Below are 144179 nucleotides of genomic sequence, written 5' to 3' on the forward strand. Positions count from 1 at the left end.
AACTATTATATTATATACATCATATATTACAGTAACTCCACATGTAACACGTCATCTCACCACCGCCATCATGTGACTACTGCACCTGTAACTATTATATTATATACATCATATATTACAGTAACTCCACATGTAACACGTCATCTCACCACCACCATCATGTGACTACTGCACCTGTAACTATTATATTATATTCTATACATCATATATTACAGTAACTCCACATGTAACACGTCATCTCACCACCGCCATCATGTGACTACTGCGCCTGTAACTATTATATTCTATACATCATATATTACAGTAACTCCACATGTAACATGTCATCTCACCACCACCATCATGTGACTACTGCGCCTGTAACTATTATATTATATTCTATACATCATATATTACAGTAACTCCACATGTAACACGTCATCTCACCACCACCATCATGTGACTACTGCACCTGTAACTATTATATTATATACATCATATATTACAGTAACTCCACATGTAACACGTCATCTCACCACCGCCATCATGTGACTACTGTGCCTGTAACTATTATATTATATTCTATACATCATATATTACAGTAACTCCACATGTAACACGTCATCTCACCACCACCATCATGACTACTGCGCCTGTAACTATTATATTCTATACATCATATATTACAGTAACTCCACATGTAACATGTCATCTCACCACCACCATCATGTGACTACTGCGCCTGTAACTATTATATTATATTCTATACATCATATATTACAGTAACTCCACATGTAACTCGTCATCTCACCACCGCCATCATGTGACTACTGCGCCTGTAACTATTATATTCTATATATCATATATTACAGTAACTCCACATGTAACACGTCATCTCACCACCGCCATCATGTGACTACTGCACCTGTAACTATTATATTATATACATCATATATGACAGTAACTCCACATGTAACACGTCATCTCACCACCACCATCATGTGACTACTGCGCCTGTAACTATTATATTATATTCTATACATCATATATTACAGTAACTCCACATGTAACACGTCATCTCACCACCAACATCATGTGACTACTGCACCTGTAACTATTATATTATATACATCATATATTACAGTAACTCCACATGTAACACGTCATCTCACCACCGCCATCATGTGACTACTGCACCTGTAACTATTATATTATATACATTATATATTACAGTAACTCCACATGTAACACGTCATCTCACCACCACCATCATGTGACTACTGCACCTGTAACTATTATATTATATACATCATATATTACAGTAACTGCACATGTAACACGTCATCTCACCACCACCATCATGTGACTACTGCGCCTGTAACTATTATATTATATTCTATACATCATATATTACAGTAACTCCACATGTAACATGTCATCTCACCACCTCCATCATGTGACTACTGCGCCTGTAACTATTATATTATATACATCATATATTACAGTAACTCCACATGTAACATGTCATCTCACCACCGCCATCATGTGACTACTGCGCCTGTAACTATTATATTATATTCTATACATCATATATTACAGTAACTCCACATGTAACACGTCATCTCACCACCGCCATCATGTGACTACTGCACCTGTAACGATTATATTCTATACATCATATATTACAGTAACTCCACATGTAACACGTCATCTCACCACCACCATCATGTGACTACTGCGCCTGTAACTATTATATTATATACATCATATATTACAGTAACTCCACATGTAACATGTCATCTCACCACCACCATCATGTGACTACTGCGCCTGTAACTATTATATTATATACATCATATATTACAGTAACTCCACATGTAACACGTCATCTCACCACCACCATCATGTGACTACTGCGCCTGTAACTATTATATTATATTCTATACATCATATATTACAGTAACTCCACATGTAACACGTCATCTCACCACCGCCATCATGTGACTACTGCGCCTGTAACTATTATATTATATTCTATACATCATATATTACAGTAACTCCACATGTAATATGTCATCTCACCACCGCCATCATGTGACTACTGCGCCTGTAACTATTATATTATATACATCATATATTACAGTAACTCCACATGTAACATGTCATCTCACCACCATCATCATGTGACTACTGCACCTGTAACTATTATATTATATACATCATATATTACAGTAACACGTCATCTCACCACTACCATCATGTGACTACTGCGCCTGTAACTATTATATTATATTCTATACATCATATATTACAGTAACTCCACATGTAACACGTCATCTCACCACCACCATCATGTGACTACTGCGCCTGTAACGATTATATTCTATACATCATATATTACAGTAACTCCACATGTAACACGTCATCTCACCACCGCCATCATGTGACTACTGCTCCTGTAACTATTATATTCTATACATCATATATTACAGTAACTCCACATGTAACATGTCATCTCACCACCTCCATCATGTGACTACTGCGCCTGTAACGATTATATTATATTCTATACATCATATATTACAGTAACTCCACATGTAACACGTCATCTCACCACCACCATCATGTGACTACTGCGCCTGTAACTATTATATTATATACATCATATATTACAGTAACTCCACATGTAACACATCATCTCACCACCGCCATCATGTGACTACTGCGCCTGTAACTATTATATTATATTCTATACATCATGTATTACAGTAACTCCACATGTAACACGTCATCTCACCACCTCCATCATGTGACTACTGCACCTGTAACTATTATATTATATTCTATACATCATATATTACAGTAACTCCACATGTAACACGTCATCTCACCACCGCCATCATGTGACTACTGCGCCTGTAACTATTATATTCTATACATCATATATTACAGTAACTCCACATGTAACACGTCATCTCACCACCGCCATCATGTGACTACTGCGCCTGTAACTATTATATTATATTCTATACATCATATATTACAGTAACTCCACATGTAACACGTCATCTCACCACCACCATCATGTGACTACTGCGCCTGTAACTATTATATTCTATTCTATACATCATATATTACAGTAACTCCACATGTAACATGTCATCTCACCACCGCCATCATGTGACTACTGCACCTGTAACTATTATATTCTATACATCATATATTACAGTAACTCCACATGTAACACGTCATCTCACCACCGCCATCATGTGACTACTGCGCCTGTAACTATTATATTATATACATCATATATTACAGTAACTCCACATGTAACACGTCATCTCACCACCACCATCATGTGACTACTGCGCCTGTAACTATTATATTATATTCTATACATCATATATTACAGTAACTCCACATGTAACACGTCATCTCACCACCGCCATCATGTGACTACTGCGCCTGTAACTATTATATTATATACATCATATATTACAGTAACTCCACATGTAACACGTCATCTCACCACCGCCATCATGTGACTACTGCGCCTGTAACTATTATATTCTATACATCATATATTACAGTAACTCCACATGTAACATGTCATCTCATCACCGCCATCATGTGACTACTGCACCTGTAACTATTATATTATATACATCATATATTACAGTAACTCCACATGTAACACGTCATCTCACTACCACCATCATGTGACTACTGCGCCTGTAACTATTATATTCTATACATCATATATTACAGTAACTCCACATGTAACATGTCATCTCACCACCGCCATCATGTGACTACTGCACCTGTAACTATTATATTATATTCTATACATCATATATTACAGTAACTCCACATGTAACACATCATCTCACCACCGCCATCATGTGACTACTGCGCCTGTAACTATTATATTCTATACATCATATATTACAGTAACTCCACATGTAACACGTCATCTCACCACCGCCATCATGTGACTACTGCACCTGTAACTATTATATACATCATATATTACAGTAACTCCACATGTAACACGTCATCTCACCACCACCATCATGTGACTACTGCACCTGTAACTATTATATTATATTCTATACATCATATATTACAGTAACTCCACATGTAACATGTCATCTCACCACCACCATCATGTGACTACTGCGCCTGTAACTATTATATTCTATACATCATATTACAGTAACTCCACATGTAACACGTCATCTCACCACCTCCATCATGTGACTACTGCGCCTGTAACTATTATATTCTATACATCATATATTACAGTAACTCCACATGTAACACGTCATCTCACCACCGCCATCATGTGACTACTGCGCCTGTAACTATTATATTATATTCTATACATCATATATTACAGCAACTCCACATGTAACCCGTCATCTCACCACCACCATCATGTGACTACTGCGCCTGTAACTATTATATTATATTCTATACATCATATATGACAGTAACTCCACATGTAACACGTCATCTCACCACCGCCATCATGTGACTACTGCGCCTGTAACTATTATATTCTATACATCATATATTACAGTAACTCCACATGTAACACGTCATCTCACCACCACCATCATGTGACTACTGAGCCTGTAACTATTATATTATATTCTATACATCATATATTACAGTAACTCCACATGTAACACGTCATCTCACCACCACCATCATGTGACTACTGAGCCTGTAACTATTATATTATATTCTATACATCATATATTACAGTAACTCCACATGTAACACGTCATCTCACCACCGCCATCATGTGACTACTGCGCCTGTAACTATTATATTATATACATCATATATTACAGTAACTCCACATGTAACACGTCATCTCACCACCACCATCATGTGACTACTGCGCCTGTAACTATTATATTACATTGTATACATCATATATTACAGTAACTCCACATGTAACACGTCATCTCACCACCACCATCATGTGACTACTGAGCCTGTAACTATTATATTATATTCTATACATCATATATTACAGTAACTCCACATGTAACACGTCATCTCACCACCACCATCATGTGACTACTGCGCCTGTAACTATTATATTATATACATCATATATTACAGTAACTCCACATGTAACACATCATCTCACCACCGCCATCATGTGACTACTGCGCCTGTAACTATTATATTCTATACATCATATATTACAGTAACTCCACATGTAACATGTCATCTCACCACCGCCATCATGTGACTACTGCGCCTGTAACTATTATATTATATACATCATATATTACAGTAACTCCACATGTAACACGTCATCTCACCACCACCATCATGTGACTACTGCGCCTGTAACTATTATATTACATTGTATACATCATATATTACAGTAACTCCACATGTAACACGTCATCTCACCACCACCATCATGTGACTACTGAGCCTGTAACTATTATATTATATTCTATACATCATATATTACAGTAACTCCACATGTAACACGTCATCTCACCACCACCATCATGTGACTACTGCGCCTGTAACTATTATATTATATACATCATATATTACAGTAACTCCACATGTAACACGTCATCTCACCACCGCCATCATGTGACTACTGCGCCTGTAACTATTATATTATATACATCATATATTACAGTAACTCCACATGTAACATGTCATCTCACCACCACCATCATGTGACTACTGCGCCTGTAACTATTATATTATATTCTATACATCATATATTACAGTAACTCCACATGTAACACGTCATCTCACCACCGCCATCATGTGACTACTGCACCTGTAACTATTATATTATATACATCATATATTACAGTAACTCCACATGTAACATCATCTCACCACCGCCATCATGTGACTACTGCGCCTGTAACTATTATATTATATTCTATACATCATATATTACAGTAACTCCACATGTAACATGTCATCTCACCACCGCCATCATGTGACTACTGCACCTGTAACGATTATATTATATTATATACATCATATATTACAGTAACTCCACATATAACACATCATCTCACCACCACCATGTGACTACTGCGCCTGTAACTATTATATTATATTCTATACATCATATGTTACAGTAACTCCACATGGAACACATCATCTCACCACCGCCATCATGTGACTACTGCGCCTGTAACTATTATATTCTATACATCATATATTACAGTAACTCCACATGTAACATGTCATCTCACCACCGCCATCATGTGACTACTGCGCCTGTAACTATTATATTATATACATCATATATTACAGTAACTCCACATGTAACACGTCATCTCACCACCGCCATCATGTGACTACTGCTCCTGTAACTATTATATTATATTCTATACATCATATATTACAGTAACTCCACATGTAACACGTCATCTCACCACCTCATCATGTGACTACTGCACCTGTAACTATTATATTCTATACATCATATATTACAGTAACTCCACATGTAACACGTCATCTCACCACCACCATCATGTGACTACTGCACCTGTAACTATTATATTATATTCTATACATCATATATTACAGTAACTCCACATGTAACACGTCATCTCACCACCTCATCATGTGACTACTGCACCTGTAACTATTATATTCTATACATCATATATTACAGTAACTCCACATGTAACACGTCATCTCACCACCACCATGTGACTACTGCACCTGTAACTATTATATTATATACATCATATATTACAGTAACTCCACATGTAACACGTCATCACACCACCACCATCATGTGACTACTGCACCTGTAACTATTATATTATATACATCATATATTACAGTAACTCCACATGTAACACGTCATCTCACCACCGCCATCATGTGACTACTGCGCCTGTAACTATTATATTATATTCTATACATCATATATTACAGTAACTCCACATGTAACACATCATCTCACCACCGCCATCATGTGACTACTGCACCTGTAACTATTATATTATATTCTATACATCATATATTACAGTAACTCCACATGTAACACGTCATCTCACCACCACCATGTGACTACTGCACCTGTAACTATTATATTATATACATCATATATTACAGTAACTCCACATGTAACACGTCATCACACCACCACCATCATGTGACTACTGCACCTGTAACTATTATATTATATACATCATATATTACAGTAACTCCACATGTAACACGTCATCTCACCACCGCCATCATGTGACTACTGCGCCTGTAACTATTATATTATATTCTATACATCATATATTACAGTAACTCCACATGTAACACATCATCTCACCAGCGCCATCATGTGACTACTGCACCTGTAACTATTATATTATATACATCATATATTACAGTAACTCCACATGTAACACGTCATCTCACCACCACCATCATGTGACTACTGCACCTGTAACTATTATATTATATTCTATACATCATATATTACAGTAACTCCACATGTAACACGTCATCTCACCACCACCATCATGTGACTACTGCGCCTGTAACTATTATATTATATACATCATATATTACAGTAACTCCACATGTAACCCGTCATCTCACCACCATCATCATGTGACTACTGCGCCTGTAACTATTATATTATATTCTATACATCATATATTACAGTAACTCCACATGTAACACGTCATCTCATCACCGCCATCATGTGACTACTGCACCTGTAACTATTATATTATATTCTATACATCATATATTACAGTAACTCCACATGTAACATGTCATCTCACCACCGCCATCATGTGACTACTGCGCCTGTAACTATTATATTATATACATCATATATTACAGTAACTCCACATGTAACACATCATCTCACCACCACCATCATGTGACTACTGCGCCTGTAACTATTATATTATATACATCATATATTACAGTAACTCCACATGTAACACGTCATCTCACCACCGCCATCATGTGACTACTGCGCCTGTAACTATTATATTATATACATCATATATTACAGTAACTCCACATGTAACACGTCATCTCACCACCACCATCATGTAACTACTGCGCCAGTAACTATTATATTATATTCTATACATCATATATTACAGTAACTCCACATGTAACACGTCATCTCACCACCGCCATCATGTGACTACTGCAGCTGTAACTATTATATTATATTCCATACATCATATATTACAGTAACTCCACATGTAACACGTCATCTCACCACCGCCATCATGTGACTACTGCGCCTGTAACGATTATATTCTATACATCATATATTACAGTAACTCCACATGTAACACGTCATCTCACCACCACCATCATGTGACTACTGCGCCTGTAACTATTATATTATATTCTATACATCATATATTACAGTAACTCCACATGTAACACGTCATCTCACCACCACCATCATGTGACTACTGCGCCTGTAACTATTATATTATACTCTATACATCATATATTACAGTAACTCCACATGTAACATGTCATCTCACCACCGCCATCATGTGACTACTGCACCTGTAACTATTATATTCTATTCTATACATCATATATTACAGTAACTCCACATGTAACACGTCATCTCACCACCACCATCATGTGACTACTGCGCCTGTAACTATTATATTATACTCTATACATCATATATTACAGTAACTCCACATGTAACATGTCATCTCACCACCTCCATCATGTAACTAATGCGCCTGTAACTATTATATTATATACATCATATATTACAGTAACTCCACATGTAACACGTCATCTCACCACCGCCATCATGTGACTACTGCGCCTGTAACTATTATATTATATCCTATACATCATATATTACAGTAACTCCACATGTAACATGTCATCTCACCACCTCCATCATGTAACTAATGCGCCTGTAACTATTATATTATATACATCATATATTACAGTAACTCCACATGTAACACGTCATCTCACCACCGCCATCATGTGACTACTGCGCCTGTAACTATTATATTCTATACATCATATATTACAGTAACTCCACATGTAACACGTCATCTCACCACCGCCATCATGTGACTACTGCGCCTGTAACTATTATATTATATACATCATATATTACAGTAACTCCACATGTAACACGTCATCTCACCACCACCATCATGTGACTACTGCACCTGTAACTATTATATTCTATACATCATATATTACAGTAACTCCACAAGTAACATGTCATCTCACCACCGCCATCATGTGACTACTGCGCCTGTAACTATTATATTATATTCTATACATCATATATTACAGTAACTCCACATGTAACACGTCATCTCACCACCGCCATCATGTGACTACTGCACCTGTAACTATTATATTATATACATCATATATTACAGTAACTCCACATGTAACATGTCATCTCACCACCACCATCATGTGACTACTGTGCCTGTAACTATTATATTATATTCTATACATCATATATTACAGTAACTCCACATGTAACACGTCATCTCACCACCACCATCATGTGACTACTGCGCCTGTAACTATATTATATTATATTATATACATCATATATTACAGTAACTCCACATGTAACATGTCATCTCACCACCGCCATCATGTGACTACTGCGCCTGTAGCTATTATATTATATTCTATACATCATATATTACAGTAACTCCACATGTAACACGTCATCTCACCACCACCATCATGTGACTACTGCGCCTGTAACTATTATATTATATTCTATACATCATATATTACAGTAACTCCACATGTAACACGTCATCTCACCACCACCATCATGTGACTACTGCGCCTGTAACTATTATATTATATTCTATACATCATATATTACAGTAACTCCACATGTAACACGTCATCTCACCACCATCATGTGACTACTGCACCTGTAACTATTATATTATATTCTATACATCATATATGACAGTAACTCCACATGTAACACGTCATCTCACCACCACAATCATGTGACTACTGCACCTGTAACTATTATATTATATACATCATATATTACAGTAACTCCAAAGTAACACGTCATCTCACCACCGCCATCATGTGACTACTGCGCCTGTAACTATTATATTCTATACATCATATATTACAGTAACTCCACATGTAACACGTCATCTCACCACCACCATGTGACTACTGCGCCTGTAACTATTATATTATATTCTATACATCATATATTACAGTAACTCCACATGTAACACGTCATCTCACCACCACCATCATGTGACTACTGCACCTGTAACTATTATATTATATACATCATATATTACAGTAACTCCACATGTAACATGTCATCTCACCACCGCCATCATGTGACTACTGCACCTGTAACTATTATATTATATTCTATACATCATATATTACAGTAACTCCACATGTAACACGTCATCTCACCACCGCCATCATGTGACTACTGCGCCTGTAACTATTATATTATATTCTATACATCATATATTACAGTAACTCCACATGTAACACGTCATCTCACCTCCGCCATCATGTGACAACTGCGCCTGTAACTATTATATTCTATACATCATATATTACAGTAACTCCACATGTAACACGTCATCTCACCACCACCATCATGTGACTACTGCGCCTGTAACTATTATATTATATTCTATACATCATATATTACAGTAACTCCACATGTAACACGTCACCTCACCACCACCATCATGTGACTACTGCACCTGTAACTATTATATTATATTCTATACATCATATATTACAGTAACTCCACATGTAACACGTCATCTCACCACCACCATCATGTGACTACTGCACCTGTAACTATTATATTCTAGACATCATATATTACAGTAACTCCACATGTAACACGTCATCTCACCACCACCATCACGTGACTACTGCACCTGTAACTATTATATTATATTCTATACATCATATATTACAGTAACTCCACATGTAACACGTCATCTCACCACCACCATCACGTGACTACTGCGCCTGTAACTATTATATTATATTCTATACATCATATATTACAGTAACTCCACATGTAACACGTCATCTCACCACCTCCATCTTGTGACTACTGCGCCTGTAACTATTATATTATATTCTATACATCATATATTACAGTAACTCCACATGTAACATGTCATCTCACCACCACCATCATGTGACTACTGCACCTGTAACTATTATATTATATTCTATACATCATATATTACAGTAACTCCACATGTAACACGTCATCTCACCACCGCCATCATGTGACTACTGCGCCTGTAACTATTATATTATATACATCATATATTACAGTAACTCCACATGTAACATGTCATCTCACCACCACCATCATGTGACTACTGTGCCTGTAACTATTATATTATATTCTATACATCATATATTACAGTAACTCCACATGTAACACGTCATCTCACCACCACCATCATGTGACTACTGCACCTGTAACTATTATATTATATTCTATACATCATATATTACAGTAACTCCACATGTAACACGTCTTCTCACCACCGCCATCATGCGACTACTGCGCCTGTAACTATTATATTATATTCTATACATCATATATTACAGTAACTCCACATGTAACATGTCATCTCACCACCACCATCATGTGACTACTGCGCCTGTAACTATTATATTATATTCTATACATCATATATTACAGTAACTCCACATGTAACACGTCATCTCACCACCACCATCATCATGTGACTACTGCGCCTGTAACTATTATATTATATTCTATACATCATATATTACAGTAACTCCACATGTAACACGTCATCTCACCACCACCATCATGTGACTACTGCGCCTGTAACTATTATATTATATACATCATATATTACAGTAACTCCACATGTAACACGTCATCTCACCACCGCTATCATGTGACTACTGCGCCTGTAACTATTATATTCTATACATCATATATTACAGTAACTCCACATGTAACAAGTCATCTCACCACCGCCATCATGTGACTACTGCGCCTGTAACTATTATATTATATACATCATATATTACAGTAACTCCACATGTAACACGTCATCTCACCACCACCATCATGTGACTACTGCACCTGTAACTATTATATTATATTATATACATCATATATTACAGTAACTCCACATGTAACACGTCATCTCACCACCACCATCATGTGACTACTGCGCCTGTAACTATTATATTATATTCTATACATCATATATTACAGTAACTCCACATGTAACACGTCATCTCACCACCACCATCATGTGACTACTGCGCCTGTAACTATTATATTCTATACATCATATATTACAGTAACTCCACATGTAACACATCATCTCACCACCGCCATCATGTGACTACTGTGCCTGTAACTATTATATTATATTCTATACATCATATATTACAGTAACTCCACATGTAACACGTCATCTCACCACCACCATCATGTGACTACTGCGCCTGTAACTATTATATTCTATACATCATATATTACAGTAACTCCACATGTAACACGTCATCTCACCACCACCATCATGTGACTACTGCGCCTGTAACTATTATATTATATTCTATACATCATATATTACAGTAACTCCACATGTAACACGTCATCTCACCACCACCATCATGTGACTACTGCACCTGTAACTATTATATTATATTATATACATCATATATTACAGTAACTCCACATGTAACATGTCATCTCACCACCGCCATCATGTGACTACTGCGCCTGTAACTATTATATTATATTCTATACATCATATATTACAGTAACTCCACATGTAACACGTCATCTCACCACCACCATCATGTGACTACTGCGCCTGTAACTATTATATTATATACATCATATATTACAGTAACTCCACATGTAACACGTCATCTCACCACCACCATCATGTGACTACTGCGCCTGTAACTATTATATTATATACATCATATATTACACTAACTCCACATGTAACACGTCATCTCACCACCACCATCATGTGACTACTGCGCCTGTAACTATTATATTATATTCCATACATCATGTATTACAGTAACTCCACATGTAACATGTCATCTCACCACCGCCATCATGTGACTACTGCGCCTGTAACTATTATATTATATACATCATATATTACAGTAACTCCACATGTAACAGGTTATCTCACCACCGCCATCATGTGACTACTGCGCCTGAAACTATTATATTATATACATCATATATTACAGTAACTCCACATGTAACACGTCATCTCACCACCGCCATCATGTGACTACTGCACCTGTAACTATTATATTATATACATCATATATTACAGTAACTCCACATGTAACACGTCATCTCACCACCGCCATCATGTGACTACTGCGCCTGTAACTATTATATTATATTCTATACATCATATATTACAGTAACTCCACATGTAACACGTCATCTCACCACCGCCATCATGTGACTACTGCGCCTGTAACTATTATATTATATTCTATACATCATATATTACAGTAACTCCACATGTAACACATCATCTCACCACCGCCATCATGTGACTACTGCGCCTGTAACTATTATATTCTATACATCATATATTACAGTAACTCCACATGTAACACGTCATCTCACCACCACCATCATGTGACTACTGCGCCTGTAACTATTATATTCTATTCTATACATCATATATTACAGTAACTCCACATGTAACACATCATCTCACCACCGCCATCATGTGACTACTGCGCCAGTAACTATTATATTCTATTCTATACATCATATATTACAGTAACTCCACATGTAACACGTCATCTCACCACCGCCATCATGTGACTACTGTGCCTGTAACTATTATATTCTATTCTATACATCATATATTACAGTAACTCCACATGTAACACGTCATCTCACCACCGCCATCATGTGGCTACTGCGCCTGTAACTATTATATTATATACATCATATATTACAGTAACTCCACATGTAACACGTCATCTCACCACCGCCATCATGTGACTACTGCGCCTGTAACTATTATATTATATTCTACACATCATATATTCCAGTAACTCCACATGTAACACGTCATCTCACCACCGCCATCATGTGACTACTGCGCCTGTAACTATTATATTATATTATATACATCATATATTACAGTAACTCCACATGTAACACATCATCTCACCACCGCCATCATGTGACTACTGCGCCTGTAACTATTATATTATATTATATTCTATACATCATATATTACAGTAACTCCACATGTAACACGTCATCTCACCACCATCATGTGACTACTGTGCCTGTAACTATTATATTATATACATCATATATTACAGTAACTCCACATGTAACATGTCATCTCACCACCGCCATCATGTGACTACTGCGCCTGTAACTATTATATTATATTCTATACATCATATATTACAGTAACTCCACATGTAACACGTCATCTCACCACCACCATCACGTGACTACTGCGCCTGTAACTATTATATTATATTCTATACATCATATATTACAGTAACTCCACATGTAACACGTCATCTCACCACCTCCATCATGTGACTACTGCACCTGTAACTATTATATTATATACATCATATATTACAGTAACTCCACATGTAACATGTCATCTCACCACCTCCATCATGTGACTACTGCACCTGTAACTATTATATTATATACATCATATATTACAGTAACTCCACATGTAACACGTCATCTCACCACCACCATCATCATGTGACTACTGCGCCTGTAACTATTATATTCTATACATCATATATTACAGTAACTCCACATGTAACACGTCATCTCACCACCGCCATCATGTGACTACTGCGCCTGTAACTATTATATTATATTCTATACATCATATATTACAGTAACTCCACATGTAACACGTCATCTCACCACCGCCATCATGTGACTACTGCGCCTGTAACTATTATATTATATTATATACATCATATATTACAGTAACTCCACATGTAACACGTCATCTCACCACCACCATGTGACTACTGCGCCTGTAACTATTATATTATATACATCATATATTACAGTAACTCCACATGTAACACGTCTTCTCACCACCGCCATCATGTGATTACTGCACCTGTAACTATTATATTCTATTCTATACATCATATATTACAGTAACTCCACATGTAACACGTCATCTCACCACCGCCATCATGCGACTACTGCGCCTGTAACTATTATATTATATTCTATACATCATATATTACAGTAACTCCACATGTAACACGTCATCTCACCACCGCCATCATGTGACTACTGCGCCTGTAACTATTATATTATATTCTATACATCATATATTACAGTAACTCCACATGTAACACGTCATCTCACCACCACCATCATGTGACTACTGCACCTGTAACTATTATATTATATTATATACATCATATATTACAGTAACTCCACATGTAACATGTCATCTCACCACCGCCATCATGTGACTACTGCGCCTGTAACTATTATATTATATTCTATACATCATATATTACAGTAACTCCACATGTAACACGTCATCTCACCACCGCCATCATGTGACTACTGCACCTGTAACTATATTATATTCTATACATCATATATTACAGTAACTCCACATGTAACACGTCATCTCACCACCACCATCATGTGACTACTGCACCTGTAACGATTATATTATATACATCATATATTATAGTAACTCCACATGTAACACGACATCTCACCACCGCCATCATGTGACTACTGCGCCTGTAACTATTATATAATATACATCATATATTACAGTAACTCCACATGTAACACGTCATCTCACCACCTCCATCATGTAACTAATGCGCCTGTAACTATTATATTATATTCTATACATCATATATTACAGTAACTCCACATGTAACACGACATCTCACCACCGCCATCATGTGACTACTGCACCTGTAACGATTATATTCTATACATCATATATTACAGTAACTCCACATGTAACACGTCATCTCACCACCGCCATCATGTGACTACTGTGCCTGTAACTATTATATTATATTCTATACATCATATATTACAGTAACTCCACATGTAACACGTCATCTCACCACCGCCATCATGTGACTACTGCGCCAGTAACTATTATATTCTATACATCATATATTACAGTAACTCCACATGTAACACATCATCTCACCACCGCCATCATGTGACTACTGCGCCTGTAACTATTATATTATATACATCATATATTACAGTAACTCCACATGTAACAGGTTATCTCACCACCACCATCATGTGACTACTGCGCCTGTAACTATTATATTCTATACATCATATATTACAGTAACTCCACATGTAACACGTCATCTCACCACCACCATCATGTGACTACTGCGCCTGTAACTATTATATTATATACATCATATATTACAGTAACTCCACATGTAACATGTCATCTCACCACCGCCATCATGTGACTACTGCGCCTGTAACTATTATATTATATTCTATACATCATATATTACACTAACTCCACATGTAACACGTCATCTCACCACCACCATCATGTGACTACTGCGCCTGTAACTATTATATTCTATACATCATATATTACAGTAACTCCACATGTAACATGTCATCTCACCAGCGCCATCATGTGACTACTGCGCCTGTAACTATTATATTATATACATCATATATTACAGTAACTCCACATGTAACATGTCATCTCACCACCGCCATCATGTGACTACTGCACCTGTAACTATTATATTCTATACATCATATATTACAGTAACTCCACATGTAACACATCATCTCACCACCACCATCATGTGACTACTGCGCCTGTAACTATTATATTCTATACATCATATATTACAGTAACTCCACATGTAACATGTCATCTCACCACCACCATCATGTGACTACTGCACCTGTAACTATTATATTATATTCTATACATCATATATTACAGTAACTCCACATGTAACACGTCATCTCACCACCGCCATCATGTGACTACTGCGCCTGTAACTATATTATATTCTATACATCATATATTACAGTAACTCCACATGTAACACGTCACCTCACCACCACCATCATGTGACTACTGCGCCTGTAACTATTATATTCTATACATCATATATTACAGTAACTCCACATGTAACACGTCATCTCACCACCACCATCATGTGACTACTGCACCTGTAACTATTATATTATATTATATACATCATATATTACAATAACTCCACATGTAACATGTCATCTCACCACCACCATCATGTGACTACTGCACCTGTAACTATTATATTATATACATCATATATTACAGTAACTCCACATGTAACACATCATCTCACCACCACCATCATGTGACTACTGCGCCTGTAACTATTATATTCTATACATCATATATTACAGTAACTCCACATGTAACACGTCATCTCACCACCACCATCATGTGACTACTGCGCCTGTAACTATTATATTCTATTCTATACATCATATATTACAGTAACTCCACATGTAACACGTCATCTCACCACCGCCATCATGTGACTACTGCGCCTGTAACTATTATATTATATACATCATATATTACAGTAACTCCACATGTAACACGTCATCTCACCACCGCCATCATGTGACTACTGTGCCTGTAACTATTATATTCTATTCTATACATCATATATTACAGTAACTCCACATGTAACACGTCATCTCACCACCGCCATCATGTGACTACTGTGCCTGTAACTATTATATTATATACATCATATATTACAGTAACTCCACATGTAACATGTCATCTCACCACCGCCATCATGTGACTACTGCACCTGTAACTATTATATTATATACATCATATATTACAGTAACTCCACATGTAACACGTCATCTCACCACCACCATCATGTGACTACTGCACCTGTAACTATTATATTATATTCTATACATCATATATTACAGTAACTCCACATGTAACACGTCATCTCACCACCGCCATCATGTGACTACTGCGCCTGTAACTATTATATTATATACATCATATATTACAGTAACTCCACATGTAACATATCATCTCACCACCACCATCATGTGACTACTGCGCCTGTAACTATTATATTATATACATCATATATTACAGTAACTCCACATGTAACATGTCATCTCACCACCTCCATCATGTGACTACTGCGCCTGTAATGATTATATTCTATACATCATATATTACAGTAACTCCACATGTAACATGTCATCTCACCACCGCCATCATGTGACTACTGCGCCTGTAACTATTATATTCTATTCTATACATCATATATTACAGTAACTCCACATGTAACATGTCATCTCACCACCACCATCATGTGACTACTGCGCCTGTAACTATTATATTCTATTCTATACATCATATATTACAGTAACTCCACATGTAACACATCATCTCACCACCGCCATCATGTGACTACTGCGCCAGTAACTATTATATTCTATACATCATATATTACAGTAACTCCACATGTAACAGGTTATCTCACCACCGCCATCATGTGACTACTGCGCCTGTAACTATTATATTATATACATCATATATTACAGTAACTCCACATGTAACACATCATCTCACCACCGCCATCATGTGACTACTGCGCCTGTAACTATTATATTCTATACATCATATATTACAGTAACTCCACATGTAACACGTCATCTCACCACCGCCATCATGTGACTACTGCGCCTGTAACTATTATATTATATTCTATACATCATATATTACAGTAACTCCACATGTAACACATCATCTCACCACCACCATCATGTGACTACTGCGCCTGTAACTATTATATTATATTCTATACATCATATATTACAGTAACTCCACATGTAACACGTCATCTCACCACCACCATCATGTGACTACTGCGCCTGTAACTATTATATTATATTCTATACATCATATATTACAGTAACTCCACATGTAACACGTCATCTCACCACCGCCATCATGTGACTACTGCACCTGTAACTATTATATTACATTATATACATCATATATTACAGTAACTCCACATGTAACACGTCATCTCACCACCACCATCATGTGACTACTGCGCCTGTAACTATTATATTATATTCTATACATCATATATTACAGTAACTCCACATGTAACACGTCATCTCACCACCGCCATCATGTGACTACTGCGCCTGTAACGATTATATTCTATACATCATATATTACAGTAACTCCACATGTAACACGTCATCTCACCACCACCATCATGTGACTACTGCGCCTGTAACTATTATATTCTATACATCATATATTACAGTAACTCCACATGTAACACGTCATCTCACCACCACCATCATGTGACTACTGCGCCTGTAACTATTATATTCTATTCTATACATCATATATTACAGTAACTCCACATGTAACATGTCATCTCACCACCACCATCATGTGACTACTGCACCTGTAACTATTATATTATATTCTATACATCATATATTACAGTAACTCCACATGTAACACGTCATCTCACCACCGCCATCATGTGACTACTGCGCCTGTAACTATTATATTATATTCTATACATCATATATTACAGTAACTCCACATGTAACACGTCATCTCACCACCGCCATCATGTGACTACTGCGCCTGTAACTATTATATTATATTCTATACATCATATATTACAGTAACTCCACATGTAACATGTCATCTCACCACCACCATCATGTGACTACTGCGTCTGTAACTATTATATTATATACATCATATATTACAGTAACTCCACATGTAACATGTCATCTCACCACCGCCATCATGTGACTACTGCGCCTGTAACTATTATATTATATACATCATATATTACAGTAACTCCACATGTAACACGTCATCTCACCACCGCCATCATGTGACTACTGCGCCTGTAACTATTATATTATATTCTATACATCATATATTACAGTAACTCCACATGTAACACGTCATCTCACCACCGCCATCATGTGACTACTGCACCTGTAACTATTATATTATATTCTATACATCATATATTACAGTAACTCCACATGTAACACATCATCTCACCACCGCCATCATGTGACTACTGCGCCTGTAACTATTATATTCTATACATCATATATTACAGTAACTCCACATGTAACACGTCATCTCACCACCACCATCATGTGACTACTGCGCCTGTAACTATTATATTATATACATCATATATTACAGTAACTCCACATGTAACACGTCATCTCACCACCGCCATCATGTGACTACTGCGCCTGTAACTATTATATTATATACATCATATATTACAGTAACTCCACATGTAACACGTCATCTCACCACCGCCATCATGTGACTACTGCGCCTGTAACTATTATATTATATTCTATACATCATATATTACAGTAACTCCACATGTAACACGTCATCTCACCACCACCATCATGTGACTACTGCGCCTGTAACTATTATATTATATACATCATATATTACAGTAACTCCACATGTAACACATCATCTCACCACCACCATCATGTGACTACTGCGCCTGTAACTATTATATTATATACATCATATATTACAGTAACTCCACATGTAACACGTCATCTCACCACCGCCATCATGTGACTACTGCGCCTGTAACTATTATATTATATACATCATATATTACAGTAACTCCACATGTAACATGTCATCTCACCACCGCCATCATGTGACTACTGCGCCTGTAACTATTATATTATATTCTATACATCATATATTACAGTAACTCCACATGTAACACGTCATCTCATCACCGCCATCATGTGACTACTGCACCTGTAACTATTATATTATATACATCATATATTACAGTAACTCCACATGTAACACGTCATCTCACCACCGCCATCATGTGACTACTGCGCCTGTAACTATTATATTATATTCTATACATCATATATTACAGTAACTCCACATGTAACACGTCATCTCACCACCGCCATCATGTGACTACTGCACCTGTAACTATTATATTATATTCTATATATCATATATTACAGTAACTCCACATGTAACACGTCATCTCACCACCACCATCATGTGACTACTGCGCCTGTAACTATTATATTATATTCTATACATCATATATTACAGTAACTCCACATGTAACACGTCATCTCACCACCACCATCATGTGACTACTGCACCTGTAACTATTATATTATATTCTATACATCATATATTACAGTAACTCCACATGTAACACGTCATCTCACCACCACCATCATGTGACTACTGCACCTGTAACTATTATATTATATACATCATATATTACAGTAACTCCACATGTAACACGTCATCTCACCACCGCCATCATGTGACTACTGCGGCTGTAACTATTATATTCTATACATCATATATTACAGTAACTCCACATGTAACATGTCATCTCACCACCACCATCATGTGACTACTGCGCCTGTAACTATTATATTATATTCTATACATCATATATTACAGTAACTCCACATGTAACATGTCATCTCACCACCACCATCATGTGACTACTGCACCTGTAACTATTATATTATATTCTATACATCATATATTACAGTAACTCCACATGTAACACGTCATCTCACCACCGCCATCATGTGACTACTGCACCTGTAACTATTATATTCTATACATCATATATTACAGTAACTCCACATGTAACACGTCATCTCACCACCGCTATCATGTGACTACTGCGCCTGTAACTATTATATTATATTCTATACATCATATATTACAGTAACTCCACATGTAACACGTCATCTCACCACCGCCATCATGTGACTACTGCGCCTGTAACTATTATATTATATACATCATATATTACAGTAACTCCACATGTAACACGTCATCTCACCACCACCATCATGTGACTACTGCGCCTGTAACTATTATATTATATTCTATACATCATATATTACAGTAACTCCACATGTAACACATCATCTCACCACCGCCATCATGTGACTACTGCGCCTGTAACTATTATATTATATTCTATACATCATATATTACAGTAACTCCACATGTAACATGTCATCTCACCACCACCATCATGTGACTACTGCGCCTGTAACTATTATATTATATTCTATACATCATATATTACAGTAACTCCACATGTAACACGTCATCTCACCACCGCCATCATGTGACTACTGCGCCTGTAACTATTATATTATATTCTATACATCATATATTACAGTAACTCCACATGTAACATGTCATCTCACCACCACCATCATGTGACTACTGCTCCTGTAACTATTATATTATATACATCATATATTACAGTAACTCCACATGTAACATGTCATCTCACCACCTCCATCATGTGACTACTGCACCTGTAACTATTATATTATATACATCATATATTACAGTAACTCCACATGTAACATGTCATCTCACCACCTCCATCATGTGACTACTGCACCTGTAACTATTATATTATATTCTATACATCATATATTACAGTAACTCCACATGTAACACGTCATCTCACCACCACCATCATGTGACTACTGCGCCTGTAACTATTATATTATATTCTATACATCATATATTACAGTAACTCCACATGTAATACGTCATCTCACCACCGCCATCATGTGACTACTGCGCCTGTAACTATTATATTATATTCTATACATCATATATTACAGTAACTCCACATGTAACACGTCATCTCACCACCGCCATCATGTGACTACTGCGCCTGTAACTATTATATTATATTATATACATCATATATTACAGTAACTCCACATGTAACAGGTCATCTCACCACCGCCATCATGTGACTACTGCGCCTGTAACTATTATATTATATTCTATACATCATATATTACAGTAACTCCACATGTAACACGTCATCTCACCACCTCCATCATGTGACTACTGCGCCTGTAACTATTATATTATATTCTATACATCATATATTACAGTAACTCCACATGTAACATCATCTCACCACCGCCATCATGTGACTACTGCGCCTGTAACTATTATATTATATTCTATACATCATATATTACAGTAACTCCACATGTAACACGTCATCTCACCACCACCATCATGTGACTACTGCGCCTGTAACTATTATATTCTATACATCATATATTACAGTAACTCCACATGTAACACATCATCTCACCACCACCATCATGTGACTACTGCACCTGTAACGATTATATTATATACATCATATATTACAGTAACTCCACATGTAACACGTCATCTCACCACCACCATCATGTGACTACTGCACCTGTAACTATTATATTATATTCTATACATCATATATTACAGTAACTCCACATGTAACACGTCATCTCATCACCGCCATCATGTGACTACTGCACCTGTAACTATTATATTATATTCTATACATCATATATTACAGTAACTCCACATGTAACACGTCATCTCACCACCACCATCATGTGACTACTGCGCCTGTAACTATTATATTATATTCTATACATCATATATTACAGTAACTCCACATGTAACACGTCATCTCACCACTGCCATCATGTGACTACTGCGCCTGTAACTATTATATTATATTATATACATCATATATTACAGTAACTCCACATGTAACACGTCATCTCACCACCACCATCATGTGACTACTGCGCCTGTAACTATTATATTATATTCTATACATCATATATTACAGTAACTCCACATGTAACACATCATCTCACCACCACCATCATGTGACTACTGCGCCTGTAACTATTATATTATATTCTATACATCATATATTACAGTAACTCCACATGTAACACGTCATCTCACCACCACCATCATGTGACTACTGCGCCTGTAACTATTATATTATATTCTATACATCATATATTACAGTAACTCCACATGTAACACGTCATCTCACCACTGCCATCATGTGACTACTGCGCCTGTAACTATTATATTATATTATATACATCATATATTACAGTAACTCCACATGTAACAGGTCATCTCACCACCACCATCATGTGACTACTGCGCCTGTAACTATTATATTATATTCTATACATCATATATTACAGTAACTCCACATGTAACACGTCATCTCACCACCACCATCATGTGACTACTGCGCCTGTAACTATTATATTATATTCTATACATCATATATTACAGTAACTCCACATGTAACACGTCATCTCACCACCGCCATCATGTGACTACTGCGCCTGTAACTATTATATTATATACATCATATATTACAGTAACTCCACATGTAACACGTCATCTCACCACCACCATCATGTGACTACTGCACCTGTAACTATTATATTCTATACATCATATATTACAGTAACTCCACATGTAACATGTCATCTCACCACCACCATCATGTGACTACTGCGCCTGTAACTATTATATTATATACATCATATATTACAGTAACTCCACATGTAACACGTCATCTCACCACCACCATCATGTGACTACTGTGCCTGTAACTATTATATTATATTCTATACATCATATATTACAGTAACTCCACATGTAACACGTCATCTCACCACCGCCATCATGTGACTACTGCGCCTGTAACTATTATATTATATTCTATACATCATATATTACAGTAACTCCACATGTAACACGTCATCTCACCACCGCCATCATGTGACTACTGCGCCTGTAACTATTATATTATATTCTATACATCATATATTACAGTAACTCCACATGTAACACGTCATCTCACCACCACCATCATGTGACTACTGCGCCTGTAACTATTATATTATATTCTATACATCATATATTACAGTAACTCCACATGTAACACGTCATCTCACCACCGCCATCATGTGACTACTGCGCCTGTAACTATTATATTATATACATCATATATTACAGTAACTCCACATGTAACACGTCATCTCACCACCGCCATCATGTGACTACTACACCTGTAACTATTATATTCTATACATCATATATTACAGTAACTCCACATGTAACACGTCATCTCACCACCGCCATCATGTGACTACTGCGCCTGTAACTATTATATTATATTCTATACATCATATATTACAGTAACTCCACATGTAACACGTCATCTCACCACCACCATCATGTGACTACTGCGCCTGTAACTATTATATTATATTCTATACATCATATATTACAGTAACTCCACATGTAACACGTCATCTCACCACCGCCATCATGTGACTACTGCGCCTGTAACTATTATATTATATTCTATACATCATATATTACAGTAACTCCACATGTAACACGTCATCTCATCACCGCCATCATGTGACTACTGCGCCTGTAACTATTATATTATATACATCATATATTACAGTAACTCCACATGTAACACATCATCTCACCACCGCCATCATGTGACTACTGCGCCTGTAACTATTATATTATATTCTATACATCATATATTACAGTAACTCCACATGTAACACGTCATCTCACCACTGCCATCATGTGACTACTGCGCCTGTAACTATTATATTATATTCTATACATCATATATTACAGTAACTCCACATGTAACACGTCATCTCATCACCGCCATCATGTGACTACTGCGCCTGTAACTATTATATTATATTCTATACATCATATATTACAGTAACTCCACATGTAACACATCATCTCACCACCATCATCATGTGACTACTGCGCCTGTAACTATTATATTATATACATCATATATTACAGTAACTCCACATGTAACACGTCATCTCACCACGCCATCATGTGACTACTGCACCTGTAACTATTATATTATATTCTATACATCATATATTACAGTAACTCCACATGTAACACGTCATCTCACCACCACCATCATGTGACTACTGCACCTGTAACTATTATATTATATTCTATACATCATATATTACAGTAACTCCACATGTAACACGTCATCTCACCACCGCCATCATGTGACTACTGCGCCTGTAACTATTATATTATATACATCATATATTACAGTAACTCCACATGTAACATGTCATCTCACCACCACCATCATGTGACTACTGCACCTGTAACTATTATATTCTATACATCATATATTACAGTAACTTCACATGTAACACGTCATCTCACCACCGCCATCATGTGACTACTGCGCCTGTAACTATTATATTATATTCTACATATCATATATTACAGTAACTCCACATGTAACACGTCATCTCACCACCGCCATCATGTGACTACTGCGCCTGTAACTATTATATTATATTCTACATATCATATATTACAGTAACTCCACATGTAACACGTCATCTCACCACCACCATCATGTGACTACTGCGCCTGTAACTATTATATTATATTCTATACATCATATATTACAGTAACTCCACATGTAACATGTCATCTCACCACCACCATCATGTGACTACTGCGCCTGTAACTATTATATTCTATACATCATATATTACAGTAACTCCACATGTAACACGTCATCTCACCACCATCATGTGACTACTGCACCTGTAACTATTATATTATATTCTACATATCATATATTACAGTAACTCCACATGTAACACGTCATCTCACCACCACCATCATGTGACTACTGTGCCTGTAACTATTATATTATATTCTACATATCATATATTACAGTAACTCCACATGTAACACGTCATCTCACCACCACCATCATGTGACTACTGCACCTGTAACTATTATATTCTATACATCATATATTACAGTAACTCCACATGTAACACGTCATCTCACCACCGCCATCATGTGACTACTGCGCCTGTAACTATTATATTCTATACATCATATATTACAGTAACTCCACATGTAACACGTCATCTCACCACCGCCATCATGTGACTACTGCACCTGTAACTATTATATTATATTCTATACATCATATATTACAGTAACTCCACATGTAACATGTCATCTCACCACCGCCATCATGTGACTACTGCGCCTGTAACTATTATATTATATACATCATATATTACAGTAACTCCACATGTAACACGTCATCTCACCACCGCCATCATGTGACTACTGCACCTGTAACTATTATATTCTATACATCATATATTACAGTAACTCCACATGTAACACGTCATCTCACCACCGCCATCATGTGACTACTGCACCTGTAACTATTATATTATATTCTATACATCATATATTACAGTAACTCCACATGTAACATGTCATCTCACCACCACCATCATGTGACTACTGTGCCTGTAACTATTATATTATATTCTATACATCATATATTACAGTAACTCCACATGTAACACGTCATCTCACCACCGCCATCATGTGACTACTGCGCCTGTAACTATTATATTATATTCTACATATCATATATTACAGTAACTCCACATGTAACATGTCATCTCACCACCACCATCATGTGACTACTGCACCTGTAACTATTATATTATATTCTACATATCATATATTACAGTAACTCCACATGTAACACGTCATCTCACCACCACCACCACCATGTGACTACTGTGCCTGTAACTATTATATTATATTCTACATATCATATATTACAGTAACTCCACATGTAACATGTCATCTCACCACCACCATCATGTGACTACTGCACCTGTAACTATTATATTACATTCTATACATCATATATTACAGTAACTCCACATGTAACACGTCATCTCACCACCGCCATCATGACTGATAACAGAGAGAAGACCCGACCAGCCCTGCTCTATAATATACTAACCACTGGCTGATAACAGAGAACACCCGACCAGCACTGCTCTATAATACACTAACCACTGGCTGATAACAGAGAACATCCGACCAGCGCTGCTCTATAATATACTAACCACTGGCTGATAACAGAGAGAACACCCGACCAGCGCTGCTCTATAATATACTAACCACTGGCTGATAACAGAGAACACCCGACCAGCGCTGCTCTATAATATACTAACCACTGGCTGATAACAGAGAACACCCGACCAGCGCTGCTCTATAATATACTAACCACTGGCTGATAACAGAGAACACCCGACCAGCACTGCTCTATAATATACTAACCACCGGCTGATAACAGAGAGAACACCCGACCAGCGCTGCTCTATAATATACTAACCACTGGCTGATAACAGAGTGAACACCGGACCAGCGCTGCTCTATAATATACTAACCACTGGCTGATAACAGAGAGAACACCCGACCAGCGCTGCTCTATAATATACTAACCACTGGCTGATAACAGAGAACACCCGACCAGCACTGCTCTATAATATACTAACCACTGGCTGATAACAGAGAGAACACCCGACCAGTGCTGCTCTATAATATACTAACCACTGGCTGATAACAGAGAGAACACCCGACCAGCGCTGCTCTATAATATACTAACCACTGGCTGATAACAGAGAACACCCGACCAGCACTGCTCTATAATATACTAACCACTGGCTGATAACAGAGAACACCCGACCAGCACTGCTCTATAATATACTAACCACTGGCTGATAACAGAGAGAACACCCGACCAGCACTGCTCTATAATATACTAACCACTGGCTGATAACAGAGAACACCCGACCAGCGCTGCTCTATAATATACTAACCACTGGCTGATAACAGAGAGAACACCTGACCAGCACTGCTCTATAATATACTAACCACTGACTGATAACAGAGAGAACACCCGACCAGCGCTGCTCTATAATATACTAACCACTGGCTGATAACAGAGAGAACACCAGACGAGCGCTGCTCTATAATATACTAACCACTGGCTGATAACAGAGAGAACACCCGACCAGCGCTGCTCTATAATATACTAACCACTGGCTGATAACAGAGAACACCCGACCAGCCCTGCTCTATAATATACTAACCACTGGCTGACAACAGAGAGAACACCGGACCAGCGCTGCTCTATAATATACTAACCACTGGCTGATAACAGAGAGAACACCCGACCAGCACTGCTCTATAATATACTAACCACTGGCTGATAACAGAGAACACCCGACCAGCACTGCTCTATAATATACTAACCACTGGCTGATAACAGAGAGAACACCCGACCAGCGCTGCTCTATAATATACTAACCACTGGCTGATAACAGAGATCACCCGACCAGCGCTGCTCTATAATATACTAACCACTAGCTGATAACAGAGAACACCCGACCAGCACTGCTCTATAATATACTAACCACTGGCTGATAACAGAGAGAACACCCGACCAGCGCTGCTCTATAATATACTAACCACTGGCTGATAACAGAGAGAACACACGACCAGCGCTGCTCTATAATATACTAACCACTGGCTGATAACAGAGAACACCCGACCAGCGCTGCTCTATAATATACTAACCACTGGCTGATAACAGAGAGAACACCCGACCAGCGCTGCTCTATAATATACTAACCACTGGCTGATAACAGAGAGAACACCCGACCAGCGCTGCTCTATAATATACTAACCACTGGCTGATAACAGAGAACACCCGACCAGCACTGCTCTATAATATACTAACCACTGGCTGATAACAGAGAGAACACCCGACCAGCACTGCTTTATAATATACTAACCACTGGCTGATAACAGAGAACACCCGACCAGCGCTGCTCTATAATATACTAACCACTGGCTGATAACAGAGAGAACACCTGACCAGCACTGCTCTATAATATACTAACCACTGACTGATAACAGAGAGAACACCCGACCAGCGCTGCTCTATAATATACTAACCACTGGCTGATAACAGAGAACACCCGACCAGCCCTGCTCTATAATATACTAACCACTGGCTGACAACAGAGAGAACACCGGACCAGCGCTGCTCTATAATATAATAACCACTGGCTGATAACAGAGAGAACACCCGACCAGCGCTGCTCTATAATATACTAACCACTGGCTGATAACAGAGAACACCCGACCAGCACTGCTCTATAATATACTAACCACTGGCTGATAACAGAGAACACCCGACCAGCGCTGCTCTATAATATACTAACCACTGGCTGATAACAGAGAACACCCGACCAGCGCTGCTCTATAATATACTAACCACTGGCTGATAACAGAGAGAACACCCGACCAGCACTGCTCTATAATATACTAACCACTGGCTGATAACAGAGAACACCCGACCAGCGCTGCTCTATAATATACTAACCACTGGCTGATAACAGAGAGAACACCTGACCAGCACTGCTCTATAATATACTAACCACTGACTGATAACAGAGAGAACACCCGACCAGCGCTGCTCTATAATATACTAACCACTGGCTGATAACAGAGAACACCCGACCAGCCCTGCTCTATAATATACTAACCACTGGCTGACAACAGAGAGAACACCGGACCAGCGCTGCTCTATAATATACTAACCACTGGCTGATAACAGAGAACACCCGACCAGCGCTGCTCTATAATATACTAACCACTGGCTGATAACAGAGAGAACACCAGACGAGCGCTGCTCTATAATATACTAACCACTGGCTGATAACAGAACACCTGACCAGCACTGCTCTATAATATACTAACCACTGGCTGATAACAGAGAGAACACCCGACCAGCACTGCTCTATAATATACTAACCACTGGCTGATAACAGAGAGAACACCCGACCAGCGCTGCTCTATAATATACTAACCACTGGCTGATAACAGAGAGAACACCCGACCAGCGCTGCTCTATAATATACTAACCACTGGCTGATAACAGAGAGAACACCCGACCAGCACTGCTCTATAATATACTAACCACTGGCTGATAACAGAGAGAACACCCGACCAGCGATGCTCTATAATATACTAACCACTGGCTGATAACAGAGAGAACACCCGACCAGCGCTGCTCTATAATATACTAACCACTGGCTGATAACAGAGAACACCCGACCAGCACTGCTCTATAATATACTAACCACTAGCTGATAACAGAGAACACCCGACCAGCACTGCTCTATAATATACTAACCACTAGCTGATAACAGAGAACACCCGACCAGCACTGCTCTATAATATACTAACAACTGGCTGATAACAGAGAGAACACCCGACCAGCACTGCTCTATAATATACTAACCACTGGCTGATAACAGAGAACACCCGACCAGCACTGCTCTATAATATACTAACCACTGGCTGATAACAGAGAGAACACCCGACCAGCACTGCTCTATAATATACTAACCACTGGATGAGAACAGAGAGAACACCCGACCAGCACTGCTCTATAATATACTAACCACTGGCTGATAACAGAGAGAACACCCGACCAGCACTGCTCTATAATATACTAACCACTGGCTGATAACAGAACACCCGACCAGCACTGCTCTATAATATACTAACCACTAGCTGATAACAGAGAACACCCGACCAGCACTGCTCTATAATATACTAACAACTGGCTGATAACAGAGAGAACACCCGACCAGCACTGCTCTATAATATACTAACCACGGGCTGATAACAGAGAACACCCGACCAGCACTGCTCTATAATATACTAACCACTGGCTGATAACAGAGAGAACACCCGACCAGCACTGCTCTATAATATACTAACCACTGGATGAGAACAGAGAGAACACCCGACCAGAACTGCTCTATAATATACTAACCACTGGCTGATAACAGAGAGAACACCCGACCAGCACTGCTCTATAATATACTAACCACTGGCTGATAACAGAGAACACCCGACCAGCACTGCTCTATAATATACTAACCACTGGCTGATAACAGAGAGAACACCCGACCAGCGCTGCTCTATAATATACTAACCACTGGCTGATAGAGTGAACACCCGACCAGCGCTGCTCTATAATATACTAACCACTGGCTGATAACAGAGAACACCCGACCAGCACTGCTCTATAATATACTAACCACTGGCTGATAACAGAGAACACCCGACCAGCGCTGCTCTATAATATACTAACCACTGGCTGATAACAGAGAACACCCGACCAGCACTGCTCTATAATATACTAACCACTGGCTGATAACAGAGAGAACACCCGACCAGCACTGCTCTATAATATACTAACCACTGGATGAGAACAGAGAGAACACCCGACCAGCGCTGCTCTATAATATACTAACCACTGGCTGATAACAGAGAGAACACCCGACCAGCACTGCTCTATAATATACTAACCACTGGATGAGAACAGAGAACACCCGACCAGCGCTGCTCTATAATATACTAACCACTGGCTGATAAGAGAGAACACCCGACCAGCCCTGCTCTATAATATACTAACCACTGGCTGACAACAGAGAGAACACCGGACCAGCACTGCTCTATAATATACTAACCACTGGCTGATAACAGAGAACACCCGACCAGCGCTGCTCTATAATATACTAACCACTGGCTGATAACAGAGAACACACGACCAGCGCTGCTCTATAATATACTAACCACTGGCTGATAACAGAGAGAACACCCGACCAGCGCTGCTCTATAATATACTAACCACTGGCTGATAACAGAGAACACCCGACCAGCACTGCTCTATAATATACTAACCACTGGCTGATAACAGAGAGAACACCCGACCAGCACTGCTCTATAATATACTAACCACTGGCTGATAACAGAGAACACCCGACCAGCACTGCTCTATAATATACTAACCACTGGCTGATAACAGAGAACACCCGACCAGCGCTGCTCTATAATATACTAACCACTGGCTGATAACAGAGAGAACACCAGACGAGCGCTGCTCTATAATATACTAACCACTGGCTGATAACAGAACACCTGACCAGCACTGCTCTATAATATACTAACCACTGGCTGATAACAGAGAGAACACCCGACCAGCACTGCTCTATAATATACTAACCACTGGCTGATAACAGAGAGAACACCCGACCAGCGCTGCTCTATAATATACTAACCACTGGCTGATAACAGAGAGAACACCCGACCAGCGCTGCTCTATAATATACTAACCACTGGCTGATAACAGAGAGAACACCCGACCAGCACTGCTCTATAATATACTAACCACTGGCTGATAACAGAGAGAACACCCGACCAGCGCTGCTCTATAATATACTAACCACTGGCTGATAACAGAGAGAACACCCGACCAGCGATGCTCTATAATATACTAACCACTGGCTGATAACAGAGAGAACACCCGACCAGCGCTGCTCTATAATATACTAACCACTGGCTGATAACAGAGAACACCCGACCAGCACTGCTCTATAATATACTAACCACTGGCTGATAACAGAACACCCGACCAGCACTGCTCTATAATATACTAACCACTAGCTGATAACAGAGAACACCCGACCAGCACTGCTCTATAATATACTAACAACTGGCTGATAACAGAGAGAACACCCGACCAGCACTGCTCTATAATATACTAACCACTGGCTGATAACAGAGAACACCCGACCAGCACTGCTCTATAATATACTAACAACTGGCTGATAACAGAGAACACCCGACCAGCGCTGCTCTATAATATACTAACCACTGGCTGATAACAGAGAGAACACCCGACCAGCGCTGCTCTATAATATACTAACCACTGGCTGATAACAGAGAGAACACCCGACCAGCACTGCTCTATAATATACTAACCACTGGATGAGAACAGAGAGAACACCCGACCAGCGCTGCTCTATAATATACTAACCACTGGCTGATAACAGAGAACACCCGACCAGCACTGCTCTATAATATACTAACCACTGGCTGATAACAGAGAACACCCGACCAGCACTGCTCTATAATATACTAACCACTGGCTGATAACAGAGAACACCCGACCAGCACTGCTCTATAATATACTAACCACTGGCTGATAACAGAGAGAACACCCGACCAGCACTGCTCTATAATATACTAACCACTGGCTGATAACAGAGAACACCCGACCAGCACTGCTCTATAATATACTAACCACTGGCTGATAACAGAGAGAACACCCGACCAGCGCTGCTCTATAATATACTAACCACTGGCTGATAACAGAGAACACCCGACCAGCGCTGCTCTATAATATACTAACCACTGGCTGATAGAGTGAACACCCGACCAGCGCTGCTCTATAATATACTAACCACTGGCTGATAACAGAGAACACCCGACCAGCGCTGCTCTATAATATACTAACCACTGGCTGATAACAGAGAGAACACCCGACCAGCGCTGCTCTATAATATACTAACCACTGGCTGATAACAGAGAGAACACCCGACCAGCGCTGCTCTATAATATACTAACCACTGGCTGATAACAGAGAACACCCGACCAGCACTGCTCTATAATATACTAACCACTGGCTGATAACAGAGAGAACACCCGACCAGCGCTGCTCTATAATATACTAACCACTGGCTGATAACAGAGAACACCCCACCAGCACTGCTCTATAATATACTAACCACTGGCTGATAACAGAGAAGACCCGACCAGCACTGCTCTATAATATACTAACCACTGGCTGATAACAGAGAGAACACCCGACCAGCGCTGCTCTATAATATACTAACCACTGGCTGATAACAGAGAACACCCGACCAGCGCTGCTCTATAATATACTAACCACTGGCTGATAACAGAGAGAACACCCGACCAGCGCTGCTCTATAATATACTAACCACTGGCTGATAACAGAGAGAACACCCGACCAGCGCTGCTCTATAATATACTAACCACTGGCTGATAACAGAGAGAACACCCGACCAGCGCTGCTCTATAATATACTAACCACTGGCTGATAACAGAGAACACCCGACCAGCGCTGCTCTATAATATACTGACCACTGGCTGATAACAGAGAGAACACCCGACCAGCACTGCTCTATAATATACTAACCACTGGCTGATAATAGAGAGAACACACGACCAGCGCTGCTCTATAATATACTAACCACTGGCTGATAACAGAGAACACCTGACCAGCACTGCTCTATAATATACTTACCACTGGCTGATAACAGAGAGAACACACGACCAGCGCTGCTCTATAATATACTAACCACTGGCTGATACCAGAGAGAACACCCGACCATCGCCTACTGGCTTCCTCATACACGACAATTGCGAAAGGACCTGTGATTACATCACCACCATGTGACCGGGGCAGGGGGGAGGAGCTTAGAAGTGGAGAGATGTGGAGGACGGAGGACCTGTGCTGATGATCATGTGACATGAGAGGGGCAGCTCTGTGAGGGGGCGGATCTCCTGTGCTGTGAGGAGAAGTGATGATTATCACGTGATATGAGGGGCGGGGCTCTGTGAGGGGGCCTCTAATATCCCTTAGTAACAGCCCAAGTTCTAGTCCTCTTCTCTTATACCTTCTCCCTGTAATGTCCTCTGATATCCCATAATAACAGCCTGGACATGCTGGGAGTTGCAGTTCTCTCATACCTTCTACCTGTAATGTCCTCTGATATCCCATAATAACAGCCTGGACATGCTGGGAGTTGTAGTTCTCTCCTCTTATACCTCCTCCCTGTAATGTCCTCTGATATCCCATAATAACAGCCTGGACATGCTGGGAGTTGTAGTTCTCTCCTCTTATACCTCCCTGTAATGTCCTCTGATATCCCATAACAGTATGGACATGCTGGGAGTTGTAGTTCTCTCCTCTTATACCCCTCCCTGTAATGTCCTCTGATATAAATATGTCATACTAGTAGGCATCAGATGAGATCGCATTAGATATCATAAATATAACCTACAAAAAGACAGAGCACCAAAATCTCCTCTACATAAATCTTTATTAAATACAGATAAATAATGGATGGGTCGTCCTATAAAGCTGGAGCAGGTAATACCAGTGGTGTCACTAGCACCAGCCCAAGCCCCGGATATTTAGCCCACACCACGACTGCCACATTCAATTGTATCTTGGTTATATTGCAGAGTTATCAGCTTCCTGCTTTACCATTCGCTAGACTACAAGACACCTTAGGGCTGCAGCCTATAAGACGCTGGGACAGGATCCCTGTGCAGGCCGGCGCAATGACGTCACTGGATCACGCCTACGCAAGGGTCCTGTCTTGGCGTCTCACGGGCTTCAGGACTGAGGAGACTAAGACTCTGCAGCTCCGTTCCTCGTGGGAACAGGACTTGGTGAGTATAAGGATTTTTTAAATTTGTCTACTGGGGGCACTATCTACAGGGAGATCTAAAGGCACTGCCTACAAGGGGTGGTGTCACACTAACTACATGGGGGTGGCACTTTCTCCAGGGGTGGTGTGACAATATCTACAGGGGGTTTGACACTATCCACAGGGGTGGTGTGACAATATCTACAGGGGGGTGTAAAAGCACTATCTACAAGGGGGATGTGACACTATATACAGGGGGGTTGTTACACTATCTACAAGGGGGGTTGTGGAACTATCTACAAGGGGGGATTTGACACTATCTACAGGGGGAGTGTGGCACCATCAACAAGGGGGAGTTGTGTGGAAATATCTAGGGGGTGTCACTTTCTACAGGGGCAGGGTGTGTGTGACACTATCTACAAGGGGAGTGTGACACTAGGAGTGATACTATCGACATGGAGTGACACTACGGGGGGGATGACACTATTTACAATTGGAGGTGTGACACTATCTACAGGGCATTATGACAATATCTACAGGGGGTGTGACACTATTTACATGGTGGTGCGGCACTACCTACAGTGTGGTTGTGTGGCACTATCTACAAGCGGGTAGCACTATCTACAGGGGTTGTGTGTGGCACCATCTACAAGGGGGTGTGTGGCACAATCTACAAGAAGGTTTATTGCACTATCTACAACGGGGTGTGTGGCACTATCTACAGGGTGGTGTGGAACTATCTACAAGGGGTGGTGTGACACTATCTACAAGGGGGTGAGTGACACTATCTACAGGAGGTGTGGCACTACCTACAGTGGGGGTTGTGTGGTACTATCTACTAGGGGGGATGTAGCACTATGTACAGGGGGCTTTGTGGCCCTATCTACAGGGGGTGTGTGGCACTATCTACAAGGGGGTGTGGAACTATCTACAAGGGGTGGTGTGACACTATCTACAAGGGGGGGTGGCACTGTCTCCTGAGGGTGTGGCACTATCTACTATCTACAGTGGGGGTTGTGTGGCACTATCTACTAGAGGGGATGTATCTGTCACGGACACAGGGTATGTGGACCCACTAGGCCGCTCCGCCGTAGCAGGGAGGCAGCTGACCAGGTCACAGTCTATGCGAAAGTCAATGGCAGACAGTAACGCTTGGGTACCTGAAATAGTCCGGACGGTGGCTGTGGCTTCAGCATGGATGAAGGCTGGTGCGGCAGGTGGCGCCGGACGTGGCGGGCAGTATCCGATGAAGCAGAAGACACTGGACGTGGCAGAAGACACTGGACGTGGCAAACGACACTGGACGTGGCAGAAGACACGACTCCAACGCTGGTAGGCACAGGAACAATACGGAAAACAGGAACGGGTAACAGGGCACGGGTAACAGCTGGAATGGGGAAACACTAAGGGACCATTTGTGAGACAGACTGGGATAGACTAACAACGCTCAGGCACGGATCAGAAGGCCTGGGGCCTTCTTATAGACCAGGAAATCAGGGCAGTTGATGATGATGACGATCCTTTAGTGCGCGCGCTGGCCCTTTAAGGCCGCGCAAGCGCGCGCACCATACGGAACATAGCAGGACAGAGCGAAAGTGAGCGCTGGCGTCTCCTAGGAAGGAGACAGGGACCAGCGCTCACGGATCCGTGGCTGCGGGTGTCGGGGGTGAGTAAACATGGACGTTACAGTATCCCCCCTCTTACGCCCCCTCTTCTTGGGACCAGAGCGAGAGAGGAACTTTTTAATGAGAGCAGGAGCACTGAGGTTCTCTTCTGGCTCCCAGGACCTCTCCTCAGGACCAAACCCTCTCCAGTCCACCAAATAGAAAGTCCTTCCTCCTACCCTCTTGCAGTCCAGGATCTCCTTTACCTCAAATACATCAGAAGGGTCGCTGGGAGCAACTGTGGAACTAGAAGTCTTGCTGTAGCAGTTCAGGACCACTGGTTTCAGGAGGGACACATGGAAGGAGTTAGGGATTCTGAGGGTAGGAGGCAGCCGTAGTTTATAGGACACAGGGTTGATCTGTTGCAGAATCTCGAAAGGACCAAGGAACCTGGGAGCGAACTTGTATGAGGGTACCTTCAAGCGAATGTTCCGAGAGGACAGCCAGACTTTAGTCCCAGGAAGATACTGAGGCGGCTCTCTTCTCTTAGTATCTGCCTTTCGCTTCATGCGATCTACTGCCAGCAAAATAGAGGACCGGGTTTGTTGCCAGATTTGCAGGAAGTCCCCATATGCAGAGTCAGCAGCGGGTACCTGAGATGAAGTCGACACAGGAAGGAGGGACTCTGGGATGTTGACTGTACACGATGTGAAACGGAGTGGATGTGGTGGACTCACTTGTGTGGTTGTTGTATGAAAACTCTGCCCATGGAAGAAGCTGTACCCAGTTATCGTGCTGTGAAGAGATGAAGTGGCGGAGATAATTTTCCATGATCTGGTTGATCCTCTCAACTTGCCCATTGGATTGAGGAAAAGTCCAAACTCACATCCAGGAGTTTACAATGGGCTCTCCAGAACTTAGAGGTAAACTGAACCCCCGGTCGGACACAATGTGAAGAGGCAAGCCATGCAAGCGAAAGATGTGCTGAATGAAGAGACTCGCCAGTCGGGGAGCAGAAGGTAGGCCGGTCAGTGGGATAAAATGTGCCATCTTAGAGAACCGGTCCACCACCACCCAGATGGTGTTGCATCCTGCTGAGGGAGGAAGGTATGTGACGAAGTCCATTGCGATGTGCTGCCAGGGGGCACTGGGTACAGGCAGAGGTTGAAGCGGGCCGGCAGGCTTGGAGTGAGTCACTTTGTTAGAGGCACACACCGTGCAAGCAGGGACAAAGTCCAGAACATCTTTAGGTAGCGTGGGCCACCAAAAGTGACGAGCAATCAGGTCTTGGGTTTTACGGACACCAGCATGCCCAGCTAGTTTAGAACTGTGTCCCCAGCGGAGAAGTCTTTTTCTCTCTGCCAACCGAACAAAAGTTCTCACCGGAGGGATATTTCTAAGCTGCAGAGGATTAGCGGTGACCACGAAGGATGAGTCTATGATAGTCTGAAGGGACTCCACCGTGTCTTCCGTCTCAAATGATCTGGACAGGGCATCGGCCCTCACATTCTTGTCAGCGGGACGGTAGTGGAGCAGAAATTGGAAACGGGTGAAGAACAGCGACCACCTGGCTTGATGAGGATTCAGTCTCTGAGCGGACTGAAGGTAGGTGAGGTTCTTGTGGTCGGTGAAGATCAGGATGGGGTGAGCTGCGCCTTCTAGAAGATGTCTCCACTCCTCCAGGGCCAATTTGATAGCCAGTAGCTCCCGATCTCCAATGGAGTAATTGCGCTCAGCAGAAGAAAACAGTCTTGAGTAGTAGCCACATACCACTGCCTTTCCTTTGGAGCTCCTCTGGAACAGAAGTGCACCTGCACCAACAGAGGAAGCGTCCACTTCTAGTGAGAACTACCGAGATACGTCAGGGTGATGGAGGATTGAAGCTGAAGTGAAGGCTTTCTTGAGGCTAATGAATGAGGACTCTGCCTCTGGAGTCCACACCTTGGCGTTCACACCCTTCTTGGTAAGGGTAGAGATGGGAGCCGTCAGAGAAGAAAAGTTCGGAATAAACTGCCGGTAGAAATTGGCGAATCCCAGGAACCGTTGTATGGCCCTTAGGCCTTGACGACGTGGCCATTCCAGGACAGACTAGTTTCTCAGGGTCCATTTTAAGGCCTTGATCCGAGATGACGTAGGCCAGGAAGGGCAAAGACCTCTTTTCAAAGGTGCACTTCTCCAACTTGGCATACAAGCGATTCTCTTTTAGTCGCAGAAGAACTTGACGAACATGCCTCCGATGGGTCATCAGATCTGGGGAGAAAATTAAAATATCATCGAGATAAACTACAACACACATATAGAGGAGATTTTGGAAGATATCATTAACGAACTCCTGAAATACTGCGGGAGCGTTACACAGTCCGAAGTGCATCACTAGGTATTCGTAGTGCCCATCATGGGTGTTAAATGCCGTCTTCCATTCGTCACCCCGGCGAATCCGGATTAGATTATAAGCCCCCCGCAGAGCTAGCTTAGAAAATTTTTTGGCTCCTCGCATACGATCGAAGAGCTCGGAAATAAGTGGCAACGGGTATTTGTTCTTGACCATAATCTGATTGAGACCACGGTAGTCAATGCAGGGTCGAAGAGATCCATCTCTCTTTTTAGCGAAGAAGAAGCCTGCCCCGGCCGGGGAGGAAGATTTTCGAATAAAACCCCTCTCCAAGTTCTCCTTGAAATAGGCTGACATTGATAAAGTCTCTGGCAAGGAGAGAGGATATACTCGTCCACGGGGAAGAGAAGCATTGGGAACCAGTTCAATGGGACAGTCATAATTCCGATGTGGAGGCAACGTCTCAGCCTCTCGTTTGCAAAAGACATCCGCAAAACTGGCATACTGAGATGGTAGACCGGAAAGTGACTGAGGCAGAGGGGGCACAACAGGACGGACTTGTGACAGGCAATGGCTATGGCATCTGGAACCCCATTGAAGAACCTCTCCAGAATTCCAGTCAAGTGTCAGGGCGTGTAGATGGAGCCATGGCAGACCCAGCAGGATAGGATTGATAGCCTTGGGTAGTACCAGGAAGGTGATCTGTTATGAGTGAAGAGCTCCGACTCGTAGTGTCAACGGCTCTGTGATGAGCATGATCGGATCAGGCAATGGTAGACCATTCACAGAGGCAACAGCCAGGGGTCTCTCCAGACGGACTGTGGGTAGACGAAAACGATCCACTAGATTCTGCTGGATGAAATTAGCAGCCGCTCCAGAGTCAAGATAGGCGGAAGAAGGATGTGATGTCTCTCCGGTGACGATGGCCACAGGAATCGAAAAATCTGGAAGAGGTTTTAACGTTTGGAGACGTTCCACCTAGAGTTGCCTCTCCAACCAACCCTAGGTACTGGAGTTTCCCGGTTTCTGTGGGCATTGGCGCACAAAATGACCCTTGAGGCCACAATACATACAAAGTCCAGAGGAGCGTCTGCGCTGCTTCTCCTGTTCAGATAACCGGACTCTGTCTACCTGCATGGGTTCTTCAGGTAGCGCACTAGGAGTGGACAATAGTGGTCTCTGGACTGATGGTGCTGGTCTGTGGATCCGGCTGTCCTGTCGAACCTCTTGAGAGCGCTCCCGGATTCTCATATCAACCCGGGTGGCTAACAGGATGAGGGCATCCAAGGTAGAAGGAAGGTCGCAGGCAGCCAGTTCGTCCTTGATGTGAGAGGACAGTCCCTGCCAGAAGGTCGCCACCAGTGCCTCATTGTTCCATGCCAGCTCGGCTGCTAGGGTACGGAAGGAGATAGCATCCTCCCCTACTGTGGAGCCTTCTTGCTTGAGGGTCAACAGAGTGGCTGCGGCAGAGGATGTTCGACCTGGCTTCTCGAACACGGCACAAAAGGACTGCAGGAACAAGGCTAGGTCCGCGGATACAGGTCCTTGTTGCTCCAAGATTGGGTTCGCCCATGCGAGGGCCTTGCCATCGAGGAGGGAGATAATAAATGCCACTTTGGCCTCCTCGGAGGGGAAGAGATGAGGCCGTAGCCTAAAATGCACCGTGCATTGATTGAGAAATCCTCTACATGCTCTGGGGTCACCGTCGTAGCGAGGAGGAAGAGGCAGGGGAACTGTGGATCCAGAACAAACAGGAGGAGCAACGGGCAGTGGCGCAGCAACAGCTTCAGGAGGAAGAATGGGAGGTGGAACAGCGAGTAGATCCAGGCGGACCAGGATAGAATTCACCGCCTCAAGGAGTTGATCCTAACGTGTGCATAGGTCATGCATCTCGGTCTGTATCTTCTGGACTGCGGTCTTGGGCTGGCCAGCGGGTTCCATGGTCTGAGCGTACTGTCACGGACACAGGGTATGTGGACCCACTAGGCCGCTCCGCCGTAGCGGGGAGGCAGCTGACCAGGTCACAGTCTATGCGAAAGTCAATGGCAGACAGTAACGCTTGAGTACCTGAAATAGTCCGGACGGTGGCTGTGGCTTCAGCACGGATGAAGGCTGGTGCGGCAGGTGGTGCCAGACGTGGAGGGCAGTATTCGATGAAGCAGACGTGGCAGAAGACACTGGACGTGGCAGAAGACACTGGACGTGGCAAACGACACTGGACGTGGCAGAAGACACGACTCCAACGCTGGTAGGCACAGGAACTGGAACAATACGGAATACAGGAATGGGTAACAGGGCACGGGTAACATTTGGAACGGAGAAACACTAAGGGACCATTTCTGAGACAGACTGGGATAGACTAACAACGCTCAGGCAAGGTTCAGAAGGCCTGGGGCCTTCTTATAGACCAGGAAATCAGGGCAGTTGATGATGATGACGATCCTTTAGTGCGCACGCTGGCCCTCTAAGGCCGTGCGCGCGCGAGCGTGCGCACCCTACGGGACACAGCAGGACGGAGCGGAATTGAGCGCTGGCGTCTCCTAGGAAGCAGACAGGGACCAGCGCTCACGGATCCATGGCTGCGGGCGTCGGGGGGTGAGTAAACCCGACGGCCCGTGGCCATAGACGTTACAGTATCACTATCTACAGGAGGCTTTGTTTCACTATCTACAGGGTGTGTGTGTGTGTGTGTGTGTGTGTGTGTGTGAGTGGCACATTCTACAAGGGGGTGTGGAACTATCTACAAAGGGTGGTGTGTGGCACTATCTACAAGGGGTATGTGGAACTACCTACAAGGGATGGTGTGACACTATCTACAAGGGGGGATGACACTATCTACAGGGGTGATGACACTATCTACAGGGGGTGTGGCCCCACCTACAGTGGGGGTTGTGTGGCACTATCTACTAGGGGGGATGTATCACTATCTACAGGAGGCTTTGTGGCACTATCTACAGGGGGGGTGTGGCACATTCTACAAGGGGGTGTGGAACTATCTAGAAGGGGTGGTGTGACACTATCTACAAGGGGGGGTGACGCTATCTCCTGAGGGTGTGGCACTACCTACAGTGGGGGTTGTGTGGCACTATCTACTAAGGGAATGTAGCACTATCTACAGGGGGCTTTGTGGCACTATCTACAGGGGTTGTGGCACTCCCTACTAGAAGGGGTGTAGCACTATCTACAAGGGGGTGTAACACTATCTTTAGGGGGGATGTGGCACTATCTACAGGGGGCACTATCTACAGTGGCACTATCTACAAGAAGGGGCATGGCACTATCTACAAGGGCGTGTGTGGCACTATCTACAAGGGAGGAGTGGAACTGTCTACAAGGCGGGTGTAACACTATCTACATGGTGTGTGTGGCACTATCTACAAGGGGGTGTGTGGCACTATCTACAAGGGGGGGTTGTGTGGCACTTCCTACAAGATGGTGTATGTAGCACTATCTACAGGAGGTGTGTGGCACTATCTACAGTGGTGTGTAGCACTATATAAGAAGGGTGTGACACTTTATACAAGGAGTGGTGTGTCACTATCTACAGGGGGTGTGGCACTATTTACAAGGGGCGTTGTGTGGCACTATCTACAATGGGGTGTATTTAGCACTATCTACATGGGACTGTGTGGCACTATTTAAAAGGGGTGTCCAACACTATCTACAAGTGACACTATCTACAGGGGGAAGTGGCACTTTCAACAGGGGGTGTGGTACTATCTACAAGGGGGGTTGTGTAGCACTATCTTCAAGGGGGTGTATTTAGCACTATCTACAGGGGGATGTGGCACTATCTACGGGGGATGTGGCACTATACAAGAACGGGTGTGGCACTATTTACAAGGGGGTGTGTGGCCCTATCTACAAGGGGGGTGTGAAACTGTCTACAAGGGGTGTGACACCTTCTAGAGGGGGTGTGTGGCACTATCTACCAGGGGGGTTGTGTGGCACTATCTACAAGGGGGTGTATGTAGCACTTTCTACAGGGAACTGTGTGGCACTATCTACAGGGGGTGTGTGTCACTATCTACAAGGGGGTGCATGCCACTATACAAGGGGGGTTGTGTGGCACTATCTACAAGGGGTTGTATGTAGCACTATCTACAGGGGGCTTTTTGGCACTATCTACAGGGGGGGGGTGTGGCTCTATCTAGTAGGGAGTGTGACACTATATACAGGGGTTATGACACTATACAAGGAGTGGTGTGTCACTATCTACAAGGGGGTGTGGCACCATCTACAACGGGGTGTGTGGCACTATCTACAAGGTGTGTGTAGAACTATCTACAAGGGATGGTGTGACACTATCTACAAAGCGGGATGACACTATCTACAGGGGGAGTGGCACTACCTACAGTGGGGGTTGTGTGGCACTATCTACTAGGGGGTTGTATCAGTATTTACAGGAGGCTTTGTTGCACTATCTAGAGGGGGATGTGGCACTATCTACAGGGGGTTGTGGTACTCCCTACAAGAAGGGGTGTAGCACCATCTACAAGGGTGTGTGGCACTATCTACAAGGGGGATGTGAAACTATCTACAAGGGAGGTGGGAGACTATCTACAGGGTGTGGCACTATATACAAGGAGGGGGGGTCTAACATTATATACACGTGGGTAGTGTGGCACTATCTACAAAGGGGTGTGTGGCACTATGTACAGGGAGGAGGTGGCACTATCTACAGGGCGTGTGACACTATCTACAAGAAGGGGTATATCTGCTGGAATGTGTTCAATAGGAGTAACTTTGATATTTTCAAATTTGATGTTTTCAATAGAATATATCAAACAGATTCACCAGACTTAAACAGAGGGGAAACTATTGGATATATAAGCTTGCTACCCTACATCCCAATGGTTTGAATGATTTAACTGAGTCTGCATTAGAATAACACTGTCACAATTGATATTTCTTATCCTTTTAGATTCGTCTCTACATCTACCAAGTTCTGAGGTTGTTGCTAATAATAATATATACTCTAAACTCATCTTAGATTTGGATACTTCTAATAATCTATATTCATTCTGGCTCCTCCCCCTTCCCTTCTACCCTTAAATTGTTTTCGACTCTTGACTAAGTAAATTGTCATATAGTAAACAAAATAATTTATTGCACTTGTTCTTTTTGATTGTGTGCCTCTGACTCCAGCAATTCTTGACTCCTTCTGCTGTTAACCTTTTGTTGGTATGCGCGTAATATTTCAGTCCCCTTGTTTTCTCGATGCGTGCCAATTTGCGTTCCACGGTCCTTTTTTGTTTCACCTCGACCACCGTAAATTTATGGTTGCCATGACGCCAGGGACGCTATTTTAGCGCTGCCTGTGTTTTAGCCCTTTTCTCTCTGGATCGTGTGTTTCTTTACATTGTTCAAGCGGTTACTAAGATTGGCGAGCTGTTTTCTTAATATGCATAGTTTTTTAGTCACTTTATACCACTGTTTTTAATGATGTTTTGATACTTTTAAAGTTTTATTAATACGTGTGTTTTTACTTACCAGTTTTGGAATTTCTGTAATTTTGTACATGGCATATTTAAAATTTTTAATCAAAGCATGTTATATTAGTGACTAACTATAACTATATGTCTATTTAAAGTTTTTTACTGCACATCTGACCTGATTTATAATGACCTTCTGTTGTGACGTAATAAATGATCTTTGACCCGTCTTTTTGGCTTTTTTTTTTTACCCTGTTTCTATTATTTACTGTGTATTTAACCCCTTAGGCCCCATGCACACGACCGTGCCCGCAAACACGGCCCACGATTGCGGGCACGGCCAGCCGCCGATTGACAGCCGCATTTTCGGGCCGTGCTCCCATACAAAGTATGGGAGCACGGCCCGCAAAATGCAAAAGAACGGACATGTTCCATAATTCCTGGAACATTTCCACGGCACTGACACCCTTCCGTAGTGCTACGGAAAGGTGTCAGTGTTCAATGAAAGTGAATGGCTCCGTTTTTGCGGACTGCAATTGCGGTCCGCAAAAACTGAGGTTTTTTACGGTCGTGTGCATGGGGCCTTAGTGACCAGCCCATTTTAGGCCCTAATGACCAAGCTATTTTATTTGTTTTTCTATAGTCGCATTCAGAGATCTATAACTTTTTTATTTTTTCGTCTACATAGCTGTATGAGGACTTGTTTTTTGCAGGATTAGTTGTACTTTTTAATAGCACTATTTTTGGGTACATATAATTTTTTTATTAACTTTTATTAACTTTTTGGGGGGGGGGGATTATAAAAAAAACCTCAAATTCCGCCATTGTTCTATGCGTTTTCACTGTGCGACGTAAATAACACATTACCTTTATTCTATGGGTCGGTACGATTACGGCGATACCACATATGTAGAGTTTTTTTTATGTTTTACGACTTTTGCACAATAAAAACACTTTTGAACTAAAATTATTTGTTTTTGCATCGTTGCTTTCCAAGAGCCCTAACTTTTTTATTTTTCCATCAATGTAGTGATTTTTTGGGCTTGTTTTGCAGGACGAGACGTAGTTTTGATTGGTACTGTTTTGGGGTGCATGGCGCTTATTGATTCATTTTTATTATGACTTTTTTGGGGGGCAAAGGTGTTCAACTTGCGGTTTAAATTACATATTAACTTTATTAATGGAGTCATTACGGTCGCGGCGATACCATATATGTGTACTTTTATTTATTTTTTACACTTTTACTAAATAAAACCACTTTTTATGGAAAAAATTGGTTTTATTTATTTTTTTACTGTAATTTTTATTATTAATCTTTATTTCACATTTATTATTTATTTCACTAGTCCCACTAGGGGACTTTACTGTGCGATCTTCAGATCGTTGCTATAATGCTTTGGTATGCTTCATATACCAGAGCATTATTGCCTGTCAGTGTAAATCTGACAGGCAATCTGTTAGGACGTGCCTCCGGCGAGTCCTAACAGGCATATGTCCAGGGCAGACCTGGGGGCTTTTATGAAGCCCCCGGCTGCCATGACACCCCATCGGAGACCCGCGATTGCATTTGCGGGCCGCCGATGGGTGACAGAGGGAGCTCACTCCCTCTGAACAAAGTTAAATGCCGCGGTCGCTATTGACGGCGGTATTTAACGTGTTAAACGGCCGCGATCGAAGTAAACTTCGATCGCGGGCGTTGGAGCAAGAGCTCAGCTGTCATCCGACAGCTGAGCCCCGGCTCCAGCCTGCACAGGGGACCCGTGCAGGACTTAGACTAGGCTCACGTGAAAAGGCGTCAGCCTAGCCTAAGGCCCCTTAGTGACTCACGTGAAAAGGCGTATTGGTGGTCACTAAGGGGTTAAACTGCTTCCATTCGTCACAATTGTATTGGCCTGATAAAGACGCCCGTCCGCATTGAAACGCGTAGCTTATTATACTTGATTTCATTATTATTATATTTATGAACAACGTTCATTCAAATTGCCCTCTGTATTAGCAGCGCCGTTTTTTGGTCCTTGTTCTTTTTCCTATTTTCTATACCTGCAATTTGGCAACAATCCTTGTTGTGTTTTATGGACCTGGCAGCAGCTTTATCCCGGATCTAATAGTTATTGCATTTTCCCAGTGTTGTACCTGCCAGTACAAACACTACAAGGTGAGCGCAATTTATGTTCTCTCCTGTCTTTTACAAAATCTCTAAAGTAAATTGCACTATGTGGCGCCATGTTGTTTTTCCTCTGGTTTAGTCTATTGCAATAGTAGAAGACATAAAAGTAAATACATCAATGACATAATGAAAATACATAGACAAGTCAGTTATACCCCCACTGAGGGGGACACAACAACAGTGTCCTGCTCCAGAGCCCCTGTATGTGTCTATATTTCCCATTGTACATGTATAACATCACAGACCACCTTAAAGGGCTTGTCCACTACCGGACTACTGATGACCTATCCACCGGATAGGTCATTAGTATATCATCGGTGCGGGTCTGACACCCGGACCCCGCACGATCAGCTGCTCTGGTGGCCTGCGGGCACCGGATGTTATTGCCCATTATGCGTTGTACAAAGCCATAAGCAGTTGAACTGCAGCTCAGCCGCTATTCTGTAAGCCCACTTTGTCACAGAAGAACAATAAAGGGGCAATAAATGGCAAATGGGAATCGAAGTAGCACTGAACAGGACACTAAAGGGGCAATAAGTGGCGAATGGGCACCAAGGTGGCAATGAAGCCTCTGTCTATTTGCCATTTTTAGACTCCCATCAGTGCCCCCATACAACCAAAGCCCACAGTCTGACTGACCTGCTGGGCTTCTTGCAGTGTGCCCACTGATGCTGCTGGAGTGGAGCCCTTGGGAAATAGCGGTTCATGCCAGACCAGGAACACATGGTAAGATGCGTCCCTGTCTTGCGTCCTGAGTGATGTCATCACGCCTGATTATCACTCAGGACGTAAGACCAGGAGGGGGAGCGGTAGTCGTGGCGCAGGGAAGCCAGTATTGAGGTCAGTGAGTGACACCTGACCCGCTGGCGCCTCGAGCAGTAGCCGCAGCGTGGGAGAAATTCACCCGCAGGTGCCCGCCTTACAGTGTGGCGCCCTATGAGACCGCACGGGTCGCACGTAGCTAAGGCCGGCCATGGACCCATCCTGCATTGTCACTGCCAATCCTCTGCAGGTGTAAAGGATCTGCCAGGCACAGCTTCGGGGTTAAGGGTGTGTTCACACGAGGGCGTCCGTTACGGCTGAAATTACGGGGATGTTTCAGCCTGAAAACATCCCCGTAATTTCAGCCGTACCGGCATGTGCAGGCGCTTGAACGCCGCGTCCATTACGGCCGTAATTAGCGCTGCTATTCATTGGAGTCAATGAATAACGGCTCCAATTACGGCCAAAGAAGTGACAGGTCACTTCTTTGACGCGGGCGTCTATTTACGCGCCGTCATTTGACTGTGGCGCGTAAATATACGCCTCGTGTGAACAGACACACGTCTGCCCATTGCTTTCAATGGGCAGATGTTTGTCAGCGCTATTGAGGCGCTATTTTCAGACGTAATTCGGGGCAAAAACGCCCGAATTACGTCCGTAAATAGGCCGTGTGAACATACCCTAACGCCCATAGATAATCAGTCTGCACCTGCTTCTATGTCTGTGAGACTGACTCCATCTTTCACCACTCAGGGTGGCAGGCTTAGGAGTGGGAGAACCGATCACAGCCTGGCCAGACGGAGCTAGCTCCCGCCCTCTGTCTATTTATACCTGCCTTTCCTATTCCTCCTTTGCTTGTGATTCTTCTTGTTTGGTTTCCTGGCCCTGCTGCAGCTTCTTGTACTATTGTCCTTGCTTCATATTGACCCCGGCTTGCTGACTACTCTCCTGCTCTGCGTTTGGTACCTCGTACACTTTTGGTTTGACTCGGCTTGTTTACTACTCTTCTGCTCTGCGTTTGGCACCTCGTACTCTCCTGGTTTGACTCGGCTTGTTCACTTCTCTTGTTGCTCACGGTGTTGCCGTGGGCAACTACCCCTTTCTCCCCCTAGCTCTGTGTACCCTTGTCTGTCGTGCACTTATTGAGCGAAGGGACCGTCGCCCAGTTGTATCCCGTCGCCTAGGGCGGGTCGTTGCAAGTAGGCAGGGACTGAGTGGTGTGTAGATTAGGGCTCACTTGTCTGTCTCCCCACCCCCGTCATTACATAATCACAAGCCCATACCTAGTCTACCCTGGTCCCTGACACCACTATGGACCCCCTGGAGACCCTGGCTCAGCAAATGCAGGGTCTCTCCCTACAGGTCCAGGCACTGGCTCAGAGGGTCAACCAGCCTGATGCTACCATGGTAGTCCCCCTCACCTCACCTCTTGAACCCCACCTCAAGTTGCCCGACCGGTTCTCAGGGGACCTGAAGACTTTTCTCTCCTTTCGGGAGAGTTGTAGGCTCTATTTTCGTTTAAAGCCCCACTCCTCAGGTTCTGAGAGCCAGCGGGTGGGTATAATTATGTCCCGGCTCCAGGAAGGGCCCCAAGAATGGGCCTTCTCCTTGGCTCCTGACGCCCCTGAACTTTCCTCCGTTGATCTTTTCTTTTCTGCTCTCGGACTCATCTATGACGAGACTGACAAGACTGCTTTTGCCGAGAGTCAGCTGGTAACCTTACGTCAGGGTAAGAGACCTGTTGAGGAGTATTGCTCTGACTTTAGGAAGTGGTGCGTAGCTTCTCGGTGGAATGACCCTGCCTTAAGGTGCCAGTTTAGGTTGGGTCTGTCGAACGCCCTGAAAGATCTGCTAGTTAGTTATCCCTCTTCTGACTCCCTAGACCAGGTTATGGCTTTAGCGGTACGACTTGACCGACGTCTCAGGGAACGACGACTTGAACGTCTTGATGTTTTCTCCTCTGACTCCCCCATGATGCCTCCCGAGGTTCCGTTGCTTCGTTCCTCCCCGGAAGACCCGGAGGTACCTATGCAACTCGGGGCCTCCGTGTCCCCCCAACAACGTAGAGATTTCCGCAGGAAGAATGGTTTCTGCTTCTACTGTGGGGATGTCAAGCATCAAGTGAACAACTGTCCTAAGCGTAAGAATGCAGCCGGAGAACTTCCGCGCCTAAGTGATCATCGGGGAGGTCACCTGGGCGCACAGGTATTTCCAGTAAATATGAAACGTAATAAAATCTTGCTTCCCTTTCAGGTCTCTTTTGGTGGTAGGTCTGCTACCGGCAGTGCCTTCGTGGATTCAGGGTCTTCTGCTAATATCATGTCTGTGGAATATGCTATGTCTCTAGCTATGCCTTTGATTGATTTGCCTAAACCTGTCCCGGTAGTGGGTATCGACTCCACTCCTCTTGCTAATGGTTATTTTACACAGCATACCCCTGTTTTTGAACTCCTTGTTGGCTCCATGCATTTGGAGCAGTGCTCTGTACTGTTAATACAGGGATTATCGTCCGATTTGGTTTTAGGCCTTCCCTGGTTGCAGTTGCATAATCCCACTTTTGACTGGAATTCTGGGGACCTTACCAAGTGGGGTAATGAATGCTTGACGTCATGTTTTTCTGTTAATTCTATTTCTCCCCCTGAGATGGTGAACACGCTACCTGAGTTTGTTCAGGACTTCGCCGATGTTTTCTCTAAGGAGGCCTCCGAAGTGTTACCTCCTCATAGAGAATATGATTGCGCAATCAATTTGGTACCAGGAGCTAAGCTCCCTAAGGGTAGGATATTTAATCTCTCTTGTCCCGAACATGAAGCCATGAGAGAGTATATCCAGGAATGCCTGGCCAAGGGTTACATTCGCCCCTCTAATTCTCCGGTAGGTGCTGGCTTCTTCTTCGTAGGGAAGAAGGATGGTGGGCTTAGGCCATGCATTGACTACCGAAGCTTGAATAAGGTCACTGTAAGGAACCAGTATCCCCTTCCTCTGATTCCTGATCTCTTTAATCAGGTTCAGGGGGCCCAATGGTTCTCTAAGTTTGATCTAAGGGGGGCGTATAACCTTATCCGCATCAAAGAGGGGGATGAGTGGAAGACTGCGTTTAACACGCCCGAAGGTCATTTCGAATACCTCGTCATGCCCTTTGGGTTGTGTAATGCTCCCGCGGTCTTCCAGAATTTCATAAATGAGATTTTAAGAGACTACCTGGGGGTATTTCTTGTAGTGTACCTTGATGACATACTTGTGTTTTCCAAGGACTGGTCCTCCCACATTGAGCATGTCAGGAAGGTGCTCCAGGTCGTTCGAGAAAACAAACTGTTTGCGAAGACCGAAAAATGTGTGTTTGGGGTGCAGGAGATACCATTTTTGGGCCAAATCCTCACTCCTCATGAATTCCGCAAGGACCCTGCCAAGGTCCAGGCTGTGGCGGAATGGGTCCAACCTGCCTCCCTGAAGGCGTTACAGTGCTTCCTGGGGTTCGCTAATTATTACAGGAGGTTTATTGCTAACTTCTCGGTCATCGCTAAGCCTCTTACGGATCTCACTCGCAAAGGTGCTGATCTCCTCCACTGGCCTCCTGAGGCTGTCCAGGCTTTTGAGGTCCTTAAGAAGTGCTTTATCTCGGCCCCGGTGCTGGTTCAGCCCAACCAAATGGAGCCATTTATCGTGGAGGTTGACGCGTCCGAGGTGGGAGTGTGGGCTGTCTTGTCCCAGGGTACCAGGTCCCTCACCCATCTCCGTCCCTGTGCCTACTTCTCCAGGAAGTTTTCACCCACTGAGAGTAACTATGATATTGGCAACCGCGAACTATTAGCCATTAAATGGGCATTTGAAGAGTGGCGCCACTTCCTGGAGGGGGCTAGGCACCAGGTAACGGTCCTTACCGACCACAAGAATCTGGTTTTCCTAGAATCTGCCCGGAGGCTAAACCTGAGACAAGCTCGTTGGGCGTTATTTTTTACCAGATTCAACTTTGTGGTTACCTATAGGGCTGGGTCTAAAAATGTTAAGGCTGATGCACTGTCACGTAGCTTCATGGCCAGCCCTCCTTCGGAGGAAGATCCTGCTTGTATTTTGCCTCCAGGTATAATCATTTCCGCTATTGATTCTGATTTAGTCTCTGAAATTGCGGCTGATCAAGGTTCAGCTCCCGGGAGCCTTCCTGAGAACAAGCTGTTTCTTCCCCTGCAATTCCGGCTAAGGGTACTTAGGAAAAATCATGACTCTGCACTATCTGGCCATCCAGGCATCCTGGGTACCAAGCACCTCATTTCCAGAACCTATTGGTGGCCTGGGTTGCTTAAAGACGTTAAGGCCTACGTCGCAGATTGTGAAACTTGTGCTAGGTCCAAGACTCCCAGGTCCCGAACTGCGGGCTTACTATGTTCTTTGCCCATTCCCCAGAGACCTTGGACCCATATCTCCATGGATTTTATCACCGATTTGCCTCCATCCCAAGGCAAGTCGGTGGTGTGGGTTGTAGTAGACCGCTTCAGCAAGATGTCCCACTTTGTACCCCTCAAAAAACTACCCAATGCCAAGACGTTAGCTACCTTGTTTGTCAAACACATCCTGCGTCTCCATGGGGTTCCTGTCAATATTGTTTCTGACACAGGGGTACAATTTGTTTCATTGTTTTGGAGAGCCTTCTGTAAGAAGTTGGAGATTGATCTGTCCTTCTCCTCTGCCTTCCATCCTGAAACTAATGGCCAAACTGAGAGGACTAATCAGTCTCTAGAACAATATTTAAGGTGTTTTATCTCTGACTGTCAATATGATTGGGTGTCCTTCATTCCCCTCGCTGAATTTTCCATTAATAACCGGGTCAGTAACTCGTCGGGGGTCTCCCCCTTTTTCTGTAATTTTTGGTTTAATCCATGGTACTCCTCCATTTCACCTGGTGGTTCCAACAATCCCGAGGTAGATGTCGTTCATCGGGAACTGTGCACAGTCTGGGCCCAGGTTCAGAAGAACCTTGAGGCGTCCCAGAACATCCAAAAGACAGATAAGAGACGTTCTACTAAGCCCTTGTTTGTGTTCGGAGATTAATTTGCGCCTTAAAGTCCTGTCCAAAAATTTGCTCCCCGGTATATAGGGCCATACAAGATCATTGAGGTCCTTAACCCTGACTCCTTCCCGCTGGAGTTACTCCCGTCCTTTCAGATACACAACGTGTTCCATGCCTCCCTCCTGAAAAGATGCTCCCCATCCTTGGCTACCTCGAGGAAACCTCCGGTCCGTGTTCTCACCCCTGAAGGGGTAGAATTCGAGGTGGCCAAGATTGTGGACAGCAGGATGGTCCAGGACTCCCGCCAGTACCTGGTCCAGTGGCCCCTCATAAAAGGGGGGGGGAATGTAATGGATTTGCCTGACACAGCTTCTTTGTCGACGCCCGTGGATAATCAGCCTGCATCTGTGCCTAGGTCTGTTAGAGTGACTCGATCTGCTACCACTCAGGCTGGGAGGCTGAGGAGTGGGAGAACCTATCACAGCCTTGCCAGATGGAGATAGCTCCCGTCCTCTGTCTATTTATACCTTCATTTCCTGCTCCTCCTTTGCCTGTGATTCTGTCGGTTTCCTGGCTCTGCTGCACCTGCTATACTATTGACCTCTGCTTCAAATTGACCCTGGCTTTACTGACTACTCTCCTGCTCTGCGTTTGGTACCTCGTACACTCCTGGTTTGACTCGGCTCGTTCACTACTCTTGTTGCTCACGGTGATGCCGTGCGCAACTGCCACATTTCCCTTAGCTTCTGTGTACCCTTGTCTGTTGGTCTGTCGTGCACTTATTGAGCGTAGGGACCATCGCCCAGTTGTACGCCGTCGCCTAGGATGGGCCGTGCAAGTAGGCAGGGACTGAGTGGCGGGTAGATTAGGCTCACCTGTCTGTCTCCCTACCCCGTCATTACAATTGCAGTATATTGTGTTTCTGACAGGCAACTATTAAGCCCTGGGGGCAGTTGCGGGGGGCACGATAGCTGTTATAGGGAAGGTCGCCCCCCTCTTTCCAACGATTTAAATGCTGCGGTCGCTATTGACCGCAGAATTTAACGAGTTAAATGAGCGGGATCGCTAGTTTCTCTGAAGTGTCGGCTGTAACAAACTGCCGACACCGGCATCGTTTGGAGCGGGTTAACTCCGTGAGCCTGTTCCATACTTCCCCTACCCGACTTTGGCATATGGATACGTCAAATGTCGGGAAGGGGTTAAACGTACATAGTTGATCCAAATCCACCTCCCCTGCCCATGGCAAGGCTTCCACAACATACATCATCACGGGGATTGCCACCTGGATCGGCAGCCCAAGTGCTCTAAAGAGCTGGGCTACCATATTCACATTCTTAATGGGTTTCCATGAGGATGCAATAAAATTCCTGCTGCACCAAATGGGATCATACTCATGTGCAATGCCAAACGCAGACCTGAAATCAGTGAAAGTGTTCGCTGTCTGATCCTCGGCCATTGTACAGGAATAATGTGGGTGCTTTCAGCTCTGCCTCTTGAGATGACATACTAGGAAGAAGTGCCTCATGCTTATTTACATCATGGAGGGTAACTATGGCATACTCAGTTTTGTACTCTCCATCCTGATGGTATCTGGAACCATCTACAAAATACTCAAGATCTGCATTAGGAATTGGGTCTGTACATACGTTTTCAAGTCCCTGTGTCTGACTCTACGTTAATTTTAAGCAATCATGGAGAGGGTCAGAATTATCGATGTCTGTATTTTCGTATCTTTTGGATCCAGCGGAAGCAATGTAGCTGTTCAAAACACTACAACTTTGTTAATAAACATGTGAAACAGCAAGGAGATGCTTGGTTTGAGCTTGTTGTAGTATTTCACTAAGTGTGTGGGACCATGATAAGGAGATCATGGTTGAGGACAACATCAGTGGCTTTGTCCTTTAGACACAAAAGGGAGCATCTCTCATGCTTGGGTCAAGGTGTGCGGAGTAGTAAGTTATGTGTCTGTTTACCACCTTGTTTTTGGGTTAGAACACTTTGTGCATGACCCTGGGCTACATGACAGAAAAGCATAAAGGATGGGCTTATTGTAATTAGGAAGTCCCAGGGCTGGTGAGGTGACAATGGCTTCCTTTAGGGCATAGTAGTTAGATCAAGGTCAGTATAGTGTGTTACAGAGGGTGGTATTTAGGACATCAATGTGTGGGGATAAGACACAATTGGCGTAGTGTCTTTTGAGGACATTTCACATTCCTTCTGACAATCCTATGTACTCTAACCCCGCAGTTGCTGCCCCTCCCATCTTGCCACACTCCTGTAGAACTATACGTCTCAGTAGGGCAAAATGCAGAATAAAACTATGACGCCGATGTATTTATAATTCTAAAACTTGACTACACAGATTAGCTTTTTTTTCTCCTTTAAACGTATAAAGTACTTTAAAGGGGCAGCCTATTTAGACAACCTTGTACAATTAAATTCAGTGTTCTAGGACTCTTTCACACACTCTAAAATAACTGAACGTTTAATTAGGTCAGTAGATACACAAAAATTATCTCAATATGAATCCTGAGAGACACCACACATCAAGCAGTACAGCAAGTTTAGGAGTAGGAGAGCATGAAGTATAGGTCTAAAATCAAACTTATACCATGGCCACTTGGTCTCCCAGCCCACGAGCCATGCAATCCCTGCTCGATTGGTAAGCTTTGTTAACCCTTTTTTTTCAGCATGGGGAAGAGATTTCCCACATTCTCACTTGCTTTGTATACATGTGAGAGACACAGACACGCTGCCCATAGAGGTGCATGGAGAGGCGCAAGGAGGAACAGAGAGAGGAGAAACAGCCTGCAGATAAGAATGATATGTCACCCCATTGTTGGATTCTCAACTACATTGCTCATTACTTCTTAAGTCTGATCTTAGTTTTCTGAAGATAGAATATGGTATACGAGGCAGGAAAAGTTGAAATTGTGGAACTAAAAAAGTTTAAGTGCATTTAATTTTTTCTGGAAGATCTATTTTCTCTCTCTTTATAAAATGCTCCGCTGTGAGCAGGATTCAAACATGTGTGGAGACCCCAATTCCAACACCTTAACCAATTTTAGTATTCTTAAGAAATAAATAAGATTTGGGTTAAGGGCAATCATTCTGTACTGATATGATCTAAAAAAACGGCTGACCCTGACATTATTTGCACACGCAACCTTCTGATTTGGAGTCAGATAAGCTACCATTGTACCACAAGGTCAATTGGTGTTTAACCCAAGACTTAAGCATTGTTGCTAGAACTTATGAGAGGATTGCCCACTAGAATTATTCACAGTGCAATCATAGGTTGAAATTCCCAACAAATGTGCAGTTACACCCCTAGACTGTATTCCCATGTTGTGGTCGACATGTGGCAGTTTTTTTGCAGATATTTCTGGGACATGTGAATGTGGTTGTTTCTGCAGCATGGGGCTCTCCTGATTCCCTCTCTGAACATCCACCTAATGCGTCCAGTGCCGGTGCTCATTCATGTTCATCGCCTGGATCCTCTTGTACACGGGGCCGCAGTGATTCCTGCATTTGTACAGACCAGTCAATAAGAATCGGCACACTAGAAGCGAGTTCTTCTTACCAGCACTGCCCACATTAGGTAGATGTTCTAAAAGGGAATCAAAAGAACACCAGAGGGCGTCATAACAAGTATTTAACAGCAATATCTAGTCACAGGAGCAGTGTTTATAAATAATTCCAATGAAGAAATTGTACTGTTTTACGCAAGCTAAAAAGAGAAAAGTAATATTTACTTGTGTGACAACTTCTTTAACCCTTAAATTTAAGCAGTGCCTTGCTATATTTCTCACTAGTTACAGTATAAGCAACAAACCCCAAGAAAGTTGTAACATGGCTAAACTTAATGAGGAAAATTGACAAAGCTAAAGGATTTAACTAAAGGGCCTCTAAAAATTGAGAGCAGGAATCTGATAGGTTGCTATAGGTAACTTTTCCCCTGCACTAATTTTGATAAATCTCCTACATCTCACTCCCTTACCAAATCATATAGAATTTTACAGAGGGGAGTCGCTGTTTACAGGTTCTTCCCAATAAAGGACTGATTTAGTTAGAGATGATCAAATCAGTAAAAAAAGGTGATTTATCAACAGATCCCCCATAACAATGACATTCACAGTGCCACCCATAGCATTGATATTCCCCTCATAGCAGGGACAGTCACAGTGAGCCAATAACCGGAATAAACACTGTAAGACTAGGTTCACACAGCGTTTTTGAACACTGATTCCGATGTTTTTTTAGCATGGTCTTTAGGTCTTACTAGACCCTAATTCTTACCCTTAAAGTACCTCCAGTTGTGTTCGCTAGAAGTTCAAATGTGATGGTGGGACACAGGAACGCTAGGGATCTGTGAGGTTAGTAATGGCTTTTATTCTTTTAATGCATCCCTCCTACCCCTCTACTTTTTGGAATAACTCAGAAAATCTCTTTAAGTTTATCTTGAGGATGGCTGGGCAAATTTCTCATTCTGTGACTTTTCTCCTAACTAGATATACATAAAGACTAGCAATATAAAAGATGAAGCCATAGTGTAATGCAGGGGCGTCGCTAGAACCGGGCAATCAGGGCCCAAGCCCCGGATCTTTGGCCCCGTGCCCCGGCGACTGCCACATTCGGGTTGCAATTTTATTACATAGGCCCCAGTTACTTTAGTAACTTTTACAGATGTGGTGCGGACGGCCGCAGCAGCCACCGGGCACCGAGCATATATGCCACTTTTGATGCATCCCATGATTTTATTTGCCTGGGCAGCAGCTGCCTGGCACTAGTTGCTAAATTTACTGTACACCAATATCCCCAAATCTTTTTCACTAGCAGTTATAACCAATGTTTTACCATTTAACACATAATTGTAAAATTTGTTTGCCCAAGTGCATAACCTTACATGTATTCACAATCAACTTCATTTGCTATTTCTCTGACCAAACCTCCAGCTGCCCCAACTTCTTCTGTAGCATTATATTATCCTCCTGTGTATAGATTACTTTACAGAGCTTAGTATCATCTGCAGATTCTAAAATTGTCCTCTGTAAACACTCTAGTCATTAATAAACATATTAAAAAGAAGAGGGCCCAATACTGACCCCTGTGGAAACCCACTGGTAACTGTGACCCACTCTGAGGATGTACCATTAATAACCACCCTCTGTTTTCTAGCACTGAGCCAGTTGTTAACCCAATTACACATATTTTTCCCCAGTCACAGTATTTTCATTTTATATACCAACCTTTTTTGCGGCACAGTATCTAAAGTCTCGATACACAACATGCACAGGTCTAGTCTAGAAATTACCTTCTCATAGACGCTAATCAGATTCGTTTCACAGGACCGATTCTTCATAATTGTGGAACCTGTGTGTATTTTGTAGCATTGTTTGTGAGCATAATCTATTATCTGAGGTTCTGATGTGATTTCGATTGTTGGCTTCCATACACACATTTAAGAAAGACCTTGTAAAACGTTGCATAGGATTAACATTGAAAGATGTTTGGCATTAAACATCACATAGGTTTTTACACTTTCTACAGCTCTCACTCCTTTCAATAGAGATACCCAAACAATTGTATTAGAGAGTTAGGTTTCCTTGATTTAAAGGTAAGCATCAGATCATTTAATCTCAGTGGGACCTCAATATTTAGTTTGTTAAAAAGTTTGATGAAAGTTTTTTTAATATTGCTGGTGACGATTCACGAATAACATCAGTCAATCGGGAATCTCAGAGTGAGATGGTAGAGAGGACTTTCAGGACAGCTGGAGTAGACTCGGAATCTGTGCCCAGATTAGTGAAATCCAGGACACTGGGGATGTAAGCCAACAATGTAGTTCAGCAGGAAAAGTCAGCAAACCATTTACATTGATCAATAATGTACTTAGTTTGGACTAGATCTATATTCAGCCAATCAAGTAAAATAAATGTGAACGTGGCTCCAGGTACAGATGGGTAAGGACTCATACACACGACCGTAGTGGTGTGCACGGCCGTGATTTTTCGGCTCGGACGGCCGCGGAGTGTCACCCACGGGCCAGCCACAAATCGCAGGCCATGCACATTGCCGCGTGCATTAATTTCTATGAGCCTGGAACGCAAAATACGCAAAAAAAGGCTCCTGGGCAATGAACGGACCATGGAAACCACGGTCGTGTGCATGGGCCCATAGAAATTAATAGGACCACAATTCACCCGCAGGTTTGCGGGTGAATTGTGGCCGCAAAAACACATTCATGTGCATAGGACCTTACTCAGTTCAGTTATTAGCTTTCCCACTGTTCATAATATCCAGAGATTTTCTAGTGACTGGTATAGTGCCAAGGAACTGGCACAGGGTGAATGTGGTGCACATTTTTAAAAAGGGCACTATGTCTTTTCCGGGTAATTATAAACCAGTAAGCTTAATATCCATCGTGGGAAAAATGTTTGAAAATAGTACTATATGTCAGAAAATAGTACTATAACTAACCTAACAGCCAGCACAGATTTACAGAGAGTAGAAGTCCAATGAACCTGATTTATTTTTAGAAATAGTGAAGTAGAAGCCTAGACAGTGGATACTGTGAATAAAGTGTTTTGAACTTTGGCTGTTTAATGTCTGTGAATAATTTGATGTATTAAAAAAAAACAAAAAACTTCTCATAGCATTTCCAACGTTACAAACAAGACTATTTTTTTTTCTCCATATGAATGCTCTGATGAATTTAAAAATTACATTTCCTTATAACAGTTTTTAAATATAAAACATCAAAATGGCTTTCTTCCTGTGTGACATTAAAAAAAAACATTCACTTTGTGTGACATTTCTCATGAGTAACAAGACCTGATTTTTGTGCAAAAGATTTCCCACATTCTGAACATGAATATGGCTTCTCTCCTGTGTGACTTCTCTCATGTCTAACAAGATGTGATTTATCTGTAAAACATTTCCCACATTCTGAACATGAATATGGCTTCTCTCCTGTGTGAATTCTCTCATGTGTAACAAGACTTGATTTATTTGTAAAACACTTCCCACATTCTGAACATGAATATGGCTTCTCTCCTGTGTGAATTCTCTCATGTCTAGCAAGATTTGATTTTTGTGCAAAAGATTTCCCACATTCTGAACATGAATATGGCTTATCTCCTGTGTGACTTCTCCCATGTTTAACAAGATGTGATTTATCTGTAAAACATTTCCCACATTCTGAACATGAATATGGCTTCTGTCCTGTGTGAATTCTCTCATGTATAACAAGATTTGATTTATCTGTAAAATATTTCCCACATTCTGAACATGAATATGGAGTCTTTCCTGTGTGACGTCTCTCATGTCTAACAAGATATGATTTATCTGTAAAACATTTCTCACAGTCTGAACATGAATACGGCTTCTCTCCTGTGTGATTTCTCTCATGCATAACAAGATGTGTGTTATCTGAAAAGCCCTTCCCACATTCTGCACATAAATATGGCTTCCCTCCTGTGTGAATGCCCTGATGTCTAACAAGATGTGATTTCTCTGAAAAGCCATTCCCACATTCTGAACATAAATATGGCTTCCCTCCTGTGTGAATTTGCTGATGTCTAACAAGATGTGATTTATATGTAAAACTTTTCCCACATTCTGAACATGAATATGGCTTTTCCCCTTTGTGAATTCTCTCATGTGTAACAAGGTTTGATTTTCGCGTAAAACATTTCCCACATTCTAAACATGAATACGGCTTCTCTCCTGCGTGAATTCTCTCATGTGTAACAAGACTTGATTTATTTGTAAAGCACTTCCCACATTCTGAACAGGAGTATAGTTTCTTTCCTGTGTAACTTCTCTGTGTAAAACGATCTGAGCTTTTGGTGAACTGTTTGCCACACTGAAACCTTCTACCCCCTTTCTGAGCTGTACTTCTGGTAGTAATCTGTGATTGCTCAGGTGCAGGTTCCTCATGATTAGGGGAATTATGGGATAGATCTGTACTGTAAAGTCCTGTATGAAGATTAAGGATAATGAGGTTTTCTCCTGAAGACTGCTGCATATCATCTTCATCTTCTACTTTATAATTTAGCGATAACATGGCGTTTACCTCAGAGTTCTTAATGGAATTTTCTATCAGGATTAAAAATAGATAGTGATTTTTTTTCTTCAAAACAACAATGTAGACACATTTAGAACATTTCTATTAGACTGGTAACAAACATGCAGGTTTTTTTATGCAGTTTGAGCTTTATCCAGAAGAGGATCCAGCAGGAAGGAAAACTATAAGCCATTCCTTATGAATCTACCCCTGGCTTTGGCTCAAGAAAACACACCAAGAACTTCCAGAAAAACGACATGTATTATTTCAGCCTTAATTCATATTTGAAAACATTTTAAAATATATGACGTCCAGGATTACGGTCTACACCCAGTCACCACCATTACTGCCTAAATTACTTGACTTGATGAAACTCAAACATTTGAGAAGCACAACCGTATCTGGCAATCAGGCCTGTCCTCTGCCGACAAATTTAGCCATTCGCTACAAATTGGGCATCACTATAATACGAAAACAAAGCAGAACTGTCAGATATTTACACTGCGCTGTCTGAGGACAACATAAAGTAGTGAGACATGCTGATTTAAGCGGTCTGTCACTTAGTAATTTGCAATAGTTTAGGAGATTGTACATGATAGCAATAAATGGCTTGAGGCCAACGATAAGCACGCTCCCCGTCCTCGAGCCTATAGAAAGAAATGTGTCAAACAGCGGCTAGAGGGAAGGGGGAAGCATGCATATCATTGGACTCAAGCCCTTCATTGCTAGACACGTGAGGCACCTATATAGTCTAAAATCATGGCCAGTCTACATTTAACAAGATAACGTGTTTACAGACATGATAATGTGGTCTGTAGAGCAGAACGTCTGCACAGTCAGCAGATCTCAATTTTATAGAACATCTTTAGGATGAAGTGGAATAAACAGAGTGAGGTTATCAATCTGCATATGTGATGAGGTTTTCCAGTACCTTGTTGTATCCATTCCACTAAGAATTCAGGATGTTGACCATTGTTGTCACCTACTCTCATCACATACTTGAGATACTAATCTCGCAGGGCACCACGAAGGGAGTTGTTTCAGCGATTTCTGGACATCTTCTGGATTCATACCACAAAAAATTTCCCCTACATGTACGTGCGAAATGGGATGCAGATGTGGGTTTTTTCACTGATGAAGACTGGGAGGATGTTCTGGCGAATACGCTTGGGTTATCCTTGAGTGAGGCTCAGAGGTATTCTCAGATGTTGCTAATTCATAGAGTATATAGAACTCCTGTATGGCTGCATAGGTTTGGGATATAGAGGAGATGCAGAATGCCGTCGCTGTGACATTGATGATGCCCACCTCCTTCATATGATGTGGGAGTGTACCGTATTGGTGCCTCTTTGGAATGAAATAATAGCTTTGATTCATAGAGTATATTGTATCTCGATTCAGGCAGATCCTAGGTCCTGTGTATTGGGACTGCTAGAGGGAAATTAAGTCAATGAGGGAATATCTGTTGGAATTATTCGAATATTGTACCAGGCTGGAAAGTTAATTGCCCAAAACTGGATACAGCCCCCCCCCCCATGACGATAACAGAATATATTGGTAAAATGAATGACATCACTAGATAAGAAAAGGAGGTGTATCATAAAAGAAGAGCAGATGGTAAGTTTGAGAGAATATGGGGGCCCTGGATAGACACTCCGGGAATACCTTCACCTCACATTTAAAAATCGATATTGGATAGAAGATAAGAAAGCTATTGACTTGTGTACGCTGTTCTGATAGATCGGTCGTTGGAGATGCATCAATTCATGCCAAGCTCTATGTCTACTATGTTTTATTGCTATATGTGTACTTGCTGCCTAGATTGCTGCTTTGATGATTTGTATAATGAAACTGATACAACTTTTGTAACGAGAGGGAGAATTAGGGTGGTATTGAGGGGGGGGGGTATTGTTTATGTATGCTTTATATTTGTAAAATTGTCAATAAAAAATAATTTCATTAAAAAAAACAAAAGCAATCAGGATTTTCTAAGGGAAAAGAGGGTCCTATTAAGAACTAAAAAGGTAGACCTAGTAAAGTGGCCTGAATGCAGATAATCATCACTGAAATGCTTTTGTACATACGCCAACTACATGTGAAATACGAGCTACCTAAAAATCATGGATCTGGAAGTAAAAAAAAACAAAAAAAAACAAATAAAAAAAAAAACACACATCTTCATCGCCACTGTAAAAGCTTCTTAAAGACCCTTAACCCCTTATCGACTAATATATCCGTCACTAGCAGGTGCTAGTTCCTGCATACCGACAGATATATCCATCGCTCTGATCTGGTGGGTACTGCCACTGTACCCACAAGATCAGCGGCAGGAGCACGGCTGTTATACACAGCCAGGTTCCTGCCACAACTGCCGGAATCAAAGCACTCTTCGATTCCGTCAGTTTAAGCCATTAGATGCCGCTGTTAATAGCGACAGCGGCATCTAATGTGTTTCATAGAGGGAGCTTCCTCGGTTACCTCATTGGCAGCCCCGCAATGACATGCAGCCGGGGGCCTAACATAGGAACCACGGTCTAAACGGCACCCAAAAAAAACCGGCAAAATTCTTTTTTTTCTCCCATTCCCCCCATAAAAAAAAAAAACTTAATGGCTAAGTCTCATGTACCCCAAAATACTACCAATGAAAACTACACCTTGTCCCTCAAAAAACAAACACACATATGACTACAATCGACAAAAAAATGGAATGCGGCGATGCAAAAAATTCTCTCTTTTTTTAATAAAAAGGGTATTTTGCAAACGTAGGACAACATAAAACCTTTACATGTTTGGTATCCCCATAATTGTGCCAACCCTTAGAATAAAGGTAACATGTTATTTATGCCGCATAGTGAACGGTATAAATTTATAACGCGAAAATCAATGCTGGAATAGATGTTTATTTTCAATTCTTTCCTAAAATAAAAGTTAATCAATATATTAAAACGCACCAAAAAGTAGTGCAATTGGAAAATACAACTCATCCTGCAAAAAACAAGCTCTTATTCGGCTATGTCGACGCATTAAAGAAAAGTTACGACTCTTGCGAAAGTAAAAACACAAAAGATAATCCTTGGTGATTAACTTGCAAAAAGGCCTGGTCATTAAGGGGTTAAAGAAGACATGTTCCAAAAAAGCTAATCGACACATACAGAGATGAATAAAAGATGGTAGCCCCCATAGTGAAGTAAAAGTTAGAAAAAAGAAAAAAAGTAAAAACACAAAAACACAAATAAATAAAATGTATTTTATTAACACACTAAAAGCAAATTGATATAAAAAAAAATTTTTTTGCGACACCTGTCCTTTAAAAAACCTCCCAATTCACTTTCTAAATTCATCATTACTTACCTCTGGTAACACCTCCTGGAATTTCCTCCTCCACTTCTCTCCCCAGACAGTAGAGACAAGATGTAGGCCACTTTGGCGTGATGAGAAGCAAACTGATGTGCCATCATCTCAAAATGGATTGTGCACGAATCCAAAAATCCTCTGCAGGACACAGCTTGAGCTGGTGGTGTTTGTGCCAAGGCATTTAACCAGTTCAGGACAGGGCTATTTTGAGCCTTCAGGACCAGACACAGTTTAGCCATTTTTAAAACACGTTAGACCGTTATAACATTTTTATTTTTTGTTCTAACATGATTTTTAGAAACATTTTTTTTTTCGTAGTGAAAGCAGGTTTTTTTTTAATTTATATAATTTTTATACACATCCATTTTGCTATTTTTGAATTTTCAGGCTTATAATTTGAAAATAGTAAAAAAAAAAAAAAAAAAGCTTTTTACATTTCAGCCAATTACTTCTAGTAATAATAAGTTTAACCCTAAAATAGACCTTTTATTTGTGAAAGTCATTGTCTACCATAAGAGAGGGGGGAGGGGGGTGGGATGGGACATTTATTTCGGTTTTTTTGCACTTTTGTTGACTTTTATTTTTTTATTATTATGGTCTGTCACACAAGGTCAGAAAGAAAAAATTGGGGGACTTTATTATTTATTTTGACTCTTACACCATGCAAAGCACTCCCAGTGACAGGGGAAATCAGCCCTCTTATAGTGACTATCGTCACTAATAAGGCTGTGCTGGGTCTAGTTAGAAGAAACTTCCCACTAACAGCATCCCGGCGATCGTCTGACCAGGCACATAAATCACCGGGACCATTGGAGGCAGCGGCGCTGCCACTGCCTCTATTTTATACACAGCGCTCAGCTAAAACCCCTTACTGTAAATACACTATGGTTTTAAGGACCTTGACCACCGGCCGTTTATATAGAGCTGGCGGTTGGGTACCAATTGAACAAGACGACACATTTTGTAACAATTGATCCTGGCGGACATGTTGTCTAAGAAGTTTCTGGGCCAGGTCATAGACTTTAGGCAAGGGAACCTCATCGGGGTTCATGTCCTGAGCAAATGGTTACGGGCCCATAGAAGTAGTGGCCCAAACTGTCACAGGGCCCATAGAAGAACCTAATTGCTATGTCTGTTTTATACAGGGAAAGCTGGGTGGAATTTTGGCACGTACTGGCCCTAGAAGAGAAGGATCAGTATGCATACTAGAAGCGGCAGTGCTGGCCACGAGCCAGAAGCAGCCTGGGACCGGTAAGCATTTGGCAGCGGCGGCCATTACAGTAGGTACATATTATAGGCTCAATGACATTTAAAAGGGTGAGTATAGCAATACTTAAGGTAGACCCATCAGGTTACTTATTATGACACCTCTTGCTCACTATTTTCCATTTGTCTAAAGCCTTGAATGGAGGAGGCAAAAAAGATAGGATATCTGCTGGTGTTGCCATATTCCATCCTTTTAGAAGATTAAGGTCTTCATCGAAGATATTTAATATGAAGCTCCATTACAGCTAATAATAAATTTTATGGTGAATCCCATTTATATTTAATTGCCATAAAGCCAAGGTGACAGTCATACATTTTCGTAAGGTTTTCAGGGTGGTTTAAGTTAATTGATCTCATTTCAATGGAGATCTACCACCAATCCATCATTTCTCCAATGAATGAATAAGGTTGACCAAATTTATAGAATTGACAAAAGAGCCGCAACAGCACATCGCAGCTACATATCGTTCTCACAAATCAGGAGACTGTGGAAAAACTTTCGGATCTCCCCTAAATACTACACATCGATGGCAGCCCTGACTCAAGAAAATCCTCCAACGACCAGCCGAATTAAACCACAACATTGTTAGAACTCAAATGATACTAAAGGCTTAGCCTCAAACTCCCAACCACTCTCATCCCTTACAGTCAAATTGGTTAATGCCATGGTTGGTTAGTATTGAACTTCCATCGTAGTCTTGCTCTAAGTATATAGTCACACACGGCAGATTTATTAACGAAATGTCTGGGACTGTTCCCTTCATCAGAATGGGGATTGCTGAATCCATGCGCATGCTGCAGAAACAACCACACCCAAATATATGGAACAATTTTCAGTTTCAGAAATTTTTGCTACAAAATCTGTCGCATGTGAATCCACCCTAATAAATTTTTTTCTGATTGTGGTACAAACGTTTAGAACTTGAATCGAACTTTAGGGCTTTAACGTAGTGATAAATAAACTTATGACATTTCCTTCTGTATAAAAAAAATCTGTGAATTTTCCTTTTAATAAATTATTGCAAAATGAATTATTTTTCTTTTTAAATTCCATCACCGTTATCATTTGATACTGCTTGAACAAAGAATATTGATATGTCCATATATATTTAGAAAAACAACAATATTTACATGGGGCATCCTTCCTGTCACTGTGGATTCTCCTGCATTGTGGGGGAATTTATGAATACAGTGATAAGAAGTGAGGTTCATGGTGACAATTCAGCGTCACTGCTTTGACAGTAAACAAGGCTCTTCTTTTCTTCCTCATTTCCACAATACTTTTCCTCCATAGTTCCCGGTCACAGTTGACCGCAGGTAAATATAATTTGGGTGTTTGGCAGATCCAGGCTACTCCCACCAAAAAAATGAAACATGCTTATTGGCTGTTTAAGGTCTGAACGACCTGATGTATTACATTTTTTGTTTTACTCTTATAGCATTTTCAATATTCCAAACGAGAGTATGGTTACTTCTGTATGGGAGTCCTGAGAGAATTTCTAAAATGTAATTTCCTTATAAAACACATTTATTTTTCACATAGAACACTAAAATGGCTTCCTCCGTCTGTGGCTTCTCTGTTGATCCCGAAGTTTGCCTTTAGTAATAAAACATTTCCCACATTCTGGGCATTAAAATTGCTTCACTCCTGTGTGAAATCTCAGATGTACAACAAGACTTGATTTTTGTGTAAAATATTTCCCACATTCTGAACAGGAATATGGCTTCTCTCCTGTGTGAACTCTCTCATGTCTAAGAAAATTTGATTTAGCTGTAAAACATTTGCCACATTTTAAACATGAATATGGCCTTTCCCCTGTGTGGATTCTCTCATGTATAACAAGATTTGCTTTATCTGTAAAACATTTCCCACATTCTGAACATGAATATGGTTTCTCTCCTGTGTGACATTTCACGTGTCTAACAAGATTTGATTTTCGTGCAAAACATTTCTCACATTCCGAACAGGAGTACGGCTTCTCCCCTGGGTGAATTCTTCGGTGCGTAAAACAACCTGAGTTTTTTGTAAACCATTCACCACATTGAGACCTGTTAACCTCTTTTTGACCTGCACTTGTGGTAATCAGCACTTGTGATTGCTCAGGTGAAGGTTCCTCATGATTAGGGGAATTATAGGATAGATCTGTACTGTGAAGTCCTGGATGTACATTAAGTGTATTAAGATTTTCTCCTGAAGACTGCTGCATAATATCTTCATCTTCTACTTTATAATTTAGTGATAATATGAAGTTTCCCTCAGAGTTTCTACTGGAATTTTCTATTAGGATTAAAAATGGATTTAGTGATTTGAATAAAAAAATGTAAAACAACAAAAGTAGACAAATTTATATAACAAAAAAAAATGTGTTAAGGTGGTAACAAACATGCAGTTTTTTATGCAATTACTTGAGCTAAAGCTAGAAGTGGATCCAGGAGAAAAGTATAAGCCATTCCTTATGAATACACCCCTGGCTTTGGCTCGAAAAACTAAAATCAAGAACGGACACAAAAACGACATGTGTGATTCCAGCCTTAGGCTGGATTCACACGAGCATGTTCAGTCCGTAAAGGACGGAACGTATTTCGGCCGCAAGTTCCGGCACGAACACACTGCAGGGAGCCGGGCTCCTAGCATCATAGTTATGTACGACGCTAGGAGTCCCTGCCTCTCCGCGGAACTACTGTCCCGTACTGAAAACATGATTACAATACGTGACAGTTGTCCCGCAGCGAGGCAGGGACTCCTAGCGTCGTACATAACTATGATGCTAGGAGCCCGGCTCCCTGCAGTGTGTTCGGTCCGGGACTTGCGGCCGAAATACATTCCGTCCTTTACGGACCGAACATGCTCGTGTGGATCCAGCCTAACTAAAACTTTGAAAAACCATTTGAACCCCTTAAGGACATATCCTTTTTTGCTCTAATGGACCAGGCAATTTTTTTTTCAAATCTGACATGTTTCACTTTGAGGTAATAACTTTGGAATCGTTAATTTTTTTCAATTGATTCTGAGATTGTCTTCTCGTGACACATTGTACAGGGTGGGCCATTTATATGGATACACCTAAATAAAATGGGAATGGTTGGTGATATTAACTTCCTGTTTGTGGCAAATTAGTATATGGGAGGGGGGAAACTTTTCAAGCTGGGTGTTGACCATGGCGGCCATTTTGAAGTCGGCCATTTTGTATCCAACTTTAGTTTTTTCAATGGGAAAAGGGTCATGTGACACATCAAACTTATCGAGAATTTCACAAGAAAAACAATGGTGTGCTTGGTTTTAACGTTACTTTATTCTTTCATAACTTTGCTGCCGAAGTCTGCCCAAAAGGTTGGAATTAGGGAGCCGCGAGTGGCGGTAAGGACGACGGCAGGGAGAACACAAGTACAAATCTCCTTAGCACAGCCGGTGAAGACAAGCCACAGCACAGACTACTAGCAGGGGCTTCCAACATCTATTCACCGCTAGACCGGTAAGACGCCTGTGGTGGGAAACAGAGGCTATACCCTCTGCTGAGCACTCAGCTCCTCAGTTTGTACCAAAGAGCAGGAGGAGAGCAGAGAAGGTTTAATAAAAGTATGTTTCCAATGAGAAAAGAATCCTGAAGTAGCCCAAAAATATAACAAAGTAATAGCGCTTCTGGGGGCGGGGCAACGTGAATGGCCGCTTTTGTGGCTCCTAACGGCCTCTTCTATCCCCGAAGAATCGGAGACATCCCGACCCTAAAGCCGGCCGAAGATTCATACCTGGGTCGGCGGTGAGTGGGGGTAACGGAGGAGCCCCTAATTTTCTATCCCTGGAGACTGAGGCGGTGTAACGTCGAGGATACAGCGGCGACAGGACCTCCAGCCGCCATCTTGAAGAGGCCGGGGGACGGCGGTGACTGCCCTGGTCGGTCTCGGGTGAGTGGATCTCCCCAGGGGGAGCAACTTGGTTGCCTCAGGTGCTCCGAAGATCCCCCTGTAGATACTCCTGTCCTGAATCCATTGGCGGTAGTGAGTGAGCGGCCGCCATTTTACTAGGCCGCGGGACGGCCTCCTCCCTCTGAGCTCCCAGGTGAGTGGACCCCCACAGGGGAATTATTCCTATAAGCCCCCATCGATCCCCCTGAACCCTACAAATTGGAGTGGGGTACAAGCCTCACGAGGGACCACACCTCCCCCACACAACTGGGACTAGGGGGGGGGACACACCAGAGGGCTCCTGGTCCCCTTTCTATGGCTTCCTGGGGACTCCGTTGCTCTCCCTGGCCCCATACAGGCCACCCTGCCTGGTAGATGGCCTCCACTGTGACCATCTCCCCCCTCGCTGGATATCGAGAGTTGGTGGGTTGCTCTGCCTCATATTTGTCTGGGACCTGGACTCATGTCCGGATCTGGACCATAACGACATTGATGTTTTAATGATCGTCTGAATGCCGTCGGGCAACTTCCCTGGCTGACCCGCCGTTATTCTGCTCGAATACGCAATTTTGACGTCTTTCCCCTGACATAGGGAACTGTGTCATGGACAGATACCTCACAAAATTGTCAAAAGGAAAAATCGACACGCTCTCAGAACGCCCCAGTACTGGACTCCCCACGCTCCTCCACCATGCATAAAAATAAGGGAAACGCTAAAGGGGAAAAAATTTCTAAACTCGAATCTGCTAAAGTGCGCTCTCCGCAACCGCAATTCTCTCTGGAGCTACTTACAGGAGATGACCCCCTCTCAGCTGTCACCACAAAACAGCCGTCCACACGGATCTGACATGGACTCACTTCAGGCTACCCTGGTGGCGCAGGAGGTCTCGAAGTTGCTGATGCATCTCTTTGATAAACACCTGGATGTCCTACACACATCTATCAACTCTGCATTAGCCCAGATCACCTCCAACTCCCAGAAAATTGCTGACTTGGAGACCAGATTCACCTCCTCGGACACACCATATCAAATATGGAGGATACCCTGCGCTAGAGCCAAGCCACGACTCAGGCTCTACGGGACAAACTGGAGGATCTGGAAAAAAGGGACAGACGCAGCAGCCTGAGATTTGTGGGTATCCCTGAAATGGTAACGGCTGATTGCTTGATGGACTACCTTAGCAAAGGCGCTTAACCTATATCTTGGGGGTGACCCCCTCATGATTGAGAGCGCACACAGGCTGGGCCCTCCTAGATCAAATGGAGGAGGGGGGGTGACAGTAGACCACTTTCGGTCATAGCTAAACACCTCCACTGGGCTATAAAAGAAAAAGTTCTGAGAGCCTATAGGAATCAAAGGGACTTATTGATCAATGGCTCTAAAATCCTGATTTTTCAGGACTACTATGCAACTGTAACGTCTACGGCCGAGGGCCGTCGTTCAGACTTACCCTCTGAGGGCCCCGGCCATGGACGTCTGTGTTCTCGGCGGCATCTCCCTCCAGGGATACGCCAGCACTCACTTCCGAATTCTGTGACAGTTTCCCGCAGGGCGCGCGTGCCCGCACGGCCTTAAAGGGCCAGTACGCGCCCAGTTGTCAATCAGTAATTAGCCCAGAATGCTGCTGGACTGTAAAGAGGGCTCTGCCCACTTGATCCTTGCTTGAGCATTGTTGTATACCTAAAGTTTGTCTTGCGAATGGTCTCCCAGTGTTTTCCAGTTCCCAGTGTTACCCGTTCCTGCTGCCTGTATCCCGTGCTATCGTATCTACAGTGAGAGTCAAGTCGTATCTTCCGCTGCATCTACTGTGCCATCTACAGTGAAAGTCAAGTTGTGTCACCACTACGGTCTGGACTATAGACATTGATTTGTACCTAGTTGGCCAGTTGTTATCCCGCTACGCGGTACGGCCCAGTGGGTCCACACCCCGCGCCGTGACCGCAGCGGTCTTGCAAAAAAGGAAAGCCTTCGCTAGTGTTTGCCGTTTGCTTCATGAGAGGAATACTCGTATTCAACTTCTGTTCCCGGCAAGGCTGAGAGTTCAAGATGGCGACCGCTTCCGCATTTTTTGAAGATCCGGATCTGGCTCAGAGACAACTTCACCTGGAGGACCGCGATGCCGAGTGATTTGCACCTGTGTTACCAAGGACTATACCCGACTTTCATTGGACATGTGCACATTTTGCCCCACGGTTGCAAATTGATGCAGACAATGTTCAGTTAGTATTATTGGCAGTAACCTCGCTGTTCTTAGCCTGGATTGGTGTTACTGTTGTTCATCGAAGTGTTCACCTGTTTTGCCTTTAACCCCTTCCCGCTCCTTGACGTACTATTAGGTCATGGTAACTATAGCGTTCGCGCTCCATGACCTAATAGTACGTCTCGGGAGTAACGGCCGTTTCGGCCGTCCTCCCGACACATACAGGAGCTGTGACAGCTGCTGTCTTGTTCAGCAGCTGTCACAGCTCCTACAGCAGGGACCGATCGGTGTCCCCGCTGATTAACCCCTTAAAAGCCGCGTTCTATAGAGATCGCGGCTTTTTAGGGGTTAAGCTGCCATCGCCGGCCTGCTACACGATAGCGGCCGGCGATGGTGACTATGGCAACCGGACACCAAACAATGGCGTCCGGCTATGCCATAGACGGAAGCCTAGTGGGTCCTGACAACGTCAGGACCCACTATGCTTGCTGTCAGTGAGTAGCTGACAGTTCTAATACACTGCACTACGCATGTAGTGCAGTGTATTAGAATAGCGATCAGGGCCTCCTGCCCTCAAGTCCCCTAGTGGGACAAACTAATAAAGTAAAAAAAAGTTAAAAAAAGATGTGTAAAAATAAGAAAATAAAAGTTTTAAAAGTATTAAAAGTAAAAATCCCCCTTTTTCCCTTATCAGTCATTTATTATTAATAAAAATATATAAACAAACAAATAAACTATACATAATTGGTATTGCCGCGTCCGTAACGGCCTGAAATACAAAATTTATTCGTTATTTATCCCGCACGGTGAACGCCGTAAAAGAAAATAATAAACCGTACCACAATCACAATTGTTTGGTCACTTCACCTCCAAAAAAATGGAATAAAAAGAGATCAAAAACTCGCATGTACCGAAAAATGGTGCTGATCGAAACTACAGTTCGTTACGCAAAAAATAAGTTCCCCCTCGGCTTTATTGATTGAAAAATAAAAAAGTTCTGGCTCTTAGAATAAGGTAACACAAAAAGTGAATGATTTTTTACCAAACGTATTTTATTGTGCAAACGCCATAAGACATAAAAAAAAACTATAAACATAGGGTATCGCCGTAATCGTATCGCCCCGCAGAATAAAGTGAATATGTCATTTATAGCGCACGGTGAACGCTGTAAAAAAAATATAATAAAAAAACAATAGTAGAATTGCTGTTTTTTAGTCACCACGCCACCTAAAAATAGAATAAAAACTGATCAAAAAGCCGCATGCACCCCAATCAAACTACAATGGATTCCTCAATGGGTCTAGTTTCCAAATTGGGGTCACTTTTGGGGGGTTTCCAATGTTTTGGCACCACAAGACCTCTTCAAACCGGACATGGTGCCTAATAAAAAAAGAGAGGCCTCAAAATCCACTAGGTGCTCCTTTGCTTCTGAGGCCGGTGCTTCAGTCCATTACCGCACTAGGGCCACATGTGGGATATTTCTCTAAACTGCAGAATCTGGGCAATACGTATTAGGTTGTGTTTCTCTGATAAATCCAATTGTGTTGTAAAAAAAAATGGAATAAAGAGGATTTTCTGACAAAAAAAAAAAAAAAAAAAATGTAAACTTCACCTCTACTTTGCTCTAAATTTCTGTGAAACACCTAAAGGGTTCATAAACTTTCTAAATGCTGTTGTGAATACTTTGAGGGGTCTAGTTTCTAAAATGGGGTGTTTCATAGGGGTTTCTAATATATGGGCCCCTCAAAGCAACTTCAGAACGGAACTGTAACCTAAAAAAAAAAAAAAAAAATGAGGCAATACTTCGCTTCTTACATTATACTGATAATGAGCCGTGCCCACCCCGAGATGACGCCAGTTTTGACCGTTTGTATAAACGGAGACCCCTATTAGACCGTTTCAGTGCCCGGTTTTCCCAAGCATTCACCCCAAAGAAGTGTATTTCTATTGATGAGTCCCTGGTACATTTTAAAGGGAGGGTTCAATTCCGCGAGTACCTGCCGGGTAAGAGGGCAAGGTATGGCGTGAAGATGTCTAAGCTGTGCGAGAGTGCATCAGGGTATACCTACAGGTTTAGGATATATGAAGGAAAGTCCACCCCCAAACCAGACTGCATCCTGGACTACAATAGGTACATGGGAGGGATGGACTTGTCAGATCAAATCCTGAAGCCCTACAGCGCCATGCGGTGTGGTATAAGAAGCTGGCCGTGCACATCATACAGATGGCATTGTACAATGCGTACGTGCTACGTCGATGTGCAGGCCAGATGGGAACTTTCCTGGAATTTCAAGAGGTGATTATCAAGAACCTAATCTTTAGGGACCAAGAAGTACTTCTGGAAGCGGGGCCACACGCATCGTACCAGGGCGGCAACACTTTCCAGGAGAAGTTCCCCAAACTGGCAAGAAGGGAAAAAGTCAAAAGAGGTGCAAAGTCTGCTATAAGAGGGCGATAAGGGATGACACAATATATCAATGTGACACGTGTCCCGAATAACCAGAGCTCTGTATGAAAGAGTGTTTTAAAATTTATCATACATCCCTTGGTTTATAATTTATCCCAATTTTACTTACCCTGATGCACTCCGCACAGCTTATCCCCCATCGTCTTTCCCCTCTGAGCCCTGCGGTGTGCCCAGGCAGCTGATAACAGCCACATGTAGGGTATTGCCATACCCGGGAGAACCCACATTACGGCTTATGGGGTGTAGGTCTCCGGTCAAAATGCTCACTACACCTCTAGATGAATGCCTTAAGGGTGTAGTTTTGAAAACGGGGTCACTTCTTGCGGGTTTCAACTGTACTGGTACCTCAGGGGCTTCTGCATACATGACTTCGCACTAGAAAATCCCCAGTAGGCCAAATGGTGGTCCTTTCCTTCTGAGCCCTCCCATGGGCCCAAACGGCAGTTTTTCACCACAACTGGGGTGTTGCGGCACTCAGAACAAATTGCGCAACAGAATGGGGTATTTTTTTTTTTGTGAAAATAAGAAATTTTCAGCCAAAACTACATATTATTTGAAAAAAATAATTTTGTTTTCATTCCCAGCCCAATTCAAATAAGTTCTGTGAAAAAACTATGGGGTCAAAATGGTCACATTACCCATAAATGAATTCCTTGAGGGGTGTAGTTTCCAAAATGGGGTCACTTCTGGTGGGTTTCCATTGCTTTGATACCTCTGGGGCTCTGCAAATGTGACATGGCACCCGAAAACCAAACCAGCAAAATCTGCAATCCAAAGAACATACAGCGCTCCTTCCCTTCTGAGGCCTCCCATGAGCCCAAACGGCAGTTTATCACCACAAATCGGGTATTGCTGCACTCAGGAGAAATTGGGCAACAAAATGGAGTATTTTGTTCCCTGTGAAAATAAGAAATTTTGATCACAAATGACATTTTATAGGAAAAAATGACATTTTTCATTTCACAGCCCAATTCAAGTACGTGCTGTGAAAAAACTGTGCGGTCAAAATTGTAACAACAACCATAAATGAATTCCTCGAGGGGTGTAGTTTCCAAAATGGGGTCACTATTGGGGGATTCCTACTGTTTTGGCACCTCAACACCTCTTCAAACCTGGCATGCTGCCTAAAATATATTCTAATAAAAAACGAGGACTCAAAATGCACTAGGTGCTTCTTTGCTTCTAGGGCTTGTGTTTTATTCCACGAGCGCAGTAGAGCCACATGTGGGACATTTCTAAAAACTGCAGAATCTGGACAATACATATTTAGTAGTATTTCTCTGGTAAAACCTTCTGTGTTACAGAAAAAAAATTAAAATTGAAATTCAGCAAGAAAAATGAAATTTGCAAATTTCACCTCCACTTTGCTTTAATTCCTGTGAAATGCCTGAAGGGTTAAAAAACTTTCTAAATGCAGTTTTGAATACTTTGAGGGGTCTAGTTTTTAAAATGCGGTGTTTTATCAGGGTTTCTAATACATAGGCCCCTCAAAGCCACTTCAGAACTCAAGAGGTACCTTAAAAAAAGGCTTTTGAAATTTTCTTAAAAATATGAGAAATTGCTGTTTATGTTCTAAGCCTTGTAACGTCCAAGAAAAAGAAAATAATGTTCAAAAAACGATGCCAATCCAAAGTAGACATATGGGAAATGTGAACTAGTAACTATTTTGGGTGGTATAATCGTCTGTTTTACAAGCAGATGCATTTTAATTCTGAAAAATTCTATTTTTTCAAAATTTTCTCTACATTTTGCAATTTTTCACCAATAAACACTGAATATATCGACCAAATTTTACCACGAACATGAAGCCCAATGTGTCACGAGAAAACAATCTCAGAATCGCTTGGGTAGGTTTAAGCATTCCGACGTTATTACCATATAAAGTGAAATATGTCAGATTTGAAAAATGGGCTCTGAGCCTTAAGGCCAAAACTAGGCTGCGTCCTTAAGGGGTTAATGATGTGATTGCCTGTCTGATGTATTCTCTCCTCTTTTAGACTCCTGAGTGCACGACTCCAGAAATTGCTGACACCTCTCTATTTAGGCTACACATGTGGCTCAATGGGACTGCGTGGAGTGGCGACTGGTTTATATCTCCACTGATTGTAGCGTCCATGGCCGTGGGACGTCGGGTTTACTCACCTCCCGACGACCATGGATCAGTGAGCGCTGGACCCCATCTCCTTCCTAGTAGACACAAGCGCTCACTTCTGCTCTGGTCCGCTGTGTCCCGTTGGGTGCGTGCGTGCACTCGTGCCCGGTCTTAAAGGGCCAGTGCGCGAACATGAAAACCATCATCATCAACTCACATGATTTCCTGGACTATAAGAAGGTCCCTGCCCTTCTGATCCTTGCCTGAGCATTGTTAGTGTATCCCAAATCTGTCTTGCAAATGGTCCCTTAGTGTTTTCCCGTTCCAGTTGTTATGCGTGCCCTGTTACCCGTTCCTGTATCCCTTGCTGTGTTCTTGTTCCTGTGCCTACTAATATTGGAGTCGTGTTTACTGCATCTGCTGTCGTTTGCCACGTCGTGTGTCATCTGCCACGTCCAGTGTGATTCACCACGTCTGGCGCAACCTGCGGCACCTGCTGTCATTCGCCACATCTGGCGTAACCTGCTGCACCCACCTCCATCCGTGCCAGAGCTGCGGCCACCGTCTGGACTATCCAGGTACCTTAGTGCGGGACTTTGTATTACTGGGGTTCTCTGTTTGGCCAGCTGCCTCCCCGATAAGGCGTTGCGGCCTAGTGGGTCCACATACCCACAAACCGTGACACTGAACCAGAACTTCCTACTAGACACAGGATGAATACCTCACATAAACTGACACCTGACACTTATCACCAAACACCACATTTAAAATTCCTCTCATGGAACGTTGCAGGACTAAATACTCCTCTGAAGAGACAGAAAGTGCTTAACCACCTCAAGAGACTCTCCCCAGATAATATATTTCTGCAGGAGACTTACTGGAGACTGGGCACCCAAGGGAAATAGACGGCCCCTTGGTTGGGCGAATGTCATTCCGCCTTAAATTCTTCTCTATCTCGAGGGGGGTGGCAATTCTTTTTAGAAAAATCCTACGATTCAAGCTAGACCACTCCATTAGTAACCCCCAAGGCAGATAAATTATCTTGCGCATTACGGTGGAAGGCACTCCCTAATTACTGGTTAACATATACACCCCTAATCAGGACCAACATGTACTGTATACTGAGGTTCTTCAGGTACTTCTGGGTCTCCCACGCTGTGACTTAATCATTGGCGGGGACTTTAATCCAGTCCAAAATGTCGATGGATCGCTCCCCTCCAAACTCTCAATCCCAAAATGCCTGCGTCTTCCTTAGAATTTTTCGTTGACTCTCTGAATTTGTGTGACCCCTGGAGAGTAGTTGACACTGGAGCTAGGTAAAATACGTGTTACTCGAGTTCACATGGCACATTTTCCAGAATAGACTATTTCCTAATCTCCACTTCATTGTTTTAGTCCCATAAAAACTCCCGAATCTATCCGATTACTATTTCGGACCATGTCCCGATTACTTTGAATATGGCCTTGTCCTCCCCGACTGACAGATCTAAAATCTGGAGATTTCCTGCTTACCTGACTGCTTCCTCTGAGTTCCAACAATACCTTCAAACGTACTGGGGTAGTTACTAGATTACAACATATCTCAGTCAGATGATATCGCCCTATTGTGGGCTGCATAGAAGGCTGTGATGTGGGGACATGTCATCAGTTGTCTGTCTCGGAGGCAGAAATTACACAGAGATAGTTTCACGGCCTTACATAACTCTATTATTGACTCAAAGGACCCATGCTAATGATTCTACCCCAGAAAGTCATCTAGCATATCAGACGGATAAGCACCTCTTGGACACCTTCATCCATGATGAATCTCACCGGCAGGTGAGATATACAGAAAATACATTTTAAAGATGGGGCAATAAGACAGGTAAACTCCTGGCCGTACTTACTAAACAGAGACACCCCTTTAAACCTAGCCCCTCCTTGCTTAACCCCTCCACGAAAACCATTTCCACAGACCCTACTGAGAGAGAACAAATTTTCACAGTATACGGTGTCGCTGACCACGAACTCCTTCCATCCAGTCGACGCCCTTCTCTCAAGAGATGTCTGCACATACGGACGTCCTGCTCCACAGTGACCACCAGGGTGCGATCACGAGCTCCGTCCAGACTTGAGAAGCCAGAGCGCAAGTATGTTGGTGATTGAGATAATTGGTCCAGAGCACCCTGGGCTATAAGAAGGTCCCAGCCCCATCCTCCCACGCCTGAGCTTTGTTGTTGTATTCCTAGTCTGTCTTGCAAATGGTCCCCTAGTGTTTCCTGCTCCCAGTGTTTCCTGTTCCTGTAACCTGATCTAGTGCAGTGCTTCGCTGTAGCCGTGCTGTGCTGTGCTGTATACCACGCCTGTCTTCTACCTGCTGCCTAGTTCCTGCCAAGCCTGCCTTGCTACAGTCCGAGCTGCGACAGGTACCCTAAAAAAAAAACAAAAAAAAAAAACTATAGACTTTGACCTGCGCCCTGTTGGCCAGCTGCCATACTGGCAAGGCGTTATGGCCCAGTGGGTCCACGAACCCTACGTGACATATACTATGAGGATCTTTACAGGGCCACCCCGACTTCTTTCTGACATAGATTTCTTTCTGAACTCTGTTCGTTTGCCCACTCTCTATTCAGAACAACAGGTTTTGTTGAACTCTGAGATAGAGGGGGAAGAGGTGAGACAGGCAATTTCCTTGACCTCTAATAGGAAAACGCCGGGTCCAGACACATTTTCAGCAGATTACAATATGCTACACCCCCAAATTGTACCGATCCGGACGAGTCTATATAATGAAACCTTCATACATAATAAGCCCATTGACCGCTTCAGAGAATCTCGCACGGTCCTTATACTGAAACCAGATAAGGACCCATCCTTACCCCAATCTTATCACTATTAAATCAAGGTTACAAACTTTTGGCTAGAATACTGGCGGACAGATTGCAATGCTTTCTCCCCAGTTTCCTCTGTGAGGCCCAGACTGGTTTCACAAAGGGTAGGACCAGTATAAAAAAAATATTAGAGACGCAGTGGCTGCGACTTTTTTGGCACAGGACCCGACACAATCGGTCACCATGCTCATGAGCCTGGATGCCGAGAAAGTCTTTGACACAGTGGCATGGCCTTTTTTAGACGTGGTCCTCTCTAAATTACAATTTGGCATGGTTTTCTCTCAATTTGTACAGTTTATGCACTTTGATGTGGCGACTTGTGTGACGGTCAATGGGCTGACTTCTCCCCTTCTAGATATATTGAGGGGCACAAAACAGGGCTGCCCTCTTTCCCCTTTACTTTTTAATCTCTCCATCATAATCTGTTACATAATCTGGTGCAAACTCCGATTTTTAAGAGAATCGACTCACAATTCATAATTAAAAAGGTAGCCGTATTTGCGGATGATCTTGTTAGTGGTGTCGGATCCTACACAGGTGCTGGCCCCACTCCTTCAGGACCTTGATAGATTGGGAAGATTTTCCGGCTATGTGTTGAATGTGGAAAAAAACGGAATCTCTTTTACTAAAGGGACCTTCTGTACCGCTGTGGTCCTCGGCCTTCCCGTTCCGGTGGCAATCTTCAGCATTATCATATTTGGGGGTACAAATCTCCAAACACCCAGGTAAATTATATAGGCTTAACATGTCCCAATATATCTCCCAACTAGAGAGAAGAGATTAAGCACTTAGAAACACTTCACACTCTCCTATTTGGGGAGGGTGAATTTGCTTAAGATGTCGGATTTTCCTAGACTCCTTTATCTCCTACACACGATTCCAATTTACCTTAAACCAGCAGATGAAAAACGGATTAACTTCCTCTATATGACTTTTATATGGGGAGGGAAAAAGTCACATATAGCCTACCACATCCTGCAGCAGCCGAGGGCTAATAGGGGGATTCATTTCCCCAATATCAAACAATATAACCTGGCGGCACTGCTTCGCTTTGTCTCTGACTGGCTTCATGACACTTCATGTTACACGTTTACCCCTCTTAACTCTAGTCTCTTACCGGGTCAGGCACTTGAAGCTCTTCTACACCTTCCTTACAATCAGTTATTGATTGACACTAGAAGCAACCCTTTACTCTTTAACAACTGGCGGGCATGTGAAAAAAATCAGAGCAGATTTTCAGCTCTCCCCATCGCGGTCTCTCCACCTGCCATTGATATGCAACCCTAACTTCCAGGGTGGCAACCCCCATGGCATCTTTCGTAGGTGGCATGCACTGGGTCTAACCTCAACAAAACACTTTGTTCACATATTGGAGGAGAAGAGGATGCTTACGCGGTCGGAGATGCAGTTGAAGTTCCCGACCGTACCCATTGATCCCTTCCATTATTCACAAGCCAAAAGCTAGATCACCAATGTCTTGAAACGATTGCCAGAGCGGGAATGGGGCCCCTATCTTCCCCAAGGCTTCTCTAGACAGAACATCCATAAAAGGTCAAATAACAAGGAACTACGAGTTCTTACACATACCACTGGACTATGCCGCAACTCAAACACCACTGACTAAATGGCAGATCGATGATCAATCCCTCACTTACTCCATCATTTTGAAAGCATTGGACCAAGCTCATAAATTTCTGCCCTCGGCCCGACTTTTAGAGAGAAGACAAAATAGAACACAGATTCTATCCAACTCCACTTGTAGGCCACAGAATAGGTTTAGATCCCTCCTTCCAATGTTTTAAATGCCACACCATGGAGGCCAAACTCCATCATTGTCTCTGGGCCTGCCCTAATATTCAGACTTTTTGGTCTCGTATTCGATCATACACAACTCAGAACCTAACGAACTACACTCCAGACACAGCACTCTCGGCAATTTTTGGCCATATAGATCCGGACACAAACACACAAGTTACGTTACTAGGGGGCACATAGATTATTACATTATGTGGCAGCGGCAGGTGCGAAGGCTATTCTACAAACCTGGCTACACGACCAGGCCCCACCATTTAAGCTTTTTCTGGACAAACTGTCATACTGTTTTAAGATGGATCGGATGGAGGCATCTCTCCATAAAGAACTCCAAGTGGAACAGTTCTTTGCTACAGGGGAAACCTGTATCTCCCTACTTCTACAGATTAGGACAGATATCTGTTAGGACAGATATTAGGAACTTCTTTCAGCACACCATCTGGTTTCAGGAACAGATACTTCTAGGAAACACACCAGTGTGAGGGTGTACATGATTCTGGAGTGAATGAGGTGTTGATGGGAGTTGTGCACTCAGATGGCGTGTTCTCTTCTATCAGACCGGCGCTGTGGGGTTTGCAGTGGCGTGGATGGAGATGGGCGGGTGGCTGGTCCCCATCCCACCTCTTAGTCCATGGTTGCACTAAGCCTTGATTAAGGGGAAAAATGGTACGCTTTCTAATGTTGTATGACATTAATGCAGCAGGAGATTTTGCTCTGAAGACAGGCTAACTTGTTTATGTTTGTTCTCCACCCACTCCCCCCCTTCCGCTGACTAATGATACAAGATCTCCTGATTGACTGCTGTGTGTTTTAGAACATCTGTGATCTCTTGTAACCACTTTCTGCTTCTGGGGATCGCCCCTTTTTTTTTTTTCCTTTTTTTTTCGTTTGTTTTTATTTTCCCTTCTTTTTATTCCTGTACCCCATATCCAAAAAGTTTAACCCCTTAATGAACAGCCTATTTTAGACCTTAACGACCAAGCTATTTTTTACGTTTTTCCATCGTCTCATTCAAAGAGCTATAACTTTTTTTATTTTTGCGTCAACATAGATGTATAAGGTCTTGCTTTTTGCGGGACAAGTTGTAATTTCTAATAGCACCATTTTGGGGTACATAGAATTTATTGATTAACCCGTTAGTGACCGTCCCATAGTGTTTTTACGGCGGCCACTAACAGGCTTTATTCCGATGCAATAGCCTTTTTACGGCGCTGCATCGGAATAAGTAAACAGAGCAGGGAACTGTCAAATCTCCCTGCTCTCAGCTACCAGAGGTAGCTAAGGGCTGGGGGCATCCCTGCTTGACCGGGTGAGATCGATATTAGGATCGATCCTACCCGTTTAACCCTTCAGATGCGGCGCTCAATAGCGAGCACCGCATCTGAGTGGTTTTGGAGAGGGGGGGGGGAAGCCCCCTCTCATCCCAACACCCGGCGTTAAAATCGCAGAGTGTCTGTGTCTCCGATGGCAGCCGGGGCCCTAATAAAGGCCCCCAGGTCTGCCTGTAGTGAATGCCTGCTAGATCATGCCTCTGGTATGATCTAGCATATGCCTGTCCGTTTTACACGGACAGGCATAATACACTGCAAAGTATTGCAGTGTATTATAAATGTGATTGGATAATCGCTTAGTGAAGTCCCCTAGTGGGTCTAGTAAAAAAAAAAGTTTAATAAAAAGTGGAAAAAAAAATTTAAAATTTAAAAACCCACTTTTCCCCCTTACAAACTGCTTTATTATTAAAAATAAAGAAAATAAAAGTAAAAAAGTTACACACATTTGGTATCGCCACGTCCGTAACGACAAAAAATTAGAAACCATCTTAGAACATGGATGTCGGGTGGTCTCTAGGAAGCCTCCAGCGCTGGGAAACTTTATCTCCCAGCTGATTTACCACTCCAAAATCTGGCCAAACATGGCTGCATCACAAAGTTGTTTTTCAGATGTGGCTCCCATCCTTGTAAAATGTGCACTTTTGCAGCTCCATGTAAGTAATTTTTCAATACAGAGAACTCTGCGTCTTACCCCATTAAGGAATACATAAATTGCAACAGTGACTTTGTTATATATACACTAGTCCTTCTCCCTGAATTAAATTAACTTTTTGATGATATTCTAATTCAGTAATTCAATTCAGAAAGTGAAACTCATATTATATAGATTCAGAGCAATCTATTTCCAGCATTTTTTTTTTCCTTTAATGTTGAGGATTATGGAGCCCCGTCCAAGTATTGAGGGCATATTCTGTACATGTTTTTCAGTAGGCCAACATTTCAGTATTAAAAATCATTATTGAAATTGGGCTTATTTAATATTCTAATTTTCTGAGACCCTAAATTTTGGGTTGTCAAACTGTTAGCCATAATCAAACAATAAAAGAAAAAAAAAAATGCTGGAAATAGATCACTCTGTGTGTAATGAATCTATAGAATATGAGTTTCACTTTTTGAATTGAATTACTGAAATAAATTAACTTTTTAATGATATTCTAATTCATTGAGAAGGACTAGTAGATATCATACAATGCACCTATTGCAACAAATATTATGTAGGATGCACCTCTAGGAAAATGAAAGTACGAATCTTAGAACACTTAGGGGATATATCCAATCTTAAGGATCGAAACATTTCCAGTGCATCTAAATACGTCATTTCTGTACATGGGGGTCCAACGAATTGTTTTAAGGCATATGGTATAGAAAAGATCTGGAAACCTTTACGGGGAGGTGATCTGAAGCGAATCCTTCTTGACCGGGAAGCATTTTGGATATTTCATTTGAGAACTAGGGTACCCTGCAGGCCTCAATTTAAAAAGGGAAATTATGTTCCATTATTAATGGGGACAATACCTTGACCAGCAGGTCAATTGTCATTATTAGCAGATATGTGACATTTGGATGTGGATTGGACATCACGGTGCCTGGGTGCTACATTTTCTCCCCGCCCCTTTTTTTTCTGACTCATGTGCGAATATGCAAATTAACAAAATTTATAAAAAATTCTGTGCATATTATGCGGCCATGGAGTAAGACAATCACTGTAATATCTTTTTCCATGTGGATGGGTGCTCAACCTTGAAGTAGTTTCCCCGACTGATCCATAAATGTCACTACAACAAACTGCATAATGTGAACAGGAAAAGAGTAGTTTCTGGGTGCGGCGGTTGCTGACAAAATATGGATTTCTACTACTACGCTTTAGCCAGCTATAGGAGTCTTGTTCAATGTACTATTGTTATTATAGCTGTAACATCCTTGTAATATGTATTTAGATTTGATACAATTACTCCGAGGGTATGTTCAGATGGGCTAATTTCAGCCGTTTTTCGGGCAGTAAACGTCCCGAAAAACGGCTGAAATATCGGAAGCAGAACGCCTACAAACATCTGCCCATTGATTTCAATGGGAAATACGGCGTTCTGTTCAGATGGGGCGTTTTTTACGCCTCATTTTCAATAAACAGTGCGTAAAAAGATGCCTCGTAAAAAGTGAAAATCACTTAGAACAGTTTTTCATTGACGCTATAGAAAAACAGCTCCACAAACGACCGTAAAAAAACGTCTGAAAATCAGGAGCCGTTTTCCCTTGAAAACGGCTCCGTATTTTCAAATGTTTTTTGCCAAGCGTGTGAACATACCCGAACACCAAGCTCATATTATAGCTGTTAATAGTGGAATGTTTAGGGTATGTTCACACGCTAGCTGGCTTTTACGGCTGAAATGACAGCCTGTTTTCAGAAGAAAACAGCTGCGTCGTTTCAGCCGTAAAAGCTCCTCCTCGTAATATACGAGGCATCTGTGATGCTCGTATATCTTGAGCTGCTCTTCATTGAGTTCAATGAAGAACGGCTCAAATTACGTGGCAAAGAAGTGCCCTGCACTTCTTTGCCGAGGCAGTCAACTTACGCGTCGTCGTTTGACAGCTGTCAAACGACGACGCGTAAATTACAGGTCGTCTGCACAATACGTCGGCAAACCCATTCAAATGAATGGGCAGATGTTTGCCGACGTATTGTAGCCCTATTTTCAGACGTAAAACGAGGCATAATACGCCTCGTTTACGTCTGAAAATAGGTTGTGTGAACCCAGCCTTACATATACCCTCCCCGCAAACCCTGCTCCAACTCTTTTTACATGTGATCTTGTTTTTTTACATGGAGATTGGTGCTGATCCACTCCAAATGGTAGGTTGTTACTCTGACCAAGTGCTAGGACTAGAAACGCAGTTGGTGTTTGAACGGCGTAAGCTGGATGGATTTTTAGTTTATACAATAAAGTCCTGAGATTGCTTCATTAAGTGCTGGATCATACTTGTGTGCTGCTGTGGAAGACGCCTGGGCCAGGGCGAGGTCCATGCACCGGATCATTGAAGACGATGGACACCGGTGAGCTGGAAAAATCTTTTAATTTTACTATGACCACGTTCTTCCTGGATCTGAGGAGAGCCATTGCCGCCGCCATGACCTTGGTGAAGACCCTTGGAGACTTGGCCAGCCTAAAGGGGAGGGCCACAAACTGGAAATGCTGGGAACCTACTGCAAAGCGCAGGAAACGCTGATGTACTTGAGGAATGGGAACATGAAGATAAGCATCCTTGATGTCTATTGAAGACAGGAACTCGTCGACCTCTAAAAGGCAGCGACCACCGATCGCAGAGTCTCCATGCGAAACCTTTGAATCTTCACACGTCAATAGAGACATTTTAGAGATCAGCCCTTCTTTTGTACTATGAAAATGTATGAATAATACCCTTTGAACAGTTCTGGAGTTGATACTGGGACAATTACTCCTTGATGTAGGAGGCTTTGAATGGCTTGAGCAAAAGCTTGGGCGATGTGGTGGTGACAGGAAAAAAAATCATCCGGGAGGGCAAGAAAAAAAACTATTTTGTAGCCTGTCGAAAGCCTTCCGCACCGAAGCGTTTTCAAGCCATGCTTCCTGGAAGGATAACAGCTGTCCCCCCCACCCGAGGAAGCATCTTGATTTTCACGCTGTGGAAGCCTGCTGTGCTGGAGCAGGTCTAGTGGGTCTATTGTGGGGCTGCCAGGAGTTTCTAGACCGAAAGAAAGGCCTCTGCGCTCTGAAAAAATGAGTCACGCGAGTTCTGCCTCTGGCGTGGGGCCAGAGTACCGAATGAACAGAACCATTTTGGTCTTCTGACTGAGGGAACTGGGTGTCATCTTAGACGACAATTTGGAAGTAAAGTGCTCCTTCCTCGTGTAGCCTCAGAAATTAAGGAAGGGTGAAAACCTTCCTACAGGCACTATCAGTAGCCCAGTTCCTAGTCCAAATGGCCCTGCGGACAGCTAATGCATTAGCCCTGGCCTTAGCGGACCTTTTGGCAGCTTGGACGGAGACAGCACAGATATATTTAGACATCTGCAATCAATTGCGTCCTGTAGTGGAGTAGCTAGTTCAATACAAGCCAAGCTAACCCAACATGCTATAAAAGAGGATCTGAATGAAGTCACGGCCGCACTGAAATTGTCTTTTGCCATAGACTCCACTTTGGCATCAATTAAATCCTTTAAGGCGGAAGCATCTGCAAGTGGTAAGGTAGTATTTTCATATAGCCGGGCCATGGGAGCATTTATCTTGGGGTGAGCTGACCATTTGGCAATACACTCAGCAGAGAAAGGAAACGTATAGTCTGCATTCTCGGACATGTGCATAGACCGGACAGGGTGTTTCCATGCATCAGGGAACAATGTGTCCAACCCCTTATGATCTGGAAAGACCAGAGGGGGGGGGGGTCGCCTGTGGTGATGCAATAACTCATTCTGATGGGATTCCGCAGAATCATCCGCAATCTTAAGTATATCCCTCACTGCCTAAAACAGAACCTTCACAGCAGGAGTAGTGGATTTGCCTCTGTTACACTCAAACTCTGAGTCGGAGAGGGAGACGTTCCCTGAAGAAGCTGGTTCATATAGATCTCTTGAAAGAAAAGAATGAAGGACACCTGCAGCATTTTTATCCAAGGAGGAAATCAGAGGACGAATGGTATCTCCTTTATTTCCTGGCCCGCCTGCGGGATGCACTGGGAGAACTAGGATGAGTGCAATCCAGGGAAGAATTTCTGGGGGCCTGAATGGACTATGGTCAGACAATTGGGACACTCGTTTCTGAGGAAGGGGTTGCAGAAAAAAAAAAACTCATGCTGTGCTATTTGGACTGGGGGGGCCATGTTACACAGGTCGCCTTGCGACCGATCAGAATGCAAAAACGGCGCAGGAAAAACGGCAGGGCAGAGAGCGCATGCATGAGGTGGCATGGCCAGCTTGCGGCCTAGCAGAGAACCAAAGCCGGGGCCTAAAATGAATGGCGCCGCCGGCTGAACACCTACTGCAGCTTGTAGTAAAAAACAAAACGATAACGCTGAAGTATGTCTGCCAGCACATAAGTGTTATAAAATCCTTTAGTAAGGACACAACACCTCAGAATAAAAAAAAGCCCACAATAGGTGTGTGGGGGGGGGGGGGGGAACCTACCTGTCTGTCGATTTCAGGCGCAGCCCGTCACCCCTTCGGAAAACGCACACACAGTGTGGCTGTCCGGCATTCTCAACCATCGGTTATAATAGGGGACTGGGTGACCAAGGCGGGGAACATCCACAAGAGAGATGGACATCCACTGACGCTTAGTGGAAAGAGCCAAAATGGCGGGCATTCACTGAAACAGTGGGAATTCATTCCGCCCAGCACCCGCAGGAGAGTCTTTAAGTGGAACACGCGAAGGGTGCCTGCACCTGAAAAATAAAAATGAACCAAAATAAAATAAAATAAAAAAAAATCAAGCATAATTTGACATGGTTGCCTCCTATGGACACTAGGCTAAAACTGAAGAGCTGAGTGCTCTGCAGAGGGTATAGCCCACTGGACGGAGCCACACTTTTTTTTATATATTTACCTAGTGTCAGCCTCCTAGTAACAGCGGCCTATACCCATTGTACCATGCCCCCAGCGCATACTTTAAGGAGAAATTTATATTTCAAGACTTTAGTACACATTTGCAAACCACTCGAAAACAATACGAGATTTCAACTTCTGTATCCGGCCAAACTAAGGATTTGAGATGGAGCAAGGACACTAATCTAAATGGTTTTTTTCAACAAACCATGATTTATGCTACTGCCTTTGTAGACCACACAGGTTACAGCTGTTCTAGCGGCTCACTGGGACCGGATTGGACAGAAGTATAGTACATACAGAGATATCCTGGTCAACACCGCACAGATGAGTACAAATACTGATGTGTATCATACATCCTCGGGTATAAAGTTTTACTAATAGAATGTGGCAGGCCTCAATAGCCCCATAAAAAGAAAAAAAATTCTCATTACCGAATATAATTTTTTCTCCAGGAGACAAGATTCCACAGGTAGTCTTAAGGCTTTGCTTGAAACGTGTTATACCATTTGTCATAGTTCCTCATCTAGGGGAGTGGCCATACTATTTCGGAAAGGCCTGTCATATTCTGTTGAGGACACCATAGAAGATCCGCAGGGACCATATCTTATACTCCAGGCACAAGTAGATGCCATACCCTACATTTTGGTAAATGTGTATGCCCCAAACCAGGAACAACACATTTTTTTATACCGACCTCATGCAGGTCTTACTGCCATATTCTAGGACTTTAATGGGGTACAAGATGTACAACTAGTCAGGGACCTCAACTGACGACCATTACTTCTTCCCTCTCCCAGTTGATGGAACAATTGGGATTGTGTGATCCTTGAAGGATTACTAATCTAGATTCTCAGGAATACACATCATTCCGTGGCACATAATCCATTTTCTCGCATTGACTATCCATAGCTCCACTACACTTTTTTCACACCATCATACGTCCCAAATTAATCCTCTAGTTATTTCGGATCACGCACTGGTTCTAGTGACTCTCCAAATAGTCACGCCTCAATGGAGAACTGTGATTTGCAGATTTCCGTCGCATCTTGTGGATTTGGAAGAATACAAATCCTGTTTAAAGAAGCATTGGATTAACTATCTAGAGGATGACATGGAACAGCTCGAAAACACACCTTTGTTTTGGGCGACGGCAAAGGTTGTAATGCGTGGTCATATAATGGGATACTTGGCACATAAAAGAAAATCCCAACGGGAACGGTTTGACAAATTACACGCATCTCTGAAGTCGGCTCAATTATCGTTCACTCAAAACCAAAACTTCCCAAGCTCAACAAATATACTTGATGGGCAAACATCTTTTGGATGCTTTTATACACACAGGCAGATGAAACACACACACACACAATAAATTTTATAGAAAGGGAAATCTGGCAAGGTCTTTGCTGGCCACTATAGCAAAGGAAAAACATCCTTCTAAACCCATCTTAACATTGCATTATCCAAATACGGAAAGTTCTACCTCAGACCCAAGAGAATAGCACAAAATATTTCAGGAATATTTTGAAGATTTATATCAGGCTGAACCAGCAGATCCTACAAAAATCCAATCTTTTTTAGGTACTTTGCAAATGCCTACTCTTATGGAGTCACAGCAGAATATGCTGGACTCTGAAATACAGGAGGAGGAGGTCCGCGAGGCCATTAAAGCATCGGCAAATGGCAAAACGCCAGGAGTTTTTTCGGCAGAATAATACAAAATACTGACTCCAGAAATAGATTTTGACCAGTCTGTTTAACTGCCTATACACAATCTGTCAGGTCGGATTACTTTACTTACTCAAGGATTATTCTCTTGCCAAAATCTAACAAAGATCTGATTAACCCCTTAATGACCGGGCCTGAAAAGACCTTAATGACCAAGCCAGATTTGTTAAATCTGGTATGTCTGACTTTATCAGAGAATAACTGTGCGAAAGTTTTGAATATCCAAGTAATTCTGACATTGTTTTTTCGTCACATGTTGTACTTTATTTTAGTGGTAAAAGTAGACTGATACGATTTGCGGAAATTAATGAAAAAATAGAAAAATTGAAGAAATTTTGTAAAAATTATAATTTTTCCCTATTTTTAACTGCAATATGTCACATATGTACATACATACTGTACAATTTTTTTTAATTAAATATATATTTCCATCGCTTTACTCTATTTTGGCAGCACTTTTGAAAAAAAAAGTTTAGTAATGATTTTATACATTTTGAAGTACATTTTGTTTTCCTGCACCAAGCCAGGTTTTCAGAGGCTCATAGGTGTCAGAATGGTGGAAACCCCCACAAGTGACACCATTTTGAAAACTACACCCCTTAAGGTATTTATTAAGGGGTGTTGTAAGTATTTTGACCCCACAGTTTTTTTGTAAGAATTCATGCAAAGCAGGCGTAAAAACATATAATTTCACTTTTTTCATAAAATTATCACTTTGAAGACCGATTTCTATGTAAAGCGACCATGAGAATGAAGAAATGCACCCCAAAATCTATCACCCTGTTTCTCCTGTTTTCAAAAATGCCCACATTGTGACCCTAATGCGTTGCCTGGACACACGGCAGGGCCCGAAAGGAAGGGAGCAACCGGAGGCATTCAGGTCTCATTTTTGCTTGAAAATGTTTTAGGCCCCACTGTACATTTGGAGAGGTTTTGAACTACCAGAACGATAGAAACTCCCCATAAACGACCCCATTTAGAAAACTAGACCCCTTAAGGTATTTATCTAGGGCTGTAGTGAGTATTTTGACCCCACAGTTTTTTGCTAAATTGAATGCATAGCAGGTGAAATAAAAATAAAAAAAAACACTTTTTATATAAAAGTATCACTTTGAAGACCGATTTCTTTGTAAAGTGACCATGAGAATGAAGAAACACCCCCCAAAATCTATCACCCTGTTTCTCCCGTTTTCAAAAATGCCCCCATTGTGACCCTAATGCGTTGCCTGGACACACGGCAGGGCCCGAAAGGGAGGTAGCGCCCGAAGACTTTCAGGACACACATTTTGCTTGAAAATGTTTCAGGTCCCATTACACATTTATAGAGGCACTGAGCTGCCAAAAAGATAGAAACTCCCTATAAATGACCCCATTTTGAAAACTAGACCTCTTAAGGTATTCATCTAGGTGTGTACTAAGTATTTTGACCCCACAGTTTTCGCAGGAATTAATGCAAAGCAGGTGGAAAGAAAATTTTATTTCACTTTTTTTCACAAATGTGTCATTTTAAGGTCAGATTTCTTGTACAGAGGACATGAGAATAAGGAAATGCACCAGAAAATGTATCACCCTGTTTCTCCTGTGTTCAAAAATATCCCCATTGTGGCCCTAATGTGTTTCCTGGACACACGGCAGGACCCAAAAGGAAGGGAGCACCCGGAGGCTTTCAGGACACACATTTTGCTTTGAAAATGGGAGGATTCTACTTTTCTAGATTGAGAAATATATGTCCCTAACAGTTTCTACACCCTGTCCTGTCAGTCCATAGACATTATGTATATCAACCCGCTCTGATATATAGTAAGTTAGAGTGGGAAAATGTATTAAACTGTTGGCGGAAAAAGGCAATATATCCAAAAAAAAGGAGGAAGAATGTATCCAGCTATGTGGAAAACTAGAGCATGTTCACAGGATGAAAGACAATTTGTAGGGCTGTAATGACTTTATTATTCAAAGTGACTGGTCATACAACGTCTCTTTAGCTCCATCAATCCCTATATAAGGGACGAATGTGCCAAGTGACGCGGTACACCATAACAAGGCCCTGCTCGGCAAGGTAGGAACCGCCATGTGCACAAAACAACCAATCACCTGTAGAATATATAAAGGGGCAGTGTCCCACACCGTATGTATAGATACAGTAAAGGACCACTACTCCCCAAATTAATGTCGCTATTTCTAGAAGTATTGTTGGGTGTAAGAGGTCCACCAAAAACCCGAACAAAACTGTAATAAAGCCCATAGTGTATTGATAAGGACAAAACAGGGACTTATGCATAGACCAGGGTTGGAAGGACAAGCGGAACAATAATATCGTGACTCACTTCGCTGTCCTCGTTTGCTGCAGACCTGACACCGTTTTTTGGGGTATTTTTGGTTAGATGTTGAAGGGATGGGGTGTAAAAAATGTTTTTCAACAAGTCAGTGTCTCCTGAAATTCAAAGAATGTCGCCCTGCCCGCTGATTTTTTGTACAGGACAAATGCGTTCTGCATCGCAACTTGAATCCCTTGAAGCGACACTTTCGCTGTCGCTTTCAAGTAAGGCTGGGTTCACACGACCTATTTTCAGACGTAAACGAGGCGTATTATGCCTCGTTTTACGTCTGAAAATAGGGCTACAATACGTCGGCAAACATCTGCCCATTCATTTGAATGGGTTTGCCGACGTACTGTGCAGACAACCTGTCATTTACAGCTGTCAAACGACAACGCGTAAAAATACAGCCTCGTCAAAAGAAGTGCAGGACACTTCTTTGGACGTTTTTGGAGCAGTTTTCTCATAGACTCCAATGAAAACAGCTCCAAAAACGGACGTAAAAAACGCAGCGAAAACGCAGCGAAAACGCAGCGAAAACCGTGAGTTGCTCAAAAAATGTCTGAAAATCGGGGTCTGTTTTCCCTTGAAAACAGCTCTGTATTTTCAGACGTTTTTGGTCACTACGTGTGCACATACCCTAAAAGCTCAACTTCAGATGCAGAATCCGTATCGGAGCATAGCATCTGATAGGCTTCCTCAACGCTGTATCTTCTGGCAGCCATAATGATAATACAGTCTAAACCGCAAATAATAAATGGAACTAGCGGTTTAAATTTTTTTTTTTTATCAACTAAGGCCTCATGCACACGACCGTAAAAACACACGTTATTGCGGGTCGTAATTACGACCCGCAATAACGGGCTCATAGACTTCTGTTACCCACGGGTACCTTCCCGTTTTCTCACGGGAAGGTGCCCGCGCCGTTAAAAAAAATAGAACATGTTCTATTTTTCTATTTTACGGGCCGTGCTGCTATACTTTATAATGACAGCACGGCTCGCAAAAGCGGCCGGCTGCCCGTGGCCGGCCGTGCTCGTAATTACGAGCACGGTCATGTGCATGAAGCCTAATCAACTAAGAACACTAAAAGAATGAAACTTTTTTTTTTTTTTTTTTTAGTTTTTTTTTTTCAAACCTAAACCTAAACCCTACGCCTAACACAAACCGTAAACCCAAGCCCAGAACAGCACCCTACGCCGGCTAAGGCCCCATGCACATGAACGTGTTTTTGCAGCCGCAATTCCCCCGAAAATCCACGGGAGAATTGCGGCCCCATTCTTTTCTATGGGGCCATGCACACGACCGTAGTTTTTGCGGTCCTTGAACGGCCCGGGAGCCCGGACCACAGAAAGAACGGGCATGTCTTATTACGGCCCTGTTCTGCGGTCCGGGCTCATTGAAAACAATGGTGGCGGCCATGTGCATGTCCCGCGATTTGCGGGTGGCCTGCGGCGGTCAGTCCGCAGCCGGCCGACCCGAAATTCACGGCCGTGCACACGGCTACGGTCGTGTGCATGAGGCCTAACAGCGTACACGCCGTCTAACAGCGTACCCTAAAAAGAAAGTAGTTTATAGTACGATTCTTAGTATATACAGTAAATATATTTATATATATATGTATATACTATATACTATAAAATACTGAAAAAAAATATATATTTTTTTAATAAACTGTGTAAGGGACAAGTGATTTTGTGAGGGGACACTGACACACTTGTATCTGTTTCTCTCCACAGCTAGAACAGTGAGGAGACACAGATACACGTTTTTACTTTTATTTTACAGTAGTGATCACTATGATTGGATCTCATAGTGATCACAAAAGATCAGGAACCAATACTATTGGCTCCTGATCACTGCTCTAAGAACAGAGCTGCTAGCAACAGCTCGTTCTTAGAGCAGGAGCTGTCATTTAGACACTCCCGGCGGCTCTGTACACAGTAACAGCATGTGACCGCTGTGATTGGCTGTCACAGCGGTCACGTGCTGTTACGACGAAATCGGCAGGTCCTAATGGCTGCACTAAGAACCGGACCTGTTACTTACAGCCGGTTTTTAGTGCAGATGTCACCAGGGTGCCGATAAACCCCCTCTACTACAGCGACGCCAAAAGGCGTCGCTGTAGACGGAGTACATGCACCGCCTGACGTCAAAAGACGGTGGGCGGTCGTTAAGGGGTTAATCCTCAATAGTATAGACCTATTTGGTTATTAATCAAGGACTATAAAATTATTATCCAAAGTTCTGGCCAACAGGTTACAACTTGTTTTACCCCGGATACTTAGTCCAATACAAAGCGGTTTCACTCAAAGAAGGAACTGCATAAAGAACATTCGTGATGGCACAAGACCCACGCAGTCTGATCATCGTGCTTAGGAGTTTAGACGCGGAAAAGACATTTAATAAAGTAGCATTGCCTTTCATGATAGACCCTAAAACAGCGAAAATGTGGTTAAACTTTTAGCAAATACATTAATCTTCTACAATCTGATGCAACGACCACAATACCCCTCACATAGAAATGTTTCGAGGAGCATGACAGGGATGCCCGATCCCTATTACTTTTCAACCTGTCCATAGATCACTTGCAAAGTGACAAAACTCATCCGTGTTCCAAGGTATAAAAAAAGGATAAAGTAGAACTTAAAATAGCTGCCTTTGCGGGTGACATAATGCTGAGGATTTTCAAATCCAAGCAGGTACTACCTTATACATTGGAAGAGCTGAGCAACACAGGTAATCTTCCAGGTTACACGCTCAATCTAGACAAAACTGAGGCACTTCTACTCAAGGTTTCATTAAGACCTCTGTGGTCATCTGCATACCTGTTCCGATGGCAAACTCACTCATTGAAATACTTGGGGGTGCAAATAGCAAAAAAGCCGACTGAATTAATTTTAATCCATGCAGTCAAACATTGGCGGCGACATTAAACGTTTGTGGGGGGGGGGGTCTTTGGCCCTTTCATATTTGGATTGGGACATTTGCTTAAGAGGACTGAATTCCCCAGATTTCTAGATCTATTTCATGCACTCCCAGTTTATCTTACACCTAAAGATGAGAAACGTATTAATTACCTATATCGAAAATTTATATAGGGAGGGAAAAGGCCAAGGAAAGTATACAAATTGCTACAACAACCTAATCCAATGGAGGGATAGCTTTTCCTAATACCAAATTGTAAAATTTGGCATCCTTACTTCAGATAATTCGGGATTGGATAAATAATACATCGAACTTCACAGACTCAACATTAGAGCAACACCTTCTTCCCTATTCTGTATTGCCGGTCATGCTTCATTTGCCGCATGCTCAACTGCCAGAGGAGGTAAAGGGCAATCCCCTCTTGTACTCTACAGGAAGATATATCCTAGGGGTTTCACCTTAGGAAGGGGAAACCACATTTTCAGGATCGCAGGTCACATGCTACATTCAGAGCGTGGTACAGGGTGGCCATAAAATCCATGTACCCATTACTTATGTGAAGGGAAAGAAAAAAAATAAAAAAAGTATGTATACAACATCTGAACTCCTTCAAAAATATACAGATGTCCCATTGCCACAATTCATGTATCTTCAGGCGAAAAGTTATATATCTACTTTGACAGATACAACAGTTTTGGGAGCAGGTACAAAATTTCATCGCTACTAACCTAACTAATTTTGTTTCCCCCGAGACACACTTTGGTCATAACGCGCTTTGTCTAAATATCCAAAAATATCCCACAGTCGAGGGGCAGGAAATTTGTTGCACCGTTCAAGTTATTTTTCGATAAGTTTGCTTTCCCTTTTAAAATTGATTGGACACAGACCTCGTTATGGAAGGAGACACTTCTAGAATCCTTCTTTAACATATGTGGAAGTTTTATGTCCATCCTCCCACAACGTACCAGGGATGCATTATGATAACATTTCCAGAATACTGTCTGGAATCAGGTAAGGGTATTGACGGGATAACCACCATTATGATAATGTTGCATACAACGAGTATGACTGCAGGGGGTAACCATCTGTTGCCCGATTGGCAGGACCACGGGCCTTAAACTTTAAGGCTGGATTCACGAGCACATTACGTCCGTAATGGACGGAACGTAATTCGGCCGCAAGTCCCGGACCGAACACACTGCAGGGAGCCGGGCTCCTGGAATCATAGTTATGTATGATGCTAGGAGTCCCTAGCATAAACAGGATTTGGTGCCGGACCTCCCTAGGAGTCGGAACCAAAATCGCTGCAGGTAAAGTTTTTAGATCTTTGACCTGCACAGGTCCAGCACCGTATGGAGCCACAACGTCAGGACAGATCCCACAGTAAGCTATGGGATCCGTTCCAGCATAATTTTCCCTCCGACTGTTCTGCAACACACCGGAGGGAAACGGACATGGGCAACGGATGTATGTGAACGGCCCCTTAGAACTTCTAATTTACTACATCTGAACACTTCTGTAATTTGAACTCATGTATTTGTTGGTATTTTCTTTTGGGATTATTCACTTTCTCCTTCTCTCTTGCCTTCTCCCCTGTTACCCCTAATTCCCCACCCTTCCTTTTATTCCTCCTGTTTATCCCATTCCCATCTTCCAATTACCAGAATGATAAAGACAATATTACGTGTTTAACGAATACTCAAATGTGAATTAGTGATTTTTTTTACACAAGGTCTAACTAATATGATTGTTATTATTTTACACCAATATACTGGAACAACTATTTTATTTCATTGTTACTTTTGTTAAAAAAAAAAAAAGGTTTGTGAAAATCTTCATAAATAAAAAAAAAAAAAAAAAGAAGTAGTAGGTTTAGCTACATTCTTTTCAATTCCACAAATTCTAAGGTGAAAAGGCACCCAACATTTGTAAAGCAAATTCTCCTGTACCACACCCTGGTTTGTTGCAGGGCACTATACGGCTTCAGCATTTGATCTGAAAGATCAACCCCTCCCATGTACTTATTATAGCCCACGATGCAATCTGGCTTGGGAGTCATTTAAGTGCAACCGCTTAGAGGGACAGGGGAGCTGCCGTTACCGTGTATTGTGTTTAAGAAAAGGACATCCCTCTTGTCCTTATACTTGACGAACAACGAGTTCTCACTCCATACCGCCCTGCTCTCATTCCTTCTGACACATTGGCCAAGCTGTGTTTTAGGGAGGCCTCTCTGGATTTTGTGCACGGTGCCACATGCTGTAGTATTTCTGGCGGAGAGGCAGAGAATTTAACTAGGAAAGGGAAATTTAGGGATCACTAGTGCTGCTGCTGCTAAATAAAATAAAAAAGTTAGCAGCACAGTTGATGATAATGATGATCACACACACAGTGAGTAATCAAACAGCAAGATGAAGGAGTAGAACATGCTGGAGGACAATCGCAGGTCAGTATGGGAGACCGTAGATTTGCCAACTGGAATGAGGTGCGCAGAGCAGGTGCAGCGTGTTTGAAACACCTGTCATGGCTACGATTGGTTGGTCTATGCAGACCGACCAATTGTAGCGATAGGGAAGGTGGCACCACCGGCAATGCCCCATGAATACATGGCATGGATTTGTACTGTCCTAGACGGCACCAATCCCCACCATATCACTGTACCCTGTGGCACAGAGATTGCTTAAAGCGACAAAATGCAGCGATTGGTTGGTCAGAATTGACCAGCCATTCACAGCGGTGAGAAAAAACGGCCTGCTGTCATGGACAGAAGCCATCTTTACTCGGTCATCGTGCATTTAGACACTGGGACCACTTAATACAATCCAACGTATAGGTACGTTGGAGCTTTAAGTCCTTAATGACACGTGAATGCGGTGTATTCTGTGCATGGATTCCTCCAAGCTTCATTTAGATAAATGGAACAGTCACAGAAATTTCTGCAAAAAATCTGTGTGAATTCACCCTTATACCTCCTTCATAGTTTTTTTTTTCTGCGTACTTTTTTTTTTATTCTGCCTTGTAAAAAGAACACTATAAATTTTAGTCTTATTTACATGCGTTTTCTGTCGTTTTTCATGTCCGAAAGAGAAAAGTCACTGGAAAAAGCCCCCCCCCCCCCCCAAAAAAAAAAATGCATCAAAAGGCCAGAAAAAAACCCTACGAAAGATGCTGTGTGGGAAGCCATGCTTACAGTGCCAAAGGGGCCCCCATCAGAATGGGCTGCGTTGCTGAAGTGATTAACTGGAGTTTTCTCAGATCCCAGCCATTTGGCTGGGGCTAGACTTACCTTTGTAGTGAACGATAAAATAGTGAAGCGATTTGCTAGCATTTACTTTTTAATTGCTACCGGCTTACATTTCAAAGCTACACACTTGTCAGATATTTTTAATTTACTCAATAAATTCCTATGGACAGCGATTTAACGCCCACTACAAAAAAAAAAAAAAAGTCTATGTATAGTCCTAGCCTTAGTGCAGCTGTTAATCGCAACTGGTGCCCCTAAAAATCTGATACTAAGCCTAGTGCATGACATTGTATGAAGTGTTACTGTAATATAGAACTAAGGAGGAACCTCACCTTAACAAACCTCCCAATTCACTTTCTAATGTCATTATTACTGACCTGTGGTAACACCTCCTGGAATTTCCTCCTCCACTTCACTCTGACACGGTTGATCGCCCCTCACCCGCTCTTCTTCATCCTCCGCTTTAATATTAGTCAGATCTTCCCCCTGATTTCACATATGTAACAATTCAATACAGCAGAGAGTGCGAAGAATCTAACAGATCAACATAAGAAACCACCAAAATCTATGACCACATCGATGACCGCAGGACCAAAAAGCTTCACACCCCCCTATATAAATCTGGTATAGGGCTCAGCTTCATCTACCTGATGATTCTCTGGGACATTGTGATTTTCCTCTGGACAGTCCTGGGAATACAGAGGACTGGGACATCTCTCTGGTGGATTTCTACTACTGGATCCATCTGTGGGAAACACAATGAATAAATAAATACATGACTACTGTATATCTGTCTATATATATCAGATACTTCTCTCGTCCCCTTCAATTCTAGGTTTATTTAATCAAAGTCTAAAAAGCGCATCCTGACAATTGCAGATACAAATTGTGAGGTCTAGATGACTGGGTTAGAGCATCTCCATACAGGAGATCTTGTGCGGTGTTCCTGGTATGCAGTGGTTAGTATCTACCAAATGTGGTCCAAGGAAGGACAACCATGGAACCAGTGACATGTGCGTGAGGAGTAAAGGCTATCCAGTCTGGTCTGATCCCACAGGAGAACAAGTGGCTGGAAAACGTAACACTGGCTATGATAGAAAGGTGTCAGAACTCGCAGCTTGCTGTACTTAGGGCGGAGTCTCCCCAGACTAGTCAAAGTGCCCATGCTGACACCTGTCCTCTGGCGAAAGCTTCTACAATGAGCAATGGGGCGTCAGAACTGGACCATAGATCAATGGAAGATGGTGGCAATGTCTGATCACGCGGGGTGCGTATGCTTCGCTTTCCTGAGATAGAGATGGCACCAGGATGCATTATGAGAATTACTGTAGAACAAATTCCAAGGAAACTTCATGCTGGTGGCAGAATGGCTGGCGGCGGAGGCAGTGAGATGCTCTGTCCACAATTTTTCCTGTGGAATATTGCCCAATCATGTGGATGTTACTAGGACACGCACCACCTACCTAAACAGTTACAGATCAAGTACACCACTTCATGGCAGCAGTGTTGCCAAATGGCAATGCCCTCTTTCAGTAGGATAACGCGTCCTGGCACACCACAAAGATTATTCACGAACGGTTTGAGGAACATCACAAAGAGTTTAAAAAGTTCAAAATGTTGACCTCAACTCAAAATTTCCCAGATCTTAATCCGATCAATCATCTGTTGGTTGTGCTGGAGAAACAAGTCCGATCCATGGAGGCTGCACCTCACAACTTACAAGATGTTAGCAGTAGATCCTTTTTCCGGTGCTAGATACCACAGGAACCTTCAGACGTCTTGTGGTCTCCAGGCCTCATTGGGTCAAAGCTGTTTTGGAATAAAAAAGGTATAAAAATTAGTAGTTAATCTGAAACAGTCTGCGGCGATGTTCCTCAGGGAAAACGCAAAGGCTCTTTTGACTTCATGTATAAGAGAGTTTTATTGCATAAAAAGTAATTGCAGTGCACAAGATTACTCGTTTCGAGCCTGAATCGGGCTCTTGATCAGATAAAAACACTGTGACCTGACAGTGCTAATATATGATAAAGAGCCCGGTTCAGGCTCGAATACATTAAGACAAAAGAGCCTTTGCATTTTCCCTGAGGAACAGTCAGACAGTCAGAGTAACTACTCATTTTTATACCTCATTATTCCTAATGAATTACCGACTTCCTTCGAGAGACTCGGGAACGACTCAAGGCTGACCGTTCCGTGGATGGGATACATTCACTAGAACACGCGTTGAGTAGTTGTACCACACTGCACACCTAAAAAAGGTGAGCAGAACGACAAACAACAAGAGAACACGGCTACAATCTACAATATAAATCTATCCAACCGAATACAGGGGGGGGGGCGGGGGCGGCAAATAATTTTACTGGTTTTTAAGGCTCTAACTAAAAGAGTGGGGTACCGAGCTGGGGAACCCCCCTCTCTACCACTAATATATACTTATAGAACATATGGGCAGTGGTTATTATTTTTCTTTGAACTCGTAAGTCTCATCCATGTGCAGAAGACTCAGTCATGTCCGCTGTTCTCACATGGTAGAACTTTACACTCCTCATGTTGGAGACAATGTGGGTTATCATTAGGGCATTTTGGATGGGCCGCCTGGGGCCCGAGGCTCCCGGGGGCCCATGGCCCGCCCAAAGTAAAATACAGTTTTGCCGCAAATCTCTGCAAAAACCGAGACAAAACTGTATTGTGTATGTCCTGGAAATGGACGGTTATATGATCTTATGTCTGCAGTTCTTGTTACGGTTTAGGGACCTGCAGGTAACATGACTGCAAGTCCTAGTACAGCAGCAAGTTTAAGGGGTCTGCATCAGTTTAAGGGGTCTGGGGTCGTATTTATGGGATCTGTATTTAGTGATCGGGTCTGTATTAGTTTAAGGGGTCATTAGTTTAGGGGATCAGATGTGGGGGTCTGTATTTAGGGGTCTGGTCTGGCGTCATTATTAGTTGGGGGGGGGGGTCAGGTCTGGTCCGAGGTCTGTATTTAGGGTGCTTGTTCTGGGGTCTGTATTTGTTAAGGGGCGTCTGGTCTGGGGCTACAATAGTTTAGAAGGTCTGGAGTCTGCATGTATTCTAGGATCTGGTCTGGGCTCCGAATTTATTAGTCTAAGTAAAAGGGGTAGTAAAAGTGGATAGGTCATCAGTATGAAAAACAGTCTGTGCCAGAACAAACCCATTAATGTATGGGCCTAGGCCTTGGCGTCTGAATTTTTGTGTTTCTATAGAGGCTGGAAACGGCTGCAGAAGCGAAGAGCAAAGACGTCTCATCAGGAGAAGTCGCCATAATGGTCCGTGTCAGATAGAGAAGAAAAGAAACCGACTCCCATCAGAGAAGACCTCACTTGTGAGTCACTGGATCTATAGAGGAACGGTCACCTCTCCTGACATGTCTGTTGTAGGAAATCCTTGTATTCCACATAAAGTCTTTGTGTACCCAGGACAAAATGCGGGTATTGTAATAGACAAATGCGTGTTACCATTCCCATTGTCAAGAGGATGTGTCCCTACACAGTGTGATACAGTCAGCGATGGTTGGAAACTGTAGGTATGTAGGGGCACAGCCCTTTAACACAGGGAATCGTAACACCCATTTGTCAATGCTCGCACATAATGGTGGTCTTCACTATAGATACGGCAGAGCTTCGCTGGGGAAGGGGGGGGGGAATTTGTAGAACAGCCCAGGGCCTATGATCTACATAATCCGCCACTGGTTGGAGAAATTATAAGAGCAGATCAGTCACTAGTTATACAAGACTATGTTCACACAAAGATGTCACTGTCCCACTCCTCTCAAATTCAAGAACACAAACAACCACATTCAGATATCTGAACATACGAACATACCCTAGTGCAGCACTGCAGCAAAGCAAGGAACATGTGATCGGAGATCAGGAGTCACATGTATATTTACTCTACATAACGGTATTAAGGATGGAACAAAAACATATCCATCTATGTCTTTTTACCTTGTGATGTGCGCGGCCAGTAGTTCTCCATCATGACCTCCTCGTACAGATCCTTGTGTCCTTCCAGATACTCCCACTCCTCCATGGAGAAATAGACAGTGACATCCTGACACCTTATAGGAACCTGACACACACAATGATAGTCATTACCCAGACACCTCCAGTGCTGTTACTATAGAATTTTGCAGCAGTGTCACCTCTCCAGTCAGCAGCTCCGTCATCTTGTAGATCAGTTCTAAGATCTTCTTCTCATGTATCCGGGAGTGAGGGGGAGGCTCTGTGATGGGGCTCCGACTACTGCTCCATCCTCCTGACTCATGGATGATGGGAGTCGTACAGTCACCCGATGTCTTCTTCACTATTGTGTATTCCTGTGTATGGAGAGAGATACTTACATATATTACACTCAAGAAAGACATTCAGGGACCTTCCGAACTCTTTCAGTGAATTCATCTTGACCGCTTGCTCATGCAGAGAGTTTAAATAGTGTGTCTGATCTTAGTGTAAAGAACCCCGTTCAATGTTGGTGTAGAAACCTGCTTTCCTCTAGACGTAGTGGATGTCCCCTTCTTATAGTTACAGTTTAATATGTTCCCTCTTTCCTCCAGGATATAAAAAATAATTTTGTACCGTCGATAAAACAATTTTCTAGAAATCAAAAGTACAAGAAAAAAACTGTAATATGTATCTTACTCCACTTATCATACTCCTCCACTTCCCCCGCATCCCCTTAAATGTTCACTCAGATTTTACTGATAGAACCCATACCGCAGAGAGGAACATCTCAGCTTCACTGACCAGGTTGCAACTGACCATAAAAGTCTATGGAGAGTGGAGGGACTAACTGATAACAGTTTCCTGTACACAGAGGAGATGCTTCTCTACGATCTCTATCACTGACATATACTCAGAAGAAGCAGCCGAAAGGAGGAGATTACACAGCAGTAATGAGTAGAGTAGCTGTTAATCCAGCACTGGGGTGAGATAGAACACTTACTAGAAGCAGAATCATAGAGGACATTATAGCAAAAACAAAACATAGCAAAACAAATCCCCAAAAATTCTTGCAGTATATAAATGAAAAAATTCCAAGTAGGACCCCTAAGTGGTAACAGGGGATCAAGAGAAGGCAGAGCTAATAAATGGGTTCTTTAGCTTTGTATATACAACAGAAGAAAGAACAGCTGATTTAGGTGGTGCCAATGTCTAGGAGTGGAGGTTAGGCGGTGACAGTGCTCAGCAACTTACGTAGGCGGTGCCCGTGCTGTTAATACATCAATATACTGAATATGCCTAATGTAGATTTGGTGCAAGCAAAGTTAAATAAAATAAATGTGAACAAGGCTCCGGACCAGATGGGTTACACCCCAGAGTTCTTAAAGAACTTAGTTCAGTTATTTCTGTCCCCCACTTCATAATATTCAGAGAGTCTCTAGAGACTGGTATAGTGCCAAGGGACTGGCGCAGGGAAAATGTGGTGCCTATTTTCAAAAAGGGCTCTAGGTCTTCCCCAGGTAATTATAGACGAGTAAGCTTAACATCCATCGTGGGAAAAATGTTAGAGGGGCTATTAAGGGACTAGGAGACAAAAAATAGTAAATCCAAGTTGGCTGTTACCTATAATACAAAGGACAGAAGTTGTCAAACCAACCTGATCTGTTTTTATGAAGAGGTGAGCAGAAGCCTAGACAGAGGGACCGCTGTGGATATAGTGTTTTTATGAAGAGGTGAGCAGAAGCCTAGACAGAGGGGCCGCTGTGGATATAGTGTTTTTATGAAGAGGTGAGCAGAAGCCTAGACAGAGGGGCCGCTGTTGATATAGTGTTTTTATGAAGAGGTGAGCAGAAGCCTAGACAGAGGGATATAGTTGTGGATATTGTGGATATGCTGTGGATATAGTGTTTTTGGACTTTGCAAAGGCATTTGACACTGTCCCTCATAGACGTCTAATGGGTAAATTAAGGACTATAGGTTTAGAAAATATAGTTTGTAATTGGATTGAGAATTGGCTCAAGGACCGTATCCAGAGAGTTGTGGTCAATGATTCCTACTCTGAATGGTCCCCGGTAATAAGTGGTGTACCCCAGGTTTCAGTGCTGGGACCACTATTATTCAACATATTTATTAGTGATAGATGGGATTAATAGCACGGTTTCTATTTTTGCAGATGAAAGCCAAGCTATGTAGTAATGTTCAGTCTATGGAAGATGTTCATAAATTACAAGGCGATTTGGACACACTAAGGGTATGTTCACACGCTGAGCCAAAAACGTCTGAAAATACGGAGCTGTTTTCAAGGGAAAACAGCACCTGATTTTCAGACGTTTTTTGAGCAACTCACGTTTTTCGCGCCGTTTTTGGAGCTGTTTTCAATAGAGTCTATGAGAAAACGGCTCCAAAAACGTCCCAAGAAGTGTCCTGCACTTCTTTTGACTAGGCTGTAATTTTACGCGTCGTCTTTTGACAGCTGTCAAACGACGACGCGTAAATTACAGGTCGTCGGCACAGTACGTCGGCAAACCCATTCAAATGAATGGGCAGATGTTTGCCGACGTATTGGAGCCATATTTTCAGGCGTAAATCGAGGCATAATACGCCTCGTTTACGTCTGAAAATAGGTCGTGTGAACCCAGCCTAAGTGTTTGGGTGTCTACTTCGCAAATGAGGTTTAATGTAGATAAATGTAAAGTTATGCACCTGGGTACGAACAACCTGCATGCATCATATGTCCTAGGGGAGCTAGACTATGGGAGTCACTTGTTGAGAAGGATCTGGGTGTACTTGTAAATCATAAACTAAATAACAGCACAATGTCAATCAGCTGCTTCAAAGGCCAGCAAGATATTGTCGTGTATCAAAAGAGGCATGGACTCGCGGGACAGGGATGTAAAATTGCCACTTTACAAAGCATTAGTGAGGCCTCATCTAGAATATGCAGTTCAGTTCTTGGCTCCAGTTCATAGAAAGGATGCACTGGAGTTGGAAAAATGACAAAGAGCAACGAAGCTAATAAGGGGGATGGAGAATCTAAGTTATGAGGAAAGATTAAAAGGATGAAACCTATTTAGCCTTGAAAAGAGACAACTAAGGAGGGACATGATTAACTTATATAAATATATAAATGGCACATACAAAAAATATAGTGAACTCCTGTTCCATGTAAAACCCCCTCAAAAAACAAGGGGGCACTCCCTCCGTCTGGAGAAAAAAAAAAAAGGTTCAACCTGCAGAGGCGACAAGCCTTCTTCAGGCCTCATGCACACGAACATATTTTTTTTCCTCCCGTAAATACGGGTCCTTGGTCACACGTATTCGACCAGTATTTACGGACCCGTGCCCGTAAATACGGGCCCGGTGTCACTGCACTAATTGACAACCCCTTTTCTCCATCAGTGCAGGATAGAGAGAAGGGGCAGCCCTTTCCGCAGTAAAAGAAATTCATACATACCTGGCCGTTGTCTTGGTGACGCGTCCCTCTTTTGACATCCAGCCCGACCTCCCTGGATGACGTGGCAGTCCATGTGACCGCTGCAGCTTGTGATTGGCTGCAGCGGTCACATGGGCTGAAACGTCATCCCAGGAGGCCGGACTGGAGGAAGAAGCAGGGAGTTCTGGGTAAGTATGAACTGCTTTTTTTTTTTTTTTTTTACAGGTTGATCTATATTGTGATCGGTAGTCACTGTCCAGGGCGCGAAAGAGTTACTGCCGAACGTTTAACTCTTTCAGCACCCTAGACAGTGACTATCTCCTGACGTCGCCTATCAACACTCCCGTAATTACGGGTGCACACACGTAGCCTCCCGTAATTACGGCAGCCCCATAGAATTCTATGGACCTGCCGGTGCCGTTATTACGGGCTGAAATTGGACATGTTCTATACTTTTCAACGACTCGGGCCCCTTCCCATAAGCATACAGGAAGGTACCCGTGGCCAATAGAAGTCTATGGGCCCGTAATTACAGGCATTTTTATGTTCGTGTGCATTGGGCCTCACTGTGAGAAATGTGAATCTATGGAATAGTCACCACAGGAGCCGTCACAGCAGGGACAGTAGATGGCTGCAAAAAAGGATTAGATAATTTCCTAGAACGAAAAAAATAGCTCCTATGAGAATGTGTAGAATTTTTGTTTGAATGCTGATCCAGTGATATTGCCACCTGAGATCAGGAGGGAATTTTTTCTTTTAAGGGAAGATTGGTTAATGTCTTATGGGTAATTTTTATATTTAGTGTTCTTGATTTTGTTTTTTTAAACCTTCCTCTGGATTAATAGGGGTAAAACAAAGTTATATAGTTTATACTTTCTCCCATCCCTTGGTTGAACTTGATGGACATGTCTTTTTTCTAACGTACCACCGTGTTTTTCGGTGTATAAGACGCACCTGACCATAAGACGCACCCAGGTTTTACAGAAAATAGGAAAAAAAATATTTCTTAACAAATAATTTATTCTGTTTCACCACATTCTGAGAGCCAAAACTTTTTTTCATATTTTTCATCGATTGAGCGGTGTGAAGGCTTATTTTTTGGACGAGCTGTAGTTTTATTGGCACCATTTTTTGGTACAGACGATTTTTTGGATCACTTTTTTTCTTATTACATTTTGAAACGCTAAGGTGACAAAAAACTATTTTGAGGTTTTAAATTTTTAAACTTACCATGCGAGTTAAATAATCATATATTGTAATAGATGGGACTTTTATAGTCACAGCGATAACAAATTATTTATTTTTTACATTGTGCTTGGGGAAAAAAAATGGGATAAGGTTTTTTTTTTTCACACTCCTGAAAATGTAGCTAACATTTTTTATTTTTTTTTACGCATTTTATTTGTTCCCCTAGTGGACTTGAACCAGCGGCCACTTGGTTACATGTGGAGTTACTGAAACCGCGCAACTCGCTGAGCTACGCTGTTTCCCTAATGCCCATAGTAGTGAATGGCAGTTACGGAAGAAGCGTAGCATGCGAGCTACACTGTTTCCGTAAATATTGTTCAGTTCTATGGGAATTATGGAAACAGCGTAGCTCAGCGAGTTATGCGGTTTCAGTAACTCCACATGCAATCAAGTGGCCGGGAGAGCACAGAAAGCTAGAGATAGGTGCGGGTCCCAGAGGTGGGTCCTGCATCTATCTGACATTTATGACATATCCAAAGAATATGTCATAAATATCCTTAATAGAAAAACCCTTATAAACGCTGCAGTCGCTATGGACCGTGGCATTTAACTAGTTAAAGGGGTTTGCCATAAAACACATGTATCCCCTATCCACAGGATAGGGGCTACATGTGAGATCGCTGGGGGTCCGACCGCTGGGACCCCCAGCGATAAGGAGAACAGGGGACCGAAAGTCAGCCAAGTCACACTACATGAGAAGGCTGGACTTCCAGGTTCTGTGTCAGCTTCTCATGCAGCGCTCCTGGTAACTTTCGGTCTCCGTTGGCCTTATCGATCACACATGTATCCCCTATCCTGTGGATAGGGGATACATGTGTTTTATGGCACAACCCCTTTAAACTGCCAGGAACAGCAAAATTGCTGTTCCTGGCCATTAGAACAGCATGTCAGAAGCTGACACCTGCAGTGCATCACACCCCCCCCCCCCCGCATCCATGATGTGCCGGCACGTCATGGGTCGGGAAGAGGTTAAGTAATGAAGCGGGTCCCTTGACTGTGGGACTATTAGACGCAGGGACTTCTTAGCAAGATTTATTCTTGCTAAAAACTGCATCTTGTAGTTAGAAAAATACGGTAAGTATGTAACTATACAGTAGTAATAAGCAGTGTAGCTGTGAATCCAGCACTACGGTGGGGGAAGTAAAACATTTACTAGATGCAACAGCTCCTTCCTCCCTCTACCCCCTCCATAGACTTCTATAGGCAGCTGTGACCTGATCCCTCAGTGAAGCGGAGATGCTCCTCCCTGCTTTTCGAATTGTATGAGTGAAATCTAAATGTACATTTAAGGAGGTGGGAGATGGGAATATGATAAGTGGAAAAAGAGGCAGTTTTCTGTAATAATCTATATTAGTTTCTTATCTTCACTTGTACTTTTGATTTATGGAAAGTTATTTTATAATGAATGGTACAATTTAGGTTCTATGCTTGAGACCTTCCACCATTCTTGTAGTCGTCTTTGGACTCTTTCTATTTCATCAATGTCTTTTTGTAGGGGAGGACTCCAGAACTGAACACAGTATTCCCCCCTCAGTAGAAAGACGGAGATTGTGACCCCGCTGTATAGAGCTCTAGTGACCCGACATCTGTAATACTGGAGACCTCACCTACAAAAAGACATTGAGAAAATAGAACGAGGCCAAAACTAAAAAGGAAATAATATTGGGGGACTAGATAGACCATGTGCTCTCCTCCTGCTGTCATCTTCTATGTTTCTATATAGATGTCATCCTGATCCTCCTGGTTCCTGGTCATTCTCATTGCTCTACAACATTACTATTGCTGCATTGGTGACATGACACATAACTGACCATATTGGTGGCTGATCTTCAGCTTCTTGACGTAACTTGGAAGGTCTGGACGCTGTTATACAGGACACTGGATTCTTCCTATTATGTATTGTCCCTTCCCCATGTGTGACTTGTTCTATAATGTAGAAAAGTTTACCTCTCCGCTCAACAGGTAGATGATCTCCAAGGTGAAGTCTAATATTCTTCTGCTCATCTCATTCCTGTCCTTGTCCATCCTTGGTGGGTCATTCAGGAGAAGGAACGTTGTGGAGGAGAAGATGAGAAAACTGGAGGAACTGGAGGATCTAGTACTGCAGACGTCTTTATGAAGGAAGGAGAAGATGGAAATCATACTGGGGACAACATCATGTGTGACATACAGAACCTCACTTATTGATCATTGAGAGAAACATCTTCTCAGAGCCGTCACCACATGGAATAAAGGGGTATTCCCAACATGGACATTTCTCCCCAGGATATGCCAGAAATGTCTGATAGATGCGGCTCCACCTCTGGCCGTGCTCGGCTGTTTCTGGACCTCCTATTCAAGTGAATGGAGAGAGTCGTGCACATGTGTGGTCACCTCTACATTCATTCTCCACTTGGTTGTAGTCATCATCTCACCAGGTGGGTCGGGGGATCCCCGTTCTCTATATAGGAGGTGGGACCCCCATACAGAAGACATATCTTTCAGGTGAGAAGAGTAAAATGAAGACATTCCCCCCCAGACAAAGAAGACCTGACTCCTGACACATGGCGGATACTGGGGAGACATTGCTGACATCTCACAAGACGTGGTGCACACTATGCAGTCAGTGTTTGATATGAACTGTGAGGTTCTGCAGCAGCTGAGGTGAGATATATATATATATATATATATATATATATATATATTATATATGGAACATGCAGTTTGATTTCATATTATAGCGCAGGTGGAGCGGAGCAGAGTGATACAAGTTTATACTGAATCTTCTCCCACAAAACAATGTTATCTTACTCATTTAACCCCTTCCTGCACAGGAAATTTACGATAATAGCGGGATGTAGTTTCTGCAGTGCCATAAATGTACGGGGGGCACAGGCTCTCGAGATGGTCACATGCTATAGGGAAGACCCGACACCTGCTGCAACGGTCAGGATTAGAGATAACTAGGATTCTGACCATTTAACCCCTTTTATGCCGTGGTCAGTGAAGAATGCGGCACATGGGTGGTAGGGAGGGGGCTCCTCTATAAGCCTATTGGTGCCCTCACTTTGAGATTGTGGTGTGCCAATGAGTTGCCAATTTTAATTGTGCACTGATAATGAAAAAGTTAAAACTTTACCTTAAAAAAAAAAATAAAAAAAAAAAAACTTTTTGTAAACTGTAAATTATCAGTATCACCACAAACAAAAACCCTGAGGCTACATTCACACAACAGGGAAAAATGGCAAGGTGACGGACATTTTTTTTTTTTCAACAGCCGTCACACGGACGTTTTCAGAACAATGAAGTTCTTTGGCAGTATTTACACAATCGTTTTCTTTTTTACGCCCGTCAAATAATAGAACATGTCCTATTTTTGGACAATTTCACGGCCTGACGGCCCCCATAGAACTCAACGGATCAGTATTAATGTCAATTTTTCAGGAATCAATCCTTGTGACGGCCGTTGAAATCTGATCCTGGCCCTCACAATAGGGCTCCTGGGCACAGCGCTACGTTAAGCCCTGAGCCCGGGGAAGCCGTTGACTTCAATGTCCATATATGGACAGTGATGTTATGGCCTCTTCCTGGAGCGGAATCCCCGGCCAGAGTGGTGCTGACGCTCTCGCCGGGAATTCCGCTGCTAGAGGAAGCCGCAATGGCGCTATCTACAGGGGGGTGCGTGGGGCTCTATCTACAGGATGGGGTGCTATCTACATTATTGGAATTTAAATAGTCATCAAAGATAGTAAATAATTAGTTGTGAATAATTATTACTCAACTGCGTGGCCATGATACATTTAAGTTAGAGAAAATATTCATTAAATACTACGATAAATACTTTGGCTTTTCAAATAGCTTCGGAAATGTATTGAATGATGGATTGGCTGAGGGGGTGATCACAAAAAAAACAATACGATTACCTAAAAGTAGATAATCCAGTTATTCAGATTTTACATTCCCTCCCAAAGTTACATGCGCCCCATAGTGTCAGGTATAGGGTCCCTGACAGAAAGACTGTCGGAGTGGCAGGATTCACTGCCGTTTGTCACAGCTGACATCCTGCTGTAATGGCCAGGACCATAGCTAGGCTCCGGTCCGGCCGATTAACCACTTAGATGCAGCGATCAAAAGCAAATCACTGCATCTAGGTGGTTAGATCTCACCCGATGGTTGTTAATGGCAACGATCGGCACCCATGGGGATGCCGATGGTTGCTATGGCAACTGGAGGCCTAACATTGGCCTCCTAGTATGGAAGCCTATTAGGCCCCGCCCGAGGTGAAGCCTAATTGGCTTGTTGTCAGTGAATAGCTGATAGCTCTAATACACTGCACGATCTAGGTAGTGCAGTGTATTAGAATAGCGATCAGGGCTTCATGCCTTCAAGTCCCATAGTGGGACCAAAAAAAAGGAAAGAAAAATAAGTTAATAAAAATGTTGTAAAAAAACTTAAGTTTTAAGTTAACAAAAACAAAATGGTACTAATGAAAACTACAGATTGTCCCGCAACAAATAAGCCCTCACACAGCTCCGGTGGAGAAAAAAAAAAAAAAAAAAACGTTCTGGCTCTCAGAATATGGAGATACAAAATGTGCAGAACGTTCCAAAAGCGGATAAGATCTGGCACCATTTATCAGTACAACACTGGCCACATATCTTCAGATTATTATTTATTTACCCCATTATTATGACCGGATGTACTCTGCCCAGCTTACATATACCCTGATGTACTCCGCACTGCTTACATATATCCTGATGTACTCCGCACAGATTACATATACCCTGATGTACTCCTCACATATTACATATACCCTGATGTACTCCTCACATATTACATATACCCTGATGTACTCCGCACATATTACATATACCCTGATGTACTCCGCACATATTACATATACCCTGATGTACTCCGCACACTTTACATATACCCTGATGTTCTCCTCACATCTTACATATACCCTGATGTACTCCTCACAGCTTACATATACCCTGATGTACTCCTCACAGCTTACATATACCCTGATGTACTCCTCACAGTTTACATATACCCTGATGTACTCCTCACAGATTACATATACCCTGATGTACTCCGCACAGATTACATATACCCTGATGTACTCCGCACAGATTACATATACCCTGATGTACTCCACAGAGCTTACATAGACCCTGATGTACTGCGCCCAGCTTACATATACTCTGATGTACTCCGCAGCTTACATATACCCTGATGTACTCCGCACAGCTTACATATACCCTGATGTACTGCACCCAGCTTACATATACCAATACGTACTCACAGCTTACATATACCAATACGTACTCACAGCTTACATATATCCTGATGTACTCCGCACAGCTTACATATACCCTGATGTACTCCTCACATATTACATATACCCTGATGTACTCCGCACAGGTTACATATACCCTGATGTAATGCGCCCAGCTTACATATACCAATATGTACTCACAACTTACATATATCCTGATGTACTCCGCACAGCTTACATATACCCTGATGTACTCCTCACATATTACATATATCCTGATGTACTCCTCACAGATTACATATACCCGGATGTACTCCCCACAGATTACATATACCCTGCTGTACTCCACAGAGCTTACATAGACCCTGACGTACTGCGCCCAGCTTACATATACCCTGATGTACTCCGCCCATCTTACATATACCCTGATTTACTCCGCCCATCTTACATATACCCTGATGTACTCGCCACAGCTTACATATACCCTGATGTACTCCGCACAGCTTACATATACCCTGATGTACTCCGCACAGCTTACATATACCCTGATGTACTCCGCACAGCTTACATATACCCTGATGTACTCCGCACAGCTTACAGATACCCTGATGTACTCCGCACAGCTTACAGATACCCTGATGTACTCCGCACAGCTTACATACACCCTGATGTACTCCGCACAGATTACATATACCCTGATGTGATTGAGGAAGGGAAAGGGGGAAGAAAGTATGTGATCTGTAATTAAGAGTTAACTTTTATTGGTATACATTAAATGAACAATTGAGCTAAAAGTCCAATGGTGCACCAAGGTATGTGTGAGTGACCCCCAAACTCACATACCTGTGGGCCATGTGTAGTAAAGTATGGTATATGGATAATAAATGGAATGTGTTGCTGTCAACAGTGCTTCAGTGAGGGGAACACTATTGCGCTACCATGCTTGAAGTCTAAGACTGCAGCTATGCTAAGATAAGGGCAATGGTGGCCGATAGCACTACCATGCGGCTGTGCTGCAGCACAGTGTGAATGTGACCTTGCTATATACGCCCCCAGGTAAAGATCTAGGTGAACCAAAACCTGAGCGTGTGGCACAGTGATGGCTGCAGAGCTGTCAATTGTATAGCAATGTGATCGCCATGCTGAATGACATAGGACTTAGAGAAGGTAGAATAAATTTTATTATGAGTCAAAAGCAGTATGTGCAGATGTAAGGCAGTAGGTTAATCGTGTTGTGTTTCACATCTGCAGGAACAGCCGGGGTTGCCTAGCTGTGGCCGCGCTCAGCGTCAGCTGAGAGGCGGTAACGCAAAGCTCTGCCAGAGTGTGACTCAACTGTCAGTGGAGTCAGACTTGGCAAGTGTAATGGTTCTCAGAACGGAGCGATGCCTCCAGTGCTGAGAGATCAAGGAGCCCCTCAGGATGAGCTGTCCTGCAAGGCAGCAGCCCTGATCCAGTGAGTGCACCAATGACAGGACCGCTCGGTGAATTCACCGGCGGTCAGAAAGAGCGTAGCGGCTGGTGAGAGTTCACACCCAGCCGCTCAAAAATGACAGCGGGGTATGCTTGTGCTGACAGCACGTTGGTGCTGTGAGCCCAATGACAAGACCGCACGGTGGGTTCACCAGCGGTCAAAAGGAACGTAGCGGCTGGTGGGAGCTGACACCCAGCTGCTCAGGAGTAACAGCAGGGTGTGCTGCGCTAATAGCACGCTCGTGCTGTAAGTTAAACAGCCGGCTGCTGTCAGCAATGCAGTGAAAGCAATCGGTAGCAAATGAGCCTAGATATGGCAACTATGGCCCTAAGTGCACCAGTGGACATTAAAATTATAGAGCACCCGACGCGCGTTTCGCCAGCATTCTGGCTTCTTCTAGGGGTGGGGGACCGCCATTGAACTGCCCTATAAATAGGGCAGAGAGTGATTGACATCCAGGCCAGCCAATCATAGGTCAGGAAGAGAATGCAGGTCAAATTGAATGAATGAACAATTGAGTAAAGAGCAAAAGGTTGTAACTGCTCATATCAGGTTAGACACTTGAAAAATTACCAAGTATCAAATTAAAGATCAACTGGATCTTAATGGGCCAGAACAATTCCAAAAGAAGAAATATAAAGTAAATAAATAAATGAATTGATGTATATAAGAATTTTTGAATTTTTAAAATGACCCACTCAATATGTACCACAAAAATATGTGTTATGATATCTGAATTATTAAATTTAAACCTAAACTTCAAAATATTTATGATAATTATTTTCCAAAAACTTTCCAAAATCACCTATCAAAAAAAATTTTGGTTTTATACAAATTTTAATTAATCAGAGGGTCCTACGCACATATGGAACTTGGTCAATTATCAGAGAAAACAACCGAACCCAAAGTTCTCATTCAGTCCAAATGGATTAACTGAATTGAAATTGAAGATCCATGCGCTTTTTGGGAAACAGAGTGTCTCTGGGATATAGAAAGGGCAAGACAATTTCGAACATGTTAGTACGGAGCCACTTCTCAAGATCTAACAGTACCAAGACCATCCCGAACCCTGGATTTTACCCCTGCAAAATGTGCAGGGCCTGTAGAATCTTGGTACAAAAAAGAGATTTCATAGATGCACATGGAACCCGGCATAGCATCAGGGACCACATCAGGTGTGACACACCAGGTGTGATCTATTGTCTTGAATGCCCTTGTGGCCTCAAATACATTGGCAAAACAGTGAGAGAATTACGCATCCGTATCAGGGAACACATCAACTCTATCATCAATTATGACAAGAATCTTACTGATTGTCAGTCGAGAAATAAACCATTCTGCCCTACCCCAATAGCCAGACACTTTAAAATTAAACATAATTTGAATTGGACCACTCTCAAAGGCTGGGCTATATGCCAAATACGGTTGGGCATTAGAAGGGGAGATTTAGATCTGGCACTGCTCAAAAAAGAAAGCGAATGGATCTTCAATTTCAATTCAGTTAATCCATTTGGACTGAATGAGAACTTTGGGTTCGGTTGTTTTCTCTGATAATTGACCAAGTTCCATATGTGCGTAGGACCCTCTGATTAATTAAAATTTGTATAAAACCAAAATTTTTTTTGAAAGGTGATTTTGGAAAGTTTTTGGAAAATAATTATCATAAATATTTTGAAGTTTAGGTTTAAATTTAATAATTCAGATATCATAACACATATTTTTGTGGTACATATTGAGTGGGTCATTTTCAAAATTCAAAAATTCTTATATACATCAATTCATTTATTTATTTACTTTATATTTCTTCTTTTGGAATTGTTCTGGCCCATTAAGATCCAGTTGATCTTTAATTTGATACTTGGTAATTTTTCAAGTGTCTAACCTGATATGAGCAGTTACAACCTTTTGCTCTTTACTCAATTGTTCATTCATTCAATTTGACCTGCATTCTCTTCCTGACCTATGATTGGCTGACCTGGATGTCAATCACTCTCTGCCCTATTTATAGGGCAGTTCAATGGCGGTCCCCCACCCCTAGAAGAAGCCAGAATGCTGGCGAAACGCGCGTCGGGTGCTCTATAATTTTAATGTCCACTGGTGCACTTAGGGCCATAGTTGCCATATCTAGGCTCATTTGCTACCGATTGCTTTCACTGCATTGCTGACAGCAGCCGGCTGTTTAACTTACAGCACGAGCGTGCTATTAGCGCAGCACACCCTGCTGTTACTCCTGAGCAGCTGGGTGTCAGCTCCCACCAGCCGCTACGTTCCTTTTGACCGCTGGTGAACCCACCGTGCGGTCTTGTCATTGGGCTCACAGCACCAACGTGCTGTCAGCACAAGCATACCCCGCTGTCATTTTTGAGCGGCTGGGTGTGAACTCTCACCAGCCGCTACGCTCTTTCTGACCGCCGGTGAATTCACCGAGCGGTCCTGTCATTGGTGCACTCACTGGATCAGGGCTGCTGCCTTGCAGGACAGCTCATCCTGAGGGGCTCCTTGATCTCTCAGCACTGGAGGCATCGCTCCGTTCTGAGAACCATTACACTTGCCAAGTCTGACTCCACTGACAGTTGAGTCACACTCTGGCAGAGCTTTGCGTTACCGCCTCTCAGCTGACGCTGAGCGCGGCCACAGCTAGGCAACCCCGGCTGTTCCTGCAGATGTGAAACACAACACGATTAACCTACTGCCTTACATCTGCACATACTGCTTTTGACTCATAATAAAATTTATTCTACCTTCTCTAAGTCCTATGTCATTCAGCATGGCGATCACATTGCTATACAATTGACAGCTCTGCAGCCATCACTGTGCCACACGCTCAGGTTTTGGTTCACCTAGATCTTTACCTGGGGGCGTATATAGCAAGGTCACATTCACACTGTGCTGCAGCACAGCCGCATGGTAGTGCTATCGGCCACCATTGCCCTTATCTTAGCATAGCTGCAGTCTTAGACTTCAAGCATGGTAGCGCAATAGTGTTCCCCTCACTGAAGCACTGTTGACAGCAACACATTCCATTTATTATCCATATACCATACTTTACTACACATGGCCCACAGGTATGTGAGTTTGGGGGTCACTCACACATACCTTGGTGCACCATTGGACTTTTAGCTCAATTGTTCATTTAATGTATACCAATAAAAGTTAACTCTTAATTACAGATCACATACTTTCTTCCCCCTTTCCCTTCCTCAATCATATGACTTTATTGGGTGGTGCACACCTATGTGATCTCTTGACAATCTTGTGTGATAGGTGGTCTTCCACACATTTCCATATACCCTGATGTACTCCCCTGATGTACTCCTCACATATTACATATAGCAATGTAGGAGAAAGAATGATCCAGCACTGATGGCAATTTAAAAGGGAAATGAGAGTCCCATGTTTATTTGAGAGGGATGTTAAAATCAGAAGGGAGACGCAGTCCCAAGATACAAGTAGTCAGGGTATATACACTCAAGCCTACGCATTTCGAACGCGATCTGCGTTCTTAATCATGGCAAAAAAGAACGCAGATCGCGTTCGAAACGCGTAGGCTTGGGTATATACCCTGACTACTTGTATATTGGGACTGCGTCTCCCTTCTGATTTTAACATCCTTCTCAAATAAACATGGGACTCTCATTTCCCTTTTAAATTACCATCAGCGCTGGATCATTCTCTCTCCTACATTGCTGTTCCATACCGCGGGCCGTAGCGGGGATCCGACTGACGCTGCTGGAGACGCAGACCGGTGAGCTGGAGGTTCTCTCCCTGTTTCTATTATCAACATATTACATATACCCTGATGTACTCCGCAAAGATTACATATACCCTGATGTACTCCGCACATATTACATATACCCTGATGTACTCTGCCCAGTTTACACATAGAAAAAATAGGAGGGTTCCTCCAGCTCACCTTGTTATGAATGTGTAGAGTCACTCACGCACGGTTCCCCGTGTCGGCACACGTACAAGCATAGGGGAAAGACAAAAAAATGGATCCAGCGTTGAGTTCTTTAGGTCTGTTTAAAATAGGAATCTTCTTCCAAGTTTTATTGGCAAAAGGATAAAAAACAAGTGCGGTGAAGTAAGAATAATTTTCAAGTACAATTAGAGGGATGATAGAGCAGTGTAAGCGGTGCCTACGCGTTTCTGACGCTAGCTGCGTCCTTAGTCATGCAGCAGCCATGACTAAGGACGCAGCTAGCGTCAGAAACGCGTAGGCACCGCTTACACTGCTCTATCATCCCTCTAATTGTACTTGAAAATTATTCTTACTTCACCGCACTTGTTTTTTATCCTTTTGCCAATAAAACTTGGAAGATTCCTATTTTAAACAGACCTAAAGAACTCAACGCTGGATCCATTTTCTGATGTACCCTGATGTACTCCCCACAGCTTACATATACCCTGATGTACTCCCCACAGCTTACATATACCCTGATGTACTCCGCACAGATTACATATACCCTGATGTACTCCGCACAGATTACATATACCCTGATGTACTCCGCACAGATTACATATACCCTGATGTACTCCGCACAGATTACATATACCCTGATGTACTCCGCACAGATTACATATACCCTGATGTACTCCGCACAGCTTACCTATACCCTGATGTACTCCGCACAGCTTACTTATAGCCTGATGCACTCCGCACAGATTACATATAACCTGATGTACTCCGCACAGTTTACATATATCCTGATGTACTCCGCAGATTACATATACCCTGATACACTCCTCACATCTTACATATACCCGGATGTACTCCCCACATATTACATATACCGATGTACTCCGCACAGCTTACATATACCCTGATGTACTCCGCACAGCTTACATATACCCTGATGTACGCCGCACAGCTTTCATATACCCTGATGTACTCCTCACAGATTAGATACCCTGATGTACTCCTCACAGATTAGATACCCTGATGTACTCCTCACAGATTACAGATACCCTGATGTACTGCGCCCAGTTTACATAGACCCTGATGTACTGCGCCCAGCTTACACATACCCTGATGTACTCCGCAAAGATTACATATACCCTGATGTACGCCGCACAGCTTACATATACCCGGATGTACTCCGCACAGCTTACATATACTCCTCACATATTACATATACCCCACGTTATAAACTGAAATACCAGTAAAACCCCAAACAGAACTACCACTAAGCAAAATCTGCGCTCCAAAACAAAAATGGCGCTCGCTCTGAGCCCTACAGCGTGTCCAAACGTCCACATATATGGCATCGCCATACCCGGGAGAAGCCGCTTAACAGCTTGAGGTTTTTGTCTTCAACGGCATGAACTGGGCACAACATATGCCATTTTAGTGCACAATACCAGTGGAAAATTGCAATTTTCACCATCCACTGAGCGTTCATTTCGAATACAAAAACCAAAAACCTGTGTGGTCAAAATGCTCACTACACCCCTTAAAAAAATGCCCTGAGGGGTCGAGTTTCCAAAATGGGGGTCACTACTTGGGGGTTTGTTTTACTATTTGACCCTAGAGCCCTGCCATTGTGGGCCAATGCTGCGAAAATCACCAAAATAGGCCTCACATGTACATTTGATCTTTCACTTATAATCCCTGTCATATGTCCAGGCAAATGATAAATGCCCTGAGGGGCGTAGTTTCCAAAATGGGGTCACCTCTCAGGGTTTTACACTCTACTCTGGTACCTAAGGGAGCTCTGCAAATGAGACATGGCCCCCGTACACCAGTCCAGCAAAATGGCGCTCTAAAACCCAAAAGGCGCTCCTTCCATTTTGAGCTCCGCCATGTGCCCAAACAGCAGTTTAGGGTCACACATGTGGTATTGCCGTACTCGGGAGAAATTGGGTAACAAATTGGTGTTTTTTCTCCTATTACCCCTTGCGAAAATAAAAAATTGGGAGCAAACTACATATTTTTGGAAACATTTTAATTTTTCATTTTTACTGTCTAATTCTAATAAAGTGAGGTAGAAAAAAAGAACACGGCGCCGCAAATCAGGATCTGATAAAATAGTAATAAAAATGGGTCGGTGAGACAATTCCGCTCACCTCGGGTGGTGGACACCAAGGAGGTGTCAACAAAGCTTGGGAAGCTGCAGCCAGGTCCACATCACAGCCAAACGAAGTTTGCTGTCGGTTTGTAGTAGTTTAGGAGTAGGAAAAACGGGACCACCGGCGCTGCTTAAATCTTTAGGCGATACACAATACACAACCAACGTAGTGGATTAAGTGTATAGAGTTTTATTGTTGATAGGCTACGCGTTTCGACGTCGAACTGACGTCTTCCTCAGGCCAATACAGACTGTGCGGTTCCTGCCTTATTTATACATCAGGGCGAGGAAAAAAGACCGCCAGATATAATGGGTCAAAGGTCACATGAAATACAAAAATATAAAAACCAGAAGGAAGAAGCAGTATTAGAAACAATTACGAGTGTCATAATACAATAAGAAAGAACGGAATTAACAACATGTTTAAAAGCTGTTTTAAAACTCTTAGTTACACTGACAGATCAGTACCGTGTCTTCAAAGAGAGATTTTTATGAAAGCCATAACCTCTATTTATGTATAGGACTGTGGGTGAATGAACGATCATATATTAAATATTTGATTTTGTCTGAGTTTTATTGTGTTTTGACTAATGTTAGCGGAAAAAGCAAATGTAGCCCAAGAACTGCCGAGTCAGAGCGTCCTTGGTTACTAGGAGTCAAAAAAACTCCGGGAGCCGTGGGGGAACAAAAAGGTTGCAGTGGACCGCATGTTTGGACCGCACAGAGATACAATAATGGTTGGGAGCGTCCTTGGTTACTGGTAGTCAAGAACACAAAAACGTCACGGGGGAAAGAAAGACTTACGCTGGATCGCACAATAAACTGCATAGGGTCACGGGACTCCGCGACAAGAAATCTAAAAGAGGCACCTGCATCGGAACTGGTGAGTGACAGAACGTCATGATAATGGGACATTGTTTATTTTGGATTACTATGGATCTCTTTCATGAATATCAAAGTAAGTAAATGGTTATTTCTTAAAAACAACCTAAAAAGTTAAAAAGTTAACAGATGGGCCTGGATTGATGTCGATCAAATTGATTTTGTATGCCGATAACATATATGTTTGTAACAGTTTGTAGAAGGACCGAAAAATTCTTTTTTTAAAAAAATAATAAGAAAACTTGTACATAAACTGGGGAACGGGGGTTCAAGCTCATTAATATTAGGGACTAGGGTTATTCTAATCGATATTGCTATCATGGATATCAAGGGTAGATAGTTAAAGGACCTTTTATAGTTGAGGCTATGTTTGCTGTTTGGTTATTTATTTATTTTTATTCTAAGGATGACTCAGTAAGGTCATTTAGACCATTTGGATGTAGGGTTTCCAATTTGAAAATCCAATAATTCTCCCTCTGCTTGAGCTTAATAAATCTATTGGGTAGGTCCACTGATATCTGTTCGATTGGGGTGACCTTAATCTCGGAAAAATTGCAATTATGTTTATACATACAGTGACGGGACACACTTTGTTTTAAAAAAACCCTCGTGACATTAAACCTGTGGTTATTAATCCGGTTCCTTAAGGTTTGTGTGGTTCGGCCCACATATTGAAGATTGCAAGCGCACTGAAGTAGGTAAATGACATAGGAGCTACCGCAATTTAAAAAATCTTTTATCATGAATTTTTCCCCTGTTTTTATGGAGTAATATTCCCTGCATTTGTTTGAAATATTATTACAGCATAGGCATCTGCTTTGGCCGCATCTAAAGGAACCTTTCAGATCTGGGAGTAAACAATGATTTATTCTTTTGACATTCCGCAGTTTGCTAGGGGCTATTAGGTTTTTTATTGTTTTAGCCCGTCTATATGTAATAATAGGTTTCGCTGGTATTAGGGGTTTTAAAAGAGGGTCGTTTGTTAAGATGTGCCAGTGTTTTTTAAAAACGGTGGCTATGGTATTACTCTCTTTGTTAAATGTAGTTATAAAATTGGTTTTAACCCTCTCACTATTTGATTTTGGCTTAGTGTTTGTAAGTTTCACTTCGATACATTCTTTTTGTGTTAGACTTTTGGCTTTTAATTCAGCACCTTCGATGAGACTTTTTGGGAAACCTTTTTCATGGAATCTCTGCTTTAAGATTGTGTTTTAACCCCCCAAATTTATCCTCCTTCCTTAAATTCAACCAGTAGTATCAACCCCCTCCCTCCTTTTTTAGACCGTCCTCTTGTCCCTACGATGCCTCCTATCATGTCCCCTCGCCAGTCCCAAGAGAAGCAACTCACTCCGTCCCAAACCATCAACTCTTATTTTCTACCTCTACAAAGAACACAATCCAAAAGAAAATTAGGGTTAGATATAGAGGGTGTAGAGGGGGTAGACACTACACCAAAAATCCCACCGCTATCACTAAAGAAAAAACACAAAATAATCTAACCAAAATTTTCAATCTATCTAAATTTGTCCCGAATATAGACGAAATCAGCCTATTATCCAAGGGACTTTCCTTCTGCCCCACCTCATCACATGACAGTTTTGATCTATTCATGGATCTAAATAAATTCATGAGGAAAATAACCCTACTGCGTCATTTTGCCATCACCCCATCAGGTTTCCCAAAAAGTCTCATCGAAGGTGCTGAATTAAAAGCCAAAAGTCTAACACAAAAAGAATGTATCGAAGTGAAACTTACAAACACTAAGCCAAAATCAAATAGTGAGAGGGTTAAAACCAATTTTATAACTACATTTAACAAAGAGAGTAATACCATAGCCACCGTTTTTAAAAAACACTGGCACATCTTAACAAACGACCCTCTTTTAAAACCCCTAATACCAGCGAAACCTATTATTACATATAGACGGGCTAAAACAATAAAAAACCTAATAGCCCCTAGCAAACTGCGGAATGCCAAAAGAATAAATCATTGTTTACTCCCAGATCTGAAAGGTTCCTTTAGATGCGGCCAAAGCAGATGCCTATGCTGTAATAATATTTCAAACAAATGCAGGGAATATTACTCCATAAAAACAGGGGAAAAATTCATGATAAAAGATTTTTTAAATTGCGGTAGCTCCTATGTCATTTACCTACTTCAGTGCACTTGCAATCTTCAATATGTGGGCCGAACCACACAAACCTTAAGGAACCGGATTAATAACCACAGGTTTAATGTCACGAGGGTTTTTTTAAAACAAAGTGTGTCCCGTCACTGTATGTATAAACATAATTGCAATTTTTCCGAGATTAAGGTCACCCCAATCGAACAGATATCAGTGGACCTACCCAATAGATTTATTAAGCTCAAGCAGAGGGAGAATTATTGGATTTTCAAATTGGAAACCCTACATCCAAATGGTCTAAATGACCTTACTGAGTCATCCTTAGAATAAAAATAAATAAATAACCAAACAGCAAACATAGCCTCAACTATAAAAGGTCCTTTAACTATCTACCCTTGATATCCATGATAGCAATATCGATTAGAATAACCCTAGTCCCTAATATTAATGAGCTTGAACCCCCGTTCCCCAGTTTATGTACAAGTTTTCTTATTATTTTTTTAAAAAAAGAATTTTTCGGTCCTTCTACAAACTGTTACAAACATATATGTTATCGGCATACAAAATCAATTTGATCGACATCAATCCAGGCCCATCTGTTAACTTTTTAACTTTTTAGGTTGTTTTTAAGAAATAACCATTTACTTACTTTGATATTCATGAAAGAGATCCATAGTAATCCAAAATAACCAATGTCCCATTATCATGACGTTCTGTCACTCACCAGTTCCGATGCAGGTGCCTCTTTTAGATTTCTTGTCGCGGAGTCCCGTGACCCTATGCAGTTTATTGTGCGATCCAGCGTAAGTCTTTCTTTCCCCCGTGACGTTTTTGTGTTCTTGACTACCAGTAACCAAGGACGCTCCCAACCATTATTGTATCTCTGTGCGGTCCAAACATGCGGTCCACTGCAACCTTTTTGTTCCCCCACGGCTCCCGGAGTTTTTTTGACTCCTAGTAACCAAGGACGCTCTGACTCAGCAGTTCTTGGGCTACATTTGCTTTTTCCGCTAACATTAGTCAAAACACAATAAAACTCAGACAAAATCAAATATTTAATATATGATCGTTCATTCACCCACAGTCCTATACATAAATAGAGGTTATGGCTCTCATAAAAATCTCTCTTTGAAGACACGGTACTGATCTGTCAGTGTAACTAAGAGTTTTAAAACAGCTTTTAAACATGTTGTTAATTCCGTTCTTTCTTATTGTATTATGACACTCGTAATTGTTTCTAATACTGCTTCTTCCTTCTGGTTTTTATATTTTTGTATTTCATGTGACCTTTGACCCATTATATCTGGCGGTCTTTTTTCCTCGCCCTGATGTATAAATAAGGCAGGAACCGCACAGTCTGTATTGGCCTGAGGAAGACGTCAGTTCGACGTCGAAACGCGTAGCCTATCAACAATAAAACTCTATACACTTAATCCACTACGTTGGTTGTGTATTGTGTATCGCCTAAAGATTTAAGCAGCGCCAGTGGTCCCGTTTTTCCTACTCCTAAACTACTAATTCTAATAAAGTATATGACACACCTGTGGGGTCAAAATGCTCAGTACACCCCTAGATGATTACTCTGAGGGGTATAGTTTCCAAAATGGAGTCACTTCTCAGGGGTTTCTACTGTACTGGTACCTCAGGGGCTCTGCAAAAGCGACATGGCGCCCAAAAAACAATCAAGCAAAATCTACATGCCAAGTAGCGCTCCTGCCATTCTGAACCCTGCCGTGTGTCCAAACAGAAGTTTATGACCACTTATGGGGTATTGCCGTACTCGGAAGAAATCGCTTTACAATTGTTCGGGTGTTTTTTCTTCTTTATTCCTTGTGAAAATGAAAAAAATTGGACATTTTAGTGGAAAGAACGTAGATTTTCGTTTTCACTGCCTAATTCCAATAAATTCAGCAAAAAAACAGTGGGGTTAAAATGCTCACTATACCCCTAGATAAATTCTATGAAGGGTGTCGTTTCCCAAATGGGGTCATGCCGTGTGTCCAAACAGCAGTTTATTACCACATATGGGGTATTGCTGTGCTCAAAAGAGTTTGTTTTACAAATGTTGGGGTGCTTTTTCTCCTTCATCTATTGTGAAAATGAAAAAATATGAGCTAAAACTAAATTTTATTGCAAAAAAAATATATTAGATTTTTAATTTCACTGACTAATTCCAATAAATTCTGCAAAAACCGTGTGGGGTCAAAATGCTAACTATACTCCTACAAATATTCCTTAAAGGGTGTAGTTTCCAAAATGGGGTCATTTTTGTGGGGTTTTCACTGTTCTGAAAACAATTCCAGCAAAATCTGTGCTCCAAAATCCAAATGGTGCTCCTTCCATTGTGAGCCTTGCCGTAGGTCCAAACAGCAGTTTATTACCACATATGGGGAATTGGCGTAATCGGCAGAAGATGCTTTACATATGATGGGGTGTTTTTTCACATTTATGCCTTGTAAAAATTAAAAATGTCTACGTTTTTATTTTTACAAACTAATTCCAATGAGTTTAGCAAAAAAACTGTGGGGTCAAAATGCTTACTATACCCCTAGATAAATTTCTTGATGGGTGTAGTTTGCAAAATGGGGTCACTTTTGGGGAGTTTCCACTGTTTTGGCACTACAAGACCTCTTCAAACCTGACATGGTGCCTAAAATATATTCTAAAAAACAGGAGGCCTGAAAATCCACTAGGTGCTCCTTTGCTTCTGAGGCCGGTATTTCAGTCCATTAGCACACTAGGGCCACATGTGGGATATTTCTAAAACTGCAGAACCTGGGCAATAAATATTGAGTTGCATTTCTCTGGTAAAATTTTCTGTGTTTAAGGAAAAATTTATTAGAAATGAATTTCGACAAAAAATTTTTTTTAAATTGTACATTTCACCTCTTCTTTGCTTTAATTCCTGTGAAACGCCTAAGGCTGGGTTCACACGACCTATTTTCAGACGTAAACGAGGCGTATTATGCCTCGTTTTACGTCTGAAAATAGGGCTACAATACGTCGGCAAACATCTGCCCATTTGTTTGACTGGGTTTGCCGCCGTCATGTAATTTATGCGTCGTCGTTTGACAGCTGTCACACGACGACACGTAAATTGACTTCCTCAGCAAAGAAGTGCAGGACACTTCTTTGCAACGTAATTTGAGCCGTTCTTCATTGAACTCAATGAAGAGCAGCTCAAGATTACAAACGTCAAAGACGCCTCGCATAATACGAGGAGCTTTTATGTCTGAAACGAGGCAGCTGGTTTCTCCTGAAAACAGTCTGTCTTTTCAGATGTAAAAGCCTCTCATCGTGTGCACATACCCTAAAGGGTTAAAACACTTTCTGAATGCTGTTTTGAATACTTTGAGGGGTGCAGTTTTAAAAATAGGGTGACTTATTGGGGGTTTCTAATATACAAGACCCTCAAAGCCACTTCAGAACTGAACTGGTCCGTGAAAAAATATCCTTTTGAAATGTTCTTTAAAAATGTGAGAAATTGCGGCTTAAGTTCTAAGCCTTGTAACGTCCTAGAAAAATAAAAGAATGTTCAAAAAACGATGCAAACATAAAGTAGACATATGGGTGATGTTAACTAGTAACTATTTTGTATAGTATTACTATCTCTTTTTCAAGCAGAAACATTTAAATTTAGAAAAAAAAAGCTAATTTTTGCAAATTCTCTCTGAATTTTTGGTGTTTTTCAGGAATAAAGACTGAATATATCGACCAAATTTTACCACTAACATAAAGTACAATGTGTCACGAGAAAACAAATCTCAGAATCGCTTGGATACAAAAGAATTCCAAAGTTATTACCACATCTGAAGTAACACATCAGATTTAAAAAAAATAAAAAATTAAAAAGTGTCCTTAACCCCTTCGCGCTCAGGTCACTACTATTACGTCCTGCTGAGCGCATCGTTCGCGCTCAGCTCAGTAATAGTACTGACCTGAGTTAACAAAACAGATAAAAACAAGGACATTTATGCAAAAACACCGAAAAGTTATTATTTCTTACTACACATCCCATGCACCACATACCACTCCCCTCAAGACTAGTGGGAGTGGCTATTATTATTTAAAGCACCTGCTCACTTGTCTTCATCAGCGTTTCTGACCTGGCTGTGTCCATTTGTAAGTATGGCCTTTTTCGGTGTTTTTGACCTGAGTTAACACGGCGCCATCTTTCCCCGGCGCGTGTTTGAGCTGTGATACCTGCTGTTTCCGACAGCAGGCTATCACAGCTTAGTGTGCAGGGACCGATCGCGGTGGTCCCCGCTGATTAACCCCTTAGAAGCCGCGTTCAATAGCGATCACGGCTTCTTAGGGGTTAAGCTGCCATCGCCGGCCTGCTACACGATAGCGGGCCGCGATGGCTACTATGGCAACCAGAATCCTAACAATGGACTCTGGCTACGCCATCGACGGAAGCCTAGTGGGTCCTGACAAAGTCAGGACCCACTATGCTTGCTGTCAGCGAATAACGGACAGCTCTAATACACTGCACTACGTATGTAGTGCAGTGTATTAGAATAGCGATCAGAGCCTCCTGTCCTCATGTCCTCTAGTGGGACAAAGTAAAAAAAGTGTAAAAAAGTAAAAAGAAGTTGTGTAAAAATAAGAAAATAAAAGTTTTAAAAGTGCTAAAAGTAAAAATCCCCCTTTTTCCCTTATCAGTCCTTTATTATTAATAAAAATATATAAACAAATAAACTATACATAATTGGTATCGCCGCGTCCGTAACGACCTGAACTACAAAACGATGTTGTTATTTATCCCGCGCGGTAAACACCGTAAAAGAAAATAATAATAAACCGTACCAGAATCACAATTGTTTGGTCACTTCATCTCCCAAAAAATGGAATAGAAAGAGATCAAAAAGTCGCATGTACCTAAAAATGGTCCTGATCGAAACTACAGTTCGTTACGCAAAAAATAAGTCCTCGCACGGCTTTCCTGATGGAAAAATAAAACAGTTATGGCTCTTAGAATAAGGTAACACAAAAAGTAAATTATACTTTACAAAACTTATTTTATTGTGCAAACGCCATAAGACATAAAATAAAACTATAAACATCTGGTATCGCCGTAATCGTATCGCCCCGCAGAATAAAGTGAATATGTCATTTATAACGCACGGTGAACGCTGTAAAAAAAATAGAATGAAAAACAATAGTAAAATTGCTGTTTTTTAGTCACCACGCCACCTAAAAATAGAATAAAAACTGATCAAAAAGTCGCATGCACCCCAAGAAAACTACAATGGATTCCTCAAGGGGTCTAGTTTCCAAAAAGGGGTCACTTTTGGGGGGTTTCCACTGTTTTAGTACCACAAGACCTCTTCAAACCGGACATGGTGCCGAATAAATTAAATTAAATTAATTAAATTTCACCTCTACTTTGCTCTAAATTTCTATGAAACACCTAAAGGGTTCATAAACTTTCTAAATGCTGTTGTGAATACTTTGAGGGGTCTAGTTTCTGAAATGGGGTGTTTGATAGGGGTTTCTAATATATAGGCCCCTCAAAGCAACTTCAGAACTGAGCTGGAAACTAAAAAATAAAATAAAAATGAGGCAATACTTTGCTTCTTACATTATACTGATAATGAGCCGTGCCCATCCCGAGATCACCCCAGTTTTGACCGTTTGTATAAACGGAGACCCCTATTAGACCGTTTCAGTGCCCGGTTTTCCCAAGCATACACCACAGAGAATTGTATTTCTATTGATGAGTCCTTGGTACATTTTAATGGGAGGGTTTAATTCTGCGAGTACCTGCCGGGTAGGAGGGCAAAGTATGGCGTGAAGATGTATAAGCTGTGCGAGAGTGCATCAGGGTATACCTACAAATTTAGGATATATGAAGGAAAGGACACCAGTATTCAGCCCCCAGAATGCCCCCCCCTTACTGGGAGTGAATACAAAAATTGTGTGGGATTTGGTGCACCCACTGCTGGACCAGGGTCACCACCTCTACCTGGATAATTTTTATACCAGCGTCCCACTCTTCAACTGCCTCGCTTCCAGAAGTCCTGCGGCATGCGGCACTGCTAGAAGAAGTCTGAGAGGCCTCCCTAAGACTCTGCTTGAGCAAACAAGAAGGGGTGAGAGCTGGGCACATTCTAGCAGCAACATTTTGTGTGTCACGTACAAGACGAGAGATGTCCCACCAGTACCCATGTACCTGTACGAGGTACCAGTACAGAGACCCCCAAACCAGACTGCATCCTGGGCTACAATAGGTACATGGGAGGGGTGGACTTGTCAGATCTAGTCCTGAAGCGCTACAGTACTTCTGGTAGCGGGGCCACACGCATCGTACCAGGGCAACATTTTTTAGGAGAAGTTCCCCAAACTGGCAAGAAGGGAAAAAGTCAAAAGAGGTGCAAAGTCTGCTATAAGAGGGGGATAAGGAAGGACACAATATATCAATGTGACGCGTGTCCCGAAAAACCAGAGCTCTGTATGAAAGAGTGTTTTAAAATTTATCATACATCCCTTTATTTTAATTTACTCCAGTTTTACTCACTCTGATGCACTTCGCACAGCTTACCCCTCCTCATCTTTCCCCTCTGAGCCCTGCTGTGTGCCCAGGCAGCTGATAACAGTCACATGTAGGGTATTGCCGTACCCGTGAGAACCAACATTACAGTTTATGAGGTGTATATCTCCGGTGGCGCATGCTGGGCACAATATATCGGACACTGACATGGCATATATATAGAAAATTGAAATCTCACTCTGCACCATCTGTTGCGCATTATCTTTTACACAATACCTGTGGGGTCAAAATGCTCACTACACCTCTAGATGAATTCCTTAAGGGGTGTCGTTTTTAAAACGGGGTCACTTCTCGGTAGTTTCAACTGTACTGATACCTCAGGGGCTTCTGCACACATGACTTAGCACCAGAAAATTCCCAGTAGGCCACATGGTGGTCCTTTCCTTCTGAGCCCTCCCATGGGCCCACACGGCAGTTTATCACCACAAATGGGGTATTGCCGCACTCAGGACCAATTGGGCAACAAATTGGGGTATTTTATTCCTTGTGAAAATAAGAAATTTTGAGCCAAAACTACCTCTTATTGGAAAAAGTGTCATTCTTTTAATTTCACAGCCCAATTCAAATATGCGCTGTGAAAAAACTACGGGGTCAAAATGGTAACAATAACCATAAATGAAATCCTTGAGGGGTGCAGTTTCCAAAATGGGGTCAGTTTTGGGGGATTCCTACTGTTTTGGCACCTCAACACCTCTCCAAACCTGGCATGCTACCTAAAATATATGCTAATAAAAAAGAAGCACCAAAATGCACTAGTTGCTTCCTTGCTTCTGGGGCTTGTGTTTTAGTCCACGAGCGCACTAGAGCCACATGTGGGACATTTCTAAAAACTGCAGAATCTGGACAATACATATTTAGTAGTGTTTCTCTGGTAAAACCTTCTGTGTTACAGAAAAAAAATTTAATAAAATTGAAATTCAGCAAGAAAAATGAAATTTGCAAATTTCACCTCCACTTTGCTTTAATTCCTGTGAAATGCCTGAAGGGTTAAAAAACTTTCTAAATGCTATATTTCAATACTTTGAGGGGTCTAGTTTTTAAAATGGGGTGTTTTATGGGGGTTTCTAACACATAGGCCTCTCAAAGCCCCTTCAGAACTGAAGAGGTACCTTAAAAACAAGGCTTTTGACATTTTCTTAAAAATATGAGAAATTGCAGTTTATGTTCTAAGCCTTGTAACGTCCAAGAAAAATAAAAAAATGCTCTAAAAACTATGCAGATCTAAAGTAGACATTTGGGAAATGTGAACTAGTAACTATTTTGGCTGGTATAACCATCTGTTTTACAAGCACATGCATTTAAGTTCGGAAAAATGCTATTTTTTCAAATTCTTCTCTAAATTTTGCAATTTTTCACAAATAAACACTGAATATATCGACCAAATTTTACCACTAACATAAAGCCCAATGTGTCACGATTAAACAATCTCAGAATCGCTTGGATAGGTTTAAGCATTCCGACGTTATTACCACATAAAGTGAAATATGTCAGATTTAAAAAATGGGCTTTGAGCCTTAAGGCCCAAACTAGGCTGCGTCCTTAAGGGGTTAAGGGGTTAAAGCACTGGACAAAAAGATTTTTTCCTTATCTTGTGATTCAATTGGGAGCCACAACGAGGATCCGTGCGCAACCCAGGATCGAACGCCAAGACCTGTGAGCTGGACGATCTCTCGGTTTTCCCAATAATCACCTATCCTGTGGATTCTGTGTAAACCGCTTTAACCCCATCACTGCCCTAGACCACCAGTGATACCAGCATTAACCCCTTCTTTATCCTAAACCACCAGTCATACTGGCATTAACCCCGTTCTCTATCCTAGACCATTAGTCTTACTGCCATTTACCACTTCTCTATCCTACCAAGTATACCATGACCCAGCCCCTTTTTTTTTTTACTAAACTCTGCCCACTTTTTAGGATGTAACGGCACAAAAGTCACAATTTTTCCGGCACAGTTGATAATCCCTGTGTGTACGACTTCTCTTTATTTCTTACGTCACTCCTAGAAACCAGGAGTCGCAGCGCTGACTTATCACCCCATCCTGCGGTGACCCTGGACTTGACGGGACCATAAGTGGGCGGGGTTAGAGGCAAGGCTAAATAAAAAAGGATTTGCTAGAGATGCCCATCCTTCTATTATGTGACAGATGGGAGGTTTTATTATAAGCTACCGGAAGATCCATTGTAACGTCTCCTACAGCGACCGACAGAATCAAGAAAATAGCAATTAGACCTACCGGTAATTGTATTTCCAGGAATCCATCATGACAGCACTACAGGAGGTTGCCCTATTGACCTCTGTAGGGACAGGAAGACAGAGAGGTTAAAAGGCCCCTCCCACCACCCACTTGCCAGTGTTTTTCAATTACTACACCAGGATGGATGCAACCCTATTTTATTTCTAGGGATAATAACTGACATGTTAATTGCACAAATCAGAATTCAATAAGGGAGGGAATGTAATGGTGCTGTCATGATGGATTCCTGGAAATACAATTACCGGTAGGTCTAATTCCTATTTTCCAGTACATCCCTCATGACAGCACTACAGGAGCAATACCAGATTATAATGCTCAGGGCGGGACTACGGATTGGAGGACTTTCCGTCCAAAACTTAAATCCGTATCGGACAGAACATCGAGCCTATAATGTTTGCAAAACGTATGATGGCTTGACCAAGTGGCAGCTCTGCAGATGTGGTCCATAGAGGCTTCTCTTCTTTCTGCCCAGGATGCCGAAACTGCCCTCGTTGAATGGGCTCTGATGCCTTGTGGGGCACATAGTCCTTGGGACTTGTAGGCTTCTTGTATGGTAGTTTTTACCCATCTCGCTAGAGAGCCTTTTGAGGCTTTCTTTCCTCTATTCTTTCCCCCAAACAGGACAAATAGATTTTTATCTTGTCTCCAGGAGGAGGTTCTATCCAGATACTGAAGAATTGTTCACCTGACATCCAGGCAATGGAATTTTTCTTCTTGTTGGTTTTTTGGATCTGGATAAAAGGAAGGTAGAATTATTTCTTGTTCTCTATGGAAAGCAGTAGATACCTTTGGAATAAAGGAAGGGTCCAGCTTTAGGATGATCTTATCCTCTTGTACTTTTAGGTACGGTTCTATGACTGACAGAGATTGGATTTCTCCAATCCTTCTTGCTGAAGTAATAGCGACTAAGAATGCAGCTTTTAGAGTTAAAAAAATGCATACTAATTGTGTCGAGCGGCTCAAAGGGGGGGATCACAAAGAGTCGTTAACACCACATTCAAATCCCAGGTAGGAACGGATTTCCTTAGGGTAGGTTTCAGTTTAGAGACCGCTTGAGTGAATCTTCTGATCCACCGATGTTCGGCCAGAGGAGTGTTAAAAAAAATTACCTAAGGCTGAAATCTGTACTTTTAAGGTACTAGGACTAAGCCCTTTCTTGAATCCCGATTGTAAAAAATCTATGATTTTTGCGATGTTGGGAGAAAAGGGGTCTGGTCCTGGGTCTACATACCAGGAACAGAATTTCTTCCAAATTTTTTGATAGATTTTTGAGGTAACTTCTTTATGACTTGATAAGATAGTTGAAATTATCTCATCTGACAGACCGTGGCTCCTCAAGATCTGCCTTTCAGGATCCAGGCTGACAATTTCAGAGTTTCTATTCCTTGAAAGAATAAGGGACCCTGGGAGAGAAGATGCTCCCTGACTGGGAGCATGATAGGGTCTTCCAACGCTAGGTATTTTACGATTGGAAACCAACTTCTTTTTGGCCAATAGGGAAGAATAATGATGAGCTTTGTCAAATCTTCCCGGATTTTTCTTAATACCATTGGTATTAGAGGAAACGGAGGAAAGGCATAGGCCAGATCCATGTCCCAGGGTTGGGACAATGCGTCTACTCCCAATGGGTTGTCTCTGAGATTTAGGGAGAAGAATGTCTCTACTTGAGAGTTTTTCCTCGTGGCAAACAGATCTATTTGTGGATAACCCCATTTTCGGGTTAAGGACAGAAAGACTTCCCTGTTTAGGGACCATTCTCCAGGGTCTACTTTTTCCCGACTCAGGAAATCTGCTGAGCCTTTTAGGTGGACTGCAGAGACTGATAGGACATTTTCTTCTGCCCAACTGAAAATTTGTGTAGAGAGGGCCTGAAGAAGAGTGTGTCTTGTTCCCCCTTGATGGCGAAGAAAGGACACCGCTGTCGTGTTGTCCGATAAAATTCTTATATGCTTCCCTTTTATGATGGGTGAGGCTCTTAGGGGATATACAGACGGACGTTGCGTTTTTGCGCGCGCAAACAACGCTGCGTTTTGCGCGCGCAAAAACCATTTGACAGCTGCGTGTGTCATCCGTGTCTGATGCGCGGCTGCGTGTTTTTGGCGCAGCCGCCATCATAGAGATGAGGCTAGTCGACGCCCGTCACTGTCCAAGGTGCTGAAAGAGCTAACTCTTTCAGCACCCTCGACAGTGAATGCCGAACACAATATCGAAAAACCTGTTGAAAAAAAAAGAAAAAGTTCGTTCGTACTTACCGAGAACTTCCCGGCCGTTGCCTTGGTGATGCGTCCTTGGTGACGCACCTCTCGACATCGGGCCCCACCTCCCTGGATGACGCGCCAGTCCATGTGACCGCTGCAGCCGGTGCTTGGCCTGTGATTGGCTGGAGCTGTCACTTGGACTGAATTGTCATCCCGGGAGGTCAGACTGGAGGAAGAAGCCGGGAGTTAACGGTAAGTCAGAACTTCGTTTTTTTTTCTACAGGTTCATGTATATTGGGATCGGAAGTCACTGTCCATGGTGCTGAAACAGTTTAACTCTTCAGCACCATGGACAGTGACTATCTCCTGACGTCACGTACCGATAATTTTTTTGTCGGGTTCGGCCAAAACGAGTTTCGCCGAACCCGGTGAAGTTCGGTTCGCTTGTCCGGCTTCGCTCATCGCAAAGACACTCCGTTTGGATGTTCGGAAACAGAAAAGCACGTGGTGCTTTTCTGTTTACATTCATCCTTTTGACAGCTGGTGCGCTGTTTCAGTCGGTTCGCACGGAAGTGCTTCCGTGCAACCTGTGTGGTTTTCACGCACCCATTGACTTCAATGGGTGCGTGATGCGCGAAATACGCAGAGTTATTGAACCTGTCGCACTTTTTGAACAGCAGACAAACGCTGCGCAAAAAGCACGGACTGTCTGTACTGCCCCATAGACTTGTATTGGTCCATGCGTGCCGCGTGAAAACCACGCGGCCCGCACGGACCGAATACACGCTCGTGTGAATCCACCCTTATAAGTGTCTCCCATACGGCTCTTAGATCTTTGAAGTTTGAGGACATCATCTTCATTTGAACAGGCCATGTGCCCTGAAAGTGCTGGTCTTGGATTACCGACCCCCAGCCGTGTTTGCTAGCATCTGTGGTAATCACTACATAAGGAGAAGTTTTCCAGGGGACTCCCTTGTCTATGTTGTTTGTGCAGAGCCACCACAGGAGGGATGATTTCACAGTCTCGGAAATTAGAATTTTTGAATTCAGGGAGTTCTGTTTTCGATCCCACTGGGACAAGATCAGATTCTGTAAGGGTCTGGAGTGAAATTGGCTCCATGGAATAGATTGGATGCAAGACGTCATCATTCCCAACATCCGCATACATTTCCTTATGGAACAGGCGTCTTTCCCCCAAAATTTCCTTACTTCTGCCAGTAGGACTATTTGTTTCTCTCTTGGGAGGAAGGAATGTTGAAGGGAGGAGTCTAGCGGTACTTCTGTTTTTGGGGAGGAAGACTCGACCTCTGAAAGTTGATTATCCATCCCAATTCCTGTAGTAGGGAAAGAACCTGTGACCGATGACTGTCTAAGATAGACGGAGTATCTGCCGTCAACAAGAAGTCGTCTAGATATGGGATAATTACTATGCCCTGACTTCTTACGAATGCCATGATCTCTGCCATAATTTTTGTAAAAATTCTGGGGGCGGAGGAAATGCCGAAAGGGAGGCAGACAAACTGGAAGTGGAGAATGGAAGGACCGTCCTGAATTGCGAATCTGAGGAATCTCTGGTACGCGGGGTGGATAGGAACGTGATAATACGCATCCTTTAAATCGATCGTACACATTGATGCCTCTTCCCTTATTAGAGGAATAGTCGATCTGATAGACTCCATCTTGAATTTTCGATATTTCACCCATTTGTTTAGGACCTTCAGGTTGATTATTGTCCTGTAGGAACCGTTTGTTTTTTTGACTAAGAAGATTTTTGAATAGTGGCCTTTGCATATTTCGTTGTGGGGAACTGGAGAAATGGCTCTCAATTTGAGTAGTTTCTGGACGTCCTGGATAAGGATCTGATGAAGGTCTTTTGCTTGGTACTGGGTTATTAGAAATTTTTCTGGAGGAATGGAGGAAAATTCTATTTTGTACCCTTCTTCTATGATCTTTAGAACCCAGGGGTTCTGGGTTATTCTCGACCATTTGGGATAAAATTGTAGGAGTCTTCCTCCTATGCTCTTGGCGTCATTGCTTTGAGGGCTGGAATGAATTACTTGGGTTAAGGAGATATCCTCGACCCCTTTTTCCTTTGGGGTAACTCCAGCGACCGGACTTCCCTTTCCCGCTGTAGTTCTGTAAGGTAGGATCCCTCTGTTGGCGAAATCTTCCAAACTGAGGGGGTTCTTTAGGTTTCTCTTCAGGAAACCCCTTTTTCTTATCTGCTGCACTCTCCAGCATGTTATCGAGGAGAGGACCGAACATTAGAGACCCTGTAAATGGGATAGAACACAGTTTGTTCTTGGACTTCGTATCTCCTGACCACATTTTGAGCCATAATGCTCTTCTAGCAGCATTTGAGAGAGCCCCATTCCTGGCAGCAAAGCTAATAGATTCCGCTGAAGCGTCTACCAAGAATCCGGTTGCCATTTTTAGTAAAGGTAGAGATTCTAATAGATCTTGTCATGATGTCTTCATCATCAAATGGGACTCCAGCTTGTTTAACCATATAAACATTGCTCTTGCTACTGATGTGGCCGCGATATTAGTCGAGATCAAAGCAGAGGAAGATTCCCACGTTTTTTTCAGTAGCCCGTCTGCCTTTCGGTCCATGGCGTCCCTCAACTGCTAGGAATCTTCAAATGGGATTGCGTTTTTTTTAGCAACCCTGGCTACTGGGACATCTACTTTTGGGATCTCATCCCAAGGTTTAGTGTCTTCTGGATCAAAGAGAAGTCTGTTTTTAAAATCTCTTGAAATGAAGAGCCTTTTTTCTGAATCTTCCCATTCAGTTGTCACCATTCTTTTGAGATTTTCGTTTACCGGAAAAACCTTTGTTTTCTTTTCCGTTAGACCTCCAAACATCTCATCCTGGATGGTATGTGGTTGGTCTTCTTCGGGAATATCCATGGTTTCCCGTATTGCTTGAATTAAGGTATCAGACATCTCGGAAGAGAAGAAATTTTTTTTCTCTTGAGTGGAAGAAGTTGAAGGCAAGAGTTCCTCTCCTTCTTCTAACTCACCCTCCGATAGGTAATAACACTCCTGCTCCAAGTCAGACCCCTGAGAGGGAGGACAATATTTTTGATTCACTTCCATCCATGGTCTTTCACTTCTTCACGAATCATAGCCCTAAGTTCAGACATGAACGTTGGTTGTTCCTCCTTTAGTATATTTGCAATACAATCCTGACAATTGTTTCCTATGGGACTCTGGCAATTTTTTTGCACAAGTTGCACATTTATTAACCTTCTTTTTATCGGTTTGTCTCTGAGAGGAATCTTTATCCTAGAGAAAACAGAAGGTAGGTAAAGTATGGTGTGCATACATAAGGGGTCATAACCCTTACCCCAAGGGTGAGACTCACGTGACCCTGGGACATATCTGGAGTTCCATCAGGACGAGGAAGTTCCATACCGCGACAGGTAACAGGCAATGCAATATGCAATCCACAAAAATAATCCAAGTTAGAGTTATCAGCTCTAACTACATACCTGTGCGTGTCCCTTTAAATGCGGGCGTTTTGAATTTCCCGCCTTCCAAGATGGCCGCGGAGCGGAAGTAGCCCGACGTCATTTCCGGTCGGCTATTCGTCTCCAGCATGTTTTCCTTTGGAGTTCAGCCGCCATAGCCAGCGACTGAGGCTTGCTATGCGGCGCAGCGAGGATCCCTGCTGGTGCGTCCACGTTTATGGAGCTGCCGGTCCCCGCCTGGTCCGCGGCCAGGCCGAAGCCTGCTTGGGAATCCCCAGCCCACACACACTACCCGAATCCTGCCTAGGATTCCTCCGGTAGGTGTCTCAGGGTAGGAGCTAAGGGACCCCTCGTTCGAGGGGTGTTAGCCTGGGCTTTAGGGGGAAGAGAAGGGGGTGTGCACGGACCCCCCGATCTTGCCCCCTGCCCGAGTTTCTTTTTCCTGCCGTAATAAAGGAGCGACGTCTCTCTGCTCCTGACCCTGTGGGGACAGGAAGAACACTGGCAAGTGGGTGGTGGGAGGGGCCTTTTAACCTCTCTGTCTTCCTGTCCCTACAGAGGTCAATAGGGCAACCTCCTGTATTGCTGTCATGAGGGATGTACTGGAAATACAAATTATGGAAAAACTGAAGGTTCACAGCAAAAAAACACTTCACTAAAAATACACAAATATAAAATAACCCAGCAACCAAATATCACATGTAACATGTCATCCCACCGGAAATCACCTCCTCATGGCTGATAACAGAGAGAACACCCGACCAGCGCTGCTCTATAATATACTAACCACTGGCTGATAGCAGAGAGAACACCCGACCAGCACTGCTCTATAATATACTAACCACTGGCTGATAACAGAGAACACCCAACCAGCGCTGCTCTATAATATACTTACCACTGGCTGATAACAGAGAGAACACCCGACCAGCACTGCTCTATAATATACTAACCACTGGCTGATAACAGAGAGAACACCCGACCAGCACTGCTCTATAATATACTATCCACTGGCTGATAACAGAGAGAACACCCGACCAGCACTGCTCTATAATATACTAACCACTGGCTGATAACAGAGAGAACACCCGACCAGCACTGCTCTATAATATACTAACCACTGGCTGATAACAGAGAACACCCAACCAGCGCTGCTCTATAATATACTTACCACTGGCTGATAACAGAGAACACCCGACCAGCACTGCTCTATAATATACTAACCACTGGCTGATAACAGAGAACACACGACCAGCGCTGCTCTATAATATACTAACCACTGGCTGATAACAGAGAACACCCGACCAGCACTGTTCTATAATATACTAACCACTGGCTGATAACAGAGAACACCCGACCAGCACTGTTCTATAATATACTAACCACTGGCTGATAAGAGAACACCCGACCAGCGCTGCTCTATAATACACTAACCACTGACAGATAACAGAGAGAACACCCGACCAGCGCTGCTCTATAATATACTAACCACTGGCTGATAACAGAGAGAACACCCGACCAGCGCTGCTCTATAATATACTAACCACTGGCTGATAACAGAGAACACCCGACCAGCACTGCTCTATAATATACTAACCACTGGCAGATAACAGAGAGCACACCCGACCAGCACTGCTCTATAATATACTAACCACTGGCAGATAACAGAGAGCACACCCGACCAGCGCTGCTCTATAATATACTAACCACTGGCTGATGACAGAGAACACCCGACCAGCGCTGCTCTATAATATACTAACCACTGGTTGATAACAGAGAACACCCGACCACCGCTGCTCTATAATACACTAACCACTGGCTGATAAACAGAGAACACCCGACCAGCGCTGCTCTATAATATACTAACCACTGGCTGATAACAGAGGGAACACCCGACCAGCCCTATAATATACTAACCACTGGCTGATAACAGAGAACACCCGACCAGCACTGCTCTATAATATACTAACCACTGGCTGATAACAGAGAGAACACCCGACCAGCACTGCTCTATAATATACTAACCACTGGCTGATAACAGAGAACACCCAACCAGCGCTGCTCTATAATATACTTACCACTGGCTGATAACAGAGAGAACACCCGACCAGCACTGCTCTATAATATACTAACCACTGGCTGATAACAGAGAACACCCGACCAGCACTGCTCTATAATATACTAACCACTGGCTGATAACAGAGAACACACGACCAGCACTGTTCTATAATATACTAACCACTGGCTGATAACAGAGAACACCTGACTAGCGCTGCTCTATAATATACTAACCACTGGCTGATAAACACCCGACCAGCACTGCTCTATAATATACTAACCACTGGCAGATAACAGAGAGCACACCCGACCAGCACTGCTCTATAATATACTAACCACTGGCAGATAACAGAGAGCACACCCGACCAGCGCTGCTCTATAATATACTAACCACTGGCTGATAACAGAGAGAACACCCGACCAGCACTGCTCTATAATATACTAACCACTGGCTGATAACAGAGAACACCCGACCAGCACTGCTCTATAATATACTAACCACTGGCTGATAACAGAGAGAACACCCGACCAGCGCTGCTCTATAATATACTAACCACTGGCAGATAACAGAGAGAGAACACACGACCAGCACTGCTCTATAATATACTAACCACTGGCTGATAACAGAGAGAACACCCGACCAGCACTGCTCTATAATATACTAACCACTGGCTGATAACAGAGAGAACAGCCGACCAGCGCTGCTCTATAATATACTAACCACTGGCTGATAACAGAGAACACCCGACCAGCGCTGCTCTATAATATACTAACCACTGGCTGATGACAGAGAACACACGACCAGCACTGCTCTATAATATACTAACCACTGGCTGATAACAGAGAACACCTGACCAGCACTGCTCTATAATATACTAACCACTGGCTGATAACAGAGAGAACACCCGACCAGCGCTGCTCTATAATATACTAACCACTGGCTGATAACAGAGAGAACACCCGACCAGCGCTGCTCTATAATATACTTACCACTGGCTGATAACAGAGGGAACACCCGACCAGCACTGCTCTATAATATACTAACCACTGGCTGATAACAGAGAACACACGACCAGCGCTGCTCTATAATATACTAACCACTGGCTGATAACAGAGAACACCCGACCAGCACTGTTCTATAATATACTAACCACTGGCTGATAACAGAGAACACCCGACCAGCGCTGCTCTATAATATACTAACCACTGGCTGATAACAGAGAGAACACCCGACCAGCGCTGCTCTATAATATACTAACCTCTGGCTGATAACAGAGAGAACACACGACCAGCACTGCTCTATAATATACTAACCACTGGCTGATAACAGAGAGAACACCCGACCAGCACTGCTCTATAATATACTAACGACTGGCTGATAACAGAGAGAACACCCGACCAGCACTGCTCTATAATATACTAACCACTGGCTGATAACAGAGAACACCCAACCAGCGCTGCTCTATAATATACTTACCTCTGGCTGATAACAGAGAGAACACCCGACCAGCACTGCTCTATAATATACTAACCACTGGCTGATAACAGAGAACACCCGACCAGCACTGCTCTATAATATACTAACCACTGGCTGATAACAGAGAACACCTGACCAGCGCTGCTCTATAATATACTAACCACTGGCTGATAACAGAGAGAACACACAACCAGCGCTGCTCTATAATATACTTACCACTGGCTGATAAACACCCGACCAGCACTGCTCTATATTATACTAACCACTGGCTGACAACAGAGAGAACACCCGACCAGCGCTGCTCTATAATATACTAACCACTGGCTGATAACAGAGAACACCCGACCAGCACTGCTCTATAATATACTAACCACTGGCTGATAACAGAGAGAACACCCGACCAGCACTGCTCTATAATATACTAACCACTGGCTGATAACAGAGAGAGAACACCCGACCAGCGCTGCTCTATAATATACTAACCACTGGCTGATAACAGAGAACACCCGACCAGCACTGCTCTATAATATACTAACCACTGGCTGATAACAGAGAACACACGACCAGCGCTGCTCTATAATATACTAACCACTGGCTGATAACAGAGAACACCCGACCAGCACTGCTCTATAATATACTAACCACTGGCTGATAACAGAGAACACCTGACCAGCGCTGCTCTATAATATACTAACCACTGGCTGATAACAGAGAGAACACACGACCAGCGCTGCTCTATAATATACTAACCTCTGGCTGATGACAGAGAGAACACACGACCAGCACTGCTCTATAATATACTAACCACTGGTTGATAACAGAGAACACCCGACCACCGCTGCTCTATAATATACTAACCACTGGCTGATAACAGAGAGAACACCCGACCCGCGCTGCACTATAATATACTAACCACTGGCTGATAACAGAGAGAACACACGACCAGCACTGCTCTATAATATACTAACCACTGGCTGATAACAGAGAGAACACCCGACCAGCGCTGCTCTATAAAATACTTACCACTGGCTGATAACAGAGAACACCCAACCAGCGCTGCTCTATAATATACTTACCACTGGCTGATAACAGAGAGAACACCCGACCAGCACTGCTCTATAATATACTAACCACTGGCTGATAACAGAGAACACCCGACCAGCACTGCTCTATAATATACTAACCACTGGCTGATAACAGAGAACACCCGACTAGCACTGCTCTATAATATACTAACCACTGGCTGATAACAGAGAGAACACCCGACCAGCGCTGCTCTATAATATACTAACCACTGGCTGATAACAGAGAACACCCGACCAGCGCTGCTCTATAATATACTAACCACTGGCTGATAACAGAGAGAACACCCGACCAGCACTGCTCTATAATATACTAACCACTGGCTGATAACAGAGAACACCCGACCAGCACTGCTCTATAATATACTAACCACTGGCTGATAACAGAGAGAACACCCGACCAGCACTGCTCTATAATATACTAACCACTGGCTGATAACAGAGAACACCCGACCAGCGCTGCTCTATAATATACTAACCACTGGCTGATAACAGAGAACACCCGACCAGCACTGCTCTATAATATACTAACCACTGGCTGATAACAGAGAGAACACCCGACCAGCGCTGCTCTATAATATACTAACCACTGGCTGATAACAGAGAACACCCGACCAGCGCTGCTCTATAATATACTAACCACTGGCTGATAACAGAGAGAACACCCGACCAGCGCTGCTCTATAATATACTAACCACTGGCTGATAACAGAGAACACCCGACCAGCGCTGCTCTATAATATACTAACCAGTGGCTGATAACAGAGGGAACACCCGACCAGCACTGCTCTATAATATACTAACCACTGGCTGATAACAGAGAGAACACCCGACCAGCGCTGCTCTATAATATACTAACCACTGGCTGATAACAGAGAACACACGACCAGCACTGCTCTATAATATACTAACCACTGGCTGATAACAGAGAACACCCGACCAGCACTGCTCTATAATATACTAACCACTGGCTGATAACAGAGAGCACACCCGACCAGCACTGCTCTATAATATACTAACCACTGGCAGATAACAGAGAACACCCGACCAGCACTGCTCTATAATATACTAACCACTGGCTGATAACAGAGAACACCCGACCAGCGCTGCTCTATAATATACTAACCACTGGCTGATAACAGAGAACACCCGACCAGCCCTGCTCTATAATATACTAACCACTGGCTGATAACAGAGAGAACACCCGACCAGCGCTGCTCTATAATATACTAACCACTGGCTGATAACAGAACACCCGACCAGCACTGCTCTATAATATACTAACCACTGGCTGATAACAGAGAGAACACCCGACCAGCACTGCTCTATAATATACTAACCACTGGCTGATAAACACCCGACCAGCACTGCTCTATAATATACTAACCACTGGCTGATAACAGAGAGAACACCCGACCAGCACTGCTCTATAATATACTAACCACTGGCTGATAACAGAGAGAACAGCCGACCAGCGCTGCTCTATAATATACTAACCACTGGCTGATAACAGAGAACACCCGACCAGCGCTGCTCTATAATATACTAACCACTGGCTGATGACAGAGAACACACGACCAGCACTGCTCTATAATATACTAACCACTGGCTGATAACAGAGAACACCTGACCAGCACTGCTCTATAATATACTAACCACTGGCTGATAACAGAGAGAACACCCGACCAGCGCTGCTCTATAATATACTAACCACTGGCTGATAACAGAGAGAACACCCGACCAGCGCTGCTCTATAATATACTTACCACTGGCTGATAACAGAGGGAACACCCGACCAGCACTGCTCTATAATATACTAACCACTGGCTGATAACAGAGAACACACGACCAGCGCTGCTCTATAATATACTAACCACTGGCTGATAACAGAGAACACCCGACCAGCACTGTTCTATAATATACTAACCACTGGCT

General features: G+C 42.7%; 1 protein-coding gene across 2 annotated transcripts; it reads right to left on the bottom strand.

Annotated features, from left to right (window-relative positions):
• Positions 1–60117: 60117 nt before the first annotated feature.
• On the bottom strand, positions 60118–109435 carry LOC142661812 (uncharacterized). 2 transcript variants are annotated; one of them, XM_075839530.1, is made up of 8 exons: positions 109291–109435; positions 102866–103039; positions 102669–102792; positions 99351–99448; positions 99081–99189; positions 67890–68521; positions 64987–64989; positions 60118–61362 (listed from the first exon to the last, which is right to left on the bottom strand). In XM_075839530.1, the coding sequence occupies exons 1-8, from the start codon at positions 109366–109368 to the stop codon at positions 60355–60357; spliced, it is 2226 nt and encodes a 741-aa protein (XP_075695645.1). In that variant the 5' UTR covers positions 109369–109435; the 3' UTR covers positions 60118–60354. The 2 variants fall into 2 exon arrangements, with proteins under 2 accessions (XP_075695645.1, XP_075695564.1); XM_075839449.1 differs by lacking the exons at positions 64987–64989; positions 67890–68521 and having other exon boundaries at positions 60118–61655.
• Positions 109436–144179: the final 34744 nt, after the last annotated feature.

The sequence above is a fragment of the Rhinoderma darwinii genome, chromosome 1, assembly GCF_050947455.1.
Source record: "Rhinoderma darwinii isolate aRhiDar2 chromosome 1, aRhiDar2.hap1, whole genome shotgun sequence".
Lineage (NCBI taxonomy): Eukaryota > Metazoa > Chordata > Amphibia > Anura > Rhinodermatidae > Rhinoderma > Rhinoderma darwinii.

Excerpts from the sequence above, each read along its gene's own strand:
- LOC142661812 (XM_075839530.1), bottom strand. The coding sequence starts at position 109,368 with ATGGACAAGGACAGGAATGAGATGAGCAGAAGAATATTAGACTTCACC. Across the intron at positions 102,793-102,865 it reads CGGAGCTGCTGACTGGAGAG|GTTCCTATAAGGTGTCAGGA; the intron begins GTGACACTGCTG and ends TGTGTGTGTCAG. Across the intron at positions 68,522-99,080 it reads TCCAGGAGGTGTTACCACAG|AAAATTCCAGTAGAAACTCT; the intron begins GTCAGTAATAAT and ends TAATCCTAATAG.